The 126,456-nt window shown below is 46.8% G+C and overlaps 3 protein-coding genes across 3 annotated transcripts; all 3 read right to left on the bottom strand.

Moving 5' to 3' along the window:
* Window positions 1-23,604: 23,604 nt before the first annotated feature.
* Window positions 23,605-37,244, bottom strand: C9H10orf53 (chromosome 9 C10orf53 homolog). Its single transcript, XM_028878313.2, has 3 exons — window positions 37,105-37,244; window positions 26,663-26,782; window positions 23,605-23,856 (listed from the first exon to the last, which is right to left on the bottom strand). The coding sequence occupies exons 1-3, from the start codon at window positions 37,199-37,201 to the stop codon at window positions 23,792-23,794; spliced, it is 282 nt and encodes a 93-aa protein (XP_028734146.1). The 5' UTR covers window positions 37,202-37,244; the 3' UTR covers window positions 23,605-23,791.
* An 11,882-nt stretch (window positions 37,245-49,126) lies between these two features.
* Window positions 49,127-106,568, bottom strand: Chat (choline O-acetyltransferase). The gene is made up of 15 exons (XM_028878377.2): window positions 106,368-106,568; window positions 104,239-104,342; window positions 100,104-100,295; window positions 99,341-99,459; window positions 97,928-97,981; window positions 89,668-89,848; window positions 87,398-87,575; window positions 66,892-67,061; window positions 64,562-64,662; window positions 63,774-63,902; window positions 61,317-61,439; window positions 60,243-60,384; window positions 60,053-60,115; window positions 52,889-53,026; window positions 49,127-50,650 (listed from the first exon to the last, which is right to left on the bottom strand). Exons 2-15 carry the CDS (start codon window positions 104,302-104,304, stop codon window positions 50,369-50,371), a joined length of 1,938 nt encoding a protein of 645 aa, XP_028734210.1. The 5' UTR covers window positions 104,305-104,342; window positions 106,368-106,568; the 3' UTR covers window positions 49,127-50,368.
* A 1,476-nt stretch (window positions 106,569-108,044) lies between these two features.
* Slc18a3 (solute carrier family 18 member A3) lies at window positions 108,045-110,973 on the bottom strand. Its single transcript, XM_028878312.2, has one exon. It carries the CDS (start codon window positions 110,050-110,052, stop codon window positions 108,454-108,456), a length of 1,599 nt encoding a protein of 532 aa, XP_028734145.1. The 5' UTR covers window positions 110,053-110,973; the 3' UTR covers window positions 108,045-108,453.
* Between the last annotated feature and the right edge of the window lie 15,483 nt (window positions 110,974-126,456).

The raw sequence follows: 126,456 nt of genomic DNA, 5'->3' as shown, positions 1-126,456 counted from the left end.
AAAATATCTCCCCAATAAAATGTCTAGTTCTTGATCTAACAGGTGCCCCAAGGGAATGAAAAAGGACAGACACACAGAAAAGCTGGGATGGGGTGTATGCTGTGCTCACTCAGGGCACCCACTGCAGCAGCAGTCCAGGAACACAGCACTTACCCTATACATCTGAATCAAGGAGGTGGGTTATGGTAAACAGCTGAAGGAAGGGGCAGAGGAGCAGTTTCAGGCTGCAGTCATCCTGGAGAAGGAAGCTATGACTGACAGTTTGTACACGCACTGTCAACATTTGCACTTGGACCAGAGGAAGGCTTTGCTATGCCTGTGAGCCTCATCTGGGGAAGGCTTTGCCATTCATCTAGGTCAGAGTCATTGATATGGTCATGCCCACGTCAGTGATACACAATCACTCAGGGCTTCCTCCCCTAGTCCTCGCAGATCATCTGAGAGCTGAGCGCAAAATTCTACCAGACTTTAAAGAAGACCACACTGTTTCTCAGGTTTTTCTGTAAATAGAAAGGAAACACTTCCAAAATCTCCTTATGAAGCCTGTATTGCCTTGCAATAAAGAGAATTATAGGCTGATCTCCCCATATGGAGGACACAGAAGCAAAGATTCTCAATAAAATTTGCAAATATAATTTGCAAATATAATTCAAGAACACATCAAAAAGATGATGATGGTTTTATTCCAGACATACAGGGATGTTCGACATAGCTAAACCAGTAAATGTAATTCATCACATAAATCATCTTGTGTGGTCAGCTTGACTATATCAGAATCAACTAAAACCCAAGCTTCTGAACACACTTGTGGGGCTGTTTCTTGATTGGATCATCTGTGGTGGGAAGACCCATCCTAAGTCTGGGCCACACCTTCTGGTGTGGTGGCAGCCTATATAAAAGGACATGAAAGATGGAAGCTTTTGCTTTATGCCAGCTTCTCCTCATTGTCCCTACAAGTTCATCTATCTTGTTGCCTAGGCATTCATTTGCTGATATTAGAGCCTACTTCTTTGGGATTTCAACATAGACCAAAGACCAGTTGAGACATCCAGACTCATGGGTTGAACAACTACCAGATACTTGGCCTTTCTATCAGGAGATAGTCATCATTGGACTGTAAGCCACTCTAGTAAATCTTGTTTGCAAAGTTATCACTGAAGGACCACCTATAGGTGTGACCAACATTGTCAACTGACCTGTAAAGGATGGCCCACTGTTGAGATGAATATATGTGACCCGACCTCACAAAGGACCACCCAAGACTGTAACCGGCATCTGAGAGCTGAAGAAGGAATATCAAGAGAGTCAAGATTGGAACCAGGAAGCAGGCCAAGTTCTATACCCCCAAGCAGCTCCCTCCTATCATATTTATTCTTCTTTTATTATTTTTTTTATGTCCCCCCCCCCAGACAGGGTTTCTCTGTATAGCTTTGCACCTTTCCTGGAACTCACCCTGTAGCCCAGGTTGGCCTCGAACTCACAGAGATCCACCTGCCTCTGCCTCCCAAGTGCTGGGATTAAAGGCATGTGCCGCCACCGCCCAGCTTATTCTTCCTTTATTTAATACTCAGTGTCAACTTTGCAGGCCAGCTTTATCCTGCTCTGTCTGGAAGCGTGCATAGCACCTTGTGGTACTGTGAAAGCCAGTCCTCAGGGAAGATGCTTTCAGGCCAATCCAGCTGGTTTTCTCCAAACCCTATGTGTGAATGCATGATTCTTCAGCAATAGGGACTCACCTTCAACTTCTGGGGGGCAACCAATAGCAACAGCAGTGGCCTCTATTGTTTGGAGACTATCCTAGACACCCTTGGTCAATAACTCAAATGGAAGTTTCTCATCGTCTGGTATGGGATTATTGTTAGGCATATGACTCTTGGGGGGAATATTATTACCCCAAATGGCATAACTTCATTTAAACTATATATGTATGTATATACTCAAACATTTATATGTATTATGTATAATTTTAGGTAAATATAAAATAATATGAATTCTATGGCTTTTTTAAAAAAATCTTTAGAATTACTCAAACCATCTCTCTCCCTCTGTATTGATCGTCCCCCTCAATTAAATCCACCCCCTTTCTCATTTCTCCCTTCACATGAAAGGGATTGTAGAGAGAAGAGGTAGACTGGGAAACGATGTAATTATATTTTAATTTAAAAATTGCAAATAAAATGATAAATAATATTACAATTAAATGAGTTATATAGAATTTCCCTGAATTGATTTTTAGGTTCAATGCCATCCCAGTGACAATTCTACAGATACGCATATGCCATGTGTATGTGTCTATGTATATGGAAGTTGAACAAGTTGCAGAACAATTGACTCTTATTATTTGTTTTAAAAAATGTCAGTGTGGCTTCCTGTTCACCATGAGGTGAAGGATCTCTCCTGTAACACTCTCATGCCAACACAGTCTGCTCAAGGCCATGGGGCCAAGCGATCATGGGCTAAGCCCTGAACTAGGGACAACCTGACAGGGTGAAACATCATGTACACAGCTTTATCCAGCACATAAAACTGCCAAAAAAATGTGTGACCTCAATCTGATCCAGCCTCTAGTTTAACATCTTGTTTCTGAGCAATTCAATGGCGGACGAACAGATTGAAGAGCATCTTGAGAAATAATTAGGCAACTTTAGAGGCCAGGGCATCTCACCTGGTTTCTTGAAAAGGGCAATGTTAGGGGAAAAAAGGTGCAAAGATGATTGCGGATTAAAGGAAATACAAACAGCAATCAGTATTCATATGTATATACCATTTAAAAGTATGTACATTCTTCCTGTGGGAATTTTCAAAAATACAGAAGGCACAGAAGAAAATTAATGATTATATATAATCATATTTACATATGTTATCTGTTAAAGTGTTCTTCGGAGGCTCTTCAAGTGTATTTCCCAATCCCTGGTCAATATTAGGAAAGATCCTGTCAATAACCCAATGTGGAATCAGTCTCATGAGAGCCAACAGCCTCATCCAGCTTAGGGAGGACTCGCCAGCCTCTTCACGGTGTAGACTAGATTGTCATTTGCTCTGGCTTTCCTTTCAATATTTCTCTGAGTATAAACGGTGTTTGTGTTCCTTATTTTATAAAACTATAAAATAAAAAGTCAAGGATTTTTATTCTGTGTATGTGCTATCTAAACACTTGAATAAACTAGACTCTTTATGTATATATGTGTACACACACACACACACACACACACACACACACACATAATGCTACAGAAAAGAATAAACCATACTATTAGGTCCAAAAGAAACTCAGGACAAATGACTGAGTGAACATTAGCATACCAAAGTGTATGCTGGCCTATAGGCTCCCTCAGTACCTGTGTGGCTCCTCTCAGCTCTTCTCACCCCACCCCCTTCCCTAAACCTCTCCAGCCCAGGGGCTCCCTCCCCCCAGGTCCTGTATTTCGGCCACTTAGTCCATGCACTCTCTTTTGCTCCATTGGTTCCCTCGGCTCCTCTGCCCGCCTGCACCCCCATCCCCTCAAGCCCCCACCCCTGCTCTTTTGCTCTCTTGGTTCTCCTTCCCCCATCTTGCCTCTCTCTCGGTCCTCTCTCTGTCTCCCTTGCTCCCTCTCTCTCTCTTCCTCTCTCACACCCCCCACCCCCATGGCCCAATTCAGCCTGCTGGTCCTGTTTATTCTATTATTTTCTCTCCCTGCTCTGGACTCTTCTAGATGCCTCCGGCTATATACTCCCTCATATCTACCATAAGATCCTCCACCTCATACCTTGGAGTGGCCATGTCCTCATTTCATTCACATGCTAAGCAAACTAATAGTTAGAAAACAAGAAACGGCTGGGCAGTGGTGGCGCACGCCTTTAATCCCAGCACTCGGGAGGCAGAGGCAGGCGGATCTCTGTGAGTTCGAGGCCAGCCTGGTCCACAGAGCGAGATCCAGGAAAGGTGCAAAGCTACACAGAGAAACCCTGTCTCGAAAAACTAAAAAAAAAAAAAAGAAGAAGAAGAAGAAGAAGAAGAAGAAGAAGAAGAAGAAGAAGAAGAAGAAGAAAACAAGAAACCGCAAAACCATTAAAAGGATGGAAATCAGCCACACCTTTCAGTCATAACTGACTATTAATGGTCTCAATTTCCTAAGCAAAGGACACAAATTGACAGATAGGATTAAAAAACAGGATCCAGGGCTAGAGAGATAACTCAGCAGGTAAGAGTACTGGCTGCTCTTCCAGAGGACCCAGATTAAATTCCCAGCACTTACAAGGTGGCTAACAGCAATCAACAACAACAATAATAATAACAATAGGTGAATTAAATACCCTACTCTCACATATGTTGACTTGTGTAACTACTACTGCACACAAAAAGGCAGACCCATACATACATCACCCCAAAAATCTCCCTGTACCCACCACCAATGGGTCTACTCACTACCCACTATCCCAGACCCCAGCAGCCATGAATCCATTTCCATCCATATGGGCTTGTTATTTTGTCTTATCAATGCAATCACCCCTTCTGCCACCTTTTGAGATTAGCTCCCACCCACCCACCCAATTCAGCAATATGCCCTTACCTTTAAGAGGTATAACATCACCAAGGGATAAGTTCATTGTAAGTCGTGAAGCTGAGGGCTACATGTTGAACACTGATTGTATGGAAATGTTTTTGGCTTTAAAACAGGGTTGCTGATTGTCTTGGGGGTCTTATTACTGTAATAAAACATCATGACAAAAAGCAACTTGGAGATATTATTTCACCTTACAGTTCTCAAGACACGGTCCTTCACTGAGGGATGTCAGGGCAGGAACTCAAGGCAGGAACCTGGAGGCGGGAACTGATACAGGGGCCATGGAGGTGTGCTGTTTGTACGTATGATCTCCACAACTTGATCAGTCTGCTTTCTTATAGCACCCGGGACCTACAGTTCCGGGTGACACCTCCCACAGTGGTCTGGGCCCTCCCACATCAATCATTAATTAAGAAAATGCACTACAGAGTTAATAACCAGCCAGCCTTATGAAAGCATTTTCTCAATTGAGAGTCCCTCCTCCCAAATGGTTCTAGCTTGTATTAAGTTGACATAAAATGAGTCAGCACACTTGTCTGTTCCCTAGTCGTCAGAGTGACTTTTATAAATGTTGTTGTCTTTGGTATTTAAATCCTCTGAAAAGTATGGTGGGGCTTCCAGCTAACTGTTGAACAGGATTTTCTTGTGTTGAGATGAGAACGGAACAGTACTGAAGAGGCTGTGTTTATGGGGGTTTCTGCTGCAGAAAGGAGAGTTCAGACCTTCCTCCAAACTCTGTGAGCCTCATGCCGGTGGTTCCCTGCTGCTGTGCACTACATGGGAGTAGAGAACACCAAAGGTGTTTGGATCCCCCAGAGTGAAGCCAGCTTCAGGACCACATTTGCCACCCATGGGAAGTCATCTGTGCCTCTGAACACTGGTGAGAAAGTATTCACTACTCCTTGTGGTAGGGAGGCAAAGGTCTCTTATGGGAGAAGCCAGGTCCATAGGGCTTCCTTCTCTCATCATCCATCCCTGCTGGATCCCAGAACTTGGGCCATGATGGGAAGGGACAGTGAACATGTCCGTGGTGATGGGCAAGGTAAACCAGGAGCTGAATAGGTATGCATTGGATTCTGCTACAATACTTAGGACTCATTCTGATTTTTAGGTGGAAAAATATTTTGAATATACAGAAAAGGGGTCACAGGAACTGACATCCGTAAACCCATGGACCACTTATCTTGATCAACTCCTGATTTCATGCTTTACTTTTTAAAAAAAAAATTTAATGCTTGTTATTTGAATTTCCTGAGTACTTCATACATAAATACACTGTATTGACATCATTAAAAAAAAAAAACCCAACTTCTCTGTTCTCCCCTCAAATTAAGGTCCCCTTCTATAGCACACACACACACACATGCACACGCACACGCACACGCGCGCACACACACACACACACACCACGAGTGCATTTTGTGTCAATCAGCTAATGCCCCCGAGTATGTGTTTCTGCTCTCCCGTATCTCACATCACAGGCGAGTTCCCCAGGACTGTCTTCTAGTTCTTCTCAGCTACCGTTTATACTCTTTAATAAATATTACATCTTTTCTTTTCAAAGATTTCTACGTTGTCCATGGATGGCTACTTGGTATTTTATTTTAGTGTGCATTACTCATTTCTGCTTGCTTAAATGTATTGTTTTTCTTTTCTTGTGCATGTGTACGTGTGTCACAGTGCATATGTGTATGTATGTTGGAGGAAAACTTGTGGGAGTCGGCTCTCTTCTTCCATGATGAGAGTTTCTGGGATTGAACAAGATTAGTGGTCTTGGCAGCGAGTGCCTTTACCTGCTGAGCTATCCAGCTGGCCATGATTGTATTTTATTTATTTATTTATTTATTTATTTATTTATTTATTTATTTATTCTTATTTTTTTGAGATAGGTCTCATTGTGTATCCCTGGTTGTCCTGGAGCTTGCTATGTAGACCAGGCTGGCCTCGAATTCACAAAGATCCACCTGCTCCTGTCTCCAAAGTTCTAGGATGCTATGTGTGTAGCATAATTCTCAGCGGTCCTGATTTTATTTTTATTTTTATTTTATTTTTTTAAAAGATTTATTTATTTATTTTGTATACAGCACATATCCCTGCATGCCAGAAGAGGGCACCAGATCTCATTACGGATGGTTGTGAGCCACCATGTGGTTGCTGGGAATTGAGCTCAGGACCTCTGGAAGAGCAGTCACTGCTCTTAACCTCTGAGCCATCTCTCCAGCCCCTGATTTTATTTTTAATGAATGTTATTTTTACAAATCTCTTTTTTTTTTCTTTTTTCTTCCTTTTTCCAGAGCTGAGGATCGAACCCAGGGCCTTGTGCTTGCTAGGCGAGTGCTCTACCACTGAGCTAACTCCCCAATGCCAACAAACCTCTTTGAACAGCTGTAATTGGAGAGAATTGTGTGCTGGTCAGTTTTTGTGAACGTAACACAAACCTAGACGTATCTGGGAAGGGGGAGGGAGGCTCAGCTGAGGAATTGCCTCCACCAGATTGACCCACCAAGGGCTGGGCCCTCCCCATCAATTACTAATTAAGAAAATGGTGCATGCCTTTAATCCCAGCACTCGGGAGGCAGAGGCAGGTGGATCTCTGTGAGTTCGAGGCCAGCCTGGTCTACAGAGTGAGATCCAGGAAAGGCGCAAAGCTACACAGAGAAACCCTGTCTCAAAAAAAACAAGAAAGAAAGAAAGAAAGAAAGAAAGAAAGAAAGAAAGAAGGAAGGAAGGAAGGAAGGAAGGAAGGAAGGAAGGAAGGAAGGAAGGAAGGAAGGAAGGAAGGAAAGGAAGGAAGGAAGGGAGGGAGAGGGAGAGAGAGAGAGAAAGAAAGAAAGAAAGAAAGAAGGAAGGAAGGAAGGAAGGAAGGAAGGAAGGAAGGGAGGAAGGGAGGAAGGGAGGGAGGGAGGGAGGGGGAGAGAGAGAGAGAGAGAAAGAAAGAAAGAAAGAAAGAAAGAAAGAAAGAAAGAAAGAAAGAAAGAAAGAAAGAAGGAAGGAAGGAAGGAAGGAAGAAAGAAAGAAATAAAGAGTGTCCTATAGGCTTGCCTACAGCCTGATCTTACAGAGACATTTTCTCAGTTGAGGTTCCCTTCTCTCAGATGACTTGAGCTTGTGTCAAGCTGACATGAAAACAGCACACATCCCTTTTCCTGTGGGATACACTTAAAGACCTCCAGTAGATGCCTGCAACCTTGGATGTTACCAAACCCTAAGAATACTGTGTTTTTCCCTATCCACACATAACTATGTTAAAGATTCATTTATAAATTAGGTACAGTAGTAAATTAGCAACGGTAACTAGCCATAGACTTTAGCAATCCCAACATAGGGTTTTAGGTTTTTTGTTTGTTTGTTTGTTTGTTTTCAGTTTTTTGAGACAGGGTTTCTCCGTGTAGCCTGGACTGTTTCAGAACTAGTTCTTTAGCCCAGGCTGGCCTCGAACTCACAAAGATCTGCCTGCCTCTGCCTCCCGGTGCTGGGATTAAGGGCGTGCGCCACTGCAGACCCATTGCGTTGCTGTTCTTGTTGAATACCTTGTTGCCTAAAGGAAGCCCTTTGCATTTCTCTTTGGAAGCTCTGAGTCTCCAGGCATCACCAGCCCTGTACTTGGGAGACGTTATTAAGTGCAATGAGTCACCTGATGCAGACAGTGTGAGTGCTCAGCCAGCCTGATCACAAAGACGGCTTACAAGAGACTGTGGGGCTGTGTGTGCACAGTATAGATTTGCTAGACAAAGGTGTGAGTCATGGCCACTGTGATGGAGCCAAAAGTGGGAGACGTCATCACACCCCTCAGATGGCTACAAACTGATTATTTCTGGAATTTTCCATTTAATGTTTTTCTGATAGCAGTTGATCACAAAACTGAGTACAAATGGGGTTCATAACTGTCTCTGATTTCGGATAGCCTCTGAGGATTTTGAAATGTAGCCCAAGGATGGGGGAAGTGACTGCAATGGAGATCATGGATTCTCTTCTATGGTGACACAGGAGAGATGCAAAGCCTAGACTAGATGCCATGAAGAGCTTCATTTAGCTTGTGTTCTTTATCCAGACTCCCCTTTAGGTCCAGAAGTGCAAAGAAACTGATGTTGCAAGCATCTAGGTAGAGTTTGCTTTGGCTCCATTTCCTGACTAATGGATACTCACTCAGCACCTGATTGTAAGCAGAAATATGGTGTCAGTCTCCACCTGACACACAATGCTTTCAGCCCTGTTCCTGGAGAAGCCAGACTTCCTGCTCCAGCTCCAGTGCTCACACGCCCCGTGGCTCCAGCCCATCTACTATTTTCCGTCCAGTCTTGTTTCTGGTCTCGGGATGTTTATCATTTTTTTCAACTGACTTTATATTAGGGGACTCCTCTCTTAATTCTACCTGTGGTTGTGATGTATCGGGAGCAGGGCAGTGTGTTGAATATGCCTTCTCACAGGATGTCTTAGAGTGCATTTCTTGCCAGCCACACACCTGGAGAATTTGCATCTACAAAGTCCGTGGAACAGTGTACACAGGGGGTGTATGACCAGGATGGATCTGAGCATTTTTGCTGCCAGAGCTGATGGAGAGTCCGCTCCATGTTTGGTTCCCAAGATGAATTTCTGGGTTTTCTATCCACTTTCTATAGACTTGTCTCTAAGAGTCACAGTCTAGAAAAAAAATATGGCATCTCTTGGCCAATCCATATCTTTCTTGGGGTAGCTGGTAACTTGACTGACAGTTTTCTTAAAACTATGTACAAGGAATGGTGGAAGGACCCACACAAAGCTGGTTCAAGAAGAAAGGGATGTGGGTATAGTCAGAACAAACTATAGGTGGCCATCCTCTGTTGCCAGAGGCAATATGAAGACAATGGCAATACCCAGTACTCACCCAGCGCTTTCAAGTTCTTATTGTGTGTCCACTTGGTTTGGGGCCCTTCTACCTTGCATGGCCTCTCAACCTCACCCACCTAGGAGACACACCTTACTTGTATGCTTTCCTGGAGTCACACCCAGGGTTACCGCTGAGCATCACGGCCTCTGGGTGGGGGTACTCAAGGCTGTTATGAGAAGAAAGAGAGGTGGGCCAGAGAAACTCTCAGTCTGTGCTGCTCAGGGCCCAGCCATGTTGATCAGTGTGGGTCCAGCTGGGGCTCATCTGTTTGTCTCCTTATTCGGGGAGTGGAAGAATACAGCCAGCTGTTTCCTTTTGAACAAGCAACTTCCCAATGCGATCAGAGGGATTTCTCAGAATTTAGAGGTAGGAGCAGAACTATGTTACAAATTATTCACCTCCACAGGCCGTTTGCACCTCTCTGTCTAGCTGGAGTGCAAAATGAAAATCCCCTGCAGTTTTTTCCTTCTCAGGATGTCAGACCCAGACAGAGAGGGCTGCAGAGGACAGAGGCAGGGTTTCAGCGCTGATCCTGAACAGTAGGCTGTGTGGACAAACACAAGGAAGAGACAGCGGACCAGTCCTCCATCTCCACTGACGGCTTTGCTCGTGATTCAGTCTAGGCTCCTTTAAAAAAATTGGGGGACAGGTGTGGTGGTGCGTGCCTTTAATCCCAGCACTCAAGAGGCAGAGGCAGGTAGATTTCTATGAGTTTGAGGCCAGTGTAAGGAGTTCTATGAGTTCATGGTCTGTGTAGGGAGCTCCGGGATAGCCAGGGCTGCATAGTTTAGACAGACAGACAGATAGACAGACAGACAGACAGATAAATCTGTGATGATAAGGATGGAACCCAAGGAGGGCTGTGTTGCACTGCCCCATTTTATAGGTAAGAAAACTGAGGTTTAAGAGGCTGAATAGTTTTTCAGTCATCTAGAGAGGTGGCATTCTAAATCTCTACCTGGAGCTGCACAGATTGGGTGAGTAAAAGTCAAGATAGCAAGCTTCTCTTTTTTCTGGTTCACCATCCCATCACAGGACATAGATGCTTCTACATGAGCAACCATTGAAATGTTTCCCAGACACAAGTGTGCCCAAATTGTCTTGTGCCGTAAAGGGATTTCGGGACAACCATGTAGCCTGTTGACATGTGTGTTTTGAACAAGATGGTGGCCATCCATGCTGGGTGGGGCCAGGACTCATCTACGTTTTAGACACACTGTCCAGAGAACAGCAACAATCACTGTGACAAACTGAATTGCATATTGGGAAAGGGCAGTATTTTCCCAAACATGCCACGGTGACAAAGAGTTTTCTCAGGAAAAGCTCTACAGCACAACTTTGTGCCTTTGCCCTAACATGCTTCAACACCTCCACATCAAATGGAGAGAGTCCAAGTGCTTTCAGTCACCCCACTTGTGGTCTCCCTCACTCATCAGCACCCTGCTCACCCAAGCCATCTTCTAATTCCATCTGGGTCACACAGATCTGAGTTGGAGGCTGACTCTGCCTCTACAGGCTTTGGGGGGTGTGTGAGAGAAGTTTCATTCTCTGAAATACCTTTTGTAGCATAATTTAGCATATCCAGAAAACTGAATTCTGAATGTTGTCATCTCAAAGAAACAACAAGTACATGTGCTGAGCTGACCCACAAGCAATGTGTAAGTGTAGTGCGACATTTTTACAGTACCCCAGATAGCTCATGATTGTTATCTATTAACCAACAGCATCTGGACAGCAAGGCTTGTTAACATGCAAGTCCTTGGGAGCTCCTGAACACATGTGAAGAGCCTGGTATTGCTTCCTGGCTCAAAGAGGTGACAGGTTGAAGTCTCCTGAACTGTAGCCTATGTTTGCCTGGATAGAGACCAGGGGGAGGTTGGCTGCCCAAGGAGTGAACAGTGAGTGTTTGCTTCTGAAGGAGGAGGTGGCAGAACCTGTGGAAAACAAGGAGAATGAAGGAAGAGCTGGGCTGGCTGGATAAGACAGGTGGGAGGCTGGGGTGGGGTGGGATAGTTATTTAAACTTGAGGCAGATATTTCTTACTATTTTGAAACTTTATTCCTAATTGGTATGTGATTACCGACACTCTTGTGAGGCATATGTATTGTTTGTTTTTCTACTCTTTTGTGGGGACATGCCACCCAGCTCCCAAATAAGTCACACATGGCTTATTCTTATTTATAAATGCCCGGCCTTACCTTGGCTTATTTCTTATAAGCTTATTTTAAATCAGCCCATCTATCTTTTGCCTCTGGCCTTTTCCCTTTTCTTACTTCTGTATATATTACTTTAACTCTTACCCCATGGCTTGCTGTGTAGCTGGGTGGCTGGCCCCTGGAGTCCTCCTCTTTTCTTCTTTCTCTCTCAAATTTCTCCTTTTTATCCTCTCTGCCTGCCAGCTCCACCTATATCTCTCTCCTGCCTCACTATTGGCTGTTCAGTTCTTTATTAGACCATCAAGTGTTTCAGACAGGCACAGTAACACAGCTTCACAGAGTTAAACAAATGCAACATAAACAAAAGTAACATACCTTAAAATAATATTCTACAACAGCATGGTATGATGTTTCAGTGTATGTATACATTGTGTAACAATCAAGTCAGGCTAATTAGTAAAAGGATCTGATGCCCTCTTCTGGCATCTGTGGGCACTGCATGCACACAGTACACATACATACATGTAGATAAAACACTGATACACAGAAAATAAAAATAAATCTTTAAAACACTTGCTGTGGATATATCATAGGAGCCCTGTCTTTTCTCCCTAGGGAATCAGAAATTCTGCTTGGTGCATGGGGGTCTCTGGGAGGGCGGGCGGATTGGAAGATGTCCCAAGTAGAGGAGCATCAATAGCCAGTTCCTACAGGAGTGTGAGTGACTCAAGTCCAAGACTTGAGTGGAACATGTTGGGAGCTGTAGGAAGCTGCCTGGTTCCTGTGTGAGAGGCACCCTGGCCTTCCAGCCACTCAGCATCTTACTGTGTTATGTTTGGAGGTGGTTCTAGGGAAAATTATTTTGGTTCCAAGTGATAGGATCTAATTAATCAAGCTGGCCTAAGAAAATCTGTGTCTTGGGAGATGTCCTACTTTGATTGACCAGGCATGAGTCAGTAGCAACAACAGGATGGCATGGAGATCAAGGGAAGGAGAGGTGGATTTTTTTTTTTTTCCGAGACAGGGTTTCTCTGTGTAGCTTTGCGCCTTTCCTGGGACTCACTTGGTAGCCCAGGCTGGCCTCGAACTCACAGAGATCCGCCTGGCTCTGCCTCCCAAGTGCTGGGATTAAAGGCATGCGCCACCACTGCCTGGCTGAGAGGTGGATTCTTAAAACAACAGGACTATTGCTTTGAAAAGGTCAAAGAGACACAGCCAGTGTCCACCACTGTGCTGGAGCATCTTGAGAGTCAGGCCTCCCTGACTCACAGTCAGAGCTCTGCCAGACACTGGGACCCAAGGGAAATAGTTTCCCCAAGGAGTCAACTGCTCCCTAGAAGGAGATGCCAAGTAGCTGTCAGAAACAATTTGTACTATGCACTTCTGGGACGTTTAGACATTCCCAAACATGCTTTATCACATGAAGCAAGAAGGCCGCACAGCACCTTGGGGTACGAATGGGACCTGCTCGGTCGTAGCAGGTTACAGTGTACGGTTACTTTTGTACTAGTTACCTGTTGTTGTGACCATTTGTTTCTGTTTTTGTCACAGTGACCAGATACTTGACAGTGAGCAACTTAAGGGAAGATTCTTTTGGCTCCCGGCCAGGGTGACAGTGGATCACGGCAGCAAAGGCGTGAGCTCTGGATTGTGATGTAGTTAGTTACATTGTGTCTACAGTCAGAAAGTCAAGGGAGATGAGTGCCGGGGCTCAGCTCACCGTTTGCTTCCCCCCAGCCCCTGTGATGGTGCCACCTACTTGCAGGGTGGATCTGCCCCCTCCTGTGAACCGCCCCTGGAACCTCCCTCACAGTGATGCCCGGAGATGTGTCTCCTAGGTGACAGTAAATCCAGTCAAGCTGACGTTGAAGATGGACCATCATCCCTTCTGGTGTTCTCCACATGACTGGAGATTTGATGAGGTGATACCTACATGTTTTGCTCTTGGGTAAGAGGCACAAAGATAGAGAGGATGACATGGCTGCTACTGTTATGTGCTCTTGACCCTGTCTGGAGACAGACACAGCTACGATGTGTCAGATATTTTCTCAGAGACCGTGGAGCACACAGGCTGTGTGAGACAAGAGGAGCCTATATCTTTCCTCCACTATCCTTGAGTCACATACTCTAGAGTCAAGGTGTGGGGCAGAAACTGACCAAGCATGAGCTATTTGTTCATGTCGCCCAATATCCATGATAATGCAGGTCCCTAAAATAATATTAGGACAGGAAGGGAAATATAACCACAGGAAAGGAATGGGTGATTGGGGATGTAGAGGAACTCTTGGTAGTCGTGTGGAGAGTGGTTTGCAGGTGGGGATCCCGGGGACTGATTCATGAGACAGGAATCCAATGAAACAGCTCAAGAGGTGGATGTCCAATCACTCAAAGCAAAAGTGGTAGTGCTGTCGGGTACCTCAGCCTGGATCTTAGCTGTCCCCACAGAGCCGTGTGTTAAAGGTGTGGTACCCGGAACGGTCCTGTGGGAAGGTGGATCCCAGTGGATGCTCTTCCTGTCACATGGGGGAGGCAGACCCTCACAGCAAGAGGGGGCTCCCTGCCCTTTCTCCTTTGCTCTGCTCCCCAGGCACAGCGGGAGTGATTGGCTCTGCTGCTGGACTCCAGGACTGAAAACAACGGGCAGATTGCTCAGGGGACAGGAAACTCCAGAGCCGTGGGCCCAAGCAAGCGTGTTCTCTTTCTAAATTGATGATCTTAGTTGGTTGTTGTGGTGATGGGGAGAGGGGTAGCACACTGCAGGAAAGGCAAATTGGTGATATTTCAGGAAAATGTAAGATGGCAAGGGAGTAATCGTGACAGTCCCCAACTTTCCAAAGTAAGCCACTGATAACTCGAGTCAACATGGGGGTAGATGCGGCTGGGTATAGTGATGAGGAGCAGGTGGGGTGCTGGCCGTGTGGATGGGGTATGTAGTTGGAGATGTCCACAGTATATGGACTAATGCTCTTTTTGGTTACTCTAGTCTTCCCTACTCGGGAAACAGTCACTGTTCTCCTTTTGGAAACTCACTCCTTCCCCCTACCAGGTCTGTTGCTCTAATAGGATGAAATTCTCCATCTCTCTAGCCCAGAAGTGTGTGTGTGATGTGGCCAACCCAGGTCACCAGATCATTCTGAAATGAGTACGTGACTCAATCAGGGGACATCAGAGTTAGGTTACAGAACTTTCCTGGAATTCACTGGGAAGCAAAAACTTCCTTTCCACTGGGACTTCCCAGCCAGGGAATTCCAGCCAGCCTGGAGTGGCCACCTTGTCACTATTTTGGGAAAAGTGTAGCCAACCAGTGGCAGGAGAGGCCAGATATCACCTATGGGGCATTCGTGACCAGCTATGACTGAAGCTGACTTTCTCTGCTACACAACCCAGCATACATCTATTTCCTTAGTCAGTTGCAGTTGACTTCAAACCACTTGGCTCAGCCACTGGGATTTGGAATCTGGTCTTAGCAAGGGAAATAGGGCTTGAGGAAGACACTGGTGTGTCGGAGAGGAGATGAGACCTCAGAGTTGCAGGGACCTCAGAGTTGCAGGGGAGAGGATAGGTGTGGATAGAACCATGAGATGAGCCATGATTTGGGAGCTTGTGTAGAGATGTGCTCAGAAACTTCTAACTCCAAAGCACTAACAATTCACTGTTCTTATAAAGCACTGATGTTTGTAACAGATTGAGAAAACACTTTAAGACAGCTAGAAATACAGAAGGGGCCTGGGGAGAGGGCTCAGTTGGTAAAATACCTGCCCTGTGAGCATGAGGACCTGAGTTCAGACCCCACCCCACCCCCAGCATCTGTGTGGCAGAGTGCATGCACCAGTAATGCCAGCATTTGGGAGTAGGTCAGTGGAGGACCCCCCGGGCTCTGCTGGCCAGCTAGTCTAGCTGAACTGGCAAGTTCCAAGTTCAGTGAGAAACATGGTTTCAAAAACTAGTAAGGTGATGAGCAATAGGAGAAGATAACCAATGGCTAATGTCAACCTTTGGCCTCCACATGCACCTTCACCTCCATATGTACACATGCATGCATGCACACACACTACGATAAGCCCAGCATGTTTTTTGTTTTGTTTTGTTTTGTTTTTTGTTTTGTTTTTTGTTTTTGTTTTTCTATAAGGAAGATACAGCTGACATTTGGGAAGCCTTTTTAGAAGGGGGGAAAGCAGAGGTTCCTCAGAAGACAGTCCAGAGTTCCTGCCTTTCACATGTCATTGTACTTCTCTGGAGGTCTGCAGAAAGTGCGTTAAATAACAAGCACGCTGGATATTTCTCTGCTAGGACTCGAGGTGTTCAATTCATTTTCCCAGTGCTGCCGAGTCACCAGGGCATAGTTAAATGACGTACATTTAAGAACAAGGACCAGTCAGGTCCTGGCGCCTGAGCTGCTGCTCCGAGTCCTCTGTGTGCTATTCAGGCTCTTTGCCTAAGCTTTGGTGATATTGAAGTTTGTTGAATGAGGCTGATTTATCTCACATGGGTGCTGAGGTGGATTGTGTTTGTCATTCTTTGTCACTAAAGGGTCAATTGGGGGACAGTTACAAAAATAGTTTGAGGCCCATTTCAGGAACAGGAGAGGATAGAGTGGGAGCAATTGAGCTTGGGGGTCTCACAGCACTTGGTTCTGCCTACAGGCCTGGCTGCCTCTTACCTGAACAGCTCAGCCTGGTTGAGCCCCTTAGCTCCACTGAGACTCAGTTTCCCCGTCTATTAAATAGAATATTGTGCAGGGATCTGTGTGAGAATTCAGTGACTCTGACCGCATCTGGACACCAGATGAGCATGTGCACATAGCTAGGGCTCAATACTCACTGATCCTCTGTAAAGGAGCTTAACTTTTATTATTATTTTAAAATAATATGTGTGTGTAGGGGGTGCACACATGCCTCTGGAGTTATAGGCAGTCGGGCGAGCTACCTAACATGAGTGCTGAGAACCCATCTCGGGTCCTCTACAAGAGCAGTATACCCTCTTCACAGCTGGGCCACTTCTCCAGCTCCTAAGGAGCTCAGGGTTTGTCTTTTTACTGTGTTTTAATTGTATACGAACAAAACTGCATGTGCTCATAGTGCGGTGTTCATCCAGGCCGCGCAGACGGACACAGAGTCAAAGGGGAGTCTCCTTCTTGTTCTCCCTGTGCATCTCGCTCCTGGGGTCTCCAGGAAAGAATATTCTTTCAGGTGTACTTTCACCTGTGTGACCTGGTGTACCCACAACACACACCCACCTACTTCCACACGTGCACACATCCTTTCATACATATCACACACACCAGGCATTGTTAACATATTTATGACAATGGCATCTTTGCAAAGCTAATACATATAGACAAGTATAATAAGCAAGTTCGTGTTTAAGTTGTTCAAATAGTTTAAAGAGTGGATATAACTGCTCTTTTTTTTTTTTTTGCTAACAGCTTTGTTAAGATATATATATATAATTCACAGATCATGCAATTCACTCATTTTTAAGTGCACAATTCTATGGATTTTAGCATGTTCATGGACTGGTATAAGCATCACTACAATTAATTATAGGACATTTTCATTATGTAAAACATAAGCCCCTTGCCAGGCATGGTGGCACACACCTTTAATCTCAGCACTCGGGAGACAGATGCAGGTGGATCTCTGTGAGTTTGAGGCCAGCCTGGTCTACAGAGTGAGTTTAGGACAGCCAGAGCTACACTGAGAAACTCTGTCTTGAAAAACAAAAACCAACCAACCAACCAACCAACTAAACAAGTCCCTTAATTTTTAGCTATCTCTTCTCACTCCCCATGTCAGCCTCATACAACCACTAATCTACATTTGGTCCCTGTATATTCATTTGGTTTGACTTTGTTTTTTTCATATGAATAGACTTATATGATAAATGGTCTTTTAAAAAAGATTTACTCATATTTTATGCATATGTTTGCCTGCCTGTATGTATGTGGACCATGTGCGTGCCTGCTGCTCTTAGCAATCAGAAGAGGGTGTGGATCTGCTGGAGCTGGAGTTATGGATGATTGTGGGTACTGGGAATCTGGCCCAGGGGCTCTGCAAGTACAAGTACCCTTAACCACCGAGCCATCTCTCCAGCACTACTAACCATGTTTTAATGAGTTTCTTCGTTCCTATAAACATTGGTTTGTGGATACTGTTAGGATAAATTCCTGAAAGGGACTAATACTGAGCTGAAGGATATATGCCCTAATTTTTTGACAAATAATGCCAAGTTGTTATGCAAACATCTTATCAACATACTGTTTCTGTCCAGGAGAAAGTGCTTCTTCTGCATCTGCCACAAAGACAGTGCCCTCTCCTCTGATTTAATATCCAGCTTTAATTCACAATGATCTTATTATGAGTGAGGTTAAAACATCTTTTCCTGGGTTGAAGGACCATTTATATATCCTTTTCTGTGAATGTTCTCTCCATTTCCTTTGCCTTTCTTCTGTGTTAGCTGTTAGGATTTTTTTTTATTGATTTTTTTGGAGTCTTGTATTGATTAAAAAATGAGTTGAAAAGGCCCTTTTCCATGTGTATTTTTACTTCTGATGTGATTTACTATTTTGTAAAAAAAAAAAAAAAAAAAAAAAAAAAACCTGTGAAATTTTATTTCTTATGGGATTGAAGTTATCCACTTATTCTTTTGTGTTTGGGGGTATTAAGTCACACTTTTAAAGGCCTTCGTTATGGGGCCATTGAGGTGGTCCAGTGGTTAAAGGTATTTGCTTTGCAAGCCCAATGACCTGAGTTCAATCCCCAGCACTCATATGGCAGAAGGAGAGAACCGACTCTCTAGCCTTCCTCTGACTTCTACATGTGTGCTCTGACATGCTTCGCACCTCTCCACAGAAAGCAAATAAATATAAATTCTTAAAAGGGAAGAGCTTTCTTCAAGAATTGCAGGTTGGTGGTTTTATTTGTTACATTTAAATCCCTAGCATTTATTTCAGTCTAGGTTTGAATCCAGCCTTCTTCCAGGTTGCTGTCAAACCTCCCTAGCATTTTTAGAATAAACACTCTTCCCTCGAGTGGTTTGAAAAGGCTTTTACTGTATGCTGCTTTCCTTGGTGGGTCAAATTTCAGTTCTGCTCCACACTGAGGGTCGCTTTGCTTGATAATATTTCAATATAGACATTGTAATTAGTTCGTCTTGTTTTCAAACAGCCCAGCTGGCATTTTTATTGGCGCAACATCAGATTCATAGGAGAGCTGGTACTGTGTGATGAATCTGCCTAAAGCATTTGGCAGGGTGAAGAGTGAGAGGGCTATGTGGAAATATCCCCGGACCTGAAACACTTTGTTCATCGAAGTCATAAGCCCCAAACGGTGACCAGTTTCCCTCTGGTTCACATGGAGGGGACATCCTGTGAGCACGTGGGACGCTGGTGACCAGATTCCATGGAGCTCAGAAGAGCTTGGGGTATTCCTGTACGGCGAGAGTAGATGCTCTCCCGGCTGAGACCTCTGTTCATGGCTGGGCTGGAAAGATCCTGGGCTGGTTCTCACTGAACATGACCAGTTATCCCCAGGCCTCGGGCCAGTGCTTGCTAACAGCGGCAACACTGGAGCCTCCTGAGATGTGGACAGACCTGCAAGGTCTGTCTGCTCTTGGGGTGGAGTTAAGGGCCAGTGTGTGGAGGGAACGATTTCCAACCAGAACAGGGGCAGCAGCTGTGGTCAGAGCCCGCGGAACCTGCTGGAGGTGAGTCAGGCAGTAAGCAGGTCTCTGTGGGAGACCATTGGCACATACAGTCCTCGACACTCCTGTTCAGAGACAATCTGGCTTGGAGGTGTGGCCTTGTCCTTCTACCATGCAGGAAGACACTTCTGAGCAAACCCACAACCCAGGAAGAACCCCCGAGGATCTGGGTGGTGTGCTTGAAAATTGCCTCCCTTTCTACAATATCTGTGTATTAAAATTCACAGTTTTCCATTTAGAAGTCTTTTGCTTTGAATAAAAAGCAGTAGAGGCCTGTGTTCCGGTGGAAGGTGGCTGGGGAGCTGTGATCTTCGAGGAGTGGGCCTGAGACCTTCTCCCAGGATACATTCGAGTTGTAACTCTTTCATCTGGAGTCCCAGTAGAGACTAGTATGGTACCCGGTTAGGGGGTGAGCAGCTTGTTGAGCCCCTAATACTGATGTGACCATGTGATGAATGAAGAAAGCTAGGTTGAGAACCAGTTCCAATTTTGTGACGTGTTTCTTTCTCTGTGGGCTTTCATTAGACTTCCAAATTGCTCTAACTATTGCACTGCAAACTGTGTCTCGAATGTATTGTGGTTTTTCATGACATTTAAGTCCTACCACTGGGCTGCCTTTTATCCTATACACACACCATTTTAGTTACTTTTCTATTTCCACAACAGAACAGCATGACCAAAGCAGCTTATGAAAGAAAACATTTAATTTGGCAGATCATGGTTCCAGAGGGTCCATGACCATCATGGTAGGGAGCATGGCAGCAGGCAGGCAGGCATGGTGCTGGAGCAGCAGCTGAGAGCTCATATCTGATCCACAAGCATAAGTCAGAGAAAGAGAAAGGCAGAGACGGGGTCAACTGGAATGGCATGGGCTTTTGGAACCCCAAAGCCTACCCTCAGTGGCACACCCCCTCCAACAAGGCCACACTTCCTAATCCTCCCCAAATAGTCCCACTAACTGGGGACTGAGCATTCAAACATATGAGCCTATGGGGCCATTCTCATTCAATCCACCACACGTATTACCCGGATACCCATTTTCTTAGATGAGCTTGGCACTGTCAACCTGCTGTCATCCAGCCTCCATAGCTCCAGAATGTGAGCTTACCTGGAGAAGGCCCCTTATCTGCTTCCCATGGATCAGAACACTAGCTCACAGCCAAGCTGAGAGCACTAGGCTGCACTACCATCTCATGCTCTTTTCCCTTTAAATGTTCAATTAAGGAAGACTATCTCTCTGCTGGCACTTTCTTGTCTTTCACCTGGATCTGGCTAGCTAGTGTGTTTTTCTTGGAAACTTGGCACCCAGAGGGAGCATGCATTGTTATCACCTGACATGTGCTTTTCCTGTAACATTGAATCACCCATAAAGGCACCAGCTGGAAGTCAGTGTCTGAAGGAGAAAGATCTGGGTGTCATGTCCCAGGATTAATTTGTCTGGGAGATGTGTCCAAGAGAGTATCTAGCCCCAGAGGGTACAAGGGTCTCTTCCGGGTCTTCTCTCTGTCACACTACTGAAATGTTCCTGTGACTGCCCTCAGGAGCTGAGGTTCTCCTATATATGACTAGGTCATAGGATTGTTGGCCACAGGTTTCAAGGGTAAAACTAACAAGAGAAAGCAGGTGTAGTCAGCAAGACTTACAGCAGCAGCAGTCCTGGAAGGCCCCACGCCCCAAATCTATTCATTAAAAAATTTTAAAATGATGAAAAAGGCTTAGAGACTCCAAATTTCATTTCTTAAACTGTTGAGACAGAACCATGACTTTAATTGTATTCTAAAAAAGACACTTTCTTTATGTGTTCCACTAACAGTGGCATTGATTTGTCATTTTCTAAATCTTGAAATGTGATTTAATTAAGTGGTGTTTTAGGAGCATTAAAAGGCACCCGGATGTCTAGCTTGTGGAGGAACAGAGCACTTTTGTCTTGACAGGGCAAAAGCAGGTCCCTGGTTCTCTACAGGGAGGTGTCTTCAAGGAGATGGAAGACAGAGGAAGGCAGGGAAGGCAGAAGAATGATAGGGACATGTCCTCAGACGTTTCTAAAGAGAGGCCATGGGGATAGATGGCTCCCATGCCAAAGTCTTAAGTGTATCTATTTAGTTTTTAACGTGTGTGTGTGTGTGTGTGTGTGTGTGTGTGTGTGTGTGTGTGTAAGAGGACAGTTGAGAGAGTTGGCTCTCTCCTCTTACCATGTGAGCTCTGGGGACTGAACTCCGATCCTTAGACTTGGTGACAAGCACCTTTGTCCACTGAGCCATCTTGCTGCTCCTTAAGTTTATTTTCAATGTTTTCTTGAAAGTACTTTCTCTAGGTTTGGAATGGGTTTTTACCATAAGGTTTATGTGCTAGAAGTTTGGTCACCAGTGCAATGGTGGGATCTCTGAGACGTGGAACCTCACAGGCAGCAGATAAGTCATGAGCGCTTTTTGTGGAAGAGATTAGTGATGGCATCATGAATGGCATCATGAGTGGTTCATGAATGGTATCATAATGGTATCATGAATGGCATCATGAATGGTATCATAATGGTATCATGAGTGGCATCATGAATGGTATCATGAATGGTATCATAATGGTATCATGAGTGGCATCATGAGTGGTTCATGAATGGTATCATAATGGTATCATGAATGGCATCATGAATGGTATCATGAATGGTATCATGAATGGCATCATGAATGGTATTATGAATGGTATCATGAATCAGGTCTCATGGGTCTCAAGAGTAAGTTCTTATAAAAGCTTAGGCCATCTCTTGTCTCTTGCTTCATCTCTCACATGGGATGGCATCTACCATGTTCTGACATATCACCAGACACCAGAACCATGATGTTTGGATTTTCTACCAAACAGAATTATGAGCCAAATAAACCTTTTTTTCTTCGTGCATTACCTCGGGCCAGATGCTGAGTTACAGTAATGCAAAGCGGACTAAGACAGCTCCTTACACACTTCCAAGGAGAAGAACTTCCCTGATTTAAACACAATGCTCAGACACATGGGAACAAGCTCAATAGAAAACACTAAGTTAAACGAAGAAATTACAATGTGATCTTGACCAGGCATAGTCAAGTTCTGTGTATGTTCATTTCTGTGAATATATAGACCTAACTAGAAGAAATTCAAACATGAAATACACCAAAACTATGCTGAATTTCTACTCTATCATTACTTTGTATTCTCCATAGTTCTTTAGTGAAAATATACTCCTCTAAATTTTCATACTCAAATAAATATGCAATGCTACATATATTGTAACTGAAGTTGGCCTCTAACAAAAGGGACTAAGGAACTTTGAAAACCAGTACCAGACACTGGGAGGGAACTGTGCTGGAGCCTGAGTTTCTTACTAAGGGGATGATTAAATATTTCTGAAGAGGTCTGAGCAATTTGTAATCTGGACGACTCTGACAAATGAAGGCTGTAATTCAGCACATGGAATCTCTATTGGCCTTTGTAATTGAGGATGTGGGGGAACCTGAGCCTTCCCAGGCTGGTGGGAAGGACAGCTTCCTAGATGGTGTAGGTCCCTGAAGGGTATGAAAGCACCTTTCTTTCTTCATAGGCTCTTGACTTCCGTTGGGGTCTTCTAAAATATGAGAAGTCTGCTGCAAACAAGTTCATGTGTAACACCATACAGTAGTATCTGTTTCCCTCCTGACTCTGTGGCTTTGTAGTTAAGAATATACATATATATTCACACACACACACACACACACACACACACACACACACACACACATGCATGCACGCACGCACGCACGCAGCATGGGACTTGGAAAGCAAACACACCATCATTTCAGCACGACCGATTCTTTGTTTTACAGTGCCTGTCACTGAAGTCCTTTTCTGTGAGGCTGTGTTCTCCACCAGGGAGCCCGAGAGTCACTCTCATTGCCCTGGACTGTTTCCCGCCTCCTTCAGAACATCCGGCTAAACTGGCTCACACAAAAAAAGGCAGATGCTTTTCTTGTTTTTAACAGGGACAAGTGAAGATTTGATCTCACCTAATTTTATACTAGCAATTAAAAATGTACTCCGGTAGGAGCAAGAAATAAATCTGTAGAGACAGCTAGGTTTCCGAATTCTTCGTTGACACCGGCTTGGGCCAGGTTTTCAAAGGCCTCGTTCTCACCCCCTGCCCAGGCAGCTTTAATTTCACCTATTCCTAGTTCTTGGCTTGCTTCAGAATGGAATGTCTAATGCTCCTGGCAACGGTGCTTTATTAGGGGATGGCGCTCTGTTATTAGATTGCATTTTATTATTTCCCTCAGATCCACATGCATCTGATATTGGAGGGCTTTCCCTATGGGTTGAGACAGAGAGATGCTGCCAGTGAGGTGGTTTTTATTATTTTTGTGAGTGTCTATGCAGCCAGATGAGAAACCCAAAACACACAGACTAGAGGATGAGTGCCATTGCCATGTTCTAACTGGTAGAGAGAGCCCAATAAGCCCCTTTTGCTGGCATTGTAGACTGGAGGGCCGAGCTGGCTTTCTTCTGTCTGCTCCATGAGATCAGAAGGCATTTAGCACAGCGATCCTGGCCTCTTCACACAGCGGGTCTAGTTTGCCGTCACCCCCTAGGGAAATAGATAACACGCACCTTCGGCCAGCTTTAGGTACAGTTTGATGTAGCAGTAAATATACCTTGGGCTTCTACTGGAAGTATATTTTCCAAAACTACAGGCATGTAAAACATTAAGTAGCCTCTAGCAGAGTCTTAGTGGATTCCTGAAGCTCTTACTCTCAGACACAGGGAGGTAAACATGGTGTCAGCCTATGGGTCAGAAGCCCTCCAGGGCAAAAGAAGGTGCAGAATATAGGTGATGACGCCATACACTGTGGGCATACTCTAATTGTCTCAGAAGTCTAGATGAAATAAACAAATGGAACAAAAAATCACACTGAAGTAAATAATAAAACACATTATTAAAGTTAAAAAAAAGAAACTAACCACAAAACCTTATTTTCTTCCAATTCCATCACATATGAAAGGTGGGCTCAGCTTTGTTTTCTTTCCTCTCTCATCTCCAGTATTGGGGAAGAAGCTGGGTACCACAGCACTTCAGTGTGTGTGTATGTGTGTGGTGTGTATGGGTGTGTGTGAGTGTGTGTGTGTGTGTGTGTGTGTATGAGTGTGTGTGAGTATGTGTGTGTGCCATGCTATGTGTGTGTGAGTGTGGTGTATGTGTGTGTGTATTATGTGTGTGTATGTGTGTGAGTGAATGTGTGTAGTGTATGTGGTGTGTATGTGTGCGTGAGTGTAGTGTATGTGTGTAAGTGTGTATGAGTGTGTGTGACTGTGTGAGTGCACATGTGTGGTGTGTGTGTGTGTGCCATGCTATGTGTGTTTATGTGTGTGTGAGTGTATTATGTAAGTGTGTGTGTATGTGTGTGGTGTGTATGTGTGTGTGTGTGAGTATATTATATAAGTGTGTGTGTTTATGTGTGTGGTGTGTATTTGTGTGTGAGTGTAGTATATGTGTGTAAGTGTGTGTGCGTGGTGTGTGTGTGTGTATATATATGTATGTGTGTGTGGTGTGTGTGCCATGGTGTGTGTATGAGAGAGTATGTGTGTGTGTGTGTGTGTGTGTGTGTGTTATTTAGTCAGATTTTTCTTTAGTCTGCCAGCTCACAAATAATGACATGGAAACTTATTATTAATTATGAAAGCTTGGCCTTTCACTTAGGCTTGTCTCAACTAGTTCTTATAACTTAAATTAACCCATTTATACTAATCTACATTCTTCCATGTGGTGTTACCCCATCTCTGTACTGCCCATCTTGCTTTCTCTGAGTCTGGCTGGCGACTCCACCTTTCTTCTTTCCAGAGTTCTCTCTCTGCCTGGAAGTCCCACCTATACCTCCTGAGTAGCTGTTAGCCATTCAGCTTTTTATTACACTAATCACAGTAATACATCTTCACACGGTGTACAAATATCCCACAACATTTCCCCTTTTTTTGTCTAAATAAAAAGGAAAGGTTTTAACTCTAATACGGTAAAGTTATATACAATAAGAACAATTATCAAGTAAGAATTGTATTCACAATGTCAAGTCCATTTTTATTTGGCAAATTTGGAGAAATTATTATCTATCCTATCCTGAGGAGTCCAAAGTTTTATACCTAAACCATTTTCTATCAAAACTTGTATAACCATCCTAAAAATATCCTTTTAGATATTAGAACATTTTTTAGATAGATAAATTAAGCTTTTATGTCTCTCAACCTTAAACACTTTACATCTCTTTTGTAAGTTTTCTTCTGAATTTGATAACAAGGAAAACTGTAACTATAACTATCTAGTCTTCAACCCAATCAAAGACCTGAGAAGAATATACTATTACCTATGTAAACAGGAAGCACAGAGCAAACAACTTCTAAAACTATAGAAATGACAGCGACATCTGGCTGCCTGGACAGTCACCACAAGTTTCCTCTGCAACACTGGGTCATCCATCTTTGGCCTACAGGCCTGGCATATCTGACAGACTTTTCTGTGAAGCAGGAATTTTGAAGGACTCTCCTACCTTGTCTTGGCAAAGTTTGGCAGTTGCCTTCTTTTGTGTCCTGCTTGTCCAATTAGGACAACATAATGTTAGCAGTTGAAGCAAGGACAGTTTCTTGCCTAGTGTCTAACTTTGCCACAATGAAAGCAAACTCCATATGGAGGTTCTTTGATACCCATCATCTTTTTTTTTTAAGTAAATTAGTGCTACCAGGAGCACACATGTCTCACTGTCATGAAAAGCCTTATGTTGTTAAAGCATCTTAAATGCCATATTCTATAGGTCTCTGAAGTGTTTGAAGACCATCTATCTAAAATATATCTGTTTAACCTTGAAAACATACCTACATGACTGTAAGTTTGATTGTTATAGATGACTAACTACCAACCTACATTTCTTAATTATCCTAAACAGTTTCTGATAATAGCCTTAAAGGACTAAAACTTTATACTACATTTTAAAATGACCTGAATAGGTATAATACCTTAAACAAGAGTAGAAACATATATACAGTATAACAAAAATAACCTTATATTTGTATCAATATACAAAATCCATACCAATGTAAAATACTCAAGACTAGTAGTTGCTTTTTTAGTTTAAAAGTAGATTCAATAATCTACTATCTTATTATTCCTATAGTGGTGTGTCTGTACCATGGTGTGTGTGTGTGTGTGTGTGTGTGTGTGTGTGTGTGTGTGTGTGTGTGAATGCTGTCTTTCATATGCCTCAGGAAACAGGGCTCTTGATCTGAGTTTGAGATGCAGAAAGAACCCCAATTTGGTTCTAGGCATGACTCCCTGAGATTTTCAACTAGAAACTGAGGGACTTCTCAGAGGAGGCTGAGTGATGGGCAGAGGCCTCCTATGGCCTTACCAAATTCCAGGTCTTGGATATCACACCGGAAGACTATTTCTTCATTTACCACAAGCTCCACTAGATTCCAGTCTTCTATCTGCTCCAGGATGACATCATGTCCATCTTTGGTCAACACAGCTGGAAAACAGGGAAGGATGTGGGTGACATGGGGGCAGACTCCAGGTTAGCCTATGTCTATGTTCTCATGGACGGCAGCAGCTTGTCTCCTCCATGGCTGTTCATGGTCATAACCACCGGCTGGGCACCTAGATGGTCCTTGATCTCCATGTGTCCTTATAGTCTCAGAAAAGCAAAGACAGATACCCAAGTGGCACATCTCTTGCTTGTGAATTACCCCAGACCTAGGGGATCTGTTAGGAAATGACCCATCTCTTCGAAGTGGCAATTGAGTGTTCCACAGCTTTATCTCATAGAGACAGTGCTCAGGGGACCCAGGATCCAGCAACTTCTTTCCCTGATGATGGAAATATAATTTGGTTGCTTTTCAAGAGGGCAATCCATAGCATAAGCCATAACCTTCAAAAACATATTTTGAGAACATCATACTTAAAAGAAACCCTGTAAGAAAAAAGTCAGAAATACAGGCAGATTTTTGCAACAAGATATTCTTTTTACTATATAATACCAAAATTCAGTGAACAATTCGTAAGTCTGATAATAAAAGGCTGACTGAGTAAATAATGCTATGTGTTCATAATGAGATTTGAACTTGGAAGTTTATAGTTACAGGATGATGAGATTGGTGAAGGGTGCTTGCTGCCAAGACTTAGAACCTGAAGTAGAAGAAGAGGATCAACTCTTCAGTCATTCTCTGATGTCCACATGTGTGCCATGATGTGGTGGTGTGAATAGGGATGGCCCCCATAGACTCATGTGTTTGAATACTTGGCTAATATGGAGTGGTACTGTTGGAAGGTATGGCTTTGTTGGAGAAGGTGTGGCCTTGTTGGAGGAAGTGTATCACTGTGGAGGTGGGCTTTAAGGTCTCACATATGCTCAAGTCATACCCAGTGTGACAGTTTACTTCCTGTTGCCTGTGGATCAAAATATAGAACTCTCAATCCCTTCTTCAGCACCATGTCTGCCTGCATGTCGCCATGATTTTCACTAGGACAATAATGGACTAAATCTCTAAAACTGTAAACCAGCCCCAATTAAATATTTTCCTTTATGAGAGTTGCCGTGGTCGTGATGTCTCTTCACAGCAATAGAAACCCTAATTAAAACACACGATGTACACAGAAACACACACACAATGTGTAAATACATGTAAAAAATTAAATAGGAGCTTCGCTGGGTGGTGGTGGGGGTCTCTCAGGATATTTGAGGAATGGTAGGCAGTTCAGGTTGGTAGAGGATGGTGTATAGCAAGAGAGTTGGGTCTGTTTTACCTCTGACGTCAAGGAGTTGGCAAAGGTGCCTAGGTAAAGAACCATGAGTTAGCTGGGCAGGTATTGTACATCTTTAATCCCAGCACTTGGGAGGCAGAGACAGGCGGACCTCTGAGTTTGAGGCCAGCCTGGTCTACAGAGCTAGTTCCAGGACAGCCAGAGCGACACAGTCCATCTTGGAGTCTGTGTGCCGTTTGCCTTCAGCGTTCTGTGTGCACTGCTGAATATTTGGGTTAGAAGGAACAAGGCATCAGATGGGGTCATTTTTTTAAAGTCTTAGCATTCCAATCAGTTTTAGGGATGGGAAAAGCAGACATTTCTGTCAGTTAATTGCATTTAATTACAGAGACAATCGCTGTTTGAAAATGTTGTCCTGTCCACTTCTTCATCTTTCAATCAGTTCAAGAACATCCAGCCCCAGCTGTGAGCATTTTAATTGCATAATTTTGATTTCACTTTTGGAAAGAAACTTGAGAAAGACTCAGTGAGGGTCTCCATTAACACGATCACGCTCCTCAGGTGCCCGGTTGGGGCCCTAATTGACCTGCCTCAGCTAATGCCTCTCTCCAAAGAACGCCCGCATCGTTTCTTTGGCATATTTATGCTATTGTATCCTGTTCAAGTGTCTTGATCTTAAACATCTCTGAAGAGGACACTCAGCTTGGACCAGTGACTTGTTTAAATGGAAGTGGTCCAGCTGGGTTGGAAGGGCAGTTCATCGTGTAGGGAGACATGACGTCAGTCCGTGGTAGGGATTTCTGGCCTCACCTTCCCCTGCCCATAGCACCCCTCTCCCTAGTAGGAAATAGCTATACATGGGAAAGTACACCGTGGCCTCTGGGACCTTAGGCTTTGCACGGTCTGTAGACCCTCCTGGGGAGTAGGCTAGAATCTGGCAGGGACAACTCAGGAGCCTAGCTGTCTGTCACTCTGCTACAAACTCCTAAGGCCAGCTTTCTAAGGCTTAAGGGGCTCTGAGAGACTGAGACTATAAGGACTAGGCAGGTGGTCCTGCAAGAGACCTCAGGAGGTAAGCACCTCCCAGCTGCCCCTGACGTCCCCTGAAAGGCCCATCAAATTGAGCTCAGATTACACTTGGGTTTGGAGTATCGTATAGAGATGAAATTGCTCTTACAAGACAAGGTGTGGCTGAGAAAACGGATTTGATCTACAAAACAAGACAAGAAAGGGTCCTCTCTTCTTCTATGGGCTGCCAAGTACAGGCACCTGAGCTCTGGAAGGGCAGGCCTCTTGACCTTCTTCTGGGAACCTGGGGTCAACACTGGCTCCCCAAAGTAGCAAACAGAGAATGATGCTGAGTACCACCAACTTGCCTTGTGGCTATTGGTTACCTGCCCGGTTTGTACTCCAGCGACAACACCTGCACAGTCTGTCACACTGTCAGCCTCAGGACATCGTCCCCTTCCTGTCAGAGAGGAGTGACATGTAACAGCGAGGCTGACTGTGACATGGCTGGTGCGGCCTTAAGGGATGAGAGAAGAAGACACGTTGGAATCCCTGCAGCTCACCCAAATGCCACCACTCGGCACGGAGGGGGCCACGGTTTCCTGAGTTGCTACTGAGTTGTCTATTCAAAGAAAGGTCAGATAAATATGTTCCCTGAAACAAAGTCTGTGCACAGGCAGTGGCTGAACTCCAGCATAAATCAGCCAGAAGTGGTAAGCCACCCGCCGAACACCCACCTCTTTGAAGTGGCACCTCATTCCTCACAGGAGATCTGGATAAAGCGAAGGGACAGGGGAAAGGCTCTGTCCTCACTGAGCGGGCAGAGCTGCGTAGCATCTGCGGATGGTGTAAATGCTTCTGAGTAGGAAGTCGAGGTTCACCGGCAGATCGCTCTCCTTCCTTTACTCCGAGCAGACAAGATGCCAGCGGCCATTAATGAGTTCAGCTAATGCATCACTGGGGAGGCAGGGTAGCATTTGGGTGCCTCGACTAAATAAAGATTGATTCTGTTTTTAATGGTCAGTTTCAGTGCCTTCCAATCCCTTTGAGGGGCTCGTTTGGCAGGCTCAACTACAGTAGGCAAGGAGCAACTGTGGCCAGGGCAATTACTTAGCGCTCTTTTAAGCAACTGGTTTAGTGAAGACATTTTTTTTTTTTTTTTGCTGCGCCATTATAATTCATGGATAATAAAGAACAAAAGTGTTCAGATTGCTTAGGGCATGGTACGTTCAGAAAAGATCAGGCATCCTTCCAAAGACAGAGGCGCTTCGGGAAACGATAAAGGGCTATGGTTTTTTAAAAGTCCTATGCAGAATTCAGATGCAGATTTTACAGAGGAAGGGCAGCAAGTAGAGCTGCTTGCCTCAGTGTTGACACCGGGTCTCAAGTGGGGTGTGGGGAGGGAGCGAATGTTCCCTGCCTTGTTGCTATTAACACCTCGGCCCTTGTCACCGGGTCCTCTGTAAATGTTGGCAGCTGTTATTAGATGTGTTATCAAGCATGGGTGTACACAAATTACTCTACAAATCAGCCACCTGCAGATACCTTACAAACCTCGCCGGCCATCAAAATGCTCCCCGTGATGTAATCTCAGAATACCCTTCCCTCCCCAAGAGGGTGCAGCAGCCTGCGCCTGTGGCCTCAGCTCAGTGCCCGGCTCCACCGATTCCTTTCCCTCGGCACTGCCTGCTTCTCTGAGGTCAGAGAACCACATGCTCAGTAATTCACCAACCTCTGCATCCCTCTCCGACCCGTGTCTGCTTTCTCTACTCTCCTCCATTTCCCTCTCTTTCCTTCCTCTATCCTTTCTTTCCCCCACCCCTCTTTCTTACTTTATTGGGGGGGGGGGCTGGCAGGGTCTTGGTGCATAGTCCAGGCTGGCCTTGAACTCATGACCCTCCTGCCTCACCTCCTGAATGCTGGATTACAGGTGTGTTCTCCCCTGACTGGTTCTCCATCTTCCTCTTTTGTTCTCCCCTCTTCAGAGTCTCATGTAGCCCAGGCTAGCTTGAACTCCTAATCCTCCCTCTGCTTTCCCAGTGCCATGCATACAGATGTGCACTGGTCCTATGTTTCTTTCTTTTTTTTAAGTACATTTTTGCTGAAAAAAATAAGTACATCTAAAATATTATCAGCTTATCAATGTAAAGCTGACTCTTGATTCTGTAAAAACCTTAGAAATTATAGAAAAAGAAGACAAACATTTCAAAACCACCCTGACTCTACCCTGTGTGCCTCTTCCGTTATCTGCCTCTTTGAGCGAAGAGAGATCATGGCGTGCAGGGGCTCAGGGGCAGGCTTGCTCCCTGGTGCTGCACTTACCCAGCCCAGCCTTCCACCACCCCATGTCACATGACGGATGTGCTGCGATTTACCCAGCCATTGCAGTTTCTGGTTGTTTCTATTTTTTTCCTTCACCAAGAAGGTTGCAGAAGACATTGGCAGTATGCCACCTGGGTCTGGGTGGTCTTTTCCAGTTAAGAAGGCACCTGGAAATGAAGCTGTTGGCTTCTGTTGTGTGGGCTACATTTTATAGACTCTTCCAAGTTGCCTTCCAAGGTCATGGTCCCATTTGTGAACAAGTGGGAACCTAGGAGAATTTTCATTTTCTAATCCACAGCTGACAACCATGACAGCATCTCTCTCTGGGGATAATTTGAGCGCAACCGTTTAGGATCCATTTCCTCTGGAATCCCACCTCACACGCCTTCTGGTACGTCCATCGTCTCCCACTTGTGCACTACCCATCCCTGGCCCCTAGCACTTTGTCCCTAGGCAATGCCTCTGCCAGCCGCCTGGTTCCGTCTCTCCATCCAGCATGGGGTTCTATCTTCCTGATGAGTAGTCATGTCCTTAAAACATTCCCTCCTGGAATATTTAGAAAGTTGCATTATCAGGAGACCCCACTTTGAAGGTCATGGAAGCAGAGAAGCACAGCTCGGCAGAGCATACTCTTCAGCAGGGTCAGCAGAGCAGGGACCCCCAGGAAGGCAGCTTTTGTGACTCATCACCCCTGCCAGAGTGGGCTTTGCTGTGAGTCGCTCATGCTCCTGTAAGCAGGCAATCCCAATAAGCTCACTGGCTGACTGCGTTAGACTTGGGTGGAATTGTTTCTTCGGTCTTTGTTAGTGCCCCATCTGGGGTGAATATTTGTTCACCCCTCTCCAGGAAAAGTCATGGAACACTTTCCGTACACCAAGTACAGGAACTGGGACAGACGGGAATCTCTGAAGATTACATCCGAGTGTGTGTGAGGTGAGGAGGTGAGATCAGTGCTGTGGCAGATACCTAGAAACATGAAGAAGAACAGAGGAGGAGGGAAGGACTAGAGATGGAGGGGGTTAGAGCTGCTGAGATGGCTCAGTGGGTGAAGAAGGCATTTGCTATCAAGTCCCCCAACCTTAGTGTGATACCCAGTACCCACGTGGTGGAAAGAGAGAACAGACTCCTGCCACTTACACACACACACACACACACACACACACACACACACACACACACACACAACTTCAGGATGTCTTATCCATGAGGGTGACTTTCGGGCTGATGACTTAAAGGCTGAGGGAGGAAAGGGAGGATCATGTGGAAAAAGGCATCAGAGGTACAATGCCTGCTGAGCATCGGGTGTCAGCTCCCGGGATCCCTGGAGAGGTCCTTGGTCAGTGAGGATGTGGCTGTGGCTGGAGAGGATGTGTAAGGAGGTCAAAGAGGTCAGGAGAAGCCGGAAAGCCTTGGAAGGTCTTTGGTGCCTATGAGCTGGGAGTCACCAGAGTCATCCAGGAATGAAGCCATGTTCTGACCCAGCTCTGGTTCTGAGAACAGACTATAAGGAGACTCCTGTGGTTACAGAGAGCTCTGGCCGGAAGCCGTGACACAACTCAGCAGAGGGTGATGGGGACTGGACATAAGTGGGGGAGGGAGGAGGGAGGTTGATGGGGCAAAGGATTGACTTACGGACATGTGCTGAGGACAAGGACCATGGGATGGATTGACAGGCCTGACAGTAGGTACAGTGGAGGGAGGCCTGAGACATGAGTGACAGCAGAACTGGAGCAGTCAGGACCTGGGACAGGGATGCTGATGTCATCAGTGTCTAGATCTGGTCTACAGTTAGAAGGGCTCCTGCCTTCTTCCTTCTAAATCCTACAACATGATTTCTACCCACTGGTTTGGTGTCTCTTAATCCAACGTCCTCCACTTCTCTTCTCCAGCTTCCTCCTTTCAGAATCAAACATTAAAGTACAAATTAATGGTGGGGTTTTTTTTTGTTTGTTTTTTGTTTTGTTTGTTTGTTTCCGAGACAGCATTTCTCTGTGTAGCCTTGACTATCCTGGAACTCGCTCTGTAAACCGGGCTGGCCTCAAACTCAGAGATCACCTGCCTCTGCCTCCCAAGTGTTGGGATTAAAGGTGTGCACCACCACGCCTAGCTAACTCATGGTTCTTCACCTAGGCACCTTTGCCAACTGCTTGATGTCAAGGGCAAAACAGACCAACTCTCTTGCTATACACCATCCTCTACCAGCCCACACTGCTTTCCAGTCCTCAGATGCTCTGAGAGACACCCCCCCTTTCCTAAGATTGTCTCCAGAGTAAGTCCTTGTCACATGTGCTTTTCCATGCTTTTCTCATCAGACTCACACCAATGGGGGGAGGGGGTTCACATTCTCCTTTACCAACAAGGAAGGTGAGGCTCATAAAGGAAAAACAACTTGATTTTAACTTTGTCTATAAGTCTATGAGGAGTAGAGACCGAGTCAAAACTAGGTAAGCTCAACTGCAGGGCCCTTGTGCTTTGCCTCTGCTAATGCTGTCTCCCTGGCAGTAGAGAAGGCCTATGAGCAGATTCTAACATATTAAATATCTAAACTTGGATGATTCACGGGTGTTGTGGAATATTTCGCTATGTAAAGATGTGTTGCAGTTGTTTATACTGCCAAATATTACTTTAATTGTGTAAAGGTGTGTGACATTTGTTTATGATGCGTTTGTTTAATGATGTAAGGATGCGTGTTTAACTAGGTAAAGATGTGATACATTTGTTTCACCTGGTCTGCCTAAGGCACCTGATTGATCTAATAAAAAGCTGAATGGCCAATAGTTAGGCAGGAAAAGGATAGGTGGGGCTGGTGGGCAGAGAGAATAAATAGGAGGAGAAATCTAGGCTTGGGAGAGAAGAGAGAAGGAGATGATGATGATGATGATGATGATGATGATGATGAGGAGGAGGAGGAGGAGGAGGGAAGAACAAGGGAAAAAACACCCAGGGCCAGAAGCGAGACAGTTACCACCAGCCAGACTCAAGAAGCAGTGAAAGTAAGATCTACAGAAGGAAAGAAAAGTAAAAAGCTGAGGCAAAAGGTAGATAAACAGAAACAGGGTAATTCAAGTTAAAAGAGCTAGCCAGAGGAGAGTCTAAGCTAGGCTGAGCATTCACGACTAATAAGTCTCCATGTCATGATTTGGGAGCTGGGCGGTGGCCCAAAAGAGAGAGGAAGCCTGGTGCACACAGGGCTGTAGAGAGGATTAGAGTGTGTCAGGTCTAGCGTGGGAGGTGGAGTTACTGCTTTCTACGTTATTGTTCAGGATACCGAAAAACTCTGGCAATAGACAGTGATGGGTCTATGATATTGTGATCTGTAATGAATGTCACCACATGCTGCTGCTATGGACTGAATTGTGCTTTTTCCTATTTTGTATGTTGAAAGTCCTAACTCCCTCTGACCATGCTTGGAGACGGGGCCTTTAGGACATAACTAAGGTGAAATGAAGTCATTGTGGGGTGGGGTGCTGGTTTGACAGGATTAGAGAGTTTCTTTTTCTTTGTACATTGACCTAGGTAGCTAAAAGCACATGAAGTTTAAAGTGTCCACAACGGAATGTGCTCATCCAAACTGTGGCCCTCGGTTGGTGCTTCCCAGTTTGGTAGACAGCATTGCCATCCATCAGCTCTGCTGCTAGGCAGACGTGGCTAAATGCTGGTGGCACCCTCCCTACCCTTGCCTACCTGGTCTACTGTCCTAGGGAGGTCACTGCTGTTACTTGGCATAACTTCCCTTTATGGCCGTCTTGACTCAGGATGCTCTCCTTACAACCTCGGACCACCATCAAAGCCCTTCTACTGTCTCTCTCTCTCTTCCGCTCTTGACCCTCCAGCTTGACCAGAGCAGCTGAGGTTTCATTTCCCTGCCTGGAGCTCTCAGGCTGCGCTGAGTGAAGCTCTCTCGCTCCTTCTGGCCTAACCTCCATCAGTTCAACATCTCAACACTTATTCCCACCACCAGTTTCTGAAAGTGTCAGGTCTTCTGCCTGGAATGCCCTGGCCTCTCTTTCCCTGGCCAATCTCTATTCACTCATCAAAACGCAAATGTATCCTCAATCCCCTCCAATTTACCGGTACTCTAACAGGCACTTAGGAAAAGCTTTTGCTAAAAAGAACCAATTCATCTTTTGGTTGTACAAGGTAACTCGGAGTGGGACGAAAGTCTGCCATTTCTGCCTTCACTTTGTGTCTGTCTCGTTTATTCTGGGTCACTCAATTGCTTAACGTGGCTATTGCTCAAGGAGTCTTCCTGAACACTGGTGATGTTCAATCAATCAGGATGGCTAGAGTATATGAGTATCTCACCTTCTGCACCAATTCCACTTCAATTGTTTTTGTTGTTTGTTTGTTTTTTTCTTGGTTTTTCGAGACAGGGTTTCCCTTTCCTGGAACTCACCCTGTAGACCAGGCTGGCCTCAAACTCACAGAGATCCACCTGCCTCTGCCTCCCGAGTGGTGGGATTAAAGGAGTGCACCACCACCGCCCGGCTGTTTGTTTTTTGAGACAGGGTTTCTCTGTGTAGCCCTGACTGTCCTGGAACTTGCTTTGTGGACCAGGCTGGCTTGAGACTCAGAGATTCACCTGCCTCTGCCTCCAACTGCTGGGATTAAAAGCGTGCGCCATCACCGGGCCCTTTCTCCACTTAATCCTAAAATTTAGGCAGCACCCCAGGGATGGATTTTGGCTCATTGTGCCCTTTGTCCCTTCCTCCTTCCAGTGTGCAACATTAATTACATTTCTCTGCTTCTCTAGGCTTATCTATTTAAGTATCATATTGGGGTGGTGTGATGGTTATTCTCGGTTGTCAACTTGACTATATCTGGAGTGAAATGGAGGGCACATTTGTGATCCAGATCTTGAGGCAGGAAGGGAACATGCCTTTGATCCGGATCTTGAGGTGGGATGACACACCTTTAATCTGGGCCACACCTTCTGCTGGAAGCCTATATAAGGACGCTAGAAGAAGGAAGGGGTTGTTGATTCTTCGCCTGCTTGTCCTTGTCAGCACATCCATTGAGCCTACTTCGGGATTCCAGCTGAGACACCCTGCCTCGGGGGACTGAGCACTACTGGATTCTTGAACTTTCCATCCACAACTAGCTATTGTTGGGCTGCAGCCTGTAAGTCATTCCAACAAATACATATTTTATAAGTTCTGTGACTCTAGAGAACAACAAATATACATATTCTATTAGTTCTGTGACTAATACAGGTGGTGGCTGAGTTTGGCCTCTTGGGACTTTTGCCCTAAAATTCTGGTCGCTTTGCCATCGGCAGGTTCCCATGCAGCCTCTAGTCTGTCAGGGTTTAGGCATGACTCCCAACAATCAATGCTCTCCTGCACACATCCTGTTCAACGGTGAGCCCATCTGCCTGAGTCCAGGCACACAGATACACAGATGTTTAACACAGGCCTTGCCGCATAAATGAACAAGCAGGGGATAGAATCTCAGCTCTGTCACTTTGCAGCCATTTGACTTGCAAAGGACACTTAGTATTTCTGACCCCAATTTCCCCAAATTGTAATGTGGGATTAGGTGGTGTGTGTGTGTGTGTGTGTGTGTGTGTATTTTGCCTGGTAACACTCAGGGTGCCCATAGAGTAGTGGGAACCAGAGGGAGGTGCTAAGTCATCCTAGGAAGGCTTCCTGGGGAAGGCAGCACTTCCCTGGGGTCTGAGGAGGGAAGGCCTAGGTAGAGGACTCAGCCTGAGTCCGGGAGGCTGAGTCTCAAAAAGGGGCACTCAGCGGGGTGTCCCACCTTGCAGACCCTCCAGTCGGTAGGTACGGTGCTCCACGGACAGGCCCACTGCGCTGTAGGGCCCATAGCGCAAGGTCACTAAGGCGTTCTTGGGCATGGTGCTTCTTCCTGGCTGCTGAAGGCTGTCAAGGACTCGGAACAACACCTGCTGCTAGGCAACTGCCCTTCCGGCCCTCAGAGGGGTGGGCGTGGCCATGCGCTGGGCGGGGCTAAGGCTTCCTTGTCCCAGGTCCCCAGGCCTAGGACAGTTGCTATACAGCCTCATAAAATAACTCAGTTTCCACCGGCTGTGGTAAGTGCTTTGTGGTATGCGCTGTGCTAAGTGCTCGCGGTGAATGGGTGAATGACTAACGCTGACTAGCTATGGAAAGCACGTGTCTGGCTGCGTTTTCCAAAGTTTCCTCCTTTTCCCAGTAACCATTGCTCCAGGTGAGCTGCCGGCCTGCGGTTTTGTATTTACTCAGCTGAGGCTCGGGAGCCTTGCCAGGTGGCGCAGGGAAAGTAGAGTGGATGGGAAACTGCGTTTTCTCTACTCTCTGTTCTGTGTTTGATTGATTATACATACATACAAATAGACATATCTTTGCTTTGTTGAAACCTCCCAAACGCTGGGATTACAGGCATGTGCCACCACATGTGCTGATAAGTTTTCAATTAGTCCATTTCCGCTCTGTTTGGAAGTAGTTTCCATTCCTTGCCAGTTAACCTGTTTGGCTCAGACAAACCTAGATTCACCAAACTCTCATCCTGGGGTTGGGATAAGGACTCAAAAAAAGGTCTCTCTCTCTCTCTGTCTGTCTGTCTGTCTCTGTCTCCCTCTCTTCCTCCCTCCCTCTTGCCCTCTTTCTCTTCCTCTTCCTCCTCCTCCTACACACACACACACACACACACACACACACACACACACACACACACATGCGCCCCAGACACAGACAACTCAGGGAGAACCTGGAGGTCCCATGGACGAGAGACCCCACTACAGGGAGGGAGCTGGATTCCTGGACGTAGCCTCAGCGGCCTGCTTTATTCTGGGAGAGGAAGAAGGAAGCATTTCTTCTACAGTCCTGAGATTCAGGGGTGGGTTGCTTTTTTTTCTTTCTTTTTTTTTTCACAGCAGTTAGCCAGTCCTAACAATCACCTTCTTGTGAGTGCAACACACATTTATAAAAACCAACATGGTTGATATTTTTACACTCATTATGAAAAGTGCTAGGATTAAAAACTCCCATTAATTCTTCTCCCAACATATGCTGCTGTTGTGCATTAATATGCATTCTCTCCACGTGCACAGTCTGCTCTTCTGTGACACATACTGGTTGATCCATATTGCCAGTAGAATTATGACTTTTGGAGGGCACAAAGAATTTCCCCTAGTACTCTGCTTCACATTGTCAATGCAAGACATAACTTTCACCTTAATAGGAAGAGTTGATCCTGAGCCAAATACCAGTAACCATGGCCCAGAGGCACGAATTCAGATTGCCCCAAATATAACGTGTTTTGACATAGAAGTCGTCTTATGAACTTTTTTTTTATAGTCATAAAACAAAAAAAGTCATAATTCAGATCATTTACCAAATACATTTGTGGACACAGTGGGTATACATGTCGCAGCAAGGCCGGGTAACTCAGCAACAGGCTGCAGACATTGTCTGATGATATTTTAGCTGTGGGGTTGTGGAAGCTAATGGTCTGTTAATATACTCCAAAGGTTTTACATAATAGCTGAAAAGATGTTAGGTCCGACAGGGAAGTTAGCAATGGATGAATTAAGGGGACTAACAATAACTCAAGATAATTTGGGCTCTGGATCTGAACATTACAATCACGAAATTCAAATCAACCAATCAGCCATGCAGAATCTTTCATATGGGTGTGGCCTTTTCTGGGAACTTCAGTTTACAGCACCACTGAATAGCAGAAAGGGAGTCACAACACAGAGGAGCACAGCCAACTACAGGGAGAGACAGGCAGTGCCCTCCATGAATGACATCAGTGCTCTTCATCCTAATCAGTATGGCCTCATGCCTTTCAGAAGGACCTAATTGTGCTGGCTAGTTTTATGTCAACTTGACACAAGCTGTAGTTATCTGAGATGGGGAACCTCAATTGAGAAAATCTGGTTCTAAGTAGACAAGCCTGTAGGGCATTTCCTTAATTAGTGATTGATGGGGAAGGGCCCAGCCCATTGTGGGTGATGTCATCCCTGGGCTGGTGGTCCTGAGTTCTAAAAGAAAGCAGGTTGAGCAAGCCACGAGGAGCAAGCCAGTAAGCAGCACCCCTCCATAGCCTCTGCATCAGCTCCTACCTCCAGGTTCCTGCCCTGCTTGGGTTCCTGTCCTGACTTCCTTCAATGATGAACAGCAATGTGGAAGTGTAAACCAAATAAACCCTTTCCTCCGCAAGTTGTCTTTGGTCATGGTGTTTCATCACAGCAATAGTAACCCTAATTAAGACACTAACGTTTGGTTTTCTCTGAACTTGGTACACTTTTAGAAGACAAAATCTACTCCTCACTGAAGTACTACTGATTGGATGATTAACTTTGTTAAAAGCGTTTGTAAGTACTTTTTTCTTGGTTTTACTACTAATCTGTTTCATATTTCACCTCCTTGTCACTGTGCTGTGGCATGCGTGTGGAGGTCAGAGGACAATTTGTGGGACTTGTCTCTCTCTCTCTGTTGGTTACAGGGCTTGAACTGAGGTCATCAGCCTGGATTCACTACGTCTGCTTATCAGCCCACTATAGTGAGTTTCTTGTTCTTGTTTTTGTTTTTGTTTTTTTTTGAGACGAGGTTTCTCTATATAACCCTGGCTGTCCTGGAACTTGCTATGTAGATTAGGCTGGACTCAAACTCACCTCTACCTTGTGAGTGCTGGCATTAGAAGTGTGTGCTATCATGCCTGGCACTACCTTGGATCTAGATACAGAGTCTCTCACTAAACCTAGAGTTTATTGATTTGGCTAGACTGGTGTCTTAGTTAGGGGTTTCTATTACTGTGAAGAGACACCATGACCACAGCAACTCTTATAAAGGAAAACATTTAACTGGAGCTCGATTACAGTTCAGAGGTTTAGCCCATTATCATCATAAGGGGGAGCATGGTGGCATGCAGGCAGACATGATGCTGGAGAAGGAGCTGAGAGTTATATATCTGAATCTGCAGACATCAGGAAGAGAGAGTGACACTGGACCTGGATTGAGCATTTGAAACCCCAAAGCCCACCCCCAGTGACACATTTCCCCCAACAAGGCCACACCTACTCCAACAAGGCCACACCTCCTGATGCTACTCCATAAGCATTTACATATATGAGCCTGTGGGGGCCAATCTTATTCAAACCACCACAACTGGCTTGTTGGGCAAGCTTCTAGAAACCTTTTGTCTCTGCACGCCACCCCACCCCCAAGTGCCCAGGGTTGAGGTTATAGATGTGAGCGTCCACATTTAGCTTTTACATGGGCACTGGAGATATGAACTCAGTTTCTCATGCTTTCATAGCAAGTACTTTGCCCACTGAACCATGTTCCCAGCCTCTAAACCATGTCTTTTCAATGCTGAGTTTATTTCTGGAGTATAACATTTTACTTTTATATATTGATCTTATGTAAGCTACCTTGATCTTCTTTGTTCTTTTTGATAATGTATTTGTAGGTCCTTTGGGGTCATCTGTGTCAACAGTCATACAGCTTCCAAACAGTTACAGCTGTATTTCCTTCATTGAACCTTTCTTTTTTTCTTCTTCTTATCATATATCACTGGCTAGAAACTCTACCACAAAGTTGAATAGAATGGTTATTATATACATTTTCTCTTTATCCTGAACTTGAGATGTTGTCCTCTAATCTTAATTTTTCCTCCTTGATTCCACAGCTATAGCCCCACGTGGAACAGTTCTAATTCCAGGGAAGACTGGCCTTTCATATGTAAATGACCGTAACTCTTATTTGGATAACAACTTGATTTGTCCTCTAACCTTGGTGTTAGTCTACATTCCAGTTCATGGAAACGAATGGAAATTCACACTCCTGAAGATAATAAGGCTATACTACTTAAAAAAAATTTTTTTTTAAACAAAGTTATATTTTCCACAGGTTCAAAACATTATTAGTAATAAATAGGGGTAGAAATAAGAGGCCAAATATGTGAGAAAACAGGACTCCATAGATTTTTGTTTGCATGACCAAATCTCATTCTTTATTTTATATCAGAAAAATAAATGGGATCCATGGGGTTGGGGATTTAGCTCAGTGGTAGAGTGCTTGCCTAGCAAGTGCAAGGCCCTGGGTTCGGTCCTCAGCTCCGGCAAAAAAAAAAGAAAAAAGAAAAAAGAAAAAAAAAGAAATGGGATCCAACCACTCTCAGCTTTTTGGAGGTGGAGGTAGGAGGATCAGATCAAGTTCATTCTCAACCTAGGTAATAGGTTCAAGGCTGGCCTGGGCTACATGAGGCCCTATCGTCACAAAAACAAACAAAATAAAAAAGAAAAAAGAGAAAAGGAAGAATAAAGGGGACTGTGACTCCAATGGAGTTATTTTGTAATACTGTTCATTTACTTTTCATTGGAAAAATGTAATATTGTTTAGTATTTTTTTTCTAATCCAAACTAACTGCATGATGGGGCACCTTGAAGACTCAATCAGGAAGTATGGGTTCTTAAACTCTGGTCTCCTAGGTTACAAGTTTTCTTTGTTCAGAAATAACATTTTTCATGTCCCATTTTTGAACATTAATTCTTTTTAAAGTGTGTCTTTTAAAATTATTTTCAGCAGATTGGGTTTGTCCTAAAATTTATAGGCCAATGCCTATACTCCCAGAGAAGTTTCTTGATTCTAGCTTTTGGCCAATCTTTATTAAAAACAAACTGACAACAAAAACATCATCATAGATGTTTTTGCCATTGGATACTATTTGTACATAATTTAAATAAAAGGTGTCAACCTAAATCTTGGGTAGTCCTGACAATGGTCAAAGTGACTCTAAAGTAGGCGTAAGTTTAAGTTACACTATGGAGCTGTCCAGAGGCTTTAATCTGTTCTAAACATTTTTAGTGTCAGTAGCAACATAGGAAACCAATAGGTCAGACCCAGTTAATATTCTTTCTTTTGGGGAAATATAGCTCTGCTGGGAAAGTACTTGGAATGCAGGTCTGAGGACCAGAGCTCAAGCCTCAGCACCCACATAAAAAAGCCAGGCATGATAGTGTGCACTTACAATTCCAGCACGGAAAAGATAGAGACAGGAGGATCTGTCCAGAGTCTAGACTCTAGCCAGCCATCTTAGTCTAATGAGTGAGATTCAGATCCCTCCCAGTGGGAGACATGCATATACACACATGCAAATCCAATATATATTAAGAAGTTGTTTTGTTCTTATCTGTAAGAATTTAGATCTCAAATAAAGATATGATATACAGCCATCCCAGACTAAACTCACCCAATCTCATCTGAGAGAAAAGTACCCCAAAATACAAAGCTCTTTTTGGAAGATTTTCAATAGGCCTCTATGGAATTGGAACAATGTCTTAGCAGTTAAGAGTGAGTACTGCCCTTACAGAGGACCTAAGTTTAGTTCCCAGCATCCACATGGGACAGCATGACCCCAGCCTTTGTGAGCATCTGAAACTCATATGCACATACACCCATACAAACATACATGTACACATATAATTAAAAAAAAATCTAAAACGAAAAGCCTCTGTCCAATTTTTGTTTTGTTTTTTCGAGACAGGATTTCTCTGTGTAGTTTTGGTGCCTGTCCTGAATCTCGCTCTGTAGACCAGGCTGGCCTCAAACTCACAGAGATCTGCCTGGCTCTGCCTCCTGAGGGCTGGGATTAAAGGTGTGTGCCACCGCCACCCGGCTTCCTCTGTCTAAAAATTATATTTTCTCCAAATAAGATATTTTATTTTATGAGGGGAGTGAAATTTTTAAAATTTTTTAAGACTAGAAACTTGATTCAAATAAAGTACAAGGTTTGGGTAAGTTAAGAGTCGTAACAAATAATGTGATTAATGTGAGGATGTAATATCATCCTCATTTGTACTTTTATTAAAACTCAAATCATCACTATCTCTCTCATTCAGAAAAAATAGACTAAGGAATGATTTTTTTTCAAATAGTTAAAATATAAAAGGATTTAGGAAACATGCTATAAAAGAGCGGAAATTAGTAGAGATGTGAGAGGAACATTGAGTCCCATTGTGCCCAGCTGGGGTCCTCCGCTACAGATCTGAAGTAGTGGAAATAAGCCTCATTGAGGCCCCCTGAGGTTCACGTGGGTATGCCCACAGGACAAGGGGCACAAGTCTGAGGTGAGAAACACAAACCTAAGCTTTGTCTCTTGGAGTTTTGTAACACAAGAGGGGGTAGAAGTGGCTGCTGTGTCTCTTTTTACTGTGGCTGAACAGAATCTTCAATCTGGTGTCTTTTTCAAAGTCCCTGTAACCAATTCTGAACTTTTAGCTATCATTTGAAAAATACCGTCCAATGCCTCATGCAGTCATTCCGTTTTGATAGCATGCCCAGCGATGATTTTATAAGGAGATAAACCGATGTTTTCCACGTGACATAGATCTTAGACTGAAGAGCCAAAGGCAGCCTCTTTGGCTAAGGAAGCCAAAGCATGGTTGATTTTGACAATTTCTTTCCATGTCATTTGTTTAACAACTTACCCAGAGGACTGACGATCGTAGGCACAGTGAAAATTCTGCACAATAGGTCAACTTTTGGATTGAAATGTTTGTCCATAAATGTAAGTTCCATGATTGTTTAACAAGAATGCTTCCAAAAGGAATAATTTTTTTCTAACATATTTTTCCTTCCTACTGACAAGGTGGTGGTTTTCTGAGAAGAAAAGTCTTTACCCCAATAGGAAACTAAGCTATTCCAAACTAGTGTATTTCCAAACTAGTGTATTCCAATACTTGTGTATTTTGTTAGTCTTTTCAAATAGCCTCATTTTCTTTCTCTTTTCTACTGTGTTTTGTTTTCTGTTTCTTTGGTAACTGATTTTTGTCTTTAATCTTTTCTCTTCTTCTTTGGGGTCACTGGTTGGTTCCTTCTAACTGATTCTAAAACCCTTTACTTATTGTTGATTTTCTTTTTAAGACAGGGTCTCATGGTGGTGCTCTGCCTAGCCTGAACGCACTGTGTAGCCTAGACTGGCCTTCAATCTGATCCTCCTGTCTCAAATTTCCAAGGCACAGGCACTATAGGCACAGGCCACCAGGTCCAGCTTTTCCCTTTTTGTTTCAAAGTTATATTTAGCTCACCAATTCTTTTATCATATCCTTTTCTGATGTATTTTGAAGTATTACTTGCCTGTGAAAAATTTTGCCATATCCCAAAGGTTTCGATATTAGGTACCTTTAAATGAATTTCATTTACTCCTTTACAACTTCATACACATCTTTAACATGCTTTGAGTGTATTCCCACTCAGCCTTTCTGCTCCCACTGAACCCTTTCTCCTTTCCAGTGAGCGTTCCTCCCTCATTCTTGTCTTTTTGTTTGTTATTGTTGTTTTTACCTCCTGTATTTAATTACAGTTGCCTTCCTGAGCATGTATGGGAGATTATTTGCTTGATCAAGAGAAATTTACCAGTGTCTCCACCACTGGGGAACATGACTCCTTCAGCACCATCAACCCTTAAGTTCCTATAGCTCCATGGATCCCTCTCAGTCTGTGAAGGAATGCTGATAGGTCCAGTCTTATGAAGGTCTTGTGCAGGTAACCACTGCTGCTATGAGTTCACGGGTGCAATAGTTGGAAGCATCTTCCATGGTTGGCTAGCTTTCACAGTGCCATGTTTAGAAAATAGTATGGCTCTTACATTCTCCCCATATCCTCTTCCACAATATTCCTTGGAGGAAGTGATATAGTTGTCTGATTTATGGCCAAGCACTCAACAGTTACTTATTCTCTGCATCAACTCCAAACAGAAGCTTCTCTGACCACTTCAGAGAGTGGCACTAAACTATGGGTATAAACACTGGAAGCCAGTGTGGCATCATATCCATTTAGCAAAACAATAGGGTAGGTTCCCATCTTAGGGTCTATGACCTTTCTAGCCATGGTTTGTGACCAGGTTTCTAGTACCAGACATGAATTCCTCTTGTGGAGAGAGCCTCAAATCCAACAATAAAGTGATCGGACACTCCCATGTCAGCCATGCCACTATTACGTCAACAAGCACATTTATCGGACAAATTGGTACGGTATAGTGCACAGCGTTCATAGCTAGGTAAGACCGTTAATGCCTTTTCTCCCCCAGCAGACTATAAGTGCATTCCAGCAGTGTGAAGGCTAGCCAGCAGGGAGCACACTTCCAGATCAATTTCAGCTTGATTTATTGGTCTCCTGAGACCAAATCAAGGGGTGCCTTCAACATCAGAGTCTTATCATCTAGTTCTGGTTGGTAACCAAGAACAATGGCAATGGCCTGTGTTTTTGGGTGTGTGTGTCTCATAATAAGGTATCCTATATTTGGCCCCAGACATTCTGGGAACAGCATTGCTATGTGGTGTCTTTAACATTCTTTGAGTATTTTAAAGTTTGTGTTATCTTCTTTTCTTTGACCCAGGAGTTTTAGAATTGTTTATTAGATTCTGGAATATTCTCAGTCATTTCTCATTGACTATTGCTTTTCCACATTCTATCTAACATGTCCCTGTGCTGGTTCTGATTTTGTCAACTCCACAGAAGCTAGAGTCATCGGGAAGAGGGAGCCTCAGCTAAGGAGTTGCTTCCATCAGATTGGCCTGTGGACAAGTTCATGGGGACATTTTCTTGATTAATAATTCATATAGGAGGGTCTCGCCCACTGTGGGTGGTATGACCCCTGGACAGGTGGTCCTGGATTGCATAAAAATGCAAACTAAGCCATGAGATCAAGCCAGTAACAACATCCCTCCGTGGTCCGTGCTTCAGTTCCTGCCTCCAGGTTCCTACCTTGAGTCCCTGCTCTTACTTCTCTCAGTGATGGACTGTGATGGAGAGGTGTAAGCCAAAGAAATCCTTTCCTCCCTAAGTTGCCTTTGGCCTTGATCTTCATCACAGCAACAGGAAACAAACTGAGATGCTTCCCCTGCGACTCTTACATGTACGTCTGAGTTCCGTATTTTGTCTTCCTTCAACAATGTCTTTAGCAATACTAGACACATCTGTTTATTGGTTTCTCTGAGGTGTCTATTATCTGAAGCTGCCGTGGTACTGGCTCCTCTTTACTTCTCTGCCGCTCTCCTGTGGTGTACATAATTTCCTAGCTTTGTATTTCTGACTTTGAGCTCATCTGCAATAGACTATTTCCCACTGTGGGTGTTTGATGTATCCAAGGTGGAAAGTGGTTTTATATTATATCAGGCCAATTTGGCCTTTTAAAATGATCATGTAAATTCAGATTTCTTGTCTTCACATGGCAAAGTTTGTGGTTTTGATTTCTCATTCATTTCTTCCCTCTACATCTACTTACTACTACTCAAGTAGATGACAGACTTTCTTGGCCTTGTCTGGAGCTGGGTGGGGGCTGATGGGAAGAGTTTTTCTAGTCCCTTTCACAGGATGAAGATGCCTCTGGAAATTGGTTTTGTGATGGAAATTAAGTGGTTCTTCCACCCTCCATGGGCTTGTGCATTCTGTCAACCCCAAGGGATGGTGTGCTGTATGGGCCAGTAGGGTCATGGGCTGCCTGGTTTTAAATGTCAACTTGTCACTACCTAGAATTACCTGGGAAGGGAGTCTCAGTTGAGGGATTATGTAGATCAGGTCAGCCTGTTGACTTGTCCTCTGAATTGCCTTGACTGTTGGTGGGAAGACTCACCCTGAATGTGAGCAGCACCATTTCATGGGCTGTGCCCTGAATTGTGTAAGAGTGAAGAAAGCCAGGTGCTCAGCAGGGGTCCATGTGCATCTTCTCTGTGTACTCCTGGCTGTGGATATGGTGCTTGAAGTTCCTGCCTCCTGACTTCTCAGCCATACTGGACTGCAGCCTGGAACTGTAAGCCAAATAAACCCTTCCCTCCTGCAGGTTGCTCTTGGACAGGGTATTTCACCACAGCAACAGAACTGAAGCCAGGACAGACCTGTCTTGTGTAAACTTGTAGCTCCTGCTTAACTATGGGCGCCCCTCCTTCTGGAATGCACTTATTTCTTTTTTCTTTTCTTTTCTTTTCCTTTCTTCCTTTCTTTTTCTTTCTTTCTTCCTTCCTTCCTTCCTTTCTTTCTTACTTTCTTTCTTTCTTTCTTTCTTTCTTTCTTTCTTTCTTTCTTTCTTTCTCTCTCTTTCCCTTCTTTCTTTCTTTCTTTCTTTCTTTCTTTCTTTCTTTCTTTCTTTCTTTCTTTCTTTCTTTCTTTCTTTTCTTCCTTCCTTCCTTCCTTCCTTCCTTCCTTCCTTCCTTCCTTCCTTCCTTCCTTTCTTTCTTTCTTTCTTTCTTTCTTTCTTTCTTTCTTTCTTTCTTTCTTTCTTTCTTTCGACAGGCTCTATTTACATAACTCTGACTGTCTTGGAACTTGCTTTGTAGACCAGGGTGGCCTAGAACTCACAGAGTTCTCCCTGCCTCTGCTTCCCAAGTGCTGGAATTTTTTTTTAATCTTCTGAATGCCAGTACATAGCTTAAATATTTTCCCTTAAGTATATGTTTTCATAGTTGCAGGAGCCCTTCTGCATCAACTTGGCCTGCCATACCACTACTTCTTAATTAGAAACAGAAGGCATAGACAAAACACTGGGGCACATGATATAAAAGACAGAGGCAGGAACAAAAATCCCTTCAAGAAATGGAAGGAGCATATGAAAGGAGTGGAACCGAGAGGGAGTCAATTTAGAAAGGTCTTTGTCTGATGTGAGGCCAGCTCTTCCCTAGAGGAGGAGCACTGTGCTTACCCTACACATGTAAAGGGATTTCTGAAAGGGAAACTCAGGGAAATACACACACACACACACACACACACACACACACACACACACACACAGTAACTAGGATGAACTGACAAGAGAATGGCCACTGGTATTTCCCTCTAAGGAGACTGCTGCTCCAGAATCATTTGGAGACTGCTGGTTGGTCTTGTGCCATTCAGAGGGATTCTCCCCGCTACCTTCTCTGGATATTAACATCCACCCAATGGAAAGGAGGCATAATTTTATATTGTCTTTACTTCCTGTTCTCTGTGTTATCTGTATTTTCACATCTGGTTGTTTGAAGGCCATCTGCCATACGTATGGTAGATAAGAACAAATCACATTACTTTCATCCCCTTCTCCATGCTGGAATATTCTAAGCCATTATCTCTTCGAAAAGTGCCTTTCCCACATCCCGGCTCCCTAACCAGCATACCCCAGGGTTCCACATCAAAGGTCCTGGGGTTCCCATTTGGAAGAATCTCCATTCTGGCACTATGGATTGCTCACTTGTGGAGAGGTCATTTGTGAGCCTGTAACAAGAATGCTTGATCTTTACTTTTTTTTTCCTTCTATTTTCAAACTATGGCCATCTCATATTATCTTGTCCCAAACCTCAGAGATAAGTAGTGTTGATCTCAACATTCCCACATTATAGGTAAGGATTCTATGACCTTGAAAGGCAATAAGGCTCCCCAGGAACCATAACAACTTTGGAGTGCCATTGGGCTTGTTAGCCAGGCACCTGGCTTCTGAGCCTGGAGGTTTTATCTCTACTTTATGCTGCCTACACATGTTTGGACAGGCTTACAGGGAGCACCCATCCCTACACTGAGTTCCTGTCAATCAATCAAAATGTCACATGAAACCTATGCCTCTCCTCAATCACAATAGGGTCTGCCATATAAACTAGCAGAGACTTAGTTTTCTCCTTCCTTTTCTTTTATGGCCCAGTATCTTTTATTTTAGATGCAGAATCTCCTTATGTTGCCCAGGTTGGCTTCAAACTCCTGACTTCATGTGATGTTCCAGCCTCACCCTCAGACCCTGGTGCTGTCATAGATACAGGCCATTGAGCTGTGAATTTATATCATTTGTCAGCAGGAACAATGACATCATCATCTTTCTTGGCATTACATTTTATTGAATACAGTCTTACAGTCCTTAAATATCTTGAATAGAATACTTTCAATATACATTTTTTCATACATGTATTTCTTTAAAGCACAGAACTATAAATTAAAATGTACATATTGCCATAAATCTAGAGCTATATTATAAAAATAGAACCCAAACGTCAACTTCATATGTAATTTGGCAATTTAGCAGTACAATAAGGTGGCCACACTTAGGATGCGTCATTGCTTCAAACAGCTGTCTCATTTTCCATCTCTTTAGGGACACACGGGACAGTCTCTCTTCCCAGGGTCCCCACAGAGCAGCCTGTGGCCATGGCTCAGTGTTGCCTTTGCATAAAGATGAGTACGCTTTGTTCTTGGAGGGGGAAGGCCAGCTTCCAGTCTCTTCCTAAGGGAGGAGGTGTTCCCTCCAGCCAAGGGTCTGCCACTCATGAGTCTTGACAACCTCACAGTGCATGGTTTGATATATCCAATAAATACAGTGAATTCCTTTTCTGATAGAGGGTTGGTTCTTCCAGATCAGTGTAAATAGTTTGAGAAAATCACTCAATGCCAGTGGGGTATTATCATCCCAAGTGGGCACCACTGCTCAGCTACCATGCAAGCCCTTCACCCACAACCCAGCTTTTAATCTTCACAACCCAGAAACTTAGTTCCCTCCATTATCAAATGAAGAGACTTGGTTTTTTTTCTTTCTGAATATCTGGATGAGATTATCTGAACTCAAGGAAGACCGCTGTGGAAGATGAAAGCAATGTCTTTGAGGGTGTGGGCCGCTGTATTTTAATGGAACTTGGGCTGTATGTGTGTGGGGGGAGTGAAGGGACAGCGGCAGGTAATGATCCAGAGCTAGCCTCTGCCTTCATGACTTAGTTGGGTCCCTATCACGTGATGAGATAACTCATCCTTTCTTTAGGCAGAACTACTATGTGCACCACTGGGTGCTGCTGGGAAAGAAGCATAAATGTTAAGTTTTTGAAGATCCTAGAGCATGGTCCCAGCTCACCCAGGCTGCTTGCAAGCTAGGCTAGTCTCATTTCCAGTTGTAAAGGCCAGAGGCCACCTTGATAAATAATGAGGGACTCTTTCTCCTAACATGCCAGCTTTGTGTGATGCCTCCCCACAGAGTCTGTGGGTTGGACCCATAAGGATTGGGGAGCAACAAAAAGCTGGGGTGGGGGATGGGAGCAGGGCTTGGCAGGGTTTGGCTCCTGCAGGAGATCAGGCTAGCGGCAGGAGTCAAGATTGCTTGCCCTGGTTGGGCCTCTAGCATTTTCCTTTGTTGCTGGGGCTTTGCCCTCAGCAGGCTGCCATGCACTGCAGAGGTCTCTCATGTCAACCAGGCTTGCTCCCACGGCTTCCGCAAACTCCACAGAAGAGGTCTCTTTGCAGCTGTGAAAGCTGGAGATGCAGAAGATGATGGCCTCAGGCTGGGGGTTGTAGCAGGCTCCATATCCATTGGGGACCACAGGGCCGTAACAGCAGAACATCTCCATGGTTGTGGGCACCTGGAGAAGAGCACAGGTCAGACGCAACCTATTCTGACACTCAATCTGGAACCTGCTAGACTGCGGTGGGTGGGTCCCTGTATCCTAAGACCTCATGGCATTTGCTTCCCTGTCTGTCCCTGTCTATCTGGATTTGACCAGACTGGATTGTGTTGGCATGAATGAAAGGGCATGGCTAGAGTAATAAAGGTGAGCCCATCAAGGTGCGCAGTGTCGAGGGAGAGAGACCCCAACCCACTCTTCATTGTGCAATTGGTTCTGCTTGTGGAACTGGAAACTCCCAGGGCGACCTGCTGCTCTGGCTTGAGCCAAGACTTTCCTTCATCCAGGGGCCATTTGAGGCACTGTGGCAATCAGGCTAATTTACTAAACGGCACCCTGGTGGCACCCCACCATTAGATGGCTTCCCACAGGGAGTAATTTATGAACTGGAGGAAATCTGGCCCATCTTCTCCGTTGATTTCCCCCAGATCCTTAATTACTGTCAGCACCGCCTGGCTGGGCTGATTTCCTCCCCAAGGCCCACCCATGCACAATTGCTCAGCACCAGGCACCTCCAAGCCTGCTGTCACCTGGAATGGGAGTCAGTCGTCTAAGATGTTTTGAATTTAGAGGCTTTGCAGTCCAGATCACAAACCAAGACAGTGTGTCACTGAAAGCTCACGCCGCAAATGCCACTTTCCAGCGGGAAAGAACTTAACCGCTCACACCCCAAACTCATTTTATCAGCTGGTTTTAGGGATAAGTAGAAAGGATTGCTGGGCCGGTGTATGTGGGACAGGGTCTGTTTTCAGTCCGCAGGTTTCTGGTGCTGTGTTCTTGGGCCTGCAGAAATGACACTGGCCGTTTTAATGGGGCAGAACAAGCCATTAGTCTTGCTAATAGACTCACCGCACTGGCAGAGACATTTGCCGTGCGATGGCTGGAGGCCATAAAGCCATTCCAGAGCACTCTGTGCCCACGGATGGTTTCCTGAAGAATTTATGTTGTAGGATTCTGGTCTCATTTATTCATGTCTGCGAGCTCACTGCCGTAATGACAAAATTAAATTACTGAGTGGGCTTTTATCCTCAAACATAGAGCTTCGTCGGCCCCCTTCGCGGCCCCCGTCCAGCGGTTTGCAGAGAAGGTAACTTCCAGGAGGCTGGTGCGTTTAGGTGTGTCCTCCCCTCCCCTGCAGCTTCCCACTAATGAATGTCATTTCTCTGTGGTTGTGGTCCTTTAACAGAGTCGGCATATGTGGAGCATTAGGTCAGAAGTGTTGGGCTGACAATTGATTTTCTGCCATCGGTGGCCTGGCCATTCATTAACGTAATCCCCGTGACCTAATTGGGGAACCTCCAACCAGGCCTGTCTGGCTTCGGATCCTAGGGTCCGCTGCAGTGGAATACCAGTCCGTGCAGCAGATGGCCAGGCAGCACCGCATGATACTTCGAACCCCCAGGTGGATGTGTTCACAGCCTGTCTACCTTGGCTAAGGGAGCCTGTGGTCTGTGGTCGTTCCTACTTAGAAGATAGGGGACTATCAATTCCTTAAGAACAGAGCCTGGGGTTGAAGAGATGGCTCAGTGGTTCAAAGAGCTTGTAGCTCTTCCAGAGGTCTCAAGTTGAATTCCCAGCACCCATATCAGGCATCTAGCTCACAAATGCCTGTAACTCTAGCTCCAGGGCATCCAACACCCTCCTGTGGCCTCTGAGGGCACCAGCAAACACAGAGCATACATTCACAGAGGCACACACACATATACACACATAGAAACACATAAGTAAAGATAAAACTTGTTAAAAGAAAAAAAGAAGAGCCAGGTGGTGGGGTTGAGAGTGGAGAGGATATTGTTTGACATCACAGTAGGAAGAATATGGTTTTCAACAGTAACTTAAATATTTTAAAGTCGCTAGTAGAAAGGACTTTGAATGTTCTCTAAATGGCTGAGTTGATAGATATACCAATTAGGCTGATCTGACTGCTACCCATTACATGCAGATAGTTCAGCATACACTGTACCCTGTAAGTAAGTATAATTTTTTTGCATAATTAACATATATTAAACACATGCAAATATATTCATGAGAGAGAGAGAGAGAGAGAGAGAGAGAGAGAGAGAGAGAGAGAGAGAGAGAGAGAGAGAAAGAAAGAAAGCAGAGACAAAGACAGATTCCAAGTCAATAATGTCTTCAGAAACTCCCGGATTCTACTATGAGGCCCTGGTCACACACACACACACACAGAGGCTGTACCTGGCTGGTGGAGAGGACAAACCGGTTGCTCATCAGGTATGTTTCATCCATGAACATCTCAGGTGGCTCCTTGCACAGGTCCCGGGCCAGCTCCCTCAGTGCCAGCAGGTGGTTGTCAATGGCCATGCCAGTTATGGCCTGGGAGTCCGGAACAAGAGATCCATGAGACTTGCACTCCTCTGTTCCATCTCTCCTGTCCTGTCTCCTCAAGACCAGTGATGACTCCAGCAGTCACGGCTCTGGCTTAAACCACTCTGGATAGACAGCCTGTGTGAACTCAGGCTGACTGCTCTACTATGCAGCCTCTGCTCCTGGACTCTTGCGTACTGCTACACGCACAGGCTGTGTCCAGAGAAGGCTGGGGCCGACCTTACCAATGTCTGGGGAAAAGGTGGGTGGGCCATCACCCACTACACAGCTGCACCAGCATGCTATTCTAACAGGAGAGTGGGTGAGCCTGCCTATCCCAACACCAGCCTGCTCTGGACAGGCAAAGGGTATTCAGGAGAAGGCCGGCTCATGTGTTGGGTCCAGTCACAGGGGAGGGGTATCAAAACTGTCAGGGCTAGAATCGCACCATGACTAATTCTTCACCCTCCAGCACAAAGCTGGGACAGGGTTCGTCACCCAGTCAGTGCAGTGTGTGGACTCCCTTAAATTCCACTCATCATCTCAGAAATTAAGTCAGGAACTAGACTGCTGAGCAAAGCTCTGCTGATGCTAAGGTGAAAGCACTAGTTGAATGATGCGGGTGTGTGTGTGTGTGTGTGTGTGTGTGTGTGTGTGTGTGTGTGTCTGTCTGTCTGTCTGTCTGTCTGTCTCTGTCTCTCTTTCATTTTTTGGTTTTTTTTTTTTTTTTTTTTTCGAGACAGGGTTTCTCTGTGTAGCTTTGCGCCTTTCCTGGAGCTCACTTGGTAGCCCAGGCTGGCCTCGAACTCACAGAGATCCGCCTGGCTCTGCCTCCCGAGTGCTGGGATTAAAGGCGTGTGCCACCAACGCCCGGCTCTCTTTCATTTTTTGAGACAGAGTTTCTCTGTGTAGCTCAGGCTGTCCTGGAACTCACTCTATAGACCAGGCTAGCCTCAAATTCAGAGATCCCCCTGCCCCTGCCTCCAAGTGCTGGGATTAAAGGTGTGTGTCACCACCCCCTGGCTTTCTTCTTCTTCTCTCTCTCTACCCCCTCCCCTTGGAGATAGTTAAACTCTTCCCAGTAGCCGAGGTGAAGGGGGTGGACTTGGAGCCAGAACACTGTTCTAGGTCTCCCCATCTTAAGGCAGCATGGATGGCATCTCATCTACACTCTTTTGTTTGCCTTTTGTTTGTGATCATGTGTTTGTTTGGGGCAAGTGAGGAAGTGGGGAGACTTGGGGGACTGCTCCTGGCCAGTAACAATAACCCGGTTACCATCAGAGTAATTAAACTTTTGGGGTTTCCCTTATGTATGGTGGTCATTTGGCTGTTTGAGGCCCTCGTGGGAGGAAACTGCCCTTTGCCAGTGAACTTGGCTTGGGTTTACCAGGCCCGTATTCACATCTGACAGCTGCTCTCCTTCTGTTAAGAACAAATGGATGAGGATGACGCAGAGGCTCTGGTCTCTCAGAAGGCATCTAATTACAGTCTGAAAAGATGTTATAAACCTTCAGCTAACTTTATTCCTAATTCATTTACTTATGTAAGGTGGTGCTGGAGATGGAATCAGGGGCCTCATACATGCTAAACAAGTGTTCTACCATGGAGCTATAGCCAGGTCCCATGGTTTGGATTTTATATGCTCTGTTGGGACAGAGAAGACGCACTACAAGCCCTCCCCAATAGTGAACACTCTTGTTTCTCTGGGGACCTCTATTTATCCTTCCCTTTGTAAGGCCCACAGAGGGAGACGTTCTGTAAAGCAGCCTGCCCACTCTGCTCTTGTCAATTAAATGTGCCCAGAGGAATGAAATGAACAGTTATTTAGAGTGTTGAGCAGCAGTGAGTACAAGGACTCCTGGGTTAGTCCTCCATCGAGGACTTCGAGGAGTTACCGTATGTCTGCTGCTGCCTCCGTGGAAAGCAGAGGGGCAGAGGCCTGTGTTCGTGCTGTGGCGGGGCAGGACATCACCGTCATGTGACCTGCATGTAACTGTCAACTGCAGTAAAGGCTGGGAAGGAGGAGTGTCGAGAGATAGGAGAGGAGTGAGGGGCTGGACCGTGCCTTCCCACCGAGTTTCCTTTCCTTTCTATCTCAAGTACACTTGTGCTGTGAGGCTGCCTTTTCCTGTGTCTTTCCCCTGTTGGCAGGGCTGGCTGGGTACCAGTGCCACCTCCCGCCCGCCTCCTAGCTCTCCCTCCTCTCTCTGCTGCCCACTCAGCAGTCAGTTGCTTTTGTCTGATTCCCACTCCACGGGGGCAGGGCCTTTGAGCCGCTCTTTCTGATATTATGATCATTGTTCTGAATCCGTGCTTGAGAGTACAATGACTGTACTTTTCCAGACTTACTTAGAACTTCATGTTATGAGAAAGAAAACAGCTGGGCAGTGGTGGCACACACCTTTAATCCCAGGACTTGGGAGGCAGAGGCAGATGGATCTCTGTGAGTTGGAGGCCAGCCTGGTCTATAGAGAGAGTTCCAGGAAAGCCAGGGCTACACAGAGAAACCCTGTCTCAAAAAAACCAAAAATAAATAAATAAATAAATAAATAAAGAAAGAAAGAAAGAAAGAAAGAAAAAAAAGAAAAAGAATTAAAACATTAGCTTCTGCTTCCTCTATTGTCTTTCCAATAGTCATATTTCAACTCTTTGCTGTTTGAACAACAGCAAGTGCTTAGATGATGTCACTGCGTAAACATTTACAGCTGGGTCTTGTAGGATATTATGATTAGATTAGAACCCAGCACCTATCACCTTAGGCAAGTGCTCTACCAACTTAGCTATGTTCCCAGACATAGATTTCCTTTCTTATTAAACATTTTGTTCTTCCTTTAAGTTGAATAGATTAAATTGGATATTTTTTATGTATCCACTTCTGATTAGTTCTCAAATGCAGCCATCATTTCATTCCTCCTCTCACTGGTCCCTCCTTTGTGCACCAAGAGCTCCCTAGATCTACTGAGTAGCTGCTGACTTTTTGTTTCCTTTTGGCATCCTCCTGGGGAGTCCTACTTCATTTCTGTTTGTGTGTGTTGAATCTTCTGGTTTTATTAGATTTTATGTCTCATTTTCTTACTTTAAAGACAAGCAGCCTTTAGCAGTTTTATGAGAAAGAGTATTTAGTAAGTAAAAAACATAAATTTCTTCTGTCCAAAATGTCTGTATTCTGCCTTCGCATCCGATGACAGTTTAGCTAGGTATGGAAAGCGTGTTGAAGACAGTTTTCCCCAGAGTCTGAAGGCCTTGCCCCACTGTCATCTACCTTCCGATGTGCTGTTGAGAAACCAATGAAATCTTTATTTATGACCTTCTTTCTCTTTTCCTCTGAGAAACTTAGGATCTTCTCTTTGTCAGTAGTGTAATGAAATTTCCTTGATATGAGAATTTTCTATTGTGTAAGATACTTGGTGAATTTCCTCAATAGAGAAACATTTTCTGCAGTTCTAAAGAATTTTCACTTTCTTAGTGCTAGGGATAGTACCCAGGGCTTTATGCCTGCTAGGCAAGCTCTCTGCCACAGAATTATCCTTTGATATTTCTCTGAATTACTTTGTTGGTGATCCCTCTACTCTCTAATTTCTCTTTCTGAACAACTTTTAATTGGCATACTGTTCACCCGAACTAAGCCACCCCATTTTTCTTATATTTCACCCATTTTTGTTTGTGTTTAAAGTATGTTGCCTTGGATTGTCTCCCAATATTTCCATTGAAATTTTCTACTACATTCTACTTTAGAACCATCTTTATTTCTTGGTAATATTTTTTAGAGTTTCCCATTCTTATTTATTTATTTATTTTGTTTTTTTTGAGACAGGGTTTCTCTGTGTAGCTTTGCGCCTTTTCCTGGAACTCACTCTGTAGCCCAGGCTGGCCTCGAACTCACAGAGATACTCCTGCCTCTGCCTCCCAAGTGCTGGGATTAAAGGCATGCGCCACCACCTCCCAGCCCCTATTCTTATTTATAGAATAAGAAAATTTGAAATTTCACATCTTAAAAGTTACTAATCAATGAACTACATTAAGAGGCCATGCTTTTAATAAGTGATTAGGTCATTAGGGCTCTTTCTCTGTTAAGGTTCCTATACGAGAGGCTTCACACAGCTTTCAGCTTTCTTGTCTTCCACCACATGAGCATAACACATCCCTCCACTCTGGAGGATGCAGCAGCAGGCACCATCTTGGAAGCAGGGGCCAACAGCCTCTCCTGCTGACCCTTTGATCTCAGACTCCCTGATTCCAGAGGTGTGGGAAATCTGTTCTTGGAAAACTATCCAGCTCAAGGGATCCTGTTACAGCAGGCCAAACAGAAAAACCCATCAAGCAACCCCTTCTTTCCACACACCCCACTTCCGGTGCATCCCTGGTGCCTGAGCTACCCCGAGGTGCTGCGGTGCAGTTGGGTGCGTTTTCTCTTTGCCTGTGCCCTAAGCCGGCTGCCATCTGCTCTGCTTTCTCTAATTCTTTGCTGTCACCTTTTCTCCAATTCTCTTTACTATGTGTACGGCTTAAAATACCTGCGTGTTGTGCTGGAGAATTCCAGAGTGGGGGATATTCAACTCTTAGGTTCAACATGCCCCATTGATTCAGAAGCCCACACATTCCTCTTCATCCCTTTGACCCTGACCCTGCCCAGCCACAGTCTGTACACCAGGTCTCCCCAGTATCATACAGCTTGCTTAGCCAGCCACTCCCACAATGCAATTTGCCTGTGGGGGCCCGTTTTCAGGTTCCTTGTGGTTTTACCCAGCAGGTCCGCATAGAGAGGATGATTAGGACCAGGGGCCTAAGTGCAGGTGTCTGAGATGGTCTGCACTTGGCTGTGCTGGGGGAGGAGGTCTTTTGCTCCAGCCCTTGGCGTCTCTATAAAAACCCTGGGGCAGAGACAGTCAGGGCCCATTGGAATAGGTTCCAGGCCCTCTTGAGGCTATCCTTTATTTTCTATTTGTTTATCTCCACAACCTAAATCCTTCTATGTAATATTTCCTGCTGCTCGCACTCAAAACTCTGGGGAGCTGTGGGGTTGGTGTGTAAACGCCCCGCACTTGCCCTTCTTTTGTCCCACACTGGTGTAACAGACAACCTGGCTCTTCTACCCCTCAGTCCTTTGCAGGCTGCACACACTGAACTGCTCTTCTCATCAGATATATTCACAAGACGCCTGCTTTTACAACGCGCTGCTCCCTCCTTGCCCTTCTTTCCCTTTCTTTCTTTTTTTTCCCCTGGTTTTTCGAGACAGGGTTTCTCTGTGTAGTCCTAGTCCTGGGCTGTCCTGGAACTCACTCTGTAGACCAGGCTGGCCTTGAACTCACAGCCTCCTGAGTGCTGGCATTAAAGGCGTGTGCCACCAACTCAGGTTTCCTCTTTCTTAATCCTTCCTACTTCACGTTAAAGGCTGCTTCCTCAGGGAACTCATCTCAGCTTTTCAAAGGAGAGGAGAGAGCTTGCTCTTCCACATTCTCTGAAATTTCTCAGACTCTGTTCATGTGGCTTTGACATAACTTTGAAGTACCTCTACCCCAGCTCCATGTTAAGCTCCCTACTGACAGCGCTTAGGGATTTGTTTCCTGTATATAGCACTTTGCCTAGCATGAAGCAGGAAAAAGAATGATTTATGGAATACAGAGAGGACACTTGCTGGAGTTTGGATCAGACATGTTTCCAAAGGCTCATGCATTGAAGACTTAGCACCATTGGGAAGCTGTGGAAACTTTAAGAAATGGAGCCCAGTGGAAGGTCTTCCTATAATTTTCATTGTGCCCTTGAGGGGGATTGTGGGACCCCAGCTCCTCCCTTTCTTCTTTTACTTTGTCACAGCGGGGAATGGTTTTGTTTCATCGTGGGCTCCCTACCATGATGTACTGCCTTTCCACAGACCTAAAATCCCTGGACGCCACCAACCTTGGACTGACACCTCTGAAGCTGTGAGCCGATACCCTGTCCCTTTTCTGGCTGACTGATTGACTGTCTTGACTATTTTGCTTGAGTAATGGAAAGTGACCTTTTCAGACAAGAATCACACTCCTATACCAGGCTTGCCTTGAACTTGTGATCCTCCTACTTTGGGCTCCTCAGTACTTGGAACACTACCTAATACAATGCTTAAACAGAACAAACATAGCTATTAAGATGAGTTAGGGACTGAGTTAGAGGAAAGTCTATACTGGTGAGTTCTAAAACCCACAGATATGTTGTATTTGCTTTCAAGTACATAGAGAAAAAATTCATCAGTCCTTCTCATAGATTTTTGTCATTCTTCTGGTTGATTTTGAGTGATCTATAATTAATGTATTGATTACTAGCTCAAGTTCCCCATTGTTTGTATGCAAATAATGGCTTTGCAATATTAAAAAATAAATTATTCCCTCAAACTAGAGAAATAGTCCCCATACAATTTTGATGTCACTATTAATTTTGAGCAAAGACTTTCCGTTCATGGGCTGCATAAATGAACACAGAGCATTCAAGAGGGAAAAGTAGCCCTGGGTATTAGTAAATTCTAACTCCTTTCCAGTGTGCCAGGGACCAAGTTACCAGTATTCATCAAGCTGCCCAACTCCACCTCAATTTGGTGGCTCTTGTAAACTGTAAAGCACCACACATATTGTGGACTATTATTATCATTATGGCTATGTCAACAAATTTCAAACACCACTCACTGTTCTCTGGTGGAACCTGGGGAAAGCAGGAAGGGTAGGCTGCCCGTGGTATAGAAAGAAGAAAAAGACCCATCCAGTGGCAGAAGCCTGTAATCAATCCCAGCCACTTGAGAGACTGAAGTAAGAGGATCCCACATTAAAGGCCAACCTGGGCTAATAGTGAATTCAAGGCCAGCCTGGGTAACATTATGAGACCCTTGTCTCAAAATGAAAAGTAAAAAAAAGGACGGAGCATATACAGCTTAGTGCTATAGCACTTGTATTGCATGTGTAAGACCTCAGGTTCAATCCCCAATGTCACAAGAATAGAATAAGAGTGAGGGTCAGTAGCCCGGCTGAGTCACCGAGCAGTTGGGGTTAGGGAGGCACCACCACTCACCATGACTGTGTACTCAGTCTGGGCCTGGATGGCTGCCTTCAGCAGCTGCAGTTTCTCAAAAGCCTGTGAACAAAGGAGAGGGTGTCAGGGTGCTGGAACCAGAGAATCCTGTCCCAGAACAAAGTGCTGAGGCAGCAACAGCAGCCTCATGGGCCTCCTTGTGGTTCCTAAAGGCAGAGCGGGGGTTTACCAGCATGGCAGCCTTGTGGTCAGTCATGGCTTGCACAAAAGCCAGTGCCTCTGGAGTGGCCGACCTGATGTTGTCCACCCGACCTTCCTGGAACCGGCGGATGGATGCGCTCTCATAGGTGGGCACCAGTCTCTGATAAAGCCTGCACAAGATAAAAGATGGATGGCAAACAGTAATTTGTTCTCAGGGAGTCATAAATACTGAAAGAAATATAGCCCCGGCAGGCTTTATTTTCATAGCTCTGACATGACGTGGCATAGTATTTCATTTTAATGTTAATAGAATTCTAGAGGAGAATTCCAAAGATGAATGCTGGCAAGTCTTTGATGTGAAGAACCATGTACACTTTTATACACTGGGGACTCCGTTGATGTAAAGCAGAGAAGCGACTGGTTGCTTTTGAAAAACAAAACACCGCCACCAGTCTGTAGGGAAACCTGGAATTTTCTGTGAACCCTAATGAGTGTTGATTAATATTATCACAGCATCAGATGAAAGTGCAGTGCATCACGCACACCTTTCTTGGAAGCCTGCTTTATTTTAAATGGTTCACCATGACCTCTAGTCAAAGCAGGCGAGCATGGTGAGTGTAGACAGATGCCCAGGCCCACAAGCATGTCAAGGTGTGTCTCATGGGGAAACTGCGGCTGATATCCCCACACATTGTTTCAGTCTCCCAGCCATTCTAGCAGAGCTCACGCTGGTGGCTTGAAAGCCTTTCTTCCTGTGCATGGAAACCAGGTGAACACCCCCCCCCCCCCAGGCTTGCCTCTCTGACCAGCAGAACCCCCTCTTCCCATCAGCCAGTAACATCCATGGAGTTGAGGAAAAGGAAGAAGAAGAACGACAGAGTTCAGACCAATGGGAGTCCAGTGTCACATAACGAGCTGTAGCTCTGCGTCTCACTACCTTTGTGGGGTGAGCTCCTGGAGGGACAATGTGATAGGATAGAAAACTGGGTGACAACAGAGCTTCCTGACCCTGAAAGCCGCACTTCCCTTCAGGATGCTTCTAGACTCTAAAGCATCCAACTGGACAGTTGACCGGGCAACGGCTCGTCTTGCCTTCACCCACCTGTAGAAGGCCAGCTGCAGGGCCACCTGGATGAAGGCATCAGGGCTGCATTTCTGCTTCTTGATAAATGTTTTTCCATAGTCGTCAAACTTATAAACAATGAAATCCAGATTCTTTACTATTCTGTGGAAGAGAAAGAAGATTCTGCATGCAAGATAGGCTACCTATACCACAGAGCCCACCCAAGCTTTCTGAACCTGGTCCGTGTCCTCGTGGTCCAGAAGGTGAGCGCACAGCCCTTATCCTCCAGAAATACCCTAGGATATCAGAGACCTACCTTCACTCACGCCAAGGGGCAGAAGGCACCCTGGAACCTGTGCCTTTCTAGAAGAGCTCAGCCCAGAGGGGCCCTTCTAGGGAAAGGTGGGTCTGGCTGCAGCAGTGAGGTGGGCGGAGCATGGAAATGAGATATTTGCATGGGCAGGGTGAGCCTCACCCACAGACTCCTACCTGCTGGCTGCCTACAAAGCAAGTCTGAAAGAGACCATTTATATGTCTGTGGGGGAACAGGGGTCCAATGTCCCCGTGGATTCTCAGCTGTCCTAACAGTTAACTTCTCAGCCGGTGGTCACCCATACTCATCCCTGCTTGCCATGGGCAGAAGGACTTGGGATCTGACTGACTGTCATCTGTTGCTTTACTTGTAACAGAAATCCCATGTTATCCAGTGACTGCTGATAGGTCGCCAGGACATGCTTATTCTCAGAGTGTCAGGAAGCTTCCCTGGGTCTGCACAGAAATGCCTGTGCCACCACCATGTTGACCAGTGTCATCCTTTAGGAGTTAGGGGTCCGGTCTGACTGTCATGGGGGCATGGGCAGGGAGGTGTATGCCACTGTCTCAGGTCCTGCAGGAGTAACCTGCCCTGACTCTCACCGTCCCTGGGACTGGATGCTACATCTACTACCCCCCTGGCCCCCCTTAAATCAGTCCTCCTGCCTCACATGAGCTGAGCTCCCAAGAGCCATGCAGCTGCTTGGGACAGGAGAGACCCTGCCTTTTGACAGATTCCTTGGGCAAATTTCTCTTTCACCATGGCCGCTCAGAAACCGCCTTCCCACACACTGCTCACCTAGGTCCACCACCTCCCATAGACTGTTCAGGTCCAGGTGACTCCTCATGCCTGTTAGGAAGAAGCTGGGGGGGACTTCTTCCTAACACACAGGGCCAGCTCAGGCCCTTCAGCTATTTTTCTATCTCCCTCTCTGGCACCCACCCACCTTGGACCCCCATCATAAAAGTTGAGATGTCAACATCATCCCGTGGAAATCTGGAGCCCCCTTCCATGTTCAGTAAACTAGGCAGCCTCTACAGCAGCTCCACGTGAGGAATGTCCATGCTAGGTTTCCTGCTGTGTCCTGCTCACCTGTGCTGCTCCCACAGATGCCCCCCCAACTTCTACTGAGGAGCAGCTCCTCATCATAGGCAAGGCAGTAGCATGACCCAGCTTCTCTCTCTCTCTCTCTCTTTTTTTGGTTTTTCGAGACAGGGTTTCTCTGTGTAGCTTTGCGCCTTTCCTGGGACTCACTTGGTAGCCCAGGCTGGCCTCGAACTCACAGAGATCCGCGCCTGGCTCTGCTGGGATTAAAGGCGTGCGCCACCACCGCCCGACCCAGCTTCTCTTTTATGTCCCAAATCCAGCCATCTTCTCATTTACCATCTCCATACCAGCCTGGATCTTTACGAACCTACAGAGGCTATACACGCCTCTGTCTTGCCTCTTCCCTGCCTGTTAGCCCCTCAAGCTGCTCTTCATCCTCACTCTCCAGGCAGAGTTCAACCTCGTGTCTATCTTCAGGTTCGGGTCTGCAGGCCTCTCTTTGTTTTGGGCACTTCATGCCTCGTACATTATTTGATCTGGGGTCTGCTTCTTCCACTCAAGTGTGGTGGAAAAGCCCAGGGCACACTCCTTTCTGAGTTCCCAGTACCTTACCGCAGAGCTGACACACACTAGAGCTCCCCAAGTTTGATGTGTGAGTGAATGGGTGTTCTCACACTCATTCACACAGGGACTGATAAGGTCGCTCAGACCCGGCCCTCCTGCCTGTGTCCGTTAAGGCCTGAAGCGGCCCCTCCCCGGGGAGAAAGGCTCCCTTGTCAAGTTGCAGTGTAAAGTCAAATTGAAATAGCTTGGATTCAAATGACCTATTCAAAGCAGTTGTTCATTACTCCCTCAAAGCAGGGAATCGTTTCCCAGCCTTGACTCTGCTTAGTCAGGTGAAACCTGCAGGAAAAAAATAGCTTCAGGTTTGCATTTTATGAAAATGGCAGATATTCGAGCAAGGTTATTTCCTGAGAGCCATGACTCCTCTTTAACTGGACTGACTGATTTTCCATGAGGGGTGAGAGTGGGTGGAGCCTGGAGGGGAACAGAGTCCCAGGGGCCTTTGGGCCCACCCAGGGTGCTTCAGCAGCCGTTGAGGGGGCTGAGCGGGCCTGGGGGGGGGTTCCCCTCACCTTTGAAGTTTCTCTGCCGAGGAGGCGAGGTGGCCTTGAGTTTCTGGGGAACATTTCCACCTCAGCCTCCTGGGGGCAGGGAGCTCGCTCACTGAGTCAGCTCGCACCAGCTTCCTGTTGCTCTTCATCCTGCAGACACAAAGGGACAACCTCCTGAGACCCTGCAACCTGGGGCTCTGGGCAACAAGTTCAGTGAGTGACAGAGCCAGGGTCCCACCCACTCGCACCTGACCCCAAAGTGCATCATTTCCTTCTCTATCTCCTAGTGTTAAACCATGTTCGGGCTGCACTTATGGAAGACTTGGAAATGTGGTTAGCAAGCTGAGTGTGTGTCTCAGTCACTCCAAAGACTTTTGTGGAAGAGACTGAGAACCTGCATGCCAGGAGATACTACAAGAGAGTGAGCAAAACCGTGAAAGCTAGAAGGAACTCGACCTGGTTAAGGAACAGGAAAGCAGGGCTTCACCCTAGCCAGCATGAAGGCTGGGGACCTGGCCTGTGATGGAGGAGACCTCCCTCTGTGCCTGTTGCTGGTCTTAGAACCAACAACAAAGATTGATCTGAGCTTCCCTGGATCAAAGCTTGGGTCCCCGCTTCTCTCTGTCTGCCCTGAGTTTCCCGCCTGATCTGTACCTCCCCTCTGTGGCTCATAAAGCTCATTTTGCAGTTTCTGAGCTTCTTTCCAAATTCATCTTTGGCTCAGCCATTTTCTGGCCCGACACCCCCAGTTTCTCCCAGCTTTTCATGGCAGCCCTCTGAGGTCTCCCTCTGCTCTGCCCCAGACTCACATATGTTTCAGCAGGTGCTCCGTGCACTGTACCAGGACGATGCCATCAAATGGGGAGTGTTCACACACCACGCCACAGGTGCCATCTTGGCCCACCACAAACTGCAACAGGAAAGCGGCAGGTGAGCTGACCCTGGAGTCAGCGTTTCAAACTAAGCTCTGGGCCTGGGTTAGGACCACCTGACCTACTGGGGCATTTCTCCTCCAAGGATACCGAGGATCACTGATTCCTGAAAAGGAGGCTGCAGGTGGCTGCGGGCAGAGAGAGTGTGGAAATCTCAAGGAAGCTCCCACAGGACTCCAGGCAGTGAAGGGGCAGCCCAAGTTCCCTATGGAAGCAGTCCAGGGTTCTTAGTGAGCTCATACTGTCTGGTGCATGGCCTATAGGGCTGAGTGGGTGCTCAGTCCTGTTTGTCCTTAATTGCATGCACAGCAGACACCATTCTCCACTGCTTTTTGTAACCATTTGCCTAATGGACTGACTCTGCTTCTCTTGGCAACCGTTGATTTTTATTCCCAGGATCTAGACCAGTGTCCATCCCAGAGCAGCTGCCGGGTAATTGAGTTGCATGAATGAATAAAAAATAACAATGTGATTTGGTGGTAAGAGGATTTGTAGGGAGAAATAACAGGTTCCTTGGCGGGAAAGGTGTGGGGAGAATGTTCTGTTAAACAGTCACCAGATCTCAGTCTGCTGTCATGTCTGGTTATGGAGGAAACATCCACCAGACTCTTCGAACCCCTGGACTTGGCTCATTTAAACCAGCCCAGCAGAGCAGCTCACAAGACTGAGATGGAAATTAGAGAGAAAGGCTCTGGGGGATCCAAAGACACCAGAAAGATTCTGTGGGCCTGTTTCACAAAGACCACATTGAGTTGACTTGGGAAACAAACATTCTCAGGGCTCAAAAGTATTGAGAGAAAATAACGAGAAAGACAAGGCTTGACTCTTGGGGTACACCCCACGTGAAGTGGGGCCTCTCTGGAGCTCCTCACACTCAGACTGCCCTGGGTCATGAACAAACAAGGAAGCAAAGGACCGAGCTCTTACGGTGTTTCCTGAAGGCACTTCCCGGGACCACGGCACACACAGTTTGAGCTGCCTCTTCCCATACCTTCCCCCAGTCTTGGCTATCTTTGCCAGACACTGGAATCTCAATGTATTCCAGTATTCTAACCAACAACCACACACCCACAGAGCATCTTTTGTATGCATCCTTCTCTCTTTTTTTTCACCAGCAACCTCTTTCTTTCCATGTGGAGACTCACTTTCCATCCCCTTAAATTCAGGTCCACGGCATCTCAGTAGCACCCCCAGCTCACCTATTTTCTGTCCTGTCTACAAAATGGGGTACATGTGCCCTCTCCCTATGAACACCTTTCTGTCCCTGTCACTTAAAGGGAAGAAAATAGATCTTTTAAAAAACTGTACCCGATGCGTACTCTGCTCTGTGTCCTGTACATCCATTACATCACTACGTTCCCACCTCTGCTCTGTGAATGATTGTTAGCCATTAGCACCACTGTGGATGCTAAACAGCCAGCATGGTGGGGATAGAACTCATCAGAAATAACAGAAGCACTATGCAGACCAATAGAGAAAATAACCCACCAAAGGCAGGGATGGGGAGAGGAGAAAGTTAGATACTTCCGGGAAATGCTTATGGAGGTGGGCTGTCCCAACCCAGAGAGATGGTTAACTTGCTTTTATATGGTCACTGTGAGAGTGTGGTGGTATTGTAAATAAACAAGATTGCATTAGATTTTGGCATGTTGTGGGGTGTGCTGGGTGTGGTGGGGTTTGGAGGGTAGAGGTCTGAAATGAAATGGCCAACCTAGAGCACAACCCATTTGCGTGCATGTTTTCCTCTAAATCAACGTAACATGTTATCCTGACGCATGTGGGTGGAAAGCTATGGATTATTTGATTGTACCTTAGGATGATGATTTAGGGAGTGCTGAGTCGCCCTGCTTCTCAGCATGGGTTGAAATAGTTAAGCAAGGGGGTGGGCATTCAGAGAAGCTGGCATCCCCGGTCTGACCTGTTTAACTAACTGCTGAGGACTTACTGGGTGAGTTTGTGGCACTCTCCCACCCCAAAGTGTGATGGAGGTGGGGGTCGAGCCCAGGTGTGACCAAGCTCTTCCAACACAGTAGCAGGACAGTCAGGGGGTCTCATTTGGGTTCTACTACTTGGCTTCTGAGAAGAACTCCAGCTAGTCTAGAGGTGACGCCACTAGTACAGTCTGAGCAACAGAGACAGCAAGACCATGTGCTGGCAGCCAGCTCCAGCAGACTGTGCAGTTGCAAGGCCACAGACAAGGCACTTACCTGCAGGGACTTGTCGTACCAGCGATTGGCGCCATTGAAGCTGCAGCCTCCGCCATGGAGGAGCTGGAGCGCCCTGTGAGTGTCACTCAGCTCTCCAGTACCCGGAACATCCAGGCACACCAGGCAGATGCAGCGCTCAATCATGTCCAGGGAGTCCCGGTTGGTGGAGTCTGCAGGACAGGTGAGTGGAGCCTCAGGTCTGGGGCACCTGCAGAGTCCCCCGGGCTGCATGCAGCCTGCCTGCCTTGACAGGACCCTGCAGTCAGAGGTACTGTCCCGAGCCTCTGCTCGACCCCACTGGTCTCTGTTGAAACCTAGCAGCGCCCAGTGCTTCTCCCAGTGTGAGGCCGCTGGTTCTGCCTGCCCAGACAAAGGCGGGTGCTTCAGTCCCCAGCCCTGTCCAGGATCCCACTCGCTTGTCCGACAGCACCCTCACTCCGGCACCGATATTACCATATCTGTGCACATTGATCAGCGACTCTGATTTTTTTCCGAGTATTTGTTCCTGAAGTTTCTAAATTAGGCAATTTCACATGAAAAACTGAAGAATGGTGCTGCTTGCCTCTTCCGTTTCCCCCGAGGCTGTTGGTTCAGAGTCGGAGTTGCAGGGGGATGGGCAAGGCTACAGCGGATGCTGAACCTTAATGAACTGGCTGGGGCTAGTTAAGAAGGCACATAGAACTCACTTATCAGGGCAAATAGGCTAGAAGCCACTAGATGTCCGCAGGACAGATGTCACCTGGCAGCCCAACCTGGCCTACAGCTTATTCTTACATAAAGCCTCTAACACTCCCTAAGGGATTGACAAGCCCACCTGGCAAGTGGCACCAATTGTGGGCACCTGCTGCTGCCACTGCCATGTTTTCCCTTCTTCCAAACATGGGACTTTCTTGAGGTGGTGACTTTCTCTACCATCCTGTGCTGGGTATGAGCATAATAACCCATCTTTTGCTTTAAAGTTAATCAAAATTTTCAGTCCATTATAAGCCAAAACTTCATAGCTTTGATCTAAAATTCCAAGGAGCTACTTCAAGACCCAGAGGAGAGGGCTGAACATGGCCTGGGGACTCTGAACTGGGAGCTGGATGCAGTGACAGAATGGAGACAGGTACCCTTAGCCTCTGGGCAGGGGTGAGAGTGCTCTGCGCACAGAAGCCTTGGGATGTGGCATTAGGAACCATCGTGTACTATGTGGCAGGGGTTGCTGCCTGCCTCCTACAGCTTCCCTGCTCTTTACTCAGAGGACCCTGCGTTTAGCCTGGCACATGGACTGCTGGTTAAAGTGACAATTTCCAGTCTCCTCTCGGCTAGAAGCAAGCAAAGGTCTAAATTCTTCCAATAAAATCTGGAGACAAGAAAGCCAAGCGTCTGTTCTCCTCACTGTGCCCCTTGTCACTCTGGCCGGAAGATGGCCGTGGTGCTTAGTTTTGGACTGCATGCTCTATGTCAGCTGGGGGTCAGGGTGGGCTTTGGGCTCCCAGGCTAGCCAGCGCCTTCAGAGCACAGAGGGTATGCTGGGTCAGATCCTTCCCTTCACTCCCAGGAAGCCGTCTTAGAGAGAAGCAGCAACTACTCGGCCGCTCTTCCCACCTTCCTCCACACTGTGCAACTCCTGAGCACCGGGCCATGCCACCCTTCCCTGTCTGCCTTCCTAGGTCCCCAAGGTTCTGGCTGTCATGCAGCCTTCCGGGGGCTCTGGTCTGGGTACTTTTCCATGTCTGTGGACTCATTGAGGGTGAGACCTCCATTTAATGTGGGCAAAGAGAAGTATCCACGGTTAGTAACAGATTTCAGGGCACTTCCTGAGCCTGGACCATCAGAGATGATAATAGCTGAGCAGCCTTACAGGATAGCTCTGGCCCCACTAAGGACCAATCCATGAAACATCTGGCATTAAGCCTAGGGGAAAGGCAGGAGTAAGGGTGGGCTGGGAACAGGATACGTTCCCTCCCACTATAGGGTTCTCCACACTCTGGCCCTCTTTTCTCCAGCATGCATCCCTGAAGATGGCTGTGGAGCTAATCCTTATATGGTGTGCTGTCCTGGGGTCCCTTTAACTCCCTGTATAGGCAATGCCTTCAGAGCATGGGAAGGTATGCCTGGACAGACCCATGTCAGATCCAGATAGTCAGGAGAAAGGAGAAGCATATAGGAAGGAGATAACACCCAGGATGGCGGGAGGGCTGGAAGCAGACCCCAGCCACATGCGTGGAGCTCATGGGTAAACTGACTGGCTCCAGCTTACGTGTAAAGGTTATAGGATTTAGATGAGGCCAGTTGACCACAATGCTGTGAGGTTATGATCCAGCCTTTGCTGAGCACCTGCTATGTGCCAGGTGCCGATTTAGGCATGCATACTATAATAGGGGACTGGCAACATTATCATGTCCCATTTGCAGGTGAGGGGAAAAGGAAATAAATAACCTGACTATAAGCCATTTCCAAGATCTTACTTAAATATGAGGTTTGATAATAATTGCCCAGTAACCGGAGAAGGCTGGGTTTGTTCCAATCATGTAAGCCCCAAGCCCAAGCTGGGAGCAGAGCATCAAGAAGGTCAGACTTGGGAATGAGGAGTCCTCCCAAGAGTCACTGAAGTTTCCTGGGCCCAGTTTATGTGATTATAGTAGAGCCAAGGATGCCTGGAAACATGGGAAGAATAAGACCTTGTTGGCTAGTGAGGGGCCATGGACTGCTCAAATGTTATATATCATTTCCCTCTTGTCCATTTTTTTGGTGAGCACTGAAAGTCTGGCTTTGTATCTTCCTTAACCAGGGTTTCTTAGAAACAAGCCCAAACCAGTGTGGGACAGATAGGCTGCATGCAGCCCAGCCAGGAAGCTGCAGCAAGCCTGATCCAACCTCTGGATGGAAGGGTGAAAGCTTGACATGCTCCTCCCAGCTGTCCAGCACAGGCTTGCAGCAAACAAGGGCTGCTCTTCTCCATGCTAGTAGTCTGACCTCCTTCAGACGAGACGGATCCCTGAGGAGGGCCTGAGGCCTTGCTACCAAATGCTGGCCATGTCTGGCCCAGAAGTTCAGCACCACTCACCAGGAACTCACCCTGGCTCATTAGGCAAGATGAAATGGGAGCAGGGGGCAGTGCCGGGGAGCCAGGTGGCCTTGCAAATGAACTCCCTGAACGCAAGCCCTGAGCTGTCAAATACTGACGAGTTTATTGTGTAAGGCGGGAAACGAAGCACACCCAGACTCATCTACCATGACTGTGGCCCAAGTGGAACAGGAAGACTGGGTGGTGGGATGGAAGCTTGTGGCGGGGGCTGTTTGTCTTGTGACCGCCTCGTGGAGCACGCTGGGGCTTACTTAATGTAGTGAATCAATCTTCCTCAAGAAGCCCCTACTTTCTAGTGGAAGTGGGAATTAAGTAATAGGGAGTTTCTCTTGAGCCTCACAGCTTCGGTGATGTGGAAATTCCAGAGGTCTGGATGTTAGAAGCTTCCAGACTCACTCAGGTGTGCAAAGATACATCACATACCTCCGTGCCTCTGCCTTGGAAGGCTGGGGCTCTCAGATCCTACTCTCTAACAAGGATGCACACCTGTACACAAACACATACACATACCCAGCCCTCTCCAGGACTTCTGCCTTCTCTGATCTCTACCAGAAAAAGTACAAATCACATTTTCTTCCAGGAGGCGAGGTCCTGGAATTCCTCTTAGAGACACAGAGCTTCTCATCTTTTGTCATGTCTGTCATAATGATTTTCCTTTCTAGGACAAGGGATTACATCTTTTGGGAGACAAATTTTCCATCAAACATTTGATATTTTCCCCTAATCTATGGACTTGGGGAGGTAATCTTTATCATCCCAGTTCCCAGTGGCTGAGATGTCAACAAAAGTATGTCTTTGTCAATGAGACCTGTCTCTTTTGAATCAGAACCAATTTGAACTGAGTTATAAAATCTCCTTTAAATTTTTCAAAAAAGAGAGTCTTGTCTTCCAGGAAAATGGACTAGGTTTCCCCCCATCCCTCCCATTGGATGTCCTGAGTAAATATTATATTTGAAACAAATATAAGAAGTCTCTGGAAGATGGGAAGAGGAAAGCATGCCAGACAGGACCTCAGGACCTAAAAAAGCAGCATGGTAACAGGTCCTTCCAGTGCTTTGGACTGAATTGCACTCCATGCAAATCATGTAGTCAAGAGCTAAGCTCCATTATGACTGAATTTTGAGAAAGAACCATTAAAGCAGTAACTGAGGTTAAATGAAGTCATGAGCAGGGCCTGTAATCCGCCCATAGGACTGGTTCACGTAGGGAGAGGCACCAGTCATATGGACACCGCGAGAAGGTGGTGGTCTGCCAAGCAAGGGGCGAGACTGCAGGGAGACGTCCTTGCCTGCCATGCTGCTCTTGGTCACCCAGTCTGTGCTGTTTTTCTTATGGCATCTTAAGTAAACCAACACAGAGAGTGTCTCCTTCCTTTTCATCTAAAACAGTTCATTTCTGGATGAGAAGAAAGCAGAAACGTGAAAATACAAATGAGGATACATACATACACACACACACACACACACACACACACACACACACACACACACACACACACACAAGACAATGCCCCTGCACAGACCTCTCTATCCACAACAAAATAGAAAACTCGTGGATAAACAGGGTATACTGGTGCTTGCTTTCAAGTCCAGCACTTGGCAGGCAGATCAGGTGGATGTCTGTGAATGTGAAGCCAGCTGAGAAACCAGACATTGTTTAAAAAAAAAAAAAAAGAAAGAAAGAAAGAAGGAAACAAAACAAAACAAAAAACTTCCAAAAGAAAGACAACTCTTAGATAATAGCCTTTATACTTCAGTCAAATACCACCAGGAAAACTGTACAAGTCCCCGGGCTGCAAGTGGAAGGGAGGTAGATTCTCAAGAGTTCATCGCAAGCTGGGAGGTGGTGGTAGCACACCTGTATACACCTATAGCCTAGGTCTATATACACCTGTAGCCTAGCTGTTCCACCCCCTGCTGCCAGCTCAAGGTCAATGGAGGACCTAGTCTGCCATCGCTGATTCATGCTGAGGCACCTCCACCTCTGTGGATGTCAGAGATACCATGGTTTCTTCCAGCTCCACTGAATGGTGACCGGCCCAGACCACCATATTTCACACAGCACCTACAGAAAGCATGTTGAGACCTTGGATTCTCACTGAGCAATAATAAGGGCTACCTCTCCTACCAGAGTATCAACAGATTGAAGAACTTTGTAGGAGAATAAGACAATTGAACTCGTGGGTTTATATAACACCAAGGGACTTATAACATAAGTCACTCAAGTTCCAGTAGAAATCACATCAACAACTGGGGACATTTTGACTTTAACAGAGTGAAAGAAGTGTTCAAATTATGTGACATAGGTTTTTAAATCCAAATCCAGTACTCATGAAATGTACCAACAAGGAATTTTGATTGTGTTTGGAAAGACAGGTTTTTTTTTTTTTTTTTAAAGACAGAATGTACTGGCAGATAAATAGAAACTCTCAGAAAAGAAGCTGTGAAGAACCAACCAGACAATTTAGAAATAAAGAATAGTAAATATAAAATTGTAAAATCAGTAGATGGATCGAGAGCCAAACTTAGGGGGCAGAGAAGAGAAAAGCAAACTTGAAGATGGAATAACAGCAGAAAGAGAAGAGACTGGAGGGGAGCACAGAGCAGCTATGGAACGTGTAACACAGGACATGCAACTTCCATGTCAGAGTGCAGAGCAGCTATGGAACCTGCAGCACAGGACATGCAACTTCCATGTCATCACATTCCCACAAGAAGGACAGAGAGAGGTCGGAACAGAAAGCACTCAGAGAAACAATGGCTAGAACTCCCAGAATTAGGAAAAGTTCTCAGTCTAAAGACTGAAGAGACTAGCAACCCCAACAGGGTAAGTCAAAAGAAATCTACACCAACACACATCATGCTGAATGCATGAAAACCAACAGCAGAGGAAGTATTGACAGAAATGTCATGATCTACGGGAGAAAAGCAGGTAGAGTGACGGCAGACTCCTTACTCAACCCCATGGGGCCTGGAAGGAAGTAGAAGTAGACATGAAAGATGTTGTCAACACAGGATTCTACATCCAAACAAAAGCCCTTTAAAAAGAAGGAAATCAAAGCATAAAAGTGAGGAATGGAGCATAACTCATTGGTAGGATGCTTGCCTTTGATCCTGGGGGTAGGGAAGAGAATGTATCTTATCTCTAGCCTGTCTACCATAAAACAATGACTAAAGAGTGTCTAAAACAATAGTGGACATGATTATTGGAATACTGGTACATCACCAAGGAGGAAAAGACTTTGGGAAGAGTAAAAGCCTGAGTGAAAAGTTCATTTTCCTTTGTGTTTTTATGTTTTAGTATGAAGCTAACTATAACAATGCTTGACATGGTTTTAAATGTACATGAAGACAAGATGAGTGCATCATAAATAAAGGGAACGTGGTGAGCTTCGTGCACACAGGAGATGATTTCTTCAACACAACAGACTGATGAGTTGTATATACTCAAGGCAATACTTATGTGAACATCTAGAAAAGATTATACAAACAGATAATGTTAAAACACTAGAATTAATTTTGAAAAGACCATGTATACTATAGGAAGGCAAGAAAGAGAAAAAAAGAATGAGAATCCGGAAAAAAAATAATTTAAAAACAGAGAAAAAATATAAAATAGCAGAGTTAAGTCAAAACATGCCAATAACTATTTTATGTATAAATAATCTAAATACACCAATTAGAAACAGTGGTAGGAGCCAGGCGGTGGTGGCACACACCGTTAATACCAACAGTCAGGAGGCAGCAGATCTCTGAGTTTGAGACCAGCCTGGTCTACAGAATGAGTTCTAGGACAGAAAAGCCTTGTCAAAAACAAACAAACAAACAAACAAACAAACAAACAAACAAATAATGGTAGGTGGTGGCAGAATGTAATAGAATGCTACATGCTGCCTACAGAGAGCTACATCAAATATATTATAAATTTGCTGTAAGCAAAAAGAAGGAAAGTACTATTTCATACAGCATTAATCAAAAGAAATCATGAATCTGAATTAGTATGATATACACTTCAAAACAAAACAGAACTAGAGACCTAGGAGCAAATTACATAAATAAAGGGTAAACCTGCAAGATGACAGGGCAATGCATGTGTTATAGGTAACAAACATTTTGCAAGTATATGAAGCAAAACTAACAGAACTAGAAGGAAAAATCCACGAATGCATTGCTGAGCTGAGACATCAGCACTTCTCTGTCAGTAATGGACAGACAACTAGGTATAAATTCAGCAAGGGCACAGAGCCCAATGCCACCACCCGACGGGATGTGTTTGACATTTACAGAACATTTCATCCAAGGATAACAGCATGGACATTCCTTCCAAGCACCCGCTGAACATATATGCTAGGACAGACTACATCTAGGGCCATAGGACAGCCCTCAGAATGGAAAAGAATGAAATAATACTTTGTGTTTGTTCTCTGACTGTGATAGAAATAAAATATAAATAAATAACATAAAATTATACATATTGGCATGTTAAACAACATACTTGAAAAATAATCAATAGTTAAAATGAGAGTCATAAGAGAATTATGAAAAATACACCACAATGGATGAGAATAAAAAATACACAATTTAACAATTAGATTCAGCTAAAGCAATTAGAGGGAAATTTAAAGTGCCAAATGTGTGTGTGTGTGTGTGTGTGTGTGTGTGAGAGAGAGAGAGAGAGAGAGAGAGAGAGAGAGAGAGAGAGAGAGAGAGAGGCTGAAAGAATGAATTACCAATATCAGTGTCCCATAGATACAAAAATACAATTAAAATATTATAAATATCTGTACACATAAATCTGGCAAGTTAGAGAAAATGGACCAATTCCTGAAATGTATAAAACTCCCACAATGCATTGAGTATGAAATAGATGATTGAAATGGTCTTATAACTATTAAGAAAATTGGCTTTGTAAGTTTATGACCCCTCCCTCCAACAAATCTCTAGACCCAGATGACTTCACTGAAGAATTCTACTAGGTGTTTAAGGTAGAATGAGCATCACATTTGTGTCATTTTCTCCATACAATACAAGGAGAACACTCCCACTGGATCACCCCACTGCCAGCACGACTTACATACACCACAAGAGAACAAGGCAACTCCAGACCAGCATTCCTTGTGTACAAACAGCAAAACCCACCAAACTATATGCTAAAGGATAGAAGTCAGCAGCAGACTTCTATAAGAAAAAAATCACATTATCATAAACATTGATACAGGAAGAAAAACGATTTGGCCAAATCCAACATTTGTTCATGATAAAATTTCTTCAAAAACTAAGGATAGGGCCAGCGAGATGGCTCAGAAGGCAGAGGTGCTTGTGGCTAAGCTAGACAATCTGAGTTTGATCCCCGAAACGTGGTGGAAGGAGAGCACTGACTTCTGCAAGTTGTCCTCTGACTTTCGCATGTGTGCCATGGTACCTGTATGTGCGTGTGCGTGCACATGCGTGCACACGGCACACATACACACACACACACTCACTCAAACAATCAATCAATCAATAGATAAATATTTTTAAAAACCAGAAAATAAAAGGGAACATCAACTTAATAAATAAAATCTATAAAAGCTCTGGCTCACAGATTTATAGGTTAAAAATTGAATTTTTTTTAAATTTAATAGAGTAGAAGGTTTATTCTTGAGCCACATATGGATGGACATGGCCCAGGAATGTGGGTTCAGACTGCCCCAAATAACATGTTCCAATGTGGAAACTGTTCATGAAGTTTTACAGTTACAGAATGAAAGAATGTCCTAAAGTAAGGGCTTTCGAACACACAGGAGGGCTCACTGTGTGGGCGGGTTACAGCAGAGCGCATGTCTCAGATATTCTGATGACAGTCTTAGCTTTGGGGTTGGAGAAAGGTAGTGGTCTGTTAATACAGTCCCAAGGGTTACCGGGTAGTCACAAGGATGTTAGCTTAGATACAGAGGTGGGTGATGATTGGCTACCAACATGACTAAAGATAGTCCAAGATAATTTGGTTCTGGGCCACAACATTCCAACAATCACAAAGTTCTAGCCAGACTGAATGCTTTCTAAGATCAGGAACAAGATAAAAGCAGCCACTCTCTCCACACAACTGTTGAACACAGTGACAGCTGCCTAGCCACTGTAATAAGGAAAGAGAACGTTTTTAGAAGAGAAAGAAAATTGTGACCATTTTCACATAACGCACCTAGTTATCCTTAGTAATTCTTAGGATGTCCTATGTAATCTATAGAGGACTCTCGGAGGGCTGACTCAGTGAAGGTGCTTGCCGCCAAGCCTGACAACCTGAGTTTGATCTCCAGAACTTATACAGTGGGAGGAGAGGCCTAATTCCAGCAAATAGTTTTCTGATCTCTACAGAAACAAGTATGTGTTCCCACGTGCGTGTGCGCGCTCACACACACACACACACACACACACACACACACACACACACACACACTCTAAATAGACTAAAAAATAACTCTCCTAGAATTAATAAAGAGATTCATCAATATTTCAAGATATACAATCAACACCCTAAAAGTCACTATAGTTTTGTATACCATTGACAAACATTTAGAAAAATAAAAAACAAAACCCCAATCATAATAATTAAATAAAAATTAAATACTTTCGGGGCAGTGGTGGCGCACGCTTTTAATCCCAGCACTCAGGAGGCAGAGGCAGGCAGATCTCTGTGAGTTTGAGGCCAGCCTGGGCTACAGAGTGAGTTCCAGGAAAGGCTCCAAAGCTACACAGAGAAACCCTGTCTCAAAAAAAAAAAAATCTAAATACTTCAGTGTAAATCTAACAAAAATATATGGGACACTTTTATGCTGAAAATACAAACCATAAAAGAAAGAAAGAAAGCTCAAAATAAAAGGAGGGCTGTTCTAGGCACATGCTTTGGAAGACTCAACATCATGATGCTCTCAGTTTTCTCTGCATGGATACATGGGTTTAGCAGAATTCTCATCAAGCTCCAAGCAGAATTTTTTTGCAGATAGAGATGAGATTATTCTAAAGTCTGTATGAAAAACAGCTCAAACAACTTCAAAAAGAATAAAGTTAGAGGAATCAGTATATTGAATTTCAAGACCATTATATAGCCACATAAACAAGACTATACCATATTGGCAGAGGGATAAACATCAGTGGAATAATATATAGAACTCCTTAAAATAGACTCTCTAAATATGCCCCACTGATACGGAGGAAGGTGCAAAGACCATGCAATGGAGGGAGGTGAGCCATTTCTTCAGCAAAGGTTCTCAAAGCGATGGAGCCCTCAGAGGAAAAGGAAAAGAAAACTTGGGCTTGAATTTTATAAAGAAACTAACTCAAGATGGATTCCTGACTTCATAGCATATGCTGTAATGCTACAAAACTGTCAGGAAAAAGTAGAGGAGAAAAGCCTTGGCATCTAGGCCTAAACAAAGAATTCTTAGTCTTGACACCAAAACCACAATTATAGTTGATAAATTAAACCACGATGAAATAAAAACATATTGCCCATTAGAATATTCCAATAAGATAAGCTATAGACTAGTGTGAAATATTTGGAAGCCATGTAACCGACAACTTGCATCTAGAATATACAAGCAACTCTCAAAACTCACAGTGAACAAAGGAATCCAGTTAGCAAATAGACAAGGATGTGAAACAACCTTGTTTCACATGGAAACCTTGTTTCGCATGGAAAACTAACACATGCAAAGATACTCAGTATCCTTAGACATGCATGAAGGCAAAAACACACCCACACACAAAATAAAAATAGGTAAATAAAATAAAAGGTTAGTAGGCAACTATAATATGTCCTTTCATGCCTGAACATTTCTCCAGAAATGGTAATACATTCCTGTAAAAACCCATATGCTCTACTGGGCAGTGGTGGCACACGCCTTTGATCCCAACACTCAGGGGGCAGAGGCAGGCAGAGCTCTGACTTTGAGACCAGCCTGGTCTATAGAGCAAGTGTCAGGACAGCCAGGGCTACACAGAGAAACCTTGTGACAAAACAAAAACACCCCAATCAATCAATCAATCAATCTCTGGAGAATTATGCTGAGTGAAAACCAAAAAATTCTGACAACCACACATTCTATAGGATTTAATTTATGTAATATTCTCAAAGCAACAGCATTATAAAAATGGAGAGATTTGTGGTTGCCAGGGGCTAAAGAGGAGTTGAGGTGGGAGAAGGCAAGTGTGGCTCAAAAGTCTACTTTGGGGAGTCCCTGAGGTGATAGAGATGTCTTACAATTGACTGTCAGCACCCTGGGTGTGGCACTGTACTGTAGTTTCGCAAGATGTCAACTCTTGGGTAAACAGAGACACGTGGCAGCCTCTCTCCATGTTATTTCGCACAATTTTGGGATCACCTATATTTATGCCAACATAAGTTTAACTTTATTGGGGAAAAAAAAGAACTCTTTTCCATTCTTCTTCCTACCCTTCACCACAATCTGAGGGTTTTGTGCCCAGCCTGGTACAGGCTGCTTGCAGATTGCTCCCTATCTCCATTTCCTGGGGACCCTGCCTAACCTTGGTGTTCGCTCAGCTTTCCTCATTCTTGTGGACCCTCTCTTCCAGCCTATTCCCATTCCTTTGTGTCAGCTGCTGATACCTGGAAATACTTTCTACCTGGGACCCCCAGTGGCCACATGGGACAAGGACTCAGCTCAGTGTCTGACTCGGCCATCGCCAGAGAAGCTTCCTCTTGTAGTAGATGGGAACTAATACACAGACCCACGACTGGACAATGTGCAGAGAGTGAGAGACCTTAGAACACTGAGTCCTAAATGGGATGTCTTCATCAACCCTCCCCACCCTCCACTTAGACTCAGGGAGCTATGAGGAAGAGGAAGCAGAAAGATTGTAAGAGCCAGAGGGGATGGATGACTCCAAGGAAACGGGGTCTTCCAGACGCAACAGGACTACACACATATGAATCCACAGAGACCGTGGGAGCATGCACAGGGCCTGCACAGGGTCAAGCCACCCGGCTCTGAGAAGGGACATGGTCATGAGCCCCCATCCCTAATCCAGAAGCTATCTCCTATTGAAAACAACTTGCAAAGGAAAATTAGTTTTCTCCAGTGGAGTCTCACTGGGTATGGTAACCACACTTAAGGGCACGCCCCAAGCCCAGTAGATGGCTCACAAAATGAACTCAATGGTATTTTTGTAATTTTTTTTTTTTGCCTCACATTGTTTGGGCATTGTTTATCTTACTGGTCTCTTGCTTGCATATTATAGTTTCTGACTTTGTGTTTTTTACGGATTTTGGATTTTTTTTTGTGTGTATCTGTATGTGTGTGTGTGTCTGTGTGTATGTATATCTGATATCTGTGTGTGTATGGATGTGTATCTGTATGTATGTTTATCTGTATGTGTGTGTCTCTATGTATGTATCTGAATGTGTGTTTATCTTTATGTGTGTGTCTCTGTATGTATGTGTATGTATATCTATGTGTGTGTATGTATGTGTTATCTGTATGTGTGTTTATCTATATGTGTGTCCCTATGTATGTATCTGTATGTGTGTGTATCTGTGTTATGTATATCTATGTGTGTGTATGTATGTGTATCTATATGTGTGTGTATATCTGTATGTATGTGTATGTTATGTATATCTCTGTGTGTGTATGTATGTGTATCTGTATGTGTGTTTATCTTTATGTGTGTGTCTCTGTATGTGTGTGTATGTATATCTATGTGTGTGTATATATGTGTTATCTGTATGTGTGTCTGTCTGTCTGTCTGTGTGTATGTGTGGTGTGTATGTATATCTGTGCGTGTATATGTATGGGTTATTTGTATGTGTGTTATGTATATCTCTGTGTGTATATATGTGTTACCTGTATGTGTGTCTGTCTGTGTATATGTATATCTGTGTGTATATGTATGTGTTATCTGTATGTATGTGGAGGTATGTGTGTTTCTTGTGCTTTCTCTTTGTTGCTATTGTTTGTATTTTAATTTGTTCATTTTTTATGTTTGCCTATTTGTTTTCTACAGAGAGAGAGAGAAAGAGAAAAGGAGTATAGAGATGGATGGGAACGTGGGGAGGAACTGGGGAGAGATGAGGGAAAGGAAATTGTGATCAGAATACACTATAAAAAATTATTTTCTTTTATGGAGTTTGTGTTTTGTTTGTTTGTTTGTTTGTTTGAGACAGGGTCTCTCTATGTGGCTATCCTGGAAATTGGTGTGTAGACCAGGCTGACCTTGAACTCACAGAGATGTGTCTGCCTCTGCTTCCTGGGTGCTGGGACTAAAGGTGTGTGTTACCATGCCCAGTCATCAAAATTTATTTAAAGAAGAAGAAGGAGGGGGAAGAGGGGGAGGGGGAGGAGGGGCAGGGGGAGGGGAGGGGAGGAGAAGAAAAAGTCAAGAATCAAGCCAAACATGTCCTTTTGCTCTAGAACCGGGGTCAGGGGTGGCAGTGGGATCGGGTGGCAGGGGCAGATAAGCAAAAACCCACTTCCCAGTGCTTTACACTTCATGCCTAAAATGGGAGACGGAGGCTGGAGAAGTGCAGGTCAGAGACACTTAAAAAGACAGGTTTTGCATGTGTGCACAATATGATATGTAGAAGGCACGGGACACAAAATGCCCCCAAGGTAAAAAGCTTCTAATTTAGGATGGCATGTAAGGAAGAAAGCTGTGCAGCCTACAAGTCTGCAGGCCATTGTCTCTGACTACATGGGCAGTGCCCATGGGGGCCTTGGGCAAAGTGACGCAGAGATTTCCCCTATATCTAATAAGAGCTCTCATTTAGTGAACACCCTTGGTGCACCAGGTACCAGGCCACATGCCCCCATTATATCCATGGACTAGGAATCCCAGGCTGTAACTGATAAGAAGGATGGGTCAAGACCAGATCTTTTGCTCTGGACCTCTCACTCGCCTGCTGGATGTGTTCATCACAAAGGTCTCTATTTCTACTGCAGAGGGCGGGGGCACAGCCCCAGATCCTCCTTCCCTAGAGGAAGAAAATTGTATTCCAATTCGAAAGCTCAGGAGGTATTTCTGGGCCAATTAAATCAGAGAGGCTGTTATTGCTAATGTATAATTGGTTTTAAAGCCAACAGACTTGCTGAGCTCTGGATGACAATATTTAAGCAGCATTTTGCCCCCTTCCTGAGTGGTTCTTGTAAACCATGACCATGGCCTTATGCAGCTGCAGCCACCTTCTGTTAGCTCCCTTCTTGGAAGCAGTGCCAGCAGTGCCTTGGCTCTAATTGGCTGCTGGGGATAAATATTTACGGGGCTGTGTAAACGAGAGCATCTGCCTGTGAGGTCTGTTCCCAGGATCGCCACACAGCGCCCAGGAAGGCTGGAGGGCTCCGGCAACCTCTCCAAGCTGGCCATACTTCTCCTACAAATTGACAAGCGCTGTAGTCTTCCAGACTCAGGGCTGAATGTCTAATTAAATTTCCAGACGACGATAATGGTGTTAGCTCCTCCCGGGTTCAGGAGGCCACAGTTTCACAGTTTGATGGGGAGGAAGGTCCTCTAAGGATGAGCAGACCCTTCTGAGGCCCCAAGTTCATCTTCAGACTCCACCCTCTCCCCCTGTAGCATGGATCTCAGGCTGGGTACCTAGGTACCTAGTGCCCTCAGCCATTACCTCTAAGGCTAGGATGCTGCACAAAGCCATGCAGACGAAATCTCTCCTTCACAGGCAAAATGAAAACTCTGACGATGGACAGAAATGCCCAGGTTGAAGCCACGGGGGGGGGGGGGGGGGGGGGGGGGGAGGAGCTTGGAGTGTGGCTGAGGCTGATATTTGAGTAAGTGAATTCCAACCAAGGCTTCACCTGAAGGCGACAGACAGTGTGCTTTTAAAACGGAATCCTAGTCCATGCCAACCCCACTGGGAAACCCCTAGGGCTTGAGAATCTTTGTTTTCAGAAGTGTTTCAGAGGATTCTCATGTCATCAGCCAACCTCACTGTATGGCTTGCTGGGTCTCAGGTTCCACTGCCTCCTAAACTATGACAGGTATGTGGAATGTGGCTCCACATTGCTTTCAGATGCTGTCTGAAATGCTTCTCTGGTGGTAGCCTGTATGCCCTGGCACCAAGGCCTCCTAGAGGACTCTTAGCATTGGCCCATCGATGCTGGGGGTGCAAATGCTACTGCCCAGGGTGTGGCGTCTGAGGCAGCTTGGAAGTGAGTGTAGAGAAGGGAGGGACGTTGCAGCAGGCAGTCTGCTCCCTGGAGTGGGCTATGCCTCCTGGTGCTCCCTGGACCTTCAGGAGCCCCACGACCTGTCAGGTAGGGGATTGGACTCACTGACGGGGAGCTCACAGAAGGGACAGTCCTAGCTGAGGGCTGCGTGAGGGTCAGGGACAGGGTCTGGAAGGAGAAGGGTCGGCAAGGTAAAGGACTGGCCAAGCCCCTTCCCCACTGGCTCTCAGCTGCCTGGAGAAGGACTCATTTTGACCAGAGAGCACATCTCCTGTGAGCGGTGTCCCTGGTCAGCCCCCTCTACCAGGGAGAGAAGGGGAGTGTGCCAGTCAGTCTGCTGGACAGCACCTCTCTGGTCCTGTGCCAACACCTGAGAGGGGGGTGGGGCTCTTGGGTTTCAGCTGAGAGTTGGGATTTACGTCATCCGGAAACAGCTCTACACCAACACTGAGTTCCTTTGGCCAGGGACTGCCAGCTGGCAGACAGCAGCTTCCCGGACATTACAGACTTCGGACCATGGCTACCTATGGCGATTCCTCCTCCCATTCCCCATTCAGGTATCCCCTAAGAGCACTTGGTCAGTCTCCTGCCCTCTGTAACTCCCCGAGCAATTCGTACTGCTCCTTGTGATGGGCCAGTTCTCAGCGTGGCTAATCCCTCTACGAATGCTCCATCCACAGGCTCCAGCTGGAGTCTGATGCTCCCAAAGGTTCCCACCCCCGGGCCCCATGATAGGACACTACTGTTTTCCTTCACTTCCACATATCCCGGGCCAAGCTGGGTAGGTACCTTCTCAGCAGTCCCTGTCCCTCATCCCCTTACACTTGGGTCTAGAGCCTATAATTACTTTTGTGCCTCCTCGCACCCCCCCCCCCCAGGCATTGTCTCCTTGTGACTACACTGTGACAATCTCTTTCCAACCTCCTATCATGAGTATCTGGGCTTTTCTATCACCTTCTCCCCCCTCCCATCCTTTATTACTCTCATCCTCATTCTGTGCAACTTGGAACATCCATACGGACGAACCGGCCCTTATTCAATTCTCCTCTCTATTCCTGGACTCACTGGTCTCTGACAGAGTAACCACAGCACCCGCTGGGGAACTTCTCTCTATTAGAAGCACCTTGCCTCGGAAGAACTAATTAAGTTAAATGAGGATTAATTGATAATTAAATGATAATTAAGTTATTATCGTGGACCCTAATCCAACAGTACTAGAACCTTTATAAGAAGGGGGGGGGCCCCCGCGGGCGCCGACTAGGACACAGACCGACACAGAAGAATGACCATGTGGAGGCTCAGGCTGAAGTTGTCATTTGCAAGGCTCAAAATGAGGCTTCAGTAGAAAACAGCCCTGTGGATCCCCCAACAGTGGACTTCCAGCCTCCCAAACTGTGAAGCAATCCCCTCTATTGTTAACCACAGCCTGTGGCACTTTGCCATGGCAGCCTGAGCATGGCACTGTAGCAACTTACTCAATTCAGACCCCAGCGTCACAGCCACTGCTTGTCCTACCTGTCCCCTAGTGACATTCATCAACTCTGCTAAATCCAGACACCCACCTTGAATCTGAGAAGCTGAACAGTGTGTGTGTATGTGGAGAGAGACTCCTATAACATTGTTAAATAGCTTTTCCTAGGTTGATTATTCCTGAAACCCTCCTATGTGGGCCCAAAACAGTCCCCAAATCTCTATATCCAGTGGGTGTCCCCCCCCATTTCCAAAGAGGCTATTTACAAATTTCTCTGTCTTCAGAATCCTACCCTCATTTCTAACTCACATTATGATTCTGCCCACTCCTGACTTGGATCTGCTCCTGGGAGCCTCCTTCCATTCCACTCTGCCAGCTGTAGACCCATGAATGGGTCTCAGATCTAACAAAGGTCTCATCTCTGCTTTCTCCTTTGCAAACATCCCGGGTCCTCTACCCCCTCTCCTCTTCATTCCTTTACTCCATTCCTTCATGGCACTTGCCTGCCCACAACCATGCACTTGTCTCTCCTACTAATAACACTTCCCAGGTCCTTATCTCTTCCAGAAATGTTCTATTCTGCTTTTTTTCAGTCCCCAAGTTTCTGAACAGTCACCCACACATGCTGGGTCTGGTCATTGACCACTTCATCAACAGTTCCCTGCTGCTGTTCCTACCCACATGTGCACTTGTCAGCTCCCAGACAATGTCAAGATTGAAAAGCTCAGCGGCTCCTTTCTTAAGCTCTCAACAGCCTTCCATGTGGCCAAACGCTCTCTCCTCTTCCCCTTTTCAGTCTCTGCCTCAGCTCCTGGTTTTTCTGTACTGGCCAGGCTTTTCTTGCTCCTTTGCTTTTCTCTGCTTGACCCCTGAGACCCTGTTCTATTTCTAGATGATCTCATCCAGGCCCATAACTTTAAATATTACTTAGGTTCTGATGCCTCTCAAATTTATAACTCTCTCTCTCTCTCTCTCTAGACACATAGATCTAACATGACACCTCCACTTAGATGACTCAGGGTGCCTCAAATCAAGTGTGCTTAGACACTTAGACAAGATCTCTCCATTTTCAACCCGCTCCCCATCTCAGTCAATGATCCCAGTGTCCACTCAGTGGCTCAGATAAGAAACACATGGCTCTCCCTCCTTTCCTGTGCCTTCCTGATGAAGTTTCTGCTTTGCGACCTGTCTAGACTCACCCGAATCTCTTCATCCCCATCTCACGCCTTGCCCACGCTGTGTCAGGAGTTCACTTGGAAACAGGAATAATTTCTGAACCGGCTTCCCTGTTTCCCTTCCGTGGTGGTCCAGAGAAGAGGGTGCCGTTCTGGGAGGAACTGGTTTCCTGCTGTGTGGAGAATGCTGCCAGTGGTGCTAATTGGATTAATTGATTTGCCCAAGGGGAGGTGTGTGTGATCCCTTTCTGCAGAACTTCCTTTAAAAACAGCACTTCCATTCAGAAAGCCAGATCAAGTGCCATTAACAAATTAATTCTGATTAGTGCTGCCCAAGCACTCAGACCTTAAGGCAACCCCATTCAGTCATCTTGGGCCTGGCCACCTAATAAAGTGGAAACTATCTGGACTGCAGAGGTGATTATTTTGATGCCTGTCTCCATCCCCAGAGGGCAAAGGAATGGGATGTGATTTCACCACAGTCTCCTGAGGGAATTAACTACTTTCAAATTCTAAGTTATTAATTCCCCAACATGGCATCATGTCCATGAAAATGGATTTGGGGTACACATTTCTGCAGCCCTCTATTTAGGACCAAGTATGCAGCTCAATATTTGGATGAGTATTTGGCAAATATGTCCCCGCATAGCATCCTTGGTAATCCTTTGTCGTTTTATTCCACATTGCACTGCTTCTGTGGTTGGCCTGGTAGATTTGGAAGTTAAACTAAACAGGTCCCTGTCCTGCCAGACCTGACGGGTGGTGGCAGGGAGTCAGAGCACTGATCAGAAAAGAGCAGACCTTCCTTCTGCATGGCGAGTCATTCAAGATGAGAAAATGGGTCCAGGGGACTGGAGGGATGGCTCGGGGGTTAAGGGCACTTACTGTTCTTTCAGAGGACCTGAGTTTGGCCCAGCACCCACCTAATGTATGCTGGGTCATAACCGCCTGTAACTCCAGCTCCAGGAATCCAGTACCTCCTCCCATCTCTACACTCATATGCCCATAGTCCTCCACACACCCGGGGGTGGGGAGAGAGATTCAAACAAACCTTTAAAAAGTGGATCAAGGTAACAGCAAGGAAGGGAGCTTAGGGAGGCCCGAGGCCCTGACACCAGAGTTGAGCGTGGCATGGTACAAGGGGCCCACCAACTCTGGAGGAAGAACTCTCTAGGGGGAGGGACTAGAACATGCAAACACTTATCATCTGGGAGCAGGCCCCTGGACATCTGACCAGCACAGACATCCTTGCTTACAGGTTGTGCTTTTGTGATTCCTAGAACAGGACGACATGTCCCTACACTGTGGCCAACTTTGTCCCCACTAATCTATCTGCCTAGGTGTCATCCTCCAGGCCACCCGCTTCTCTCACTCAGAGTTTCCTGACAAGACCTTTCAAATCCTATTTGGGTGTGTTCCTTCTGTTCTCTGGAGCCCTGGGGCATTCATGAGACACCTGCTCTCCCTGTCCCATGTGGGTAAAGATGGCGTCCTCTCTACGCCTCTATCGCGGGATTGCATGGGGGCTTGGTCCTATCTGACTCTCACACCCCAGAGGTTGCACACACAGAGTCTGAATTATGGCCTGTTCTTTTGCAATCCCTAGCAGTGGGTGAAGACTCCCAGAAGGCTGGCTTCTCGGTGCATGAAATCCCACAGAGTCAAGAAAGGAAGCCATACCTTCAGTGAATGCTGGCTTTGGTTTCAAAAGTCGCTTCTAGGAAATGAATAAAAACTTAAAGCTGGGGCTGGAGAGATGGTTGAAGTTATAAAAATCCTTGCTTTGCAAGCACACAGACCAGTTTGATTCTACTGAACTCATGTAAAGTTAAATAAAAACAACAACAACAACAAAACACCACACAGGGCATAGTATAACACACTTGTAATCTCAGCATGGGGAGAGGCAGAGGTAGGTGGATCTCTGGAGCTTTCTGGACAGCCAGGCTTGCTGACTTTCTGAATTCCAGAACAGTGAGAGATCTTGTCTCAGAAAGTGTGTGGGGTGGGGTGGGGTGGGGGCGGGGTTGGGGGAAGACACCTGATGAATGACAGCTGAAGTTGTCCTCTGACCTTTATATGTATACATGCATACACATGTGCACCTGAACATGAACACACACACACACACACACACACACACACACACACACGGGGGGGGGGGGGCGTAACTAGATGTCTAATGGGGATGTTTAGAAGCTTCATAAGAACAGCCAGAGGGGCATGTGTCAGGCTGTACATGAAAAGTTCTAGGACCAAGAAGCCAGGTAAAGAAGGGGGGCAGCTATACCCCCAGAGGGGAGCCCTGCACCCGATTCCCATCTGCCTTCTCTTCCAGGGACTCGAGTCTCCAAATGAACGTGACACAGCCCACCATGACACAGCTGCTGGCTGTTGTCAGCACTCGGCGTTCCCAGATGACCCACACTCCGGGCTCCTTTCTCGCATCCGGAAAGCTAGAGTATCATGGCGTAGGACGCAAAGGCGCAACCTTCCAGGGACCTCCCCACTGTCCCACCCTGAGCTGGAGGCTCCTGAGCTGCCGGCTCTGGCTGATGGAAAGCCGATGGGCATGGGGATGAGATGGAGATGGACTGGGTGCTGCAGCTAACCTTTTAGGAGGACCGTCCTGGCCTTGGCCCACTCGCTCCTCCCGTCTGACGTCAGCAGGCCGATGGGAGGCAAGCGTTCATCCTCGCTGGACGCCATTTTGACTATCTTTCTCAACTGAGTGAACAGATCACCCTCACTGAGACGGCGGAAATTAATGACAACATCCAAGACAAAGAACTGTGGGGGAAACAGGTCAAACACATCACTTGTGGCAGCCAGCCCAAGGCTCCCAAGGCTTCACGGAGCCTTCAGGAAGCTCAGGTCCAAGGTTCCCAGGGGGTTTAATGTTCCCGAGTTGTCTCATTTTGGAGAGCATCCAAAGCTGTCGACTGTACTCTACTCCAAGCTCTCTCTAGCACAGGCCTGATTAAACCTAGCTACGAGAAAGCTTTCTCCTTCCTTCCTTCCTTCCTTCCTTCCTTCCTTCCTTCCTTCCTTCCTTCCTTCCTTCCTTCCTCCCTTCCTCCCTTCCTCCCTTCCTCCTTCCCTCCCTCCCTCCCTCCCTCCCTTCCTCCCTCCCTTCCTCCCTTCCTCCATTCCTTCCTTCCTTTTTTCTTTTTCTTTCTTTCTTTTTTTTTTTTTTGGTGGTTTCTAGTGCATGCAAAATTCTCCTGTTTGCAGAGAGTCAAGTATAAACTGGTACAACCACTGTTGGAAGGCTGTGTCAATCAAAACTAAAAGCGCTAGTCTGACTCAGCAGCTGCACTTGTATATGCAGAGTTTAGCCTGGGGCTTAGGGAAGCACATTCATGTGTACCAGAAGAATATGAGAGAGTGTGTAAATCAGACTTCTTGTATTAGCAAGACAATAGAAAGAGCCCGGTTGCTCTTTTGGAGTAGACTGGGTAAGTAAAATGCAGTGCACCTATGCATTTTCCTATGAACTGCAACAGACAGCTACAGACAGAGCTGTGGGTGTATATCTAAACAACAACAATAACAACAACAAGCCAACAGTCATGACAAATATTAAAATAGAAAACCAAAACACAAAACACTAGGTACATCTGTGCACATTCATCTGTGTATGCAGGAGCTATGCCTTGTGATGCTGGGGTTCTATAGCTCTAAAAGCCAGGGCCTTGGACTGGGTAAAGGGTATCAATCTTGACACATCCTGCTGCATCCTTTTCAGCATATGGACATGAGCAATTGCCCCACCCGTCACCCTCAGCGAAATCCATGAAATCTGGTCTATGGTTGCTTCCAGAAGGCTTGAATAATGTGCCATTTGGAGGCTGAGAAATGTTTGATTTGACTTTCTTTGAATGAAAATGAAGAGAGTTTTTCACTTTGTGGCTGGCTGGTCAGGGGATCAGGTGGCTGGGAAGCATGCTGCTAACTTTTAAGCCTGCAAACAGTGGTCACATCTACCCTCAGATGATAGACTTTCCCCAAGCTCACAATTTCCTGAAATGAGCCCAGGAAGAAAACATTCGACAGTAAGTAGAGAGTGTGGGTAGGGAGGCAGGGATGGTTTCAGACTTAGGCTCTCAATATAAAAAGTCAGAAAGATCCCCAAACCCCACTTTCTGTCACAAGAAATACTTTATGAGGCATCAGCATACAAGATACACAGTGTGGTGGGCACTGGGAAGGGGTCGGTAGCCTTCACGCTCACCTTGTTCCCTTGCCATGGGGACCCAGACTAGCCCTGTAGAACTGTCTGGAAACCTGAACTTTAGGATATAGAGCCCGCCCTTGGGCAGGTGGTAGGACTTGGAATCCTTCTTCCTCTTACACACACCATTAGCTTCCCTAAGCCTCATCTTCTTGCCTGTCAATGAAGACTCAAAGGCCTCTTCTACCGGGTCGTTGTGAATAATTAAATGAAATTAATAAATGTAAGTTCTGGACCCACAGTCCTACACATGGGAGGTCTTTTCTGTTAGTTCTTACTCTGTCCATCCATCTAGTTCCCAGGAAGGACATTTACTATATGAGAATGAATAGCTGTGAAGATGAAGGTTCGTTAGATGGGTTTCCAGCCTGACTCAGCTTCTCAGGGATAAGCATCCAGGGGGTGCATTCCCTAACTGAATATTCTATTCATTCTTAAATTACAGCTGTCAGAGAGAAATAGATTGACTGAGTAGGGAATCCTATTTGGGGGGCACCGTGCCCCAAGCTCACTGTCTGATCAGGAACACAAGTGCATGCACACTTGTGAAGGAGTAGAAATAGATGGGCACTATATGCTATATATATGTGCCACTCTATGCTCCACACCCCCTCCAAGTCTGAGAGCCTGTGACAATGGGCCACTTACCTGGTTGCAGCAGGCAACGATGACGTGCTCAGGCTCAGGCATGATGCTGCTCTTCTGGGCCACCAGCGTGTCCTGAGTATGGCCAGGAAGCCGGTAAGAGGAGAAGAGTCTGTAGTACTGCTTCATGCAGAGGGGCTGCCCTGAGAGCTGGCCTTTGGCCCAGTCCGTGGGGAGGGAGTGACTGGAAGGGGAGAGCATAGAGAGGCAGGCAGGCAGGTGAGAGGATGGAGGAGAGAGAGGCACTGAGGTGGCTTTTATGGTAACCTTATTTTTCCTTTTTGAAGGATTTTGCATCAAACCGAGGGCACGCTAACCAAATACTCTACCGCTGGGCTACTACCCTATACTTTCTTGTGGTTAGGCTAAAGCTATACCAAACTTACAACTGCACTATGGCAGAGCTCATCTTCATTTTGTGAAGTAATGGAATGTTCCATTTCTGTGACTCATGGAGCACCTCACAATTTCCCCAAACCTCTACAACTCCATCCTCACCACAGTCTCAGGCAATGCATGTGTAATTTTTGCCTTTTAAATCCCCTGTGCCTTTGATTACATCAATCTTTTCTTGGCACACCTTTACCTCTACCCTGGTACTTATTGTCTTTTTAGAAAACTCCTCCTTCAAGAGCCAATTCTGCATTATCTCTTCTGGAAACCTTCTCAAAGTTCAAAGTAGGAAGTTCTTTTTGTCATGTGGTTTCTAAATGATATGTCCATTCCATGCATCCATCTACCCATCCATCCATCCTTTTATCCATTCATCCACCAATCCATCATTACGTATGCTGTCATCCTTCTACCCATTCACCCATTTTATCCACCAAATCTATCAATTCATCAGTTTATCCATCTCTCCAAATACTCATCCATTCATCTATCACCCATTCACTATCTCCATGTGTTTTAGGAGATTATTTTAAGGTGTGTTACTTTTGTTTATGTTACATTTGTTTAATTCTGTGAAGCTGTGTTACTGTGCTGTCTAAAACACCTGATGGTCTAATAAAGATCTGAACAGCCAGTAGCAAAGCAGGAGAAAGGATAGGTGGGGCTGGCAGGCAGAGAGAATGTAGAGAGGGAGAAATCTGGGAGAAGAGAGCAAGGAAAAAGAGAGAAGGAGGAGGACATCAGGGGCCAGCCACCCAGCTACACAACCAGCAACTGAGTAAGAAAGAAAAGTATACAAGAACAGAGAAAGGTAAAAACCCAGAGGCAAAAGCTAGATGGGATAATTTTAAGTTAAGTAAAGCTGGCTAGCAATGAGCCAAGCTAAGGCCAGACATTTATAATTAAGAATAAGCCTTTGTGTGTGACTTATTTGGGAGTTGGGTGACAGGCCCCCATATAAGAGTAAAAAACAAACAACATTTTGGCACCCAACATGGGGCCTTATTTCCATGTAGGGCTTAAGAAAGCTGAGGGGAAAAAGGAGGATACAGCTCCTTTAAGAGTTTCTTCCTGCTGTCACACCCTTGAGCAGCCAGTACATTGCATAGGAACAAACAACTAAGTAAAAATGCCTGCCACAGTGCAAGCATTGGCATTCTAGAGCTCTAGAAAGGTTGAGTGCAGTTCCTGGTCAGGCAAACCTCCAATCAGGCCACAAGGTTTAGGATGGCTTTCATGATCCGAGAAGTGGGCAGAGCCAGCTGCCACAGCCAGAGGTCCCAGCCTGTGCAGCTTTGTAGTTTAAAGTTTGTTTGTGTAGTCAAAAAAGACTAGAGATATGTGATAAAAGAGGTCCAGACGTAAAAAACTTCTGAATAGGTTACAGTGTGTTTAACAATGTGTGTAGGCTTAAGACAGAAAGAGAAGGGTATGGACAGTCATAGAAAGAAAGAAAGAAATAGTTTAAAAATAAAGTCTTTAAAGAAAGAAGTAAAGTAATATAAAAGAAAAAAGCCACATAAGATGGGAAATACACAGGGAATCTGAATCCTGTGTAGTATTGTGTTGATTTTGAATTTTTTGATGGCTGATGGGCAAGAGACAGATGCTGGCAGACACGGGTTTGTGAGCAGGACTGCAAAGTTGAATCAATCTAGATACTTTAGGGCTACCTTAGCTTTAAAAATCAAGTCAAAAATATATTTGTCAAATGGAAATAAAAAATGCTTTGAAGTTTTGTTCCCACAGGAGACAAGAAGTCGTGGATTTCTTTAGGAATAAAATGGATCAGGTGTGATCAGGGAAGACCCCCTAAATCTTGTTTAGAGAAAACAATGCCCATTATCCCAAGAGTTTGGGGGGTGTGGGTGGTTTTTGGTTATTTAGTGGGTTATGGATGTTTGTTGTAATTTAGGGGAATATAGAAATATAGGACAAAAAGACAACTAGTAATTTCAGATACTTTTCATTGGCATGGGTTTTGGTATATTGATACACATTTAAAGTTATTTTGTTTACACTGTATATATGTTTCTATCTTGCTTAAATGATTTTTGTATATTGATAAAAATTTAAGGTTATTTTTATTACAACATATTGTATGTATATTTTTATTTTTTTGAGATTTTGTGCCTATGAAGTTCATTTGTTCTAGTTTTTGAAAGCTGTTATTATAATCTGTATAGGATAATCAGGAACATAGGTTATTGGTTAGTCATTTATAGCAATCAAAATTGTAAATATGTTAGGTATGCTTTCCAGATCATATAGAGATATATTTTAGATAGATAGATGGTCTTCAAGCCTTTCAAAGACCTACTATGGAATTTAAAATGTTTTGTTAACTTAGGGCTTTTCATGACAATGAGACAGATCTGCTCCTAGCAGTACCAATTTACTTCAGAGATGATGGGCATCAAAAAAAACTCCTTATGGAGTTTGTTTTCAATGGGGCAAGGCTAGCCATTTGGGCAAGAAGCTGCTCTTGCCTGGACTGTTAGACAGTGTGTTGTATAAACTGGACATGCAGGACCCACAGGAACATGACTTCTGAACTTTGCCCAAACTAGGCAGGATGGTACTTCAGGGTTCCTGCTTCACAGGAGAAACTTCCAGACATTCTTCAGGACACAGAGGAAAGTGACTGACAAACTTTGCCAATATAGGTGGCATAGTCTTTCAAATTTCCTGCTTCATTGAAAAGTCTGCCTGATACTCTGGGCCTGTAGATGATGCTGAAGATGGATATCCCAACATTGCAGAGGAACTTTGGGTGACTGTCTGGGCAGCTAAATGTCTCTGTTGTTAGATAATATTACACCCTTCTGGGTCTTTGATGGATTTGAAGATTAGATAGTTATAGTTACCGTTTTTCTTAGTTATGATAGAAACTAAGTTAGGTGTATAACTTTGGATTCACTAAGATAGGATAGATAATGCATTATTTTCTTTGAATATGCTAACTAAAAATGGACAGAATACTGTAAATGCAATTCCTACTTGATAATTGTTTTTTTGTTGTATATAGTTTACTATGTTAAAGTTAAAACATTTATTTTTATTTAGACAAAAAGGAGGAAATGTTGTAGAATATCATTTTAAGGTGTGTGACTTTTGTTTACGTTTCATTTGTTTAACTCTGTGAAGCTGTGTTACTGTGTCTATCTAAAACACCTGATGGTCTAGTAAAGAGCTGAATGACCAATAGCAAAGCAAGAGAAAGGATAGGCAGGGCTGGCAGGCAGAGAGAATATAGAGAGGGAGAAATCTGGGAGAAGAGAGCAAGGAATAAGAGAAGGAGGAGGACATCAAGGGCCAGCCACCCAGCTGCACAACCAGCAACAGAGTAAGAAAGAAAAGTATACAAGAATAGAGAAAGGTAAAAGCCCAGAGGCAAAAGCTAGATGGGATAATTTTAAGTTAAGTAAAGCTGGCTAGCAACGATCCAAGCTAAGGCCAGACATTTATAGCTAAGAATAAGCCATTGTGTGTGACTAATTTGGGAGCTGGGTGGCAGGTCTCCCAAAAAGAATAAAAAACAAAGTACAACAACAACCATGTATCCTCCCATCCATCGATCTATCCGTCGATCCATTGATCCATCCATCCATCCATCCACCCAGATATCATGCATCTATCCATCTGCCATTCAACCACCTACACATCCACCATGCATCTGTCTATCTATATATATACCCACCATCCAACCACAACTGTCATCCATCCATCCATACACCTATCTGTTGTGGAATATTATTTTAACTAGGCAAAGATGTGTTACATTTGTTTATGCTGCAGAATATTACTTTAACTGTGTAAAGGTGTGTTACTTTTGTTTACACTGCATTTTTTAAAATTATGTAATGATGTGTTGCATTTGTTTCACCTTGCCTGCCTAAGGCACCTGATTGGTCTAAAAAAGGGCTGAATGGCCAATAGTTAGGAGGAGAGAGATAGGCAGGGTTGCCAGGCAGAAAGAATAAATAGGAGAAGAAACCCAGGCTAGCCGGGCGGTGGTGGCGCACGCCTTTAATCCCAGCACTCGGGAGGCAGAGCCAGGCGGATCTCTGTGAGTTCGAGGCCAGCCTGGGCTACCAAGTGAGTTCCAGGAAAGGCACAAAGCTACACAAGAGAAACCCTGTCTCGAAAAACCAAAAAAAAAAAAAAAAAAAGAAACCCAGGCTTGAGGAAAGAATGAGAGAAGGAGGAGGAGAGAAGGAGGGAGACACTTGGGACCAGGAGTCAAGCAGTCTCCAGTCAGCAGATATGAGAAGCAGTAAAAATAAGCTATACAGAAGGAAAGAAAAATAAAAAGCCCTGAGGCAAAATGGAGATAAAGAGAAGCAGGTTCATTTAAGTTAAAAGAGCTAACTAGAAAGGAGCCTAAGCTAGAACAAGCATTCAAAACTAGTAATAAGCCGGACGGCAGTGGTGCATGCCTTTAATTCCAGCACTCGGGACGCAGAGCCAGGTGGATCTCTGTGAGTTCGAGACCAGCATAGATTATAGAGCAAGATCCAGGACAGGCACCAAAACTACACAGAGGAATCCTGTCTTGAAAAACCAAAACAAACAAACAAACAAACAATAAGTCTCCATGTCATGATTTTGGAACTGGTTGGTGACCAAAAAGAAAAAAACCTGGTGCATCCATCCACCTATCATCTAATCTATCATATGTCTATCTGTGCACTATCTAGTCATCCATCCAGCTACTATCAATGCATTCATTTATTCATATACCACTATCACGCACTAACTCAGTAGTTCTCAACATGTAGGTCACAACCCATTTGGGGAGTCAAACAACCCTTTTATAGGGGTCATCTAAGACCATCTGAAAACACAGATATTTACATTATGATTCATAACAATAGCAAAATTACAGTTATGAAGTAGTAGTGAAAATAATTTTATGGTTGGGGTGAACACAACATAAGGAACTACATTAAAGGGTTGCAACATTAAAAAGGTTTAGAACCACTGCATTAACCCATCCATTCATCTGTCTATCAATTCACTATCCATCCATCAACATGCATTTATAAATCTTTCTATTAAATATCCATCCATCCATCCACTAAGTCCCATATATGTCTTCTGTGGGTTGAATGAGAAATGCTCCACCATAGGTTCATGTATTTGAACATTTGACCTCCAGTTGATGTCACCATTTGGGGGAGATTATAGAACCCTTAGGAGGTACAGACTTGGTGGAAGAAGTATATTTCCGGCGGGGGGGCACTTTAAGCATTTATAGCTTCCTCCTACTTTCCTGAGCTCCCCCTCCACTCATCTCTGTCTCTCTGTCTCTGTCTCTCTCTGTCTGTCTGTTTCTCTCTCCTTTATACATGCTGTTCAAATGTGTTCAGGCAGCTTTCTTTTCAGAGTACGGGTCCTGGAATGTGTTGCTGGGGTGCACGTCGCAAATCGGCAATCAGGAGAATTTCAGGCATATTGAGTGGCCGGCAGGGGCAGGAGTCCAGGGCTAAGGGGAAGTCTTATGAAGACCTGCTTGACTGAACTGAGCCCAAAGGGTAAAAAGCTTCCAGGCAGGTGGGCTAGGTGGAGTGCCCACAGCGCTGCCCTGCAAAATGAAGCTATTGCATGGCAACTTCATGACCGACCTGTGGTGAGATGAGTGACAGGATCCAAAAGCACCTTAGCAATGGTGAGATCTTATGCTAACTGAATTCCATACTAAAACATGCTGTCCTGTATTTCATAAACTTGGTCTAGTGACTACTTTTTTGTAGTAGTCACTACAAAATTTGAAAATAGAGACCCTTCTCCAGAGATAGTTTGAGACTTACCAGTGGACCAGTGGAAGGCAGAAAGTAAGCCAGCAGGGTCACAACTGAGTGAAGTGCACAGAAAAGGCTACAAAACGGGCAGGGACAGCCTCTGGGCAGGGTAGAAGTTGGCACCCTATGCTTGGTGCATTAAAAAGCCCCTGGAGCTTTGACATGCAGGAGCATGATTTGAATTACACTGGCTTTTTTCTTTTGGAGCTAAGGGTTGAACTTAGGGCCTCGCCCATGCTAAGCATACACACCATCACAGAAACACAGCATTCCCAGCACTGGAGTGTGTGTGTGTGTGTGTGTGTGTGTGTGTGTGTGTGTGGTTTGGTTTGGCTTTTGTTAGTACTAAGGCCTAAACCCAGGGCCTCACCCATGTAAGGCAAGTGCTCTACAACTGAACTGTATTCCCAGCATGTCCTATCCTGTTTTGTTTTTTAATGGCCTAGCTTCTGTAGGGAAAGGATCAAAGTCTGTCCCAGAAAGCACCAGGAAGAAGGCTGCAGGCAAGGTGTGAAAATAATGTGGGCCAGCAAGAAGGAAGATGTTTGGGAACCAGCTGGGGTAGGTGGTAGCCACTTCTAAGCAGCGTGGATGTCATGGAGGAAGAAAGAGTGACCCCAAGAGACTTGTGGATCTGCCAGTCCAGGTTGTACTACTGCCTGTTCTGAGAAGGCAGGATGGCTGAGGGATGAGTGCACATGGAAGAAACATACAAAGCTCACTGGACCCCTTTGTAGTGACCAGGAGATGCCCCAGTGGGGAGGCCTGGGCTTCGGGGAAGGAATGGGGTTTTATTTTGTATCCACCTGTGAACCTTTTGGGAGCAGGTAAGAGGCCTAATTTCTTGTTCTCTTCCCACATCAACACACTGGAAAGTGAATGATTACTGGAGTGTCCTAGCCAGGCACTCTTTCAAATGTTGCAACCTTGTGATATTTGCAAGTACAGGGCACAGGAAACTTTGTGGGGGCTTGTATGGAAATAGGTGTCTGTGTGTGTGCATGAACTGTGCTCACAGATACACATGTATCTGCATACTCATGTGAGAGTCGGGGGTCAAGCCTGCTGGTAATGCCTGGCTCCACGGTCCCTGCACTCTGCTGCCGGGGTCGGAATCGTCCCTCCTCTACTCTGCAAGCAAGGGTGCTGAAAGGCACAAGCTCTCTGAAGACAGAGATGGTACGTGAATGGAGGAGTGAGTTCCAGAAGGAGCCCTGGAAGCCTGGTAAGAAAGGGCAGCCCACAGGCCTGGCAGCTCGGTGTGGAAAAAGAGCTATCAGACTGGCCCCAAGCCAACGCTCCCACCACCGGCTTAAACAATTCAGACTCAATCGTGCTGACCCCAGGGCCGGAGCCTCGACCCTCTTCCCCTCTTCCCCAGAGAGAATGTATGTCTTAGCGTCTGTCCCAAGGTTGGATCCACACAGACCAGAGAGGGAAGGCTACCCTGTGCACCCCTTGCCCTTCCGTGTCTCAGCTGTGTGGCCATGGATAAGTTACTAAACTTCTCGGAGCTTCACTTCCTCATCTATGCCTGGGACATTGCTGTCGACCCCTCCTTCTTTCCAGCACCTGTGGCTCTTTGCTCTCCCCAGTGTCCCTAGTGCCCTGGGGTTGACTAGGAGGGGGACCTTCCTCCTAGAACAGAGAACTCACTGCCGGAGCAGCCCCCACCCCCTGTAGGAGGAGCCTATGTTCGCTAAGCTGGGGTGGGCATGTGGACCCCAAGGCTGCCAATGGGGAGACTGTCATCCTGCTGGCACCGTTTCAACACCCCTCCCTAACACTGCCTTCCCGGGATCTCCAGACCCAAACTGTCTAGTTCACACCACAGGAGGAAAGCGGAGGTTGGGAGGGAGGGGCACTTTCAAAGGTCAGAGGAAGGAATGCTTAATGGCCAGGAGAGCCTTCCTTAAAGCCGTCCTGATGCTGGGCAGTGGGCAAGGGACACCACACGGCTGGTGTGCTCTCCCTAGCACCCTGTAATGCCTCAGCAGGGAGACAGACGTGGGAGGAGATGGCCAAGCAGGACCCTACCCCCGTCCCAGGCTGGGCGCCAGGCCTACCTGTCCACCAGAGCCTTGTAGCTGAGCACACCAGAGATGAGGCTGGCTGCGAACCTGCAGGGACATGGAGAGACAGGAGGAGTCTTGTGAGCCAGCTCTCCCTCCCCCCAACTCTCTCACTTTTCCTTTTTCCTTCTGAACTCCCCCCCACCCCCCACCCCCGCTTCCTTAGCGCCAGCGCGCTCCCGCCTCTCCCTGTGCTTCAGACTCGCCCATCTATTGCCTGCCTTACACAGGCCCCCGTGTGCACTCACGGGATGTGGGGCGTGCTGCCCCTCCCCCAGGCTGTCATTCCACCCCAGCCTCGGATTACAAATGGCCCTTTGGCGAGGGCTGAGAATGGCTTAGCTCTGGGCGTGGGGAGAGGAAGCCAGAATCACCTGGAGGAGGAAGAGGTGTCTGAAGGAGTGGCGGAGTGAGTGGCAGGAGAGGGAAGCTGAGGGGTGGGGTACCCCTGGGCAAGGCCAGCCCCTTGGCTGGATCTTCTGGGAAATGCTGTCTCCTGGGGCAAGCCTGCAATTTGGATCCTTTTAGTGGCTAATGAAAAGGAAAGTGAGTCCTGGGAGGAAAGCCTCGGGGACCGGTGCCAGGGGACAGTGCTCTCTTAACTGGCCATGGATGACGAGACCTGACTTAATTGCATACGGGGGGGGGGGGGAATGTCCCTCAGATGCAATTTGGAGAATTGTCTTCAGAATCCATCCATCCTCGTTCTTCCTTCTAGGGGAGAGGGGGGCAAGTGGGAGCCAGGCCTGGGCTGTGCCTCTGTTCACCCTATTGGGATAGTAAGAGGATGAACTTCTGACAGACTCCAAAAGGGGGGCCCTTCTCCCCTGGCCCTCGCCACCACTGCCACCATCCTCAGTGCACCTAGAGGCCCTTCCAGCAGCTCACTGAGCTCTGAAATTGCAGCAGATGGCAGCTGTGCTGGCGGGAGGGACGTCCCTCCTCCTGGAGTCTGTTTGGAGCAGGGCTCCAGGGGGCACAGGAAACTCTCAGGCGCCTGGAGCAGCATGTCCCAGCTGGGACTACTTTTAAATGACAGCTCACAGATCCAGCCGGGTCAAAACCACTGTGTGGGTCCCTGGGGTCCATGGCCCCCATTAGTGCCATCAAAAAAAAAAAAAAAAAAAAAAAAAAAAAAAAAAAAAAAAAAAAAAAAAAAGAAAAAAAAGAAAAAAGAAAAAAAAAGAAAAAAGAAAAAGAATGTGTTTGGGGCAAGACTGTGTGTTTATTACTGAGCACTACCATGTCTAACCTCCCTCCTGGCCTGATGGTGCTGGGAGTTAATGTCCCGAGCCCCCGAAAGCTCAGCCAATGCACAAGCTCTGGCCTCTGCTTTCTGGCATGAGGTCAGGCTCCTCATCTCGGGTGGGTTCCTCTGCTGCACACCCAGTGGCACCGTGGCCTTACCTTAGCTGGTCATTGGTGTCTTGGAAATGCTGCCGAGCAAAGATCACAGCTGGGCTAGAGTTGACGGGCAAGGCCAGGCGGTTATTGAGATACATGTCATTCAGCCAGTATTCAGATACCTGCCAGGGAGCACAGGGGAGGGGCACGTTACATCTGACCCCCTACGCACCCCTCCTGATCAGGAGCTGTGCTAGCAGAAGTCATCAGTCCCATTGCGACTACCCTGGGTCAGCACCGCCCCTGCCCTGTGGATCCTTCAGTCATTCCACAAATGCACTAAGCTCCAGCTATGTGCTGAACCTGCAACTCCCCAGTCTTCCAAGCCTGCCCTTCATCTCCACCCCATATTGTTCTCTTTATTCCTTCCTCTGTCCCCATCTTCAATGATACATCCCTGCATTACCGGTAGGTCCTTGTCACGCCTCAGTCCTGCCAGTCACTGCACTCTACCTTTTGAGCTCATCTCTATCCCCATCCTTCCACGTCCCTGTCCCTAGCTCTGGGCCCCATCTCTCCCAGTCTCTCACCTCTCTGTCTTCCTTCACCTTTCACATTCTGCGTCCCTCTCTTTCCCGTTATCTTCCATCCTGCCTGCCTCTCTCCTCTGTTATGCTACCCAACCTATGCTACCGGTCTGTTCCCCTCTATGGTCCAATCCCAATCTCCCCCCAATCCCACTCACCTATCGGCCTCACCCACATCCTCTCCTCTCCCTCCGTCCCCCACAGGGATCTCTTGTCAGCTTCTGTCCAGCAACCCTTACCCAGTTGGCTGTCTTCTCCTGCCTCTCCAAGAGCTTTTTCTGCAGGGTCTCACCCAGGCCACCAGGGGCCCCAAACCGCTTCACGATGGCCTGGCTTTTCCTGAACTGCTCCTCAGGCACCAGGTGCTGCATGCACTGCAGGTAAGTGGCCAGTGTCTGCTGCAGTGGGGGCACTGGCAATTTGGGTAGGTCCTGGAAAAGAGGGTTCATGGCACTCACTCCCCTTCCTTAATATGGCCCATACCTATCCTTGAGTTGACGCCAGGACATGTCCCATTCTGTCCCATCCACATTCCCCATTCTGGAATCTGTTTACCGGGCTTAGTTCAGCAGACTTGTAAATCAAAGGTCCTCCTGTTTGCTGTCCCTGCCCCTGTACTGTCCCTGGGTCTCAGGAAGGCACAGAAGGCAGATGACAGGCCCAGGTTCACACCCTGACCTTGCTGCTGGTCAGTTGTACGTCCTTGGGAAAGTCTCTCCCTCTGCAAGAGCCCAGCTTTTCATATGAAAAATGATCCTCTCACAAGACGGAAGGGATGACAGATGTGAGCGTGCTTACAGCCCGTAAAGGATGGGTCTGGGATGAAAGATCATTGGCGAGATTGCTGACTGCTGGTCACTCTTCATGGGGGAGCTCTTCCCAGCTGGTGCTCCAGGGGGTGTGTGCTCTCTTAGAGAGAGCCCCATGGATGAAGACAGCTCTGCGTGGAGACATGGCTTCCTGGGGGTAGGGGGTAGCTCTGCCCTGCGCTTCTTGTTTCACACTGCCAGGTATGAAACCCAGGCAGAGGACTGGTTCCATGTGGGAACTGGAGCCACATAAGGAACAGTGGAGGTCTTTCCTGCCCAGATCTCTCCAAGCCTCGAGTCATTTCACCCATAGGACACAAACAACAAATCTTCCTGCCTCCTGGACCCCAAGGGAACGAAAGAGAAAAATAATTGGCTCCCGTAGACGTATGTCAGGTTTGGTTAACTGGCCTTATCCCTCCAAAGGGAATTATGAGAAGAAGCCTGTGGTCTCTGGGCTCCAGGTGAGGTGAGAGTCAGAAAGGAACCCCCCTGGACTCCTCCCACACGGGCATGGTGGGCTAAGGGTCTGTGTGCTTATGTCTTCATGTGTCACATAGCCAGGGTGGGGGGTTTTGTCAGTACACGTGAGGAAACTAACCCACAGTGTGGAGAGATTAATCCTAGGTCACATAGTCAATGTGCATTCTCCCCTCCTCTCCCTCCTCCCCTCGCCTCCCGACTCCCCCGCCCCACCACCATCCTTTGCCCTCCTCTCTCCCCTCCCCATCTCTCCCCTCCCCTCTCTCAGGGCCTTGCACACATTAGGCTGGCAGTCCTGTTGAGCTACACCCCCAGTTCACCTCTCCTCCTTTCTCTGGGATTTTCCTCTTCTCACAACCTTTCTGCTCTTCCCTCCTGTTTCCCTCTCTCAACCCTTGATAACAGAGAAGCAGATCTTTAATGCCTGCTGTTGCTTAAACTGTTGGCACACAGCAGGGTGCCCTTCTTCAGGGTTTCTTGTCTGTGAGGTGGTGAGTCAAGTTTCTGTAGGGTAGTCGAGGGCTCACCTACCCTGGTGGGCCGCTGAAAGCACCTGTCTTCTCCTGAGGCAGCCCTGGGTGTTGGCAGAAGAAGCACTGATGGATGAGTAAGTCCCACCTGTCTGGTCCTGTCTCTGCAGCTCACTACTCTAGCTGGAGGTGGAGTGTCAGCACCAGCTTCTGGTGCTGCTGTCCTGGGGAACGTGACAAATGCAAGAGTGGGCCTGGCCAATGCCCCACGTTGTTTAGCCGGCTTTAAGCAAGCCAGGTTGACCTCCCCCCCTCAGCCACTCTTGTTCCTCCTCTTATATTTATGGGATCTGTGTGGATGGGGCAGGCAAATATCTCCAGAAAGCATAGAGCAAGCGGTGGTCTGGTCAAGAGTGGTGGCAGCTTTGACCAGAGTGTGCTGTGGTCCAGCCTGGGTGGAAGGGAAACAGTGGTGGATAAGATGAACAAATCTCAGTTTAGGCATTTCAGCTCCAGGCATGGTTCCTCCCCTGACTGTTGCGGACCTCTGGCAACCTTGTGAAGACTCGGAATCCTGGAGTCTGCATGTTTCCTGGATGGCTCCTATGAACCAGGCTCTGGACTGGTCTTAGAGACAGTGGAGAGACAGAGCCTGCCCTCCAGGAAGCTACATCCCAATGCAGGGGGAGAAGAGGGACATGCCACGGGCTGTAGCAGCAGAAGCATGGGTCCGCTAAGGAACTTTGGGCAATGTAAGGAGCAAGTTCAAGGACAGAAGACAGAAAGTTCTGATAGGGCCAGGCAGATCGGCGAGAAGGGTGTGGTAGAGGGACCAGCGCATGCAGGAACTTGAACTGAGATGCACTGCTCTATCTCTGGAAGGTTAGATGCAGCAGGAGGGAGGATGCCTTCTCAGGGAGGCTGCCCAGGGAAGGTAGTGTTGTTTCAAAGCAGTGGAAAAGATGATGCTTAATGCTCCTGGGCTGAGCCAGTGGCAGCAGTTGGAGCTGGGATGTGCCAGGGCTTGGGAAGGGGATTCAGCCTTGCCTAGGCAAGCACATTGGACTCGAAGCCATCTGAAGTAAAACTTGGGGTACAGTGAGGTTGGGGAAAGGTGAGGAAGATGGTGCCTGACTGGTGCCAGGGCCTCCCCCTTGGACTTCAGATTAAGAGGTATGGTCATCTGCGTTCCCCAGCAGCCTGAAGCTATGGCTGGCATGCAAAAGCCGCTTTTGCCCCCAAAGCCTTGACTCCTCATGTGGCCCACAAGGGAATGAAGAATGGGACGAAAGCCTGGCACCTCTGCTTTCATTTTGAATGTCCTCCACTTTGGGCCAGACTCCTGCCTGATTCTGCATGTAGGCATGATAACCACTCAAGGAGTATCTGTCTTTAAAAACAACAACAACAACAAAAACAAAAACAACAAAACAAAAAACAACGAAGAGACAACAGCAGCAATACCAAACCTAACTCACCCCTCTACATGGTTGAAAAGACAAAGATAAGAGGAATTTAACGTAACTGGGTGGTGGTAGTGCACACCTTTAGTCTCAGCACTTGGGAGGCAGAGGCAGGTGGATCTCTGAGTGCAAGGCCAGCCTGGTCTACAGAGCAAGTTCCAGGACAGCCAAAGCTACCCAGAGAAATCCTATTCCCCCCCCCCAAAAAAAACCCAAAATAAAACAAAGAGAAACTTAACCATCTCTCACAGATTTTCCAATGCCCCAGACCCTCCAAAGGTACCTAAACCTCTCCAGCCATTGTTCTCAACACCTTGCCCTTCCACAAACAGCACCATCTGAAGCCTTACAGAACAGACAATCCTTCAAATCAGGGTAATTATTCATAATAAGGAAGCTTCCTTCTGGACCAGGAAAACATTGAAAACCAAACTGCTTCCCCTGAATGGTCATAGAAGAAACTTCTTCTGACTACTTTGCGGAATCATGGCTGACATAATGACCAACCAGACCCCATCTTAAGTCTGGATCACGACTGTTTAATTGTATGTGTTTCTGCTCCTATGCCAATTCTTCCTCTAAAAACTCCAGTTTATGGCCAGGCCTTGAAGATAGATTTAGAATCCCTGGACTTCTTTACCTGTTCATCTTCCCAATGTGTCAATTGATTAAGTCTCTTTCTTCTGCCTTTTTACCACAGTGCCAGCTTAATTGATATATTGAGGACAGATGACTCAGTCTAGGCTTTTGGAACTACTAGAACCAGAGCTGGGGCTTTTGCCTTAAAACTCCAGTAGTGGGGCTCCTAGCCCTTCAGGCCCAATCAGACTCCTCTGAAGAACAGGATGGGGCTGCTGCAGTCTGGCCTTTTGCCTAGGCTAAGGACGACATGGGCCAATCTTTTAGAACTGTGGGGTACATCCTCCGCCCCACTAAACCAAAGCCTGCACAGATGCACAGTCAAGATTTCTACCAACCTACTCTTTATTTCCCCCCAAGAGGCTAAAGCTGCTGTTTAGCTTGTTGGACCAAGAGAATACAGAGCTGGGGGACAATCGAGGGGCCAGTGCCACCCAGGACTGTTCTGGGAATAAGAGTGTGTGAGAGGAGAGATCGGGGATAAGACACATGGATCAAAAAGTTACTTACCAGCTCCTCCTCACTGCTAGAAGGTTTGGCAGCCATCTTTTGGGGGACCTTTTCCAGGATGGGCATCTTGGTGATTCTTGCTCCAGAGTAGCAGAACTATGGACCTTAGAACAGAGAAGAAGCGGTATCACAGAAAGCCACTTAGGCCAGAATGAATCCCTCACCTCCCATAGCCTTGCCTCCATACTAGAAAGAGGCCAGAGCCTGACGCTGGTGTGTAGGGAACTCAGTGCTGCTGTGACTGCTATCTCAGACCTCTGTCCTGTGCCCCTGACCACAGTGACTTCTCTGAATCCAGAGGCAGGGGGCAGAGGGGGAATGAATCCTGCCTTGAGCCACCAGCTGGAACCTGCTTCTTGAAGCCGCTGTGACTCAAGGCTAGCTGACCACCTCAAGTAGCACTGGGAGGACCTGGGCTGGGCTTGCCCACTCCCAACCTAGCAGGATCAGAGCACTAGCTTTGGTTTGCCTGGAACTCACCTGATACACACTGTGCTGGTCTCAATTTTTACCCAACACTGTAGCTCCTCAAGGGCAAAACTATACCAACTATGTTCAGATTTTCCTCTAGGATGCCTGGCCTGGGTCAGGTATGGAGTAGAGAGGATGTGAGTTCAGAAAGCTCTCCCCTTGCCTGTGTGTGTTTGAATATGTGTGTGTGCATGCTTGAGTGCCCTCCAGTCTTCTAAGGCCCTGAATTCTGTGTGACATTCTGGGCTGCTCAAGGACTCTGGGGTCTGCTAGCAGAGTGGTGACTTGGGTAGTCTCTGGGTACCATGGGAATATGGAAGGACACGGTACTGAAAGATAGCTAGTCAAGACCTCTAGGGTCTCTGACCTGGGAAAGGCACATTAATTTGGAAGGTGCAGTAGAAATAAACTAGGCTGAGAACGACAGGGGCCAATCTTTTAGGGCTGTGGGGTACATCCTCCGCCCCCCCCCCACTAAACCAAAACTTGCACAGACGCACAGTCAAGATTTCTACCAACCTACTCTTTATTTCCCCCCAAGAGGCTAACGCTGCTGTTTAGCTTGTTGGGGGAGCAGCAGCAGCAGCAGCAGCAGCAGCAGCGGCCTCTCTCTCAGAGTCAAGCACAGCCAGGTGCTGGCAGAAGGCTCAGCTCATCCTGGGGAGAGGCCAATCAGAAAGGTGGAAGAACCAGACTCAGGGATAAAAAAGTCTGGGAATGCCTGGCCCCACTGAACAGAGAACGTAAAGGCTTTGGAGGTTTGCACAGGGCACTTCCAATACAATAGTCCTTGAGCCCAACCGTGCCCAGAAATTGCCGATGAAGATGTGGATGTTCTGTTGATTACTTTGAGGGGGTCAACCAAGCCAAGGTCAAGTTGATAAAGGCTCTACAGATTGTTCAGCCAATGCTTCCTCTTGTGCCATCTAAGGAGTGGGAAGGGGAAAACACTGGCCAGCCTTCAGAGGACTTCTTATCTTGGAGAGGAGAATGGACCCCTGCCTGCTGCCATGCTGATGGGTGTCCCCTTGTCTTCCCCAAGCCCCGGCTCCTTCCTCTTTACCTCCTTTGCCCAGGCTTAAAGAGTTTGTATGTGTTTATCTTCCCCTGGTTTGGTACCATCCCATTTCTGCTTCTGCTGGCTTGGCATGTGGGGGGCTACTGGGAGAGGTCTCTGCTCTGCCGTGAAGGCCCACCGCCAGTCTGATCTGGCTGCCCAGGCTCTCCGTGCTTCCACTCTTGCAGAAGTATCACCTGCCCCTCTGGCACTCCCTACCTTCCCAAGGATGGTTGGAGAAAACTGGGGCCCAGGGATGACAGCAACAGCCCCTGGTATTGGACACCAAAACCACAGACCTTGGGCTTGGTAGATGGTAGGTGAAGTAAAAACAACATAGGTGGGCGAGTAAAGATCAGGGGAGTCCTCAGCCCTGATTATCAAACCCTCCCAGCCCAGGCATCCGGGAAGCAGAATCCCGCAGTCTCCTGAATGTACCCCGACGACCACTGGTGCCTGGGACGCTGAGGACTCCGAGAATCTCCTGGGAGCTGTCCCTCCGTGGACAGCTCCTCCGGAGGGACAGTGCCTGCATCTGAGGCGCTCCGTGGCTCAGCTCTTCGCGCCAGCAGCCAGCGCACGGATGCCCAGCCCTCCTCACCTGCTCTCCTGGGCTGTTCTGCGCCGAACCGGCGCTGCTCCACACCAAGCAGGGCTGTAGGCGGCTATGTGAGCCAGAAGGACCAGGGAGGGGGTGGCAGCCGCGTCAGAGATTGGGGCCGCTGCCTAGGTCCGTAGTAGAGCCTCCGACGACGACGTTGCCGGGTCCCAGCAGCTGCCCTACTGACAGCAATCAAACCAGCCCCACCTCTCTCAACTCCCTCCCCTTCCTCCTCCCTCTCCTTCTCTTTTTTTCCCTCCCCCGTCCCTCCCTCCCTCTTCCTCCTCACTGTCCTCTGCTTCCCCCACCCCACGCCCCGCCCTGCGATTCCCTTCTTCTGTCCTCAAAACCTGTCTCGGACAGCTTCCCGGATGAGTTCGTGAGCTGGCATCGCATTTAGGCCCTGGAAAGGGGCACAGAACATTGTCCTACTAATGCCCATCGCTCCACCGGAGCCTTCCACAGTGCCCATTTGTATCCCCCATCCCCATGGTCTCCTGTGTAGCTGCTTATGGAGAACCCTGCAGTGTTTGGGTCAGAAGAAAATTTGCCCCTCCTAACAAGCTAGACCAGACTGGGACCCTGCTGCAGCCCTTTAAATATTATAATTAATGACTGTGTTGGCCATTCGGGGACCTCCTTTCCTTTCTTTTACCATGGCATTCCTGCAGGCTCTTTGGGGAGGGAGGAGGAGACAAGGGAACATAGACTTGGTCCACTCTGATGGCAGGCAGGGATTGTTTAGGGACTCAACCAAAGGCCCACAGACACCTCTCCCAGGCAAAGTACCCCCCTTGTTCATATATATATATCACAAGCAGACCCACAGACAAGGACAGACAGACAGACACACATACACACACACACACACACACACACACACACACACACACACACCAGTACACACATACAGCTTACCCCAACCCAACTGCTTCTCCACTCTGAAATCTGAGGGCTCCACGGACAGACAGCAGGATCCAGCAATGGGTGTACTGCCTACAGCCTGGGCCTCCACCATGGGAAATGAAGGATGGGAAACTTCCCTGACATCCCTGAATGGCCACTTTTATTCAGGACAGGGAGGGCTAGGGATTGGCACCAGCTCTCCCATCCACATTCCTTCCCTTCTCCATTCAAACTGGCATGACTGAGAAAAGTCAGACCCGTAGGCGACTGGTCTCCCCTTCCTCAGATAATAGAGCGTAGCTCCTTAAGGAACACTGCCCCCAGGCTGGAACCCTAAAAGCTGAGGACTGCCTCCCCCTTCTCTGCAGAAAACAGCCCCCTCCTCCTCCCTTCTTAACAAGATGAGATGAAATCCCAGTGTGTAGGAAAAGCCAGTTCAGGCATCAAGAGCTTCTGGTACCAACTGTCCTCCAAGGCCAGGCACATCCTCAGGCTCCCTCGGGTGGAACCTCCAGGTGCTGCACTGAGCTTGCAAAGGGGGGACTATGGTGTGTGTGTGTGTGTGTGTGTGTGTGTGTGTGTGTGTGTGTGTGTAGGTATCCATAGGGAGAGCCCTATTTGAATTTGTTTTCTTTTTCTAGGCAGCAAAGGAGCCTATGGGCTCTCATTCCTCCTCAGGCCTGGATTGAACCTGGGAAACCCAGACCAGCCATCTCTCCGCTCAGCTTTTGTGTGACACCACCCACCCATCAGTAAAGAGACGGCCTCCTCAGACAGATATGGTTTATTAATTCAGGCCGGAAGCACCGGGGTGCAGCAGATCAAGTTTGGCACTGGAAAGACCCGCAGGAAGGACAAACAGTTGCATGACTATTTTGGGGCACTCGGTCGGTGATTGGAGATCACCCCGCACACCTCTTCACCTCTGCCAGGAGCCCAATAGCTTCTCATGCCTCCCTGCTCCATTCCCTCAGCGGATAAGAGAGTGTGTATGGGAAGGGGGTTAGATTGAGATGGGTCATGGAGAAGGGATCCCAACAAGGGAATTCAAGACTGGAGAGGGTACTAGGGTACTCGCTGGAGGAGGTGGGCCCCAAGCCATAGTTGGCCAGTGCTCTCGCAGAATGCCCACCTTGACCTAAACGGGGAGAGCAGGTGGCCTGGAGGAGAAGCGGGTCTGCTAGCTGCGAGTGTAGTAGCTGTAGTCATCCTCGCACCCATCAAAAGGGCCAGGCGGGCTGCAAGGTTCGCCGCCGTCCGTGCCCTGCACCGAACGCTCACGCAGGCGCACCGCGTCGTACAGACCCTGCGGTGGTTCATCAAGCAGCACATCGCGCTCAGAACGCGAGCGTGTGAGGAGGCCCACGTTACGCAAGAGCAATAGGACCGGTGCATAGAGCAGGTTGGCCAGGCCCATGCCAAGGCTGAGCTGCTCAAAGCCAAGCGAGTGAACGATATGGCCTGCCACTATGGGCCCGAGAGCATAGGCCACAGAATAGGAGATGTCAGCTATGGCATAGACGCTGCCATAGACTGATACGTGGCGCACGTCCACCAGGAAGGCGAGCGTGGGTAGCAGCGCGGTGTCCACTAACGCGATGCCGAAGCAGAGACCGCAGAGCGAGACGACCAGCGGCGCGAAGGAGCGGCAGGCAGGCACGATGCACGAGCTCACTCCAATCACCGCCAGCCCGAGAGCGCCATACAGCCACTGCAGGTGTGGATAGCGCGCCGCTAGGCGCACGGTGAGATAGACGCCTAACACGTGCGGCACAAAAGCCGGCAGCCAAGCCATGCCCATCTCCCACTCGGATGCCGCCATTGTGTGCTTCATCCATGTGGCGATGGTGGGCTCGAGGAACGCAAGGGGAATGTTACAGGTCGTGAGCGCGCCGGCTACCACAGCGATGTAAGGGTCCAGCATGAGGCGATGGATAGGGGTGCCCACGGGCAGGTTGGCCCGCGCCCGAGCCGCCGCCGAGAAGGGCTTAGCCACCGCCAGCAGCAGCAGCGCGTCGAAGAGCGACACGGCAGCTAACACTAGAAAGGGCACGCGTTTGCCGGCGAACTCGTAGAGGATACCCCCAAAGGGTGGCGCCACCAGACTTCCAAAGCTGATGAAGGCCAGCGCCACGCCCAGGGCACGACTGCGCTCAGGCTCCTCCGGATACTTGTCGGCGATCATGGCAATGCCAGACGTGTCCGCGAAGGCTGAGCCCAGGCCTTGTAGACTGCGCGCCGCGAAGAGCGTGGCATAGTCCTCTGCAAAGGCAAACATGACTGTAGAGGCGAACATGACGCCCAGGCCAATAAGCAGTGGCACGTCGTAGCTCATGCGATCAATGAAAGGCCCGCTCAAGGGGTTCACCAGCAGCTGCAGGATGGCCTTGGAAGCAAACAACACCCCTATCTTCACATCTTCACTCTCTGTAGGGTAGCGAGGCCGCAGAATTGATCGGGTAGACCCAGCAGCCGTCGGGGACGCCGAGGTGTTGCCCAAGTAGGCACTGGCATTAGCCAGAGTGGGCGGCGGCAGGGTGGGTTCCCACACTTCAGAGACCAGGGTAGGGCTCTCGCTGCCCCCTCGCATGTGGGCGATATAGTCGGGAACAATGGGCACGATGACCATGTACAACATGTTGTCCAGTAACAGTGCAACGCACACGATGACCAGCACCAGGCGTCGCTGCCTCCGGGGCTCTTGTAGCGCGGCTCCCACCGCTTCTGACAGCTTGGTGGCCGCCGCCCGGGCCTGCCCGGTTGGCGCGGTGGGTTCCATGCCCCCACCCGCTGCTCTTCCGAAGACGCCTCTGCCGGAGTCGGGTGCCGGCGTCCCGCAGTGCAGAGGCTAGGGTATGGGACTTCGGGGGCGCGGTCCTAGCCGCGTAGCGCCCCCTGTGCTTCAGGTGGCTGTGGGGCTCATATCCCTGAGCTCAGAGAAAAGCAAGGACTGTCCCGCGCGGCGCCGCTGCTCTTAGCTGCTCCAGGGACCAGTTGCCGAGGTTTCAGGTGCGACCGCGGAGGCGGGCAAGCAGAGGGGCTGAGGCGGGAGACTGGACGCGCGGTGCCCAGAGAGCGCAGGAGCGGCCCCTGCCAAGCAGAGAGGCAGTGTGCGCCCGCCCAGGGGCATGCTGCCACCACCCGCCGTCTCTCCAGCCCGCCACCGCGCTCCCCACCCCGCGCGTCCGCTCTTGCCTCTTTCTCCGCCGCCGCCGCCTCTTTTTTTTTTTCTCCTTCCACTTGGGGCTATGACGCGGTGAGTCTCGGCCCCCGAGTGATGCCCCGGCCACTGGCGTGGCTCATGCTAATGCGACGTCGTCGGGGCGGGGGCCAGGGGCGGGGCGCGTCCGGGCAGGGGTCCGCTTCTCAGATGCGCCCAGGCTGGAAGCCAGGGGAAGGGGTCTTGGGGAGCAAGAGTCCTAGACAAGCCCCTGGGGATGGGTGCGCCGTGGGAGGAACCGGCTCTCTATTCCCCCCAATTCTGGGACCTATAGGGGTGAGGCCCCGTTCTTCCCTACTTGGTAGGAGGGGTGCGGCAGCTGGTTCCCCGCAGCCTGGTGGGAGACGGGACAGCCGGGGGCTCTAGACCTCCTCCTCAGCCTGGACCTCGGCGCACAGCGGGCACGGAGCCCCCGAGGTGAGCCGTGCTGCCTCCATCTGTTCTCACAGCTGGAACGCGCAGCCGGGACCCTGGGGCACAGCGCGAGCAACCCCCCTCCTCAACCCCGCCCCCGGCCCCTCTCGTCCCCCTCCTCCGGGAAGGGAGGGGGAAGGTACATAGACTTCAGGGTCTGATTCCGAGCCACCTGCCCTTGGGCAGAATGTCTTGGCAGCGATTTCCCGACTGTGCGCGTGTGAGGACTGAGGGGAGGAGTCGTTCCCTGCACCCAGGGTCCTGGACGTCAGCGCTAACCCTTTTTGACCCACCCCCCCATCCCCCGCCTGGATTCTCCCTTTCCGCTTTCCCGGGCTCGGGTCCCCCTCCCATTCCCCCCGCTCCCCGCATCTTCTCCCTTTCTCCTCTCCTTCTCCTCATTCTAACTCCTCCCAGGTCCTCTTCTCTCCAGACCAAGCCCTCCCTTGGCTCTGGCGAGCCTCCGCCCACTTTTCTGCATAACCCCCTCCCCCCTCAGCCGCCTCCAAGCCCTGAGTGGGCTCACAAGTGGTGTGGCACTACTAAGAAGCCCTGCATGGACGCCTCTGGGGCTCACGGGGCAGGGCCTCCGCAGCTGTGCTGTCAATAGAGGCTCGAGAAGGCTCACCTTCCTTCCGGGAGGGTTGCACAGGCTGAGACTCCTGGTTTGCAGCCGACAAGCTAAGCAGATCAGGCTATGCGCTGGGCCCGGGGTGTCCTCAGACGAACTTTGACCCTAGATGGCACGTGAGGCCCGTGTTCCAGTCCACAGACTGGCAGAAGAGAGGGTACTAGTCAGCTGAGATGGGGGGTGGGGGTGGGGGGTGGGGTTTGATGTCGAGATTGCAGTTTCTCTGTCTTCCGGAGTCAGAGGAGCCTTCAGATGCTTCTAGCCTTCAGATCCCAAGCTAGCATGGGGTTCAGCTTCCTCCACCGTGCTTCTCACCGGGAAGGAGGCATCATGATATCTGGACTCCAGGGGCAGACAGGATGGCTCCCAGCTCTGCCACTTACTAGATAAAAGTGCCAAGGGAGCTGTTGTTTCTTCCTTCTGCTCCCCTGTCCCTTTATTTATCAGTAAAATGGAACAGGAGTACCTACAGCTTAAGGTGTGGTACACACATAATGAGGAACATCAGTATTTGCCATTATCGTCAGAGTATTGCTGCCTTATGTTCATGTTGTGGTGCAGGGTCTTATGAAGAGCAGACAGATGCCAGGAGCATTCTGACTCCCTGGTTTATCCCTCAGATCCGGTAGGCATTGTGAGCCTGGGCTCTGTCTGGGATGGTGGAGGATCCAGAAAGAACTGGAAAGCTAGCTTCTATTCTTTGGCTACAAGATGAGGTGATGGAGACCAGAACGTCAGGGTGAGAGGCAACAGTCTTGTGCTCAGCCTCTCAACCCCCACACACAGGTACCCATGAGAGGAAGAGAAACTCATCCATTTAGGGTGCTGCCATCACATGCCCTGTGATGGCCCAGCTGCCCTTTAAACGAGGGAAGGAGCCTGAATATGAGGACAACCACGGCTGTGGGTGGCACCAGGCAAGTCACAGCCCCTCTCTGGCCCACCTAGCCTCTGTTCATTAAGAGGTTACCAAAAGACACACTGCAGAAAGTATAGGAAAACTAAATATTATCCCTCCCCTTCATCCATTGCACACTCTCCAGCGACTAGTTTTTCCTCAGCTTGCTTCATGAACTTTTGTCACCTCCCTGGACCTCCAGACACTTGAGTTTAAGAACTTGGAGCTCCTCTGACTTTTCTCCAAAAGCCTCATGGCTTTTAAAGAGATATTCCCCAACCTACGTGGTAGCGATTGTTTATTCATATATTGTCACTCTGTCTGAATAAAATCAGGAGGCAGGATGAGACTGGAGGAAGAAGTTTGTTTGTTTGTTTGTTTTTTCTAGTGGTTAATGGACAGTGGAATCTTCCAGAAACGAAACTTCCCAGTGCTAGCGAGCAGCAGACTTGGTCTCCCAGCTCTCCAGCCCACATAATAATCCATAGCTGTTTCCGTGAACAAAGCCAATTCATTTCAGGACTCACACCCGACTCTCTGCTCCTGCATTCCTGTACGGTAGAATGCAGACTCACTTGCTCTGTGTCAGGACCATGTGTATGCTCTTCCTTTATCATCCCTCAATTCTGGTACAGTGGAGATGCTACTGTCTCCCTTACATAGGAAACCAGGCATGGAGAAAGAAGCTGGTCACTTGCCGGAGATTTCCGGCTGTTGAGACCTGCTTCATGGTCTTTGTGCTGCCTCTCTACGCCTTGTGTTCCATGATGCCCATGTCACCCCGTCTACAATGTGGCACACCTTGGCAGGGTAAGGGCAAGAGGCAGATAAAGATGGGAAAGCGGAAGGTAGTGGGCTGGCTCCTTCAGGGTCCTTAAATGTCATTCTTTGCTTCTATGTAAAAAGGCAGCAGCCTTCCCATCTGGACTGGAATACAGAGGTTACAGGTAGGGGAGGATCCCCTTCAACAAAACGTCCTCTCTCCTGGATGTGTCAGAGTCTGAGAACAATGTCCTTTCCTGGCCTAGGGGATGGGAGGAGGGAAAAAAAAAAAAAAAAAAAAAAAAAAAAAAAAACTCCGGAACTGTCCATGGTGCTGGCCTGCCTGCTGCCTGGCAGCGGCCTCCGAGGGTCCCTTCCCTGCTGTGTTCTGTGCCTGCAGCTTTTTCCTCCTGTCCCGAGACTCCTGTATTTGAGCATAACTTATAGACAAGAGTAAATTTCCTATTCAAACCTGGAGGAAAAAAAATAGAAGCATTCCCCTCCCCTCCTTTCTCAAACTGTTACTATAGGATACACACACTGTAAGTTGACTGAGTGAAGGAACTTATTTATTAAACCTGTAAAAGGAGCTAGCACTGTGCCAAGCCGTGTACTAAGCATGAACCAAGTCATTTAATCACCTCACTAGCATTCGTATTACCTTTCTATAAGCAGGGATCCTGCAGTGAAGAAATCCATCCTGGTCACATCTAGCTCCCATGCTCATCTCCTAGTCACGGTGCTATCTGACTGCAGCGGGATAGACAGTGTGAGGGACTGGCCACATGGTCTCAGGGGTGAATGCTTGATCCTCAGTGGGGGCTTGAATGGCTTCCGACGGCTTGCTGGGCTCTGGGTGACAACTCTTCCTCTCACTTCAGTCAATGGACACAGCTGTGGCTTTAGTCCTGATAGAACAAAATCTGTTCCATTCTGGATCAGTGCCAAGGGAAGCCGGGGGGGGGGGGGGGGGGGGGGCAGCGGCGAGTTCTTGTGTGGGGGAGTCTGGGGAGGGTGAAAAAAGAGTCATACTGCACCAGTGCCTTCTTGAGGTCACGGCTCTGTAGGTGCTGCTGGGGAGGGAGGGATTAGCCTGTCCCAGCTTCATTTCCGAGGTGGTCAAAGGGGCCCCATCAATTCCAGAGCTTTCTGGAGAAATTCATCCCAGAGAGGAGAACTGGCTGAGTGTCTGTGGAGAAGCAGGTTGATGTGGTGGTTGGCCGTGTGTGGGCGGGGTGCTTACTCCTGATTTATTATTTCTTTGTCTCCGTGAGCACTTAAGTGCAGGCTGCGTTCCAATGACGCTCATGAGCCTCTGGATTCCAGCACTGGGGTGGGGGTAGGGCAGAGTGTTCCTAGGCCCCCGCAAAGCCCTCCCTCCCCTGTGCGCTGCCTTGGAGGGCCTCAGGGCTTCAGCATTACTTAATTAATTTAGGCCCCCACAGCCACATATTCTCAGATTCAAAAGAACAGAGTGGCCCGTGTCAGCCTTTCCCGGAAACCTGTGAGTCTGGTGGCTGGAAGCCAGAGGACTATGTGTCTGCCTGGCTGCCCTTGGCCAGCCCATCCTAGGGCCCAGTCTTGGACGATATAGTGGGCACTGTTGAGCAAAGGACAAAGTCTCCTACACTGTGAGTGAATCCTGATCTGCTCTTCACAGCACCCGGAGAAAGGACCTGGCCAGTTCGTGGCCCTTTGACTTGGAGATACCTCACATGCATTCTGATAGGAAGCCTGCCCGTAAATCGCTTTGCTTTTAGCTCTCGTGTTTACTTTTCATTTCAATTCGATGAGTCCCTCAGGTTCATTTTCCTTTTCTATAACTTGCCCGAAAGCAGCACTTCTCAGCTTGTGAGTCACAACCTCTTTGGGGGTCAAATGGCCCTGTCACAGGGGTCACTTAAGACCATCAGAAAACACAGATATTTAAATTAGGATTCATAACAGTAGCAAAATTACAGTTACGAAGTATCAACAAAAACAACTTTTTGGTCACCACAATATGAGTCACTGTATTAAAGGGTCGCAGCATTAAGAAGATTGAGAACCACTGTTCTAGACACTCCATCTTCCCCCAAGACTGGGGCATTCAACAGCGCTCAGCTGGGTCCCTTCCTTCTTCCCTTGGCCAATGCATACTTGCACAACATAAAATTTATTTACTCTGTCAAACTTGAGGCAAGTTCCCAGCTTGTCACCAACCCCCCCCCCCCCAGCACCTGCCTCTGGGCCTAGCTTCTTCACCTGGTGTACTGGCCTCCCAGCCTTCCAGTTCTCCGACCTTCCCTAAACAGCCCCAGCAGCTCACACCTGCCCTCCTGTAAGCCAGCAAGTTTGATGTTGTTGTTGTTGTCATCCTGGGACTCTCAGAATTATCCTGCCTCAGCTTCCCAAGTCCTGGCATTTGGGAGTCTGCCATGACATCCCTGGAGACACCCTCACGCCAGCCTGAGAACTCTTCAGAGATGGGCTCTGTTTGTTAGGGATTCTGTGCAGCGTTGGCCACAACACTTTACATGGGAGCTGGCGGGTTAGTGGGTTTCAAATTCGCCTCTACATTTATCGATATGAAAATAAACCACGCAAATAATACAGGAATACGTTCTGCTAATGGAAATCGTAGTGTTATAGATGTTTATTCCCCCGGTGCCACTACCGTTTTATGTGTAGTTCCAAGCGCCTTCTAAACTTTTCTATGCATAGATATGAGCTCATATAAAATTTAACAAACAACATTGTGCTTAGTTAAGTGTATTTTAATGTGTGTTATATATGTGTCATTCTGAGGCTCTCTCATTTTCTACTTAACATTAAGTCCACTTTAGTTTATACAAAGGGGGTTTTGTTTTCTCCCTTCTTTTAAAGGTTTATTTATTTTTATGTATATGAGTGTTTTTGCCTACATGTATGTCCGTGCACCACATGCATGACTTGAGCTCATGGAGGTCAAGAGAGGATTCCAGATCCCCTGGAACTGGAATTACAGATGTTTGTGAATTGCCCCTGGGTTTTTCCTTATTTGCTGATGTTACAATGTTGCAATGAATCTCTTCCTCTACTTGTAGAGATGTTTCTTCCACTGAAAAACAAATAACTGGGACTGTCATACCTAACTCAGCAATCTATGCACATTTATTTTATTTCTTAAGACAGGTCTCTTATGTAGATAGGGCTGGCTTGGAACTCATTCTGCAGTCCAAGCTGGCCTTGAACTTAGGGAGGATATTCCTGCCCAGATCTCCTGAATGCTGCCTCACACCAAGCACATTTTATACTTTAAAAGAAATTTCCAAATTGCCTTCCAAATTGTTGCATAAACCTTCACCCCAAGCCCACATCAGTGCCAGCGCTTGCTCTTAGCTGTCTTTTCCTTCTGTCAGTCTGATGGGAGACAAAACTCACTGTCATTTCAATCATTAAATGCTTAATTGGCTGAGAACCTTTTCATATGTTTGTAGGCCATTTGCATTACTTTTCCTCTCTCCCTCTCTCCCCCTCCTTCCCTCCCTCCCTCCCTCCTTCCCTCCCTCCCTCCCTCCCTCCCTCCCTCTCTCTCCTCTCTCTCCCTCCCTCTCTCTCAATTGCCTGTTGTTTCACTTCCCTGTTTTTCTTTTAGATTGTCCTTTTCTTCCCAAATCATAAGAATTTTTAAATGTGCTGTCTTTGCCCATTGTAGACAATTATTGCTAAACCTTTGCTCTAGCTTTGGCAGTTTATACTCTTTGAACAGGGTAAGTTAGAGTGGATGTGAGGCTGCTTGCATCAGTGAGAGTCCTAAGAGCCTCTTTGACAGGAGACAATTCAAGTTCCTTAGCTTGATGTAAAAGGTCCTCTATCTGATCCACCCACTGCCCCCACTCTAATGCAATGCCCAGATTCAATTACTGATTCTATCACCTTCTATCTCTCTGGAAAAACTTGCTCAAATGCTCTGGGTTTAGCAGCTCTCATTTAAAAACCCTTACAGAGTTGTTCCTTCTTTTAATAAGTTGTTCCTTCTTTGTGCATATCTAAACCCCTGCCCTTGCATATCTTACTCAAGCTCACCAATCCTTACACACTGTTTATGCAATGGGTGCATTGATGATGCTATAGATGGACTGAGCTCACAGATTGTGTCCACCACTCCTGCTTTCCTAAATGGCTTAAACTCAACTTTTATGGTCAAGTCAACCTCTGAGTAAAACTGATCTTCTTCTGTGCTCTGACCATGTGCCTATCACTGTGTGGATCACATTATGTTACATCAATGTATGCTGTTTGCTCTAATAGAGTGCTACTCTTATAGCGGGATCTAAGGTAGCTTAGCTTGGCTCCTTGGCTGGTGCAGAGCATGCTGGACAGATGACTGTGGAATTTGCCCATTTCAAAAATAATTAGGGATTTCTCATTTTTCTAAAGTGCTGTGGAGCCTGAAATAGACTAGGGGACACTTAGGGAGAAGAGGACATATCCCTGAAAAAAAAATGCCCCAGATAACATTGGGAAGAACCAGGAAACATCTCCATAGATGGACTGTTTCGGGAAGCTAAGTTTCAATAGGAAACTGCATTTTACAGTCTAGAGTTGCCTTTGTTGAGAAAACAGAAGATAAATAGAGGCTGTTGGCCATCTCTCCTAAATGCCGAGGCCTGCTGTGATTGGGAAAGAGGTCTGATTAGGCACCATCGCTTTCATTTTTAGTCTTGAAAAGCGTGGATTTGGGGCAGGGCCTCTGGAGAACAGGGCCATGGCCCCTTCATGTCCTAGAAGGAAGCATCAACACTGTGTAAAATCACCAAGCACAGTGGTGTGGGAGGCTCCTTAAATATCTAAAGAAAGGGCTGGTGTGGAGCTAATACCTCTGAACAGGTAGGTAATGGCCATCTACCAGATATGTTCTGTTAATTTAGGCACAGTGCAAGATTGTCTGGAAGCCTCTGAAATCCGGCTCCTTAGTGTGAACCAGTCAGTGGAGACATAAGGAGAAAGCCCCCTCTAGTGGCAAGGTGGTGCTTTGCATAGCCTGCGCCTCATGTCCATCAACCTCACTGAAGTCTCTGACCTGGGAACAGAATCCAGAGAAGGCATTTTTTTTTTTTCCAAATGGGTCTGTTTTTTTGTTTGTTTGTTTGTTTTGTTTTTAATTTTTCAAAAAATATTTTCTAAGTGTCCTTCCAAAAGTTTCCGGCTGGTGCCTTATCCAGGCAGGTCCACTGAGAAAGAGACCAGCAGCAGAAAAGACCCTAGCCATGACCATGGTCAGCCTAGTAGAAGACTTTTCCCCTTACTAGCTTTTTGTCCAATCACCCTCTGGGAGGTTAGTCCCCCACAGTCCACTTGACCAAGTTCAGATGAATAGCACAGAGGTGGAGTGATGCACCCAAACCACAGACCGTCTGACTTGCCCTCTGTTGCTCAGCTGCTTGGTCCTCTATCTTCAGTGCCTTAGGATTTCATGGGATTCCTCTGTGGGCTTCCTTAGTCCTCCATAGGTGGGGTTATGGAAGTTATGGCCAGTAAAGAATCAACCATGCAACCAAAGAGACCAGAGAACGTTATTTAATTTGTACACAGGCTGGGAGCCAAGCTCAGGCTTTGAAGAAGTCCAGCAGCCTCCCATAGTTTCTTGCAACATCCAGAAGTCAAGCAACAGTGTGGCCTCCTGAGAGTGGTCTCTGCATCCCATGTCTATAGAAAGAGATTTCTGCCGCAGTTAGATATGTTTACAGAAACAGCAAAATCAGGAACAAATGTTTTCAGGTAGATGTTTTGTAGGTAGCAATAAAAACCATGCAAACATTTGTAGGTAACAATTAAAATAATTGCTTCCAGGATTGATCCCTTCTTTTTGCTCTGCTTTCTCTCAGTTGCTTGGCTATACCTCTTATTGCTCCAGATCTGCTTGCATAGTAATGCTACCCCTCATTTAAAAGTATGGAGTCCTTCTTGGTGGTCAGCAAATCTTGGGGACTACTTCTGCAAAAGAGGCTACCTGGTCTCTTATTGTCCCTAGCAACTGGGCTATCTGTTCCGTGTCTTGCATTACTTTTGTGGCCAGTTGTTTATATTGGATCCCAGGGGATGCTATTCCTTCAATACCAGTCCCTACTCCCAGTGCTATTTCCAAATCCAGCAGCAAAGGTACAACCTGGATGACTGATCTAATGCTTCCACGTGCTTCTCCTGATATGGCAATCGGCTGGGGCATCCCAAGAGGAAGGAAAAGGCAGTAGTACTAGGCTAGGACTTGACAAGCCCAGGAGCTGAAAAGTGGCATCTAGAAGCCCTAGATGACTGCCTATCGTATTGCTAGGGCTTGGGAGTACAAACGTCCTGTGTATGTATGAGCAACACTTGGACGTCAGGCAGTGAGGGCATTCTACAACAGGGCAACATATGCCTTCTGACTGCTGGCTGGAATATAATGTTTTCCTCTGGCAACAGAGATTCTCAGAGAGGATAATGTCATCTGAGTTTTTTAATATAGCGGGTCTGCTAAGTAACAACCATGTCAATGGGATTGTGACCCTGCTATATAAGACCTGAACAAGCCCTGTAGAGTTTAAGACTCTGACTGGCCCAAGAGTTTTAGAAATGTTTTACTGTGGATGTAAGGCTGGCAGTTACAATGTGGGTATGAGAAGTCCTCAAAAGGCCTGCTACCTGGATATATAACAAGACATCAACAGTTAGAGAAAGCAAGGCATTCCTCTTAGCAAACTTGCTTGATCCTATAGAAAACATGGCTAGAATCATTCTCTGTGCCAGGCTCCAGTTTCAGGGAGCTATTGGTGACCAGTCCTACAGAAAGCAAAGGGGATAATATCGCCATAACTCCCAGTGGAACAAGGTCGCTTCACAAGCCCCATTACCGAACCACCACGTCAAGTTCCTGTTAGCCTGCAGGTGTGTGAGAGGAGCAGCGCTGTGCAAGCTAACCAGCTTCCAGGTGTGACTACGGCAGGTGGCTACTCATTGTTTTTGGAGGGTGACTCAGAGAGGTTGGCCTGGGTTGGGCCCTTGCAGTCCAGGTCCCCTTTTCCTCTGGTAGTGGTACCCATTTAACCCACGAATGGCAGATCCATGGAGTAACACCTGAAACTTCAACAGCAGGGGGAGCAACCAAACTTCCCAAAGAGGGCCTGTCTTTCTTGGCTGTAGATCAACACTACTATGTTGAATTGAGATGAGGTCATGATGTCCCATAGCCTGGAAGAAATTTTCTTATCAAGAAGAAAATTATTAGAGAGAAATAAATTTTTATATAATCTTACATGGTTAAGTATAATATCCAATTAAGGGACCATATCTAGCATTCAATCTCTGGTTATATTTTCCTGTTGGGGTCTAAAACAGTGTAGGTGCCCAAAAGTAACCACTTATTTTCACTGTCAAGGCCAGTTGATGATCTGGCCTTCAGGGGGGTCACTTGGTCTTGGGAAGAGCCTCTGGTTCCTCTGTCAAAGGCCTTGCTGGATGATGGCTTCCCTTGGAAGTATTGAGGACATTATTCTTCCCACCTCCTCTTTGTAGAATGGACACTGGTGAGAATTCACCAGGTGGGGGACCTCCTGCCCAGGAGAACAGGTTAGTCCTCACAGTTACAGAACTTGTCAAGAGCTGCCCCACAGTCTCCTGGGACCTACCTAACCTTGGAAGGCAGGGGGAAAACATTCTCCCTTTTAGTCCCTCCATGGGCAAGAGAGGCCTTTTTGTTATATATAATACAGAATTTTTCAAAGATAAAACTTTATTACCTCAAGACTTGAAATGGCACACTGGGATAAAAACCATACTTATTTTAAGCCATCAGAAATCATATTAATTTTAATCTTGTAAGTTATTGGGATACAGGTGCCTCTGTAGCAGCTGCTCTGTCCCCTGGGCCCTTCTAGGCTCTTCCAGGGCACTCTGGTGGTGCTCCCACACAGTGGCAGGCTTCTCAGACAGAGAGGTAGGGTGGAGGGCCCATGGTAAAACTTCCTTGGGGAACTGAGACCCTAATGGAGGACTAGGACAGCAGAGCGTAAAGTGGTAGCGAGTGACCCAGAGCTTCCTCCTCATTTTGGGCAGGATCTAGGGGTTCCCAGGATCCCCCAGAAGGAAAGAGACCCCAAATGTCAATTGGTCCTTTTATGTCAAAGAAAAAGGTCTATGGGCCAGCCACTCAGCCCCGGAGTGCAGAGGGCAGGCTTCAGGCTAACAGTGAACCCGCAGACAAGAATGACTCCCAGGCCTGACCAGAAGGGGGCGCTGGTTTCCCCAAAGAAAAATTTCCCAAGCGCTCAGGGCTGAGAGGTCTCTGTAGATTCTACCTTACAAATTTCTTGGTATTCCTTTCCTGTGTCGATGATGTGAGACAGACAGACAAGGATTAAGAGTCCCCTCCAAGGAGAAAACCATTCATTACTCATCTGTCCATGTTCCTTTATGGAGCTTTGGTGACACTTGGATACAGTGGACCCAGTTTCTCATAATGTGCAACTAGACTTTAATCTGGGACCACCCTTAGACCATATGCATTTGCCATGGTGTTCCAGCCAAGCCCTCATGAAATCCTTATCCATGGAGCTATAAACTTGAACCTGAAGTACAAGTCGATAAGCCACGCACATTCAGAGGTGATCATGCTCCCTTGCCCCTTTGGGAGGATCCTGATCTAATGACCTTTTGTCTGCAGCTTTAGGATGTGATCAGGGACCTCTTCTACCCCAAGAGTGGGCCTGACTAGAACTCTGGGATTCTGTGCCTTGCCTTATCCTGCAAGTTCTTCCTGTCAAATTTGTCCCTCTCTCTCCAGTGAGTTTTCTCGTCAGGGAGGTTGACTGTCTGGAGAGTCAAGTACTGAGTCAGAGTACTGTCCCAAGGAATGTCAGGTAATGCTTACCATCTTCACTTTGAAATCCTTCACTCTGGTCTGGCTGAGCTGCTGTTTCCTCAGTGTGCAGGGCTGGTGTGACTGGAATCTTGCTGGGGCCTCCAAATTATGTTATGGGAATTCCAACCAGCACAGAAAACCATGCAACCAGAGAGACAGAACTCTATTTACACACAGGCTGGAACCCAAGCTAATGCTTTGGAAAGGTCCATCAACATCTCATAATTTCTTACAATTTTTAGAGGTCAGATAAACAGTGTGGCCACCTGAGGATGATCTCTGAGTCCTGTGCCCACAAAAAAGAATTTGACATGTTTATAGAAACAGCAAAAGCAGGAGCAAACATTTGCAGGTAGATGCTTTGTAGGTAGCAACAACAACAACAAAAAACATACAAACATTTGTAGGTAGTGATACAAATAATTTCTTTCCTAGCAAATAAGATCTACAATATAACTATGGGGATAGATAGCTATGGGAATCACTCCTTAACAAAGTTTATTTAGAGTATTTGCCTTCCCAAGATAAGGGGTAGGGAATTTAACAAGTGGGCAGAAATCAGAACTCAAGCAAAACCTTAATTCACTCTATTTCTGAAAAATCCTGTTGTTTCTAGGCAAAGATTAATATTAGGTTAACATAACATAGAGTAATAATTTGATTTTGTTAGGTTCGTACATAGGAGTTCAAAATAGGTATTCATATCCTCTTCGTTAGTGCAGAATCCACGTTGCCATCACCACTGGTTGTTGGGGATTAGCTCACCCTAGGCACTAAAGGGCAGGCTCAGCTTCAGAGGTCCACTTCTCAGGTCAAGTTCATCAGCTCTGCAAAAGGTGTTCGAGGCCCTCTGTGTGTGGTCTGCTCTTCCCCTGTCACCTGCTCCCTGCACTTGGCCACCACAGGCTTGCCTACTCAGGGCACCTGGGTCCTGATAGCCTGAACTCAGAGCCTACTGTGTTCTCTCCCCCACTTTTCCAGAAGGAGAGGTGACTCCCAACAAGGGACACGCTGGCCCAGCATCATTAGGAAGGCTTCTTGGCCGTGTTAAATTCACCTGGCATCTCTCAGGCCAGCCATGGGACCCAGACTAAGAGGAATGCTTTGAATATACACATATAGACATGTGTATAGACCTCCAAAGTGAGGTGTTACAACTCACTAATTAGTTCTGGGTTTGTATGTGATGGTGAAGGTGTTTGTGTGTCTGTGTGTGTAAGTGTGCACATGTGCACACGCACACACGAGGAGGTCAGAGGCCAACTTCAGGCGTCCTGTCCTACTACTTTCCACTTTATTTTTACTATTTTTGAATTTATTTTTGTGGCAGGGTCTCACTCTGTAGCCCTGGCTGGTCTGAAACTCACTATGTAGACTAAGCTGGCCCCAAACTCATCGAACTCTGGCTGCCTCTGCCTTCCAAGGGCTGAGACTAAAGGCCTGTAACCACTCTTCCTGGTATTCATCTTACTATTTTGAGGCTGGGTCTTTCACTAACCCCAGAGCTGCTACTGTGCAGTCTGGTCATCCAGTGAGCCTTCCACACATACCCCTACATCAGCCCGTCTCTACCCATCAGCACTTGGATTACAGGCTTGTGCTACCACACCTGGCTTTCTAATTTGGTTTTAAAACAGATAAATGGTTGTTGACCAACTCCTCCTCACAGCACCTCCATCAGGTTGAAACTACTATTCTCCCCATCTTAGTGGATGTGTAAAGAGAGGAAGTAGCTCACTCCAGATCACACCATCACGGAGCATCGTATCAGAACTGGAACTCAGGCTTGTGCTCTAGAGCCTTACTCCATCCCCCCAACATGGCAGTGATGACTGATGGTGGTTCATGAAGCTGGACGACTCATAGGTCAGGAGGTCACACTGAGCCTGCCAGGTGCTGGTGACACCATGGTGATGGATCTGAGGGAGCAACAGATCACATACCTGACGCATTGACTATTGCTGGTGTGCCGTTTGGGGTAGCAATGTCAATATCGTGGTCCAGATGAGTGCTGTTTAATGCCTGATAATGTTCCGCTGTGTCTCTAGCAGCTGGCACCATTCCTGGCACATGTTGAGGCTCTCACAGGGAGGAAAATGTCCAGAATTCTGATTCTTTCTTGTTGAGGCTCTAAGTCATTAAACCCATCTGAAGAATCTTAATGTTATACTGTGCCCTCATGGCAAGAGGTCTCTGCAAGGGAAAAGTGGTCTGGGCCGATGAACTGATAGTGTAGGGGATCTATATTCTAAACTCTTGCTGGCATTAGACATGTGAAATGCCTGTATCTAAGTGGAATGAGAACGTGGTGAAGAACGATCCTGACGGACCTTAACTGTCCAGATTGGACACAAGTGCCAAGTTCCACAGCTAGACTTGATGCATGGTGGCTGGACAGAGGAAAGGAATTCTCTGGAATGGAGCTAGAACTTGTAGTGGTGATGTTGGGCAGGGACTCAGATCTTGTACTTGAAGACAGGAATGCAGGCATAGCCTTCCTCCCACAGGTGTGTGGGGACCAGGCAGCGCAGAGAGGCGGCTTCAGGGAAGACCACCGAGGCACTCTGATTCATATGAAAGCATCATGTGCTTAGAGTGTCAAGAAGAGTAACCAGAACAATTGTTTCCTGGGTAATTATGATGCAATTGATTAAGCTTCATCTAAAGATTGGGTCACACTAATCATGACATATCTATCTACTCATCCTTCTATCCATCCCAAAGGAGAGTGCCTATCTTTCTAGCGCCCAAACGTGTGGTCCAACGAGATGTATTTGGCCATTGGTTGGCTCCAGACACTGCCAGGCGCCTCTCAGAGTGAACTGCCCGTGGATGTGCAAATGACAGGTGCCATTTCCTCATTTGAACTCCTCAGATGCCATCTGGTAGCAGAGCTCACGACCTGGAACGTTCTCACTGACCCCAGACATTGAGTCAGTTGCAGACTCCCTTGTGGAGCATTCAGTCTGCATGGGGGTTGATTGGTTCAGACAGTCTCTGACTGACTGGACAGAGAACACAAGGGTCATGCCTCTTTGGAATTGGTTTTTTTTTTTAAGTCAACATCAGAGAAAGGGCAGGATTACTGAGAGAGCCCAGAGCTCAAGAGGGAGCCAGGCTGTACCCTACATGGAAGGTTCTCAGGAAAGGCCCCTCTGGTCATGCTAGGAAAGACTGGCCCAGCTGTCCTCCCTCTCTGTGAGACCCTGTCGGAGAGATGCAAAGGATCCCTGGCCCTGAGCTGAGGGCATTTATGCAAAGAGAGTTAGGGAAGAAAACCCTTTCCTTAGGGTCAGAGGGCTTCCGGTCCTCATTTTAGATTGTTTATGGTCTCAACAGAGTGGCTCTTTGATACTGTTCCCTTGGGCCTAGAGACACTGCCCTCTTGGGTAAGGCCTGGCCTCCGGGGAGCTGGAAGCTGGCAGTGGGAGCTCTTTGAACAGGTCAAAATCAGGGCCTTATCTTCAAGAGTGCTACTCAGGCAGCCAGCCCTAGCTTTGGGAAGGGAGCTGTTGGGCCTGGCTTCCTTTTCTAGATTTGACCTTTACTCCAATAGCCAAATGGGTCTCCATATGGTACATTCAGGAAGCCTGGAGACTCCAGAATTCAGGAACTCCTGCAAAGCCTCCATGCTTCTGCCCCAGCATCCAGGAGGAAGTCCACAGTAGGGCTTACCCCTAAGGGTACAGGGCCAACAGGGTTCCTTCATTCAGTGTCAAGAATGGTGTATGAAATACAAGTGCCTAGACAAGTAAGCTTACCTTGCTCCTGAGTGTGGGAAGCAACGAGGAGGACAGGGCAGCCGGGGCCAGCTGGTGACTGATGTGAAATGAAGGACATCATTTGAGGATGTGCCAGGGCAAGGGAGCACTCGAGCAGCTAACAAGACAGTGTTAGGAACCGGTCATCCCATGGGGACCGTGCATAACTAGAGATGCCCAGAGGATGCTCTGAAGATCTTGGAGGAAAACGTGCTTTGGAGTCATGGGGAGCCAGGGCAGGGCCATGCGAGCAACACCAGCGATACCAGAGGCACCACCAGCACCAGAGGCACCACCACCACCACCACCAGCACCATCAGCACCAGCACCAGCACCAGCAGCACCAGCACCAGCACCAGCACCAGCACCAGCACCAGCAGCACCCAGCCTCATGCCTCTACTGGAAGGAGCAGAGCTCAGCCTCATAAGTGATCCTGACCACCCTGTGTGGGAGCCTCAAAGGTCCACAAATCTCTCTGGGAGACTCTGGGCCTCCATTGATTTTTGGAATGGAGGGAGCATCTTAAATATTTTAGGGGAATAAGATGATGCATGTACAACACATAGTATGCCTTTTATAATTCCTCCACAAGACTTGGGATGATTTACCTATAATCAAATGTTTGACATTTGTGCA

This window comes from Peromyscus leucopus, chromosome 9 (genome assembly GCF_004664715.2).
Source record: "Peromyscus leucopus breed LL Stock chromosome 9, UCI_PerLeu_2.1, whole genome shotgun sequence".
NCBI lineage: Eukaryota > Metazoa > Chordata > Mammalia > Rodentia > Cricetidae > Peromyscus > Peromyscus leucopus.
Note: the sequence above shows the minus strand (reverse complement) of the source record. Positions and strands in the feature narration are given on the sequence as shown.

What these genes read in the sequence shown, in the direction of transcription:
- Slc18a3 (XM_028878312.2), bottom strand. Translation starts at nt 110,052, where the DNA reads ATGGAACCCACCGCGCCAACCGGGCAGGCCCGGGCGGCGGCCACCAAG.
- Chat (XM_028878377.2), bottom strand. Translation starts at nt 104,304, where the DNA reads ATGCCCATCCTGGAAAAGGTCCCCCAAAAGATGGCTGCCAAACCTTCT. An exon ending in GAGCACCTGCTGAAACATAT is followed by an intron (nt 63,903 to 64,561) that starts GTGAGTCTGGGG and finishes TTGTGTCTGCAG; the next exon opens with GATGAAGAGCAACAGGAAGC. An exon ending in ACCACAAGGCTGCCATGCTG is followed by an intron (nt 60,116 to 60,242) that starts GTAAACCCCCGC and finishes CTTTGTTCACAG; the next exon opens with GCTTTTGAGAAACTGCAGCT.
- C9H10orf53 (XM_028878313.2), bottom strand. Translation starts at nt 37,201, where the DNA reads ATGCCCAAGAACGCCTTAGTGACCTTGCGCTATGGGCCCTACAGCGCA. An exon ending in CCGACTGGAGGGTCTGCAAG is followed by an intron (nt 26,783 to 37,104) that starts GTGGGACACCCC and finishes CCTGTTTTCCAG; the next exon opens with CTGTGTTGACCAAAGATGGA. An exon ending in TATCCAAGACCTGGAATTTG is followed by an intron (nt 23,857 to 26,662) that starts GTAAGGCCATAG and finishes CTATTTCCCTAG; the next exon opens with GGGGTGACGGCAAACTAGAC.